This window comes from Vitis vinifera, chromosome 2 (genome assembly GCF_030704535.1).
Source record: "Vitis vinifera cultivar Pinot Noir 40024 chromosome 2, ASM3070453v1".
Lineage (NCBI taxonomy): Eukaryota > Viridiplantae > Streptophyta > Magnoliopsida > Vitales > Vitaceae > Vitis > Vitis vinifera.
In genome coordinates, this window is record NC_081806.1 from 6,186,805 (window position 1) to 6,330,983 (window position 144,179).

General features: G+C 33.7%; 13 protein-coding genes across 18 annotated transcripts in view; 9 read left to right on the plus strand and 4 right to left on the minus strand.

The window, feature by feature from the left end:
• The window catches only part of LOC100854724 (gibberellin 20 oxidase 1), a 1,300-nt gene extending 1,123 nt beyond the window's left edge, over positions 1-177 (plus strand). Inside the window, exon 3 of the mRNA XM_003631324.3 lies at positions 1-177. This exon is cut by the window's left edge and continues 78 nt beyond it. Coding sequence (XP_003631372.1) covers positions 1-177 — 177 coding nt within the window.
• Positions 178-21,806: 21,629 nt separating this feature from the next.
• On the plus strand, positions 21,807-23,669 carry LOC100247003 (phospholipase A1-Ibeta2, chloroplastic). Its single transcript, XM_010648953.3, has one exon. It carries the CDS (start codon positions 21,909-21,911, stop codon positions 23,493-23,495), a length of 1,587 nt encoding a protein of 528 aa, XP_010647255.1. The 5' UTR covers positions 21,807-21,908; the 3' UTR covers positions 23,496-23,669.
• Positions 23,670-47,206: 23,537 nt separating this feature from the next.
• LOC100265608 (RGG repeats nuclear RNA binding protein A) lies at positions 47,207-53,223 on the plus strand. Its single transcript, XM_002266015.4, has 7 exons — positions 47,207-47,669; positions 49,306-49,624; positions 49,761-49,826; positions 49,959-50,091; positions 51,767-51,922; positions 52,020-52,076; positions 52,720-53,223. Exons 1-7 carry the CDS (start codon positions 47,483-47,485, stop codon positions 52,891-52,893), a joined length of 1,092 nt encoding a protein of 363 aa, XP_002266051.2. The 5' UTR covers positions 47,207-47,482; the 3' UTR covers positions 52,894-53,223.
• Positions 53,224-56,317: 3,094 nt separating this feature from the next.
• On the plus strand, positions 56,318-58,988 carry LOC100243298 (pentatricopeptide repeat-containing protein At4g16835, mitochondrial). The gene has a single exon (XM_002265944.5). It carries the CDS (start codon positions 56,440-56,442, stop codon positions 58,432-58,434), a length of 1,995 nt encoding a protein of 664 aa, XP_002265980.5. The 5' UTR covers positions 56,318-56,439; the 3' UTR covers positions 58,435-58,988.
• Positions 58,989-60,479: 1,491 nt separating this feature from the next.
• LOC100248422 (GTP-binding protein YPTM2) lies at positions 60,480-65,156 on the minus strand. The gene is made up of 8 exons (XM_059733955.1): positions 64,926-65,156; positions 63,008-63,080; positions 62,177-62,224; positions 62,034-62,081; positions 61,520-61,591; positions 61,265-61,420; positions 61,050-61,153; positions 60,480-60,810 (listed from the first exon to the last, which is right to left on the minus strand). The coding sequence occupies exons 1-8, from the start codon at positions 64,937-64,939 to the stop codon at positions 60,714-60,716; spliced, it is 612 nt and encodes a 203-aa protein (XP_059589938.1). The 5' UTR covers positions 64,940-65,156; the 3' UTR covers positions 60,480-60,713.
• Positions 65,157-72,692: 7,536 nt separating this feature from the next.
• Positions 72,693-74,874, plus strand: LOC100253628 (uncharacterized). Of its 2 annotated transcripts, none has more exons than XM_010648873.3 (2): positions 72,693-73,224; positions 74,414-74,874. In XM_010648873.3, the coding sequence occupies exons 1-2, from the start codon at positions 73,002-73,004 to the stop codon at positions 74,590-74,592; spliced, it is 402 nt and encodes a 133-aa protein (XP_010647175.1). In that variant the 5' UTR covers positions 72,693-73,001; the 3' UTR covers positions 74,593-74,874. The 2 variants fall into 2 exon arrangements, with proteins under 2 accessions (XP_010647175.1, XP_002265824.1); XM_002265788.4 differs by having other exon boundaries at positions 72,840-73,224; positions 74,411-74,874.
• A 358-nt stretch (positions 74,875-75,232) lies between these two features.
• Positions 75,233-78,195, minus strand: LOC100253528 (monooxygenase 2). 2 transcript variants are annotated; one of them, XM_002265586.5, is made up of 6 exons: positions 77,828-78,195; positions 77,222-77,368; positions 76,695-76,760; positions 76,406-76,568; positions 76,017-76,245; positions 75,233-75,925 (listed from the first exon to the last, which is right to left on the minus strand). In XM_002265586.5, the coding sequence occupies exons 1-6, from the start codon at positions 78,073-78,075 to the stop codon at positions 75,420-75,422; spliced, it is 1,359 nt and encodes a 452-aa protein (XP_002265622.5). In that variant the 5' UTR covers positions 78,076-78,195; the 3' UTR covers positions 75,233-75,419. The 2 variants fall into 2 exon arrangements, with proteins under 2 accessions (XP_002265622.5, XP_059589946.1); XM_059733963.1 differs by having other exon boundaries at positions 77,778-77,888.
• Positions 78,196-79,849: 1,654 nt separating this feature from the next.
• On the plus strand, positions 79,850-81,153 carry LOC104878715 (uncharacterized). The gene is made up of 2 exons (XM_059741476.1): positions 79,850-80,317; positions 80,425-81,153. Exons 1-2 carry the CDS (start codon positions 79,880-79,882, stop codon positions 81,055-81,057), a joined length of 1,071 nt encoding a protein of 356 aa, XP_059597459.1. The 5' UTR covers positions 79,850-79,879; the 3' UTR covers positions 81,058-81,153.
• A 1,253-nt stretch (positions 81,154-82,406) lies between these two features.
• On the plus strand, positions 82,407-88,122 carry LOC100258674 (uncharacterized). Of its 3 annotated transcripts, none has more exons than XM_002265299.5 (7): positions 82,407-82,820; positions 84,763-84,851; positions 84,962-85,037; positions 86,090-86,139; positions 86,224-86,634; positions 87,204-87,242; positions 87,542-88,122. In XM_002265299.5, exons 1-7 carry the CDS (start codon positions 82,679-82,681, stop codon positions 87,758-87,760), a joined length of 1,026 nt encoding a protein of 341 aa, XP_002265335.1. In that variant the 5' UTR covers positions 82,407-82,678; the 3' UTR covers positions 87,761-88,122. The 3 variants fall into 3 exon arrangements, with proteins under 3 accessions (XP_002265335.1, XP_019074105.1, XP_010647180.2); XM_019218560.2 differs by having other exon boundaries at positions 82,413-82,820; positions 87,385-87,755; XM_010648878.3 differs by lacking the exon at positions 82,407-82,820 and adding an exon at positions 82,847-82,969.
• Positions 88,123-90,148: 2,026 nt separating this feature from the next.
• LOC132254917 (glycine-rich cell wall structural protein 1-like) lies at positions 90,149-90,571 on the plus strand. The gene has a single exon (XM_059741984.1). The coding sequence runs from the start codon at positions 90,149-90,151 to the stop codon at positions 90,569-90,571; it is 423 nt and encodes a 140-aa protein (XP_059597967.1).
• A 3,652-nt stretch (positions 90,572-94,223) lies between these two features.
• On the minus strand, positions 94,224-100,705 carry LOC100251916 (putative glycerol-3-phosphate transporter 4). The gene is made up of 4 exons (XM_010648946.3): positions 100,435-100,705; positions 98,895-99,999; positions 96,830-97,375; positions 94,224-94,580 (listed from the first exon to the last, which is right to left on the minus strand). Exons 2-4 carry the CDS (start codon positions 99,922-99,924, stop codon positions 94,540-94,542), a joined length of 1,617 nt encoding a protein of 538 aa, XP_010647248.1. The 5' UTR covers positions 99,925-99,999; positions 100,435-100,705; the 3' UTR covers positions 94,224-94,539.
• Positions 100,706-104,373: 3,668 nt separating this feature from the next.
• Positions 104,374-107,820, plus strand: LOC100263826 (large ribosomal subunit protein bL19c). Its single transcript, XM_002264833.5, has 5 exons — positions 104,374-104,508; positions 104,731-105,072; positions 105,218-105,304; positions 105,407-105,540; positions 107,596-107,820. Exons 1-5 carry the CDS (start codon positions 104,485-104,487, stop codon positions 107,702-107,704), a joined length of 696 nt encoding a protein of 231 aa, XP_002264869.3. The 5' UTR covers positions 104,374-104,484; the 3' UTR covers positions 107,705-107,820.
• A 1,529-nt stretch (positions 107,821-109,349) lies between these two features.
• Positions 109,350-118,690, minus strand: LOC100257048 (uncharacterized). 2 transcript variants are annotated; one of them, XM_059733976.1, is made up of 15 exons: positions 118,219-118,689; positions 118,069-118,130; positions 115,825-116,778; positions 115,597-115,663; positions 115,434-115,496; positions 114,221-114,284; positions 114,040-114,133; positions 113,857-113,940; positions 113,664-113,753; positions 113,535-113,562; positions 112,183-112,719; positions 112,037-112,098; positions 110,212-110,321; positions 110,032-110,119; positions 109,350-109,955 (listed from the first exon to the last, which is right to left on the minus strand). In XM_059733976.1, exons 1-15 carry the CDS (start codon positions 118,613-118,615, stop codon positions 109,758-109,760), a joined length of 2,898 nt encoding a protein of 965 aa, XP_059589959.1. In that variant the 5' UTR covers positions 118,616-118,689; the 3' UTR covers positions 109,350-109,757. The 2 variants fall into 2 exon arrangements, 1 of the variants encoding a protein (XP_059589959.1); XR_009464546.1 differs by having other exon boundaries at positions 109,841-109,955; positions 110,032-110,108; positions 118,219-118,690.
• Positions 118,691-144,179: the final 25,489 nt, after the last annotated feature.

Genomic DNA, 144,179 nt, shown 5'->3' on the forward strand with positions numbered 1-144,179 from the left:
TATTTCCTCAGCCCCGCAACCTCTGCCATCATAGATTGCCCTCCTCAGCTGATAGAGTCAAGCACCAACCTCAGAAAGTATGTGAGTTTCACTTGGGGAGAATTCAGAAAGGAGCTTTTGACACAAAAGAGGGTTGTGGGTAAAACTGCCCTCAACAGATATCTCATATCTCCTTGAAGCTCAGACAGCATTTGAATTGAAAATGGTCAAAACCTTCAACATATGTGACAATTATTATTGCTTACAACTTGCTTTTTATGCTTGTTAATTTGGTTTGGTGATTTTAAAACATGAATTTATGTCTTCCAAGTGCTGTGTCTAGAAAAATGAGATCATTAAGGAGATACACAGTTTCAATAGTTCCTAATTGCAGGAAAAGAAGAAAGAAAAAACAAAGATTAAATGATCATCCAGACTAGGAAAAATTCACAGCATTATTGTCTCTATTAACTCCATTGCTTTGCTTGGTTGAGTTTTGACCTTTGGTTTATGAATGAAAGAAGGCAGACGACGGATAGAAAGAATGTCCAGGCCATACATCTATACAAGGGCACTTCCAACTCAATTGTTTGTGTTTAGAATCTTTAGATACACATACAATTAAAGCTATTTGTTATGTGCTTTTGAAGGCATGGATTGGAGGGATGTTAAAGGGATGTAAACCGTGTGGAGCATGGTTGGGGAAGGCCCCGTTGGTGAGTATACTCTCATTCCCCATCTTAGACTAGGTGAGGTAGGGCTAGGCAATTTCCATTAGGTGAAGCTTTTGGCACAATACTGTCAAGAAGAGGCTTATGGGTAAAATGTCTTCAACAAATATCCATCTCTTTGAAATACATAATCATTTCTCTGATGAATGACCCATAGCTTCATCGTGTGCCAGAATGTTGCACTGCTCATTGGAAAGCAATGCCCTTTCCAAAGTTTTGTTGATACATACAGAAGTTGTGGAAAAGAACACCACACCAATTCAATACCATATCCAACATGTCGTGGGGTTGTTCAAGTATTGATGACACGTGGGACTCAAGGTAGAAAATATGAAATCAAAATATAAAGAAATGAAATTTAGGTACAAAATAACAAGAACATTATAAAATAAAAACAATGAAAAGTTGTAACGATCCACTTTCTCTCATGTAGATATTATTCACTCTAAGTTCAAAAGATCCTCACAACTTGAAAATGTACTTACAAGGTTAAGAGCGATTTATAATGTCAAAAGCTTTTTTCGATTCCCTATCCAATATGAAATATCACAATCACTCCTATTACAGATACAATATCTACACCGTGTCTCATAAGATTACAGGGCTAAATAGACAAAAGTCTCTTTCAGGACTAAATAAATTCTCACACCAAGGTTAGGGTTGGGGATCGGTTATGATATTATTTGCAATTATCTACTTTCAAATGTGTAGATATTGTACGTTGTGGGTTCAAATGACACTTAGTTTTAAAACGTATCTATAAGGTTACGATGACTTCATATCCCACGTCAGATAAAAAATAGTTTTTTATTCATATATATATATATATATACATATATGAACTTCTTTTAACCATGAGGATGCATTTTAACATTGTGAAAATCTTTTAGAGAAAATTTTTTGTTATATATATATATATATATATATATATGAACTCGTTTTAATTAAAATTGCGGTGAAGACGTGTCTGATCACATTTTGTCCGGGTATTGTAAAGAGTATTTTGTAGAATGATCCATGAATTACTTAACTTATTTATACCATTACGATACCATCCTACAAAACTAGGGCTACCAGGGAGTGTCAAGATCCAAGAATGGAGTTAATGTTCCCTGTCAAATGATAGAGAAGATGGGTTATACTCATGCCTTCAATAAAAAATATAAGCTAATTCTATTTTCGTAATGCAATCCCCCAGCTTCAAATTTCATCCTCCAAGAAATTTGCCATTCCATTGCTACTTCCCAACGCTTGGACATGTTTATTGTAACTCCACAGGTAAAAAATTCTCCTATTGGTTTTTGCACAAATCAAATATAACACATTTTTGCAAATGTTTAAGCTATATAACTAATAAAGAAAATGTTAAGGTATCATGACAATACCTATTAAATAAAAGATCCGATAAATACGGATAAATACGTATTGTGAGATTTAGACCGTCAAACAAGAATATAAAATAAATAAGATTAAGATATAAACAATAAGACTTAAAAACATATATGTGACATCATTTGATTGACGGTATTTTTTTTGTACTAAAAAAATACATCTTTGTATTATAACTAGACCCAATTAAAAAATAGCAAGATTTAAACACAAAAGTAACTCTGTAGAGTCAAATAATGCTACCAATGTGCCACTCACATTCCTCTAGGGTACATCTTTCAGATACATATAACTCAAATCCCCACTCTTCTTGAAGATGACTTTTGTGGTCATATCGTTTTCATATACCAAATAACAGCGTAAATAAACCATCGCTTAAGTGCTATAATATATACAAAGTCAAAATTCTGAACGTATATCCAATTCCAAATCTAGATGGCCACACGGATGGACTAATAAAATATAACCAAAATGCAAGGGTACATTGTATTAACACTATCTTTTCCAACATCCAATCCACATAAGCTGAAACAAATTCAAAGCACAAGTTGGAGAAATGGGCACATTTCTTGTCAACAAAGCTGAGCCCAAAAGTCTCACCCGTCGTCAACCAATGCAGTTATATTAATTAGCTTGGAGCAGTTGGAAGCACTTTGTATGTCGCTTTTCCTTAGACTAACAAATATGTTATGTTAATTTAAATGTTGTTTGCTGAATTCATCTAGATGTCTCCAAATCATGTCGCGGGTTGAAGGAATTGAATAATCATATGGTCAGTCAAGGAGGGTGATGAGCAAGATTCCTTGCTTTAAACATAAATAAAATTAACAATCAATTAAATTAAATTAATGTGCTTAGGTGTTAGTTAAGGTTTGATGATGAAAAAAGTTTCCTTGGTATGAAAGAGGAGATAATATATAATCTTGGGATTATGGTAACAAATTAGTATTAATCATAAAAGAGCGACCATTTATTGACCCGAAAGACATTGTTTGAAATCTTGCATTTTATCTTACTTAAATTGACAAATAATAAGATATAAAATTGATACACTAGAATTTCCTCAAATCTTATAGGAGAATTATTGAAGGAATAATAACTCTTTTTGTATTATAAAATAAATTAGTTAATTTAAGTATTTAATTACTAGTTTCTAAATGTAGCATAATAGATATATATACATTTGGTTTAGAATTATAATATGTGTACGACAAATATGTATCTTTTAAATTGTTTAAAAATTTAGATTTTGTTTTTAAAAAATTAAAAGACTCTAAGCTTCAAAATTATTAAAAGAAAAACTATAATTCTTCTAAGAAAGAGTTTGAATTTTGACTTCTAAATTTTAAAAGACCGAAGTGTTAAAATTATTAAAAAAAAAGTTAAGATTTTTCTAATAAATAGTTTGACGAAGGCTAAAGAGGTGATTATTTTCAATAGTCATATCTCACCATTAGAAAATGATGACCATTTTTTTAGTTGCTTCTCGTATGTCACATCATATGTGCATTTAACTCTCATTACTTTAATACTTTATACCAAATCCACTCCCATTGCTTTGTACCAAACTTGCTCCTATTACTTTGTACCAAACCCATTCCTATTAATCTCATTCTTTTTTATTTTAGTTTCATAGTTTGTACTTGATTTTATTCTTCAATACCTTGCTCCATCATTTGTACTTTCATTCAATGATCAAAATTTTATCATGTATTATTAACAATTGAGATAAAAAGTACAATGGGTACTTTTTTATTACCTTAAACTTTTCCTTAATTCTCCTTTTATTAATAAGTAAGTTCTTTATCCGACTCTTATTTTTAAATTCTTTAAATCACTTCTTTTTCATACAATATATTCATACTGATTAGAGAAACTTGTTGATATGAGATACAGTATAACCTTAATTAAGTAATATTTTTTGCCACTTCCAACTTGCAGTTAACGTGCTAAATTAATAATTTAATAAATTTATAAGATACTACATTATACAAAAATTTATGTAGTTTTATATAAAACTTACTTATTACATATATTAATAATTTTGTGATATGTAACTAAATCTGATCTGTCTAGACGACATTCATAAAATATGTGTCAAATATCCGCATATCTTGTATAAGTGATATACTTAGAAAAATTCTCTTTGCTTCATTCTCATATTCCCTCATCTTTGTTATACATTTCTAATATATATATATATATATCTATAAAGATATAATATTTTAAAAATATATAAAATTTTAATTAATTTTAATCATATTTTATTTTCTTTTATATTTGTTATAGGGAAATCAAATACAAGGAAATAATTTTTCTTAATGTTTTTTCCTTTCCTTAATATTTCCAAGAACTAAGTGTTACCTAAAGATATATCCATTTCCAAAACCTGATGTCCACATGATGGACTAATAAAATAATATCGTAATACAAGAGTATATTGTATTTACCCCATCCTTTCTAACTTCCAATCCACGCTATGTTATTTAAAACTTTATCCTTGTAATGTTCGTAGGTATCCTAGTATTTTATTAGTCATACAATGACATAGTTGTACTATAATATTTCCTTCTCAGCAACCAAGACATTTCATCTTGGAAATATATGATCACCAACTCATTCCCCTCTTGAATCTTGTACATAAGCTGAATCAAATTCAAAGCACAATTTGGAGAAATAGGCACAATTGTTGTCAACAAAGCTGAGGCCAAACGTCCCACCCCTCGTCAACTCAAATCACAATATTAAACCAATGCAACTATATTAATGAGCTAGGACCTTTTGGAATTATTTTTGTAAGTCCATTTTCCGTGCAGCTAACAAATATGTTTTGTTAATTTAAATGCTGTTAATGAATTCATCTAGATGTGTCCAACCAACTCATTCCCCTCTTGAATCTTGTACATAAGCTGAATCAAATTCAAAGCACAATTTGGAGAAATAGGCACAATTGTTGTCAACAAAGCTGAGGCCAAACGTCCCACCCCTCGTCAACTCAAATCACAATATTAAACCAATGCAACTATATTAATGAGCTAGGACCTTTTGGAATTATTTTTGTAAGTCCATTTTCCGTGCAGCTAACAAATATGTTTTGTTAATTTAAATGCTGTTAATGAATTCATCTAGATGTGTCCAAATCATGCTGTGGGTTGAGGGAATTGAATAATCATATGGTCAGTCAAGGAAGATGAGCAAGATTCCTTGCTTTAAACATAAACAAAATTTAACAATCAATTAAATTAATGTGTTTAGGTGTTAGTTAGGTCTTGATGATGAAAAAGGTTTCCTTGGTACGAAAGAGGAGGCAACATATAATCATCGGATTACGGTAATAAATCAATAAAATCATAAAAGATCGATCATTAATTGGCTCCAAAGACATGGTTGAAATCTCGCGTTTTACTTAATTGACAAATGATAAGATATGAAATTGATACACTAAAATTTCCTCAACTCTTATAAGAGAATTATTTAATGTTTAGTGTTAGTTAGGGCTTGATGATGAAAAAGGTTTCCTTGGTACGAAAGAGGAGGCAGCATATAATCATCAGATTACGGTAATAAATCAATATTAATAATAAAAGATCGATCATTAATTGGCTCAAAAGACATGGTTGAAATCTCACGTTTTACTTAATTGACAAATGATAAGATATGAAATTGATACACTAAAATTTCCTCAAATCATATAAGAGAATTATTTAGTGTTTAGTGTTAGTTAGGGTATGATGATGAAAAATGTTTTCTTAGTAAGAAAGAGGAGGCAACATATAATCATGGGATTACGGTAATAAATCAATATTAATCATAAAAGATCGATCATTAATTGGCTCAAAAGACATGATTGAAATCTCACGTTTTACTTAATTAACAAATGATAAGATATGAAATTGATACACTAAAATTTCCTTAAATCTTATAAGAGAATTATTTAGTGTTTAGTGTTAGTTAGGGTTTGATGATGAAAAAGGTTTCCTTGGTACAAAAGAGGAGGCAACATACAATCATGGGATTACGGTAACAAATCAATATTAATAATAATAAAAATCAATCCTTAATTGGCTTGAAAGACACCGGTTGAGTGAATTATTGAGTGAATAATAACTCTTTTTGTATTATGAAATAAACCATTCAATTTAAGTATTTAATTACTGGTTTCTAAATGTAGAAAAATAGATACATTTTGGCTTACCGTTATTATATGTGTATAATAAAATTGTATCTTTTAAATTTTTTAAAAATTTAGATTTAGTTTTTTAGAATTTAAAAGACTCTGAGCTTCAAAATTATTGAAAAAAGTCATAGTTCTTCTAAGTAAAACTTTGAATTTTGTTTTTTAAATTTTAGAAAACTCAAAGTTTCAAAATTATTAAAAAAAAAATAACAATCAATTAAATTAATGTGTTTAGGTGTTAGTTAGGGCTTGATGATGAAAAAGGTTTCCTTGGTATGAAAGAGGAGACAACATATAATCATCGGATTACGGTAATAAATCAATATTAATAATAGAAGATCAATATTAATTGGCTCAAAAGACATGATTGAAATCTCGAGTTTTACTTAATTAACAAATGATAAGATATAAAATTGGTACACTAAAATTTCCTCAAATCTTATAAGAGAATTATTTAGTGTTTAGTGTTAGTTAGGGCTTGATGATGAAAAAGGTTTCCTTGGTACGAAAGAGGAGGCAACATATAATCATGGGATTACAATAATAAATCAACATTAATCATAAAAGATCGATCATTACTTGGCTCAAAAGACATGGTTGAAATCTCATGTTTGATGATGAAAAAGGTTTCCTTAGTACGAAAGAGGAGGCAACATTAAATTCTTCTGATGAAAAGTTTGATGAAAACTAAGGAGGCGAATTATTCTCAATAATCATATCTCACAATTAAAAAATGATGACCAATTTTTGGTTGCTTCTCATGTGGTGTTGAAGTGCGCGATTAATCATGTCACGTCATATATACATTTAAGTCTCATTACTTTGGACCAAGTTTGTTTTTGTTACTTTGTATCAAATCCATTCCCCTTACTTTGTGTCTTAATCTCATTCTTTTCTATCTTAGTTTCATAGTTAGCACTTGATTCTGTTCTTCTATACCTTGGTCCAATCATTTGTATTGTCATCCAATGATCAAGATTTTATCATATATTTTTAACAAGCAGGATAAAAAGTTCAATGGGTACTTCTTTAGTACCTTAAACTTTTCCTTAATTCTCCTTTTATTAATAAACCAAGCTCTCAATCCAACTCTTCCTTTTTAAATTCTTTAAATCACTTCTTTTCCGTACTATATATTCATACCGATTGGAAAAACTTGTTGATATGAGATACAATATAACCTTGATTAAGTAATGTTTTTCACCACTTCCAACTTATGGCTAACGTGCTAAACTAATAATTCAATAAATTTATAAGATACTACAAGTACTACATTATACAAAAATTTGTGTAGTTTTATACAAGACTAGCTTATTACATAAATTAATATTTTCTTAATATGTAAATAAATCTATATGATCTGTCTAGGTGATCTTCATAAAATATGTGTCAAATATATCCTCATACCTTGTATAAGTGATATCTTGAGTAAGAAAAATTCTTTTTGTTTCATTCTTTAATTCCCTCATCTACTTTATGCATTTTCAATATATATATATATATATATATATATATATATATATATATATATATATAAAGATTTAATATTTAATATTTAATATTTTAAATATCTATAAATTTTTAATTATTTTTAATCATATTTTATTTTATTTTATATTTTCTATAGGGGAATCAAATACGAAGAAATAATCTTTCTTAATGTTTTTTCTTTTCCTTAATATTGTAATATTAAGAACTAAGTATTACCTAAAGATATATTCATTTCCAAATTCAGATGTCCACACGATGGACTAATAAGATATTATCTTATTACAAAAGTACATTGTGTTCACACCATCTTTTCTAACTTTCGATCCACACTATGTTATTTAAAACTTTATCCTTGTAATGTACTAGATACCCTAGTATTATATTGGTCATACAATGACATAATTGTACTATAATATTTCATTCTCTGCGCCAAGACATTTCATCTTGGAAATATATGACCACCAACTCATTCCCCTCATGAATCTTGTACATAAGCTGAATCAAATTCAAAGCACAATTTGGAGAAATGGGCACAACTTTTGTCGACAAAGCCGAGGCCTCGTCAACTCAAATTACAATATTAAAGCAATGCAATTATATTAATTAGCTAGGAGCATTTGGAAGCACTTTGTAAGTCTATTTTCCGTACAGCTAACAAACATGTTATGTTAATTTAAATGCTTTTAGTGAATTCATCTAGATGTGTCCAAATCATGCTGTGGGTTAAGGGAATTGAATAATCATATGGCCCGTCAAGGAAGATGAGCAAGATTCCCTGCTTTAAACTTAAAGAAAATTAACTATTAATTAAATTAATGTGCTTAGGTATTGGTTACGGCTTGATGACGGTAAAGGTTTCCCATGAAAGAGGAGGTAAATATATAATTGTGGGATTATGGGAACAAATCATGTAATAAAGTATTTAATTTAAATATAATTTAGTTTTTGAGTATATTGTGCTCTTATCGAATATATTCTAGTTTTCTATAATGTTTTAAAATTTTGGATCAGAATGCTTGGTCCAACCATTAACCAATTGGCTCTTTGGTTTAGTTTGATCATTTAAATAGTTTTAAGGCTCAATCAGCTTCGAATTGTCTAATCCAATGATTAAATCGATAATCCGTCTAAATTGGATGGTTCTTAATGAAATCAAAATCCCCTTTTTAAATACCCAATAAAGGTAAGTTTGAGATATTTAATTTATTCTATATTAGAAAATGAAAATACTTTTAGTGAGTAAGAGGCTATTTGGAAATTGTTTTCAAAAACAATTCTGAAAAACAATTTTTAAAAATTGTTATCTAATTTTTGTAAAACAAAAGTCTGTTTAGAAACCTAAAATGTTTTTAACCTATTTTTAATATTTTTAAATATGTTTTAAAAATAATTTATATATATAATGTTTTATTTTTAATCATTCTACATATTTGTATAATTATTTTATAAAACAATTCTTAGAAAACAAATAAAAACAACTAAAATTAAGAACATAAAATAAATACAGTTTTTAGTTATTAAATATATTTTCTATATTTTTTGTTGTGGAAAATAGAAAACTATTTAAAAAAAAAACAATTCCTAAATAGAATCTAAATATTTAAGATTTTAAAACTAACTATTTAAGAATTGCATACAAATTTGGTCATTATTACTTCTATGTGGAGATATTATATACTTATTTTCATAAATATAATGTTGATTTATATCGAGGAAGCCATAACATCATATATTGTGCTATAAATATAATATATGATCATTTTTACACAAAAAAAAAGTTGAGAAAAAACTCAACAAATAGAAGAGATGTCAAAATTTTGATGGGATTTATTATTTTTAATTTTTATAATTATTCTTAATTTTGATAATATAAATGATATATTTATGACATCGATCCATTGGATTATAAACCAATGACTTTTTCAATTAAATGACCTTTCTAATTTTAAAAGTCCACCGCATTTTTCAAAAATTTATTTCATATGTTTTAATTTTCAAAGCAATTAATTCTAAAAATATAATTTACATAGTAATATACAAGTTGCCCTGGTATGCTTTTATATTCCTTAGTCATTTTGTCTTTGGAATTCCATTTCCTCCTCCAGAGAGTGTCGTCTAGGATGTGTTAGAAGACCATAACGAGATGGTCAGACAAGAAATCTCCACAGATGTGGACATTGGAAAATAAATTATGCCGCGTTCAACGTTTGTCTTCCCATCACAACACAACCCTCCCTTGACTTTTGCTTTTCCTTCAATGTTTGAATAATTCTCTTAAAAAAGTTTAGACCATTTGACATTAACATAAAATAAATTATAAGCAAACATTCAATCATGGTCAAAGTACTAAATTCGTTAGATTATAATTAAACCGCTACACTGTCAAATCTCGACTCCCACGTAACAATAATGAAAAAAAATTATGTGTTTATTTTTAAACTTTTTGTTATAAACCAAAATGATATTAAAAATATATTTTCCTAACACGGGTTATCCTTATCCGGTCCCGCGTATAAGAAATAAAAATTACAAGCTTATTTTTAAACCTTTTGTTATAAAAAAAATATATTCCTAACACGGGTTATCTTTATCCTGTCCCGTGTATAAGAAATAAAAATAAAAATTACAAGCTTATTTTTAAACCTTTTGTTATAGACCAAAATAATATTAAAAAAATATATTCATAACACAACTTATCTCTATCAGATACCATGTATTTCAATTTTTTTTATATATAGTAACATTTTTATATTGAAATATTACATTACCATTCCAAAATCAACTAATTTTCCACCTTTGTACCTTTGAATAACATTTTTTAGTGAAAGAGGAAAAATTCAAACCAAAGTAATTGTAGGGTTGATATAAAATAAATTATAAGAAAACATTTGATCATAGTCAAACTACTACAAATCTTGACGCCCACGTATCAAAAATGAAAAAAAAATACGAGCTTATTTTTAAACCTATTGTTATAGATCAAAATGACATTAAAAAAATACATTCCTAACATGCCTTATCCTTCTACGTACTCACATAAAAAAAATCAACCATTCCCTTACCTTTGAATAATATTGTTTTAGTAGGAGAAAAAATCCAAAGTAATGTGAACGTAGAGTTTGTCATAGTTGAACTCAAATCAAGTCAAATATGATTTAAATTTTTAAGCTTAGTACAACATTGACATGTCTAGTTTTACATTTGGAAGTCAAGAGTCCCAAAATTAACAGAGGGTAGTAGTGAATTAATATAGATGTGTCATGATGTTGTTTGGGTAAAGGAAGTGAATAAACCAAATTTGGTAGGTGAGTCATGAGTGAGGGAGATTGTAGGAGTCCTAACCCATCAAAAATAAACTAAACCAGAATTCCCTTTCAAGTTAGGTGAGGCATGAAAGTAAGGGTTCCCTTTCCCATGGAGAGCAAAGAATCAAGAAGGCTATATTTTAAAGGTTTGTTTGATAGTAGTTTCTCCAACGTTGAATATTTTTCTTCTTTATGTGTTTTGACTAAATTTGTCTGTATTTACCTTAAGATTTGGTTTGGAAAATTTGAGGGATGAAATGGGGTCAGTCCATGGAAAAGAAACATGATGACAAGCAGTTTGTCTAAGTCTTTTGGGACATAATTCCAAACATGAAATTTGAAAAATACCAAATCTTTGTTTTTGTTGGGGGATATGGTAAAGGTGAAAGCTCCCCCTACCTAATACTAGTACATGGAATAGAAAAAGGAAGATGGAAAGAGTACAAGGACAAGAAAAAGATTCAGTCTATTAGTTGAATAAGTCATTTTCTTCATTAAAATCAAAGTTGTCGGTTGTTATTTAGTGAGATTTAGTCTACTTGAGAGTTTTAGAAAATTTGAAGGAAAATGTAAGAAAAAAAAATAGAGAGAAAAACTCTAAGAAAAGAAAAATAAATAATAGAATCTTTAAATTCATTTCACTTATTTTCTTTCATTATATAAAGATTAAATATTGTATTTTCCATGAAACCAAATACAAGAAAACTATTTTTCTTATGTTATGTTTGATTTCTGAAAAATATCAGGAAAGAAAAAAAAAATTAAGGAAAATGATTTTCTCATATATGATTGTCTTATCAAAAGTATTAAAGAAAATCAAATATAATTAAAACTAATTAGAAACATATACATTTTAAAATTATTTAATAATTATATCGATCAGTTAAAATAAATAAAATAAATTTAAAATAGTAAATAAAAATAATTTATTGAGTTTTAATCTTTTTTTTTCTTTCCTTCTACTTTTATATTTTCTTTCTCTTATATATTTCCTCAAAATTTCCAAAAGGAAACATAAGTAATATTTTTTTTCTTTCCCAGAAACCAAATATAACCTTATTATCTACACCCATTTTAAAAAAAATATATATAATATAAAAGAAGTAAAAACTTTAACACATTCTTATCTTAGACAAAAATAAAATAAAATTTCCAAAACATGTACTTAAATATTAACCAAATGAAAATTCTAAAATTTCCTATTTTTAAAAATCTTTCAACTAGGTAAGCAAAGGCACGGGATCCAACCGATGATTACCAAGTAAGCCAATGCCATGTCATCATGCCATGTAAGCATGCCACCCAATCTACAGACAGACTGAAATTTCAAAAAGGAAGAAAAAAATCTCAAGTGAAAAAAGAGAAAATATTTTATTAAAAGGAATGACTTAGTATCCATGATTGAAAAAACAACCTGCATAAATTGAAAATTGCCCACATGATTATTCGTTTCATATTTATGGTTGAATTCCTTTTTTCCAAAAAGTGCTTAATATAAGAAATTGATTAAAATATTATTGTTTGATATTTTTAACCAAAAGAAATTAGAGTAGAATCCTAATAAAATAATATTTTGGGCTAAAAAATAATTATATTAACAAAATTATTGATTTATTGATAATTGAATAATTTATTAATTTACCAATTAATTGATATACAAAAAACATCTTTTTGACGAAGTTTTTAAAAAACTGTTTTATGTTTTTAAAAACATAAAATGGCATTTAAAAACTCATAAAATTGTTTGATTGTTGTTCTTTGTTTTTAATTTTTAAAAACAAAGTGAAATAGGAAAACAAGTAAAAATTGGTTTCACTGGTTTTTTAAAATAATAAAAACACACACATACTCTATTACTTTTTTTTCTACATATAATCATTAATTTTTTTTTTCATTAGGCAAATTAACTCCAAATTAAATAAGATTTAACGTGTTATATTTGTTAATAAGTCTATTAATTTTTAAAAATAATTTAAAACTTAAATAATAAACTCATTAATACAAAAAAAATTATGAACCAAAATTGGTTTAAAACAATTCTATTATTTCTCTTCTACATAAAAATATTATTTTTCGTTTTTTTTTTTCACTAGGCAAATGAACTCTAAAATAAATAAGAGTTAATGTGTTGAATTTATTAACAAGTCTAATAATTTTGAAGAAAAATTTAAAATTCAAAAAATAAACTTATTAATACCATAAATTTTTGGATAAAAATTGGTGTATAATGATTATATTATTTCTTTTTTTACATATAATTAAACTTTTATAAGTTTTTCCACTAGAAAATTGAACTTCAAATCAAGTGACACTTTTTATTGAATTTATTAATGAGTTTAATAAATTTTTAAAATAACTTGGAACTCAAAAATAAATATAATCATTGAAAAAAAAAAAAAAGAGGAATACTGATATATCATGAGTCATGACTTTACTATTTATCCTATACACACAACTATTTAAAAAAAATCACTAAGTAAATAGATTATAAATTAAGTAAAACATCATTAATACTTTAATTTTTTAAATTTTCATGAATAATTTGCAATAAAAAAATTAATCCAATTAATTATAGATTAAATCAAAACATTCTAGAATATTATGTTTAAAATTGAATACTAAATATGTATATATGTAATAAAAAAACTTGACTCATTTATATGTTAAAAAAGTAAAATTTTATTTATTATTCATTTTAATATAAATATATTATTGACAATTAGTATTATTCATTTAAAAAAAAAAAAAAACTGCAAAGATGTTAATATCCTTGTGTTTCTAACATATAATAAAATAGTATATTTTCTACTAAAAATATAATTAATGATTTTATTATAATATTACTATTTATGTTTTACTAAAAAATATTTATTTTTTAATTTATTTGTAATTAAAAAATTGTTTTTATTTTCAATAAGACTTCAATTTTTAAAAACAAGCATAAGAAATCATGATTAAACAAAAATTAAAAAAAAAATAATTAAAGTACTTATTTGACTTGTATTAAAAATAATTATTAAAATTAATTTTATTTTATAGTAATTTTTGTTTCACTGGAATAAAAAAATTGTTTCATAATTTAAGAAAAATATATTTATCTTTAAATCATACATAATTGTATATTTAATTTTTATTTTTTTAATAAAACTTAACTTGAATTTGATTTCGAATTATCATAAATTAAATTTATAAAATAAAAGTAAGACATTGTTTTTAAAAACAATACAAATTCTTTCTAATAAAAACAAGTTTTTTATTTTTTGTTTTAAAAAGTCATTTTTTTAAACATCTTTCTAAACACTCTTGTTTTTTTTTAAAAAAAAGTTAAAAATTGTTTTTTGTTCTCTATTTTAAAAACACCGCCAAATGGGTAGGGATGATAATGAGATGAAGTTTTTCGGGTGCCCACCCCGCCCCGCCCCTAATGGGACAGGGTTCAATTTTAATAAATGGGTTTGGGATTTTTTTTTAAAAACTAGGAGCGGGTTCGGATATTGCCCCATCCCCCTCGATTATATATAAAATTAATTTTAAATTTAAAATTAATTTAATTTAATTTTTATTTTACTATTTTTAATAAATAGATAATAATAAAATATTTTTATTAAAATAAGTTATAAAAAATATAATTATTTAATTATTTATAAAATATATTTATTTTAATGTAATTAAAAATTTTAAAAGTAATTTTTAAAAAAAAAATAAAATTAAAAAAAAAAAGTTAAACGGGACGAGGTGGAGCAGGCGGGTATGGTACAAGAAATTCTCATACTCGCCCCGTCCCGTTTAATTTTTTAAATAGGATAGGGATGAAAATTGTTTTGAATAAACGGGGTGAGATTGGGATGGGGGCGACCCATCCCATAGTCATTCCTACAAATGGGCCCTAAGATATTCTAAAAAAGGAAGATTATTAATCGAAGAAAATAGAAAAACTACTAAAAAGAAGAAATGTAAGTCTAAACTTAATGTATTAGAAAATAAAAAGGTTTCAAATACGTGAGATACTTCATAGAAAGAGTTGAATGAAGAAAAATAAAAGTTATAAAAAGTTACTAAATATTAAAATATGAATTTCTACTTACTATTTTTTATAGACTTCATTGATTTTCAATTTAATTTCGAAAAAGAGCTGAATCGATAAAAATAAAAATTATAACAAGTTATTGAATATTGAATCATGAATTTTTATTTATTATTATTTTTATAGACTTCATCGATTTTCAATTTAAGACAATGGCCTAAGTTGTGGTAAAAAAATTCGAGATTACAATATATTTCGGGTTTTTAAAATACGAAGGTCATTCTTCTAAATTTGAAACTCTACCCCCCTTAACCTGTCAAATTTATTAAAAAATAAATCAAAATGAAACAAACCTTAACCCATTAACCCATTTCTATCCTTTCTTTCTACACAAACCCTAATGACCCAAGATCTCCATAATCAATTCGAAATCTTCCGATTAAGCTGGGCAACAATACATTATTTAGTTGACATTTGTAATGCGTATTTAAGGGATTATTTTAATCCATGATTCTCCCCTAAAAGTAAACAAAAAATCACTTTTTCATCACATGATCCACAAACTTGACCTTTGCATCCACTTTAACCTATATTTGGCAGTGGAGATCCTTCTTTTTGGCCATTACATATTTACATGCCTCGTGACTTAGACCTACACACCCTTCCTAGAAATTATCCAACAAGAAAGTTTCCATGTGGTCGGGTCCTATGATTGTGTTTTTCGTGAGGTGGTGTTTGGGAAGATGGAAAGTGGTAGTAGTGGAGGTGTGGTGGAGGTGGACGGTGTTCGACCACCCAAACGGGGGTGTAGTGATATATCGATGTGGAACTGGCAACAAAAAAAGTAAAAAGTAAACCAAAACGATCAAAAGTCAAATAATTTAAGGCATGAAAAAATTGAGGAAAAGTGTTGGTAGTATTCAAGAATGTTATGATTAGGACGTGATGTCGAGGAAGCGCAGATTACAATGTGGAAGTGGTGATAAACTTAAAACGTGAAAATATTTCAACGGGAGGATGTGAAATATGGTGGCATCTTCAATGCTGATGTTGGACCAACAAGAAGCAAGCGGGCATTCATAGTAATTGCCTAATTGCTAACGTGTGAATCAAATCACTTCTTCTGTGGATGAGATGGTGCCACCATTTTAGTTTTTTGGATCTGTCTTCTTAGAGATGAGAGTGTATATGCCAAGAAGCACTTTCAAGAAGCAAATATTAAAATTAAAAATAATAATTTAGTCAAATTCTAAAACCCCATTAAATCACAGAAGTTTATATTGAAAAAGTAATTATTTTAAAAATTGTTTAAAAAAATTGCTATATCCTTTAATTTTTTAAATTTTTTTAAAAAAATTGATTTTAAAAGGTGCGAGGTAAATTTATAATTTTTTTTATAAAATATTTTATTTTTATATAGAAATTCCTGATTTTACTTAAAATTTAAAATAAAAAATTAAATAAAATCAAAATTTAAGTAAAAAATGCATATTGTAGAATTTAATGATATGAATATAAGAATGCATTGTGAGGTGTTTTTATTTGAGACGTTGTTTTATAAAGTTAGAATATGTTTGATAATGATTTTATAAAGTGTTTTTAATCTTTTTAATACTTAAAATTTTTTATCATTTAAATATTAAAAACATTTTTTAAAATTACTTCCAAACGCATTATTATTTTTTCCAAAATTATTTTTGATTGAATCATCTATCAAGTATTTATCTACGAAACACGATAAGTGATTTTTTAATTCTTAGAAGTGTTTTTGAAATTTAGTCCACGCCTGATTTTTATTTTTTTTTAAATGTTTTATAAAAACATTGTGAAATGAAATTTTATATAAAAGTAAAATACTAAAGCACTTTAATAAAAATTAGGAATGAAGAAACCGTCAAGAAGGAGATTTTCGCAGAAGTGAAGAGTTAGAACTTGGAAGGAGATTACTGGGGGAGTCTTGGTTGTTGGGTGGGAGCCAAACCAACCAACAAGCTTAGGTTGTGATGCAAATGTGGCACATGCTGCAGGTCAAGCACCACACCACTCTCCTGTCTCCAGTATTCCGCCCACCTACGCCCATCTTTCGCCAATCACATGTCTTACTGCGTGTCTGCCCTCTCTTTTAGTTGTTAGTACTTGGTCGCATAAACAACTGTGCGTCGGTGGTCGTTCTCGCTTTGAAACCAACCCTCGCTTTCCCATTAATTCACTCGGCTCCCTTGACATTTGCTACCCTTTCAACTTCCTTAATCCAAGCCAATGCTTGTCCCATGCTTTTTAATTAATTTGGACAGACCTCAGTGTGTTAATTCTATCTAAATATATTCTATTTCTTGTTTTCTTAAGTGCTACAAGACAAATGTTTTCAATTTCTTCCTTGATAATTCATATTATATGAACAATATTTATGACCGATTGTCTCGTACCTCACTATTAAAAAAATTGATATTATGTTCGGATTTCAAAAAAAATGAAAGAAAACATGAGGAAGACCAAAAATAGAACTCGACCTCGACCATTACTCTGTCTGTTTATATGACAAAGAGGCAAAATCAAGTTTTCACAACACAATATTCATGCATCATAAGGTTTCTAATAGGTCTAATAACCAAAAACAAAAATAAGGAAGCTTTAACCTCAAGTACATCATCTAATAACATTATTAGTTGATATGGAGATACCGATATCAATATCATTTGTAATATGGAGGAAAGAAAATAAAAATGGAAAAAAAAAAAAAAAGACAAGTGAAGAATTTTTTTTTAAAAAAAAATGATATTGATAAATTATTTTTATTTATAAATTTTTAATTAATTTTAATTATATTGAATTTTATTTTTTATTTTTTTATAATAAACTAAATGAGAGAAAATAATTTTCTTAATGTTTATTTTTCCTTTATAAAAAAAATAAAAATAATAAAATGCAATCAATTTGAAAGCGAGATGGTATTTGGCTACAATTTCCTTTCTTTTTTCCCACCTAAAAACAAAAATAAACAAATAAATAAATAAAAAGCCTAATACAAGATAATGGTTTCAAAAGATTATTTAAAAAAGTAAACATTAAAAAACATAATTCTTAATAACATATATTAATAATACATGATAAATTTATATTATTTATATAAAAATGTTTATTTTTTATATAAAAGTTAAGTGTATTTAAATTTATCTTACTCATTTAATTTAAAAAAAAAATTAAATTTTATTTATTTAGTTATCAATCTTATCTTAATCTGACCTTATTTACATCTATTAGGAATAACGTAACCTTCTATTTTATCTATCCATCCTTAGTATATTAAACATTAGATAATATTTAATATTGTAAATCAATTTAATAAACTTGCAATTCCGACCCATTAAAAGTATATGATAAAATTTATATGATTGAACAATGATACAAATGTATAAAATCAAAGCATAGAAAAAATGTGACCAAAATACAAATGTAACATAAATTGTTCACTATAATTTTGTTCTTGAGGTAGTGAAAATAAATGCATAGAGGATCAATTAAACTAGTGATAGCATACTAGTGGGTACAAAATTAATGGGTCTGGTTCTTCTCCACTACCCCTTCTCTAAATTCTAACTATTCCTCTTTTCAAGTTGCAACCCACACTCCACGGTTCTCCCATTTCTAACGTGATTTTATACTCCAACTATCTAAAACAAAGCAAAAAACACACCTACATAGTGCCAAAGCAAAAAGAGATCAACTTTTTAATTCATTAAAGTACATATAAATTATATGAAGTGACAAAAAGAGAAGCATAATCTCATTAAGCAGTGATTCTCACACAAAGATCATGCCGATTAGTTTACAATTAAAGAATAAGCCATCTCGGCTTGTGATTAGGCTCGTTATAAAGGGAGATCAACAAAAAGATGAATGGAGATACACCAAATTAATAAATTAATAATAATTAATAAATAAATAAATACAAAATCTTGAGTTGGTGTACTATTGACGTGCATGACCATTAGTTTACAATTAAAGGATAAGTCATCTCAGCTTGTGATTAGGCACATTATAAAAGGAGATCAACAAAAAGATGAATGGAGATACACCAAATTAATAAAAATAATAATTAATTAATTCTTAAGTTGATGTACTTTTCACATGTTAGTAAAATTATGAGTGGCGCTTGTACATCTAACGAAGAAACTAAATAGTTTATAACCTTATTATATTACTAGTGCAATATGTATACTTTTTTTAAAATAATAAATATTTTGAATGTGTTTGTTGTGCAAATTAATGATTGAAGATAAGCATTAATACATGTGTAATTAATAAAGTAAATATAAATTAAATTCATAAATAAGGTTGATTGAGGTTAAATTTTGATTTCATGTCCTTAAGATGAGTTTACCTTTCTCGGGTGTTTGTGATTTAGTAAGAGTTATTTCCTAAAATAAAATGATCATTTTAGATTATGTTTGCTTCTCAAAATTATTTAAGAAAGGAAAAAAAATACTAAAGAATTTAATTTTTTTTCATATTTAGTTTTACTATGAAAAATATGAAAGAAAATCAAATATAATTTAAATTAATTAGAAATTTATATATTTTAAAATTATTTAATCTTTATATAATAAAGGAAAATAAGATAAATGAGTTTAAAGAAACATGTAAAAATAATTTATTGATTTTAAATCTATTTTTATTTTATTTCCTTTATATTTTTCCTCAAAATTTTTAGAAAATACTTCAAATTACAAGTAATGACAAATTGAATAATGTTTTGTATTCTTTACAAATGCTACAAAATTATATACTTGCATCTCACACTTGCCTTGAAATAAAATTTCACACTTATGAATGATTTGATGAAAAAAAAAAAACATATGATTATTGGAACAAGTGAAAAGCCGTTGAGAGATCTCATGTTCATATTTATAGGTGGTGGTTAGTGAAATGCTTGTGTCTCTAAGACGTTGAATATATTTATTAAAAGGATCATGTGTTATGATACGAGACTCTTTTTTTAGCAAAAACATGTTTTTTTAAAAGGTTAATTTCATTCATCTCCCTTGAAATTTCAACTAAATACATATATGTTTAAAATTTCATCAAATACCTCATTTTTTTTATTTTCACTCATCTCCCCCCTCAGACTCAAAATAAGAAAGGTGCATGACAAAATTTCAAATTTATAAAAGTTAGATATATTTAATCAAAACCTTAAAGGAGGTAAATGAAATTAACTTTTTTTTTTTATTAAAATCAAATGTCATGTTTCTTTGAACTCAATTTCACCTATGAATGGTTTTAAATCATTTTCTTAAAACCATTTTTCTAATTATGTTAACATAAAATTTTAGGGGGAAAAAAAACTAACATATTGAATCGATATTTATTGGACTTTTAATCTTCATTCATCGTTGAGAGTATAAAAGAAATGTAAATCATCAAAGAACAAAAAAATGAAATGAAATACAAATGAATAAAACTAAGATACAAAATAATGAATACAAGATACTACGAACTAAATCTACACGAAACGCGGTATGATTGATTGAATCTTTTGACATGCATTTCTTAATATTGTATTCATTTTCCAATGACTTCAACTCAGTTAAAGATTGGGAGCTTTCATTGTCGATATATTTGACCATCTTAAGTTATTAATATCTTTCTAAATATCGAATACTTTTTGGAAAACCATCGAAAACCTTACTCGGAATTACCTAATCATACTTACTTACTTCCATAAATTAATGCAACTAGTGGGATTATAATAGAGAAGGGCGCCCGTGTTTCAGTGAGTCGGGCCATTTGACGCGGTTAACCACCGCCCATGATTTGTTATGTTTATTTAATGAGGACATGGACATGCACGAAATAAACAAATAGTGTCACACGCCACCTGCCAAATTAAATAGCGATTATAGATAGTTGAGTTTATGTTGGTCAAACATGAATTTATTTACTTCTTCTATGTTCATGAGATTGTCAGAAATATTAACCGTCTGAATTTTGTCCAAAGACGACAACATATGTTTGGGTAAGCGTATACGTAAATAGCATGACAAAAGGGATTGTCCAGACTGTTCAGTTGGTGACTGGAGGGGAGATGTTTGAAGGCAAATTGTGAACATATGTTAGGTTTTGTGGCTACCCACATTATCGATCTTCTTTGGACCACTCAGAATCCACGTCAACTACTAATCTCTAGTCTTCTCTAACCAAAACCTACTTTTAAAACTCTTAAAAGTATATGAAATAATTTTGGGGATTATTGAATAGTCGTGAATAAATGAAATTCCATTACGGGGGTCACGATGCATGAGAGAGAAGGACCCCAGAAATGTAGGAGAGTGAGCGTCGAGCCGTCAAGTAACGCTTTCAACGCAAGGAAGGGTAGAGTTGTAATTTTTGGGGCGAAAAGGATGGAGAACAGGAGAAGTGAGAGGGCCCTCCAGTCAAATTGAAGTATGAAAGCAGGGATAGCGGTTCTGTGCCATGTAGGCTGTAGCAGACTTTTCTGAAGTACGAATCAGCGAATTCAATTTCATGTGATAGAGAGAAGGGGTCAGTTCTTAGTTCAATTCCACACGTACCCTTCCCCCGCCTTCAGGCAGTTTCCGGATTTCCACGGATTGGACCACTGTGGTATTTTTTGTAATTTAGTACAAGTTCAATGGCATTCCCCTAAAATCTCCTTTATATATCCATTTCGGGAGTCATTTGAATCCAAATTGTTTAAACTGGTAGCTGGATCTCCTCCCAATATCCCATTGACTCTCCAATTCTGGGGCGAAGGCCGCCGTTTCTGTCTTCTCCAGTAAACCCCTCTCTCCATGCAGATTGGTGCTACGCTCCCGGCTCAGAACCTCCACCTCTTTCAGGCGAGGCGTGCCAGCTTTAAATGTAGTGGATCGCCTTTGAACCCTTTAACCAAGCGTCCTCCTTCTGCAAAGCCTCTGCAAAGGGTCGCAAACATCGAAATGACTCGGCTTCACCTCTCCAACCTTGAAAAACTGCTTCAGAAGCAAGAACAGCCTCCTCTGTCCCAACCAGTTGAGAAAATTTCCAGTGATGGGTTGCCAGAGAACAAGGGAAGAGGTCTGTTAGAAGGCCTGAGCTTGGCCAGACTCTGGCCGGAGATGAAGGCGACAGAGGAAATGTCGCCGCGCCATATGAACCGCCTCCAGCGGCTTCTATCGAAATCGCAGGAGTATTCTCCAAGAAATACTCTCGGCGGGCGGTGGCGCGAGTACCATGGCAGCAAAGACTGGTCCGGCATGCTCGACCCTCTCGACGAGAATCTCCGGCGAGAGGTGGTGCGATACGGCGAGTTCGTGCAAGCCGCGTACCATTCATTCCACTCCAACCCCGCCATGTCAGCGGAGGAACCTCCCCTTCCTCGCCATGTAACGCTTCCGGATAGGGCCTATAGAGTAACGAAGAGCCTCTACGCCACTTCATCAGTAGGGTTGCCGGACTGGGTTGACGACGTGGCTCCCGATCTCGGGTGGATGACCCAGCGGTCGAGTTGGATGGGCTACGTGGCGGTCTGCGAGGACCGAAGGGAGATCGCAAGGATGGGGCGTAGAGACATAGTCATCGCCCTCCGTGGAACCGCCACGTGTCTAGAATGGGCGGAGAACATGAGGGACTTACTGGTCCAAATCCCGGGTGAAGATGACTCAGTCCAGGGCCAGGGGCAACCCAAGGTGGAGTGCGGGTTCTTGAGCCTGTACAAGACTCGTGGAGCTCACGTGCCGAGCCTAGCAGAGTCCGTGGTCCAAGAGATACAGCGGCTGATGGAGGTATACAAGGGCGAGACCCTCAGCATCACAGTGACCGGGCACAGCCTTGGTGCGGCCCTAGCCGTGTTAGTAGCCGACGAGTTGAGTACCTGTGACTTCGAGGTGCCCCCACTAGCGGTTTTCTCCTTTGGAGGGCCTCGAGTGGGCAACAGAGGCTTCGCCAATCGCATTAAACAAAACAACGTCAAAGTTCTACGTATAGTAAATTCTCAGGACGTGATAACCAGAGTCCCAGGAATGTTTGTAAGTGAAGAACTTGACCAGAAGTTGAGAAACACAAAAATGGGCGGAGTCCTCAATGTGCTGGACAAGATGCCATGGGCATATTCGCACGTAGGGACAGAGCTCAGAGTGGATACCAAACAATCGCCTTATCTGAAGCCCAATGCCGACGTAGCATGTTGTCATGACTTGGAGGCCTACCTGCACTTAGTGGATGGATTCTTGGCTTCCAACAGTCCATTTAGAGCAAATGCGAAGAGGAGTTTACTAAAGCTGGTACACGAGCAGGGCTCTAATGTGAAAAAACTGTACACAAGGAAGGCCCCGGCCTTGAATTTGAATCTTGAAAGGGATAGAATGCCCATGTCTCCCTGTTTGCCCAGCCCATCCTGAAACTTGGAAACTTACCACAAATTACCTGTACAAACCCCTGGATAAGTACTTACCCACCACCCCTTCTCCAATTATTTATTCAAATTTCATTACCAACTTACAAAATTCTAATCCAAACATGATGGGAATATTGTACTTGGCCTCATCTTTTTAATAAAACCTACTATTATTTGATATTTTTGCCTTGATTAGTGACCCCATTTTTTACGGTTTACAATCAGACACGTAAAACATTTAATCGAGCCACCATGGGATTCATGTTGCAACTTGTACCTTTCCATTACTTTATCTGTGTTGACACTGACTTTTAAATGGAGAAAAAGCACAAAATTTACTTTATTAAATGGGCCACCTAACCTAAGCAAACGTTATGGACCTGGTCTGTACTGATAAGGACACATCTAATTGACCTTTCTCCCACCTTTGCCCATTGCCTTCTTTATGGCATTTCTTCCGGGAAACACAACACAAAGACCCGGTTAATGGTGGTTGCAAGAATTTGTCAAGTGTCAACCACCCTCAGCCACATCTGAGACAGGTGTTAAGAGATATTTGTGGTGGGTTGTCGCTTGGTCTAGGTTTTAATCATATTTGCTTTTAATTTTTGGGAAAATGAGGTCAGTGCATAGCTCTCACCTTGTTTCGTATTCCAATTCTGCGTATCCTCGTTTCGCAATACACTTATCCAAATTGTTTAAAATATATTTAATATTAGTAAAGTAAATAGAAATTGAAACTTATAAATAAGATTGATTGAAATTCAAGTTTCATTCTGTCCTTAAAACAAGTTTGTCTCATTCAAGTATTTATGATTTAGATATTTATATTATGGTTTAGAATTTGCTTCATTCGAGCATTTATGATTAACAATAATTATCTTTTAAGATATAACAATCAATTTTTTGGTGAAATGATTATGGAAATTGGGAATGACTTAAAAAAGAAGGCAAGGATGATAATTGGTGGATAGCATTGTTTGTGAAATACGTTATTTTTGTTAACCATCATAAACGCACGAAATGGTTATTGGACTTGGGAATGACTTAAAAAAAAAAAGAGAATGATGATTAGTAGATGAGATGTGCCCCTGTGAAAAAGTTATGGTATTTGAATGTCAAGTGTTTGTGGAAAACATTATTTTTTGTTAACCTTCATAAACGTACGAAATGGTTATTGGACTTGAGAATGACTTAAAAATAAATAAGAGAATGGTGATTAGTGGATGAGATGTGTCCCTATGAAAAAGTTATGGTATTTGAATGTTAAGTGTTTGTGGAAAACATTATTTTTGGTTAACCTTCATAAACGTCCGAAATGGTTATTGGACTTGAGAATGACTTAAAAAGAAATAAGAGAATGATGATTAGTGGATGAGATGTGCCCCTATGAAAAAGTTATGGTCTTTGAATGTCAAGTATTTGTGGAAAACATTATTTTTTGTTAACCTTCATAAACGTACGAAATAGTTATTGGACTTGAGAATGACTTAAAAATAAATAAGAGAATGATGATTAGTGGATGAGATGTGCCCCTATGAAAAAGTTATGGTCTTTGAATGTCAAGCGTTTGTGGAAAACATTATTTTTGGTTAACCTTCATAAACATACGAAATGGTTATTGGACTTGGGAATGACTTAAAAAGAAATAAGAGAACGATGACTAGTGGATGAGATGTGCCCCTATGAAAAAGTTATGGTCTTTGAATGTCAAGGGTTTGTGGAAAACATTATTTTTGGTTAACCTTCATAAACATACGAAATGATTATTGGACTTGGGAATGACTTAAAAAGAAATAAGAGAATGATGATTAGTGGATGAGATGTGCCCCTGTGAAAAAGTTATGGTCTTTGAATGTCAAGTGTTTGTGGAAAACATTATTTTTTGTTAACCTTCATAAACGTACGGAATGGTTATTGGACTTGGGAATGACTTAAAAAGAAATAAGAGAATGATGCTTAGTAGATGCGATGTGCCCCTATGGAAAAGTTATAGAAATTGGGAATGACTTGAAAAAAAAGGCAATAATAATAATTAGTGGATAAAATGTGATCTTTGAACGTAAGTGTTTGTGGAAAATATTATTTTTTGTTAACCTTCATAAACGTACGAAATAGTTATTGGAATTATGAATGACTTAAAATAGAAAAAAAAGAAAATGATGATCGGTGGATGGGATGTGCCCCTTGCAAAAAAGGGTATATATGGAATACACTATTTTTTTATTGTTGGGTTTTATAGTTAACCTCTCTAAACATATGGATCTAAATTAAGTTCAAATTCACATTCATCTACTTAAGCTTACACTCATATGAACTACTATCTAAACCCACATTTTTTCTAAGCTTATGAAATGTTTATAAAATCCTTCAACCATTGATATTGAGATTTGAAATTACTTTCTTCAACCATATTTTTCTTAAATATACGAGTCATTTTGAGCTAAATCTCTTATTTGCCCATAAATAATTTTGAACATTTAAATATATTACAATCATCTACTCATGGAGATAAAAATATTCTATTGTGATCCAACATAAAAGAAATTTTTGTGGGGTTTACTCAAATTTCAACTAGAAGGGAATCCTTTTCATTGTGACAGCATTTGGATTCCTCAACTACTATTGCCAACCATTTTTTAATGTTAAATGCATCTAGAGTATTATTGCTCTCAATGATATGGGTTTCTTTTTTAACAAAGATTTGATATTTTCGTGTGTTTAAAAGCTCGATTATAATGCATTTGGATGAAATTTGTGAAGAAAATGATTGAAAATAGAAAAAATAATTTCGTTCAAATCTCACGGGGTTTGGTATAAAAACATGTAATTATTATTGGTTTCAAATTTTATCGGTTAACATTCCTATAATTTTATTTTTATTTATAAAATTTATGTTTAACAATTCTCTATAAATTTAAATTTATTCTCTAAAAAATAAATATTATATATAAAATATGTCTCAAAGCTACTAATCAATGAAATTTGAAATTAGTGATGGAACCTAAAAAAAATATAACATAAAAGTTAATGGTAAAAGTTTGTCTTATGTCTAGCTCTCCCTTGTTGGACAAGAAATTCCTTACCTCTTCACTTTTATTATTATTATAATTGTTTGTTTATTGTTTTAAAACAACAATTTTCTTCCTAATATGTTTAGGCTTATGGAAGAGTTTGAGGCTTGGAGGAGAAGCAAGTGCAAGTAGAAGAGAAGGGGAAGGGTAAGGCCTGTTTGGTAATTATATTTTAAAATAGGTTTTTGTTTTTATAAAAAGAAAAAAATATGTTTGACAATTAGAAAATGAAAAACAATTTTCTATTAATAAAGACAGAAGTAGGGTATTTTAAATAATATCTTTTAATTGTTTTTTGAATGATATTTTAAAAAATGATTATATAAATATAAAAAATTGTTAAAAATAAAATATTACATATAAGAGCTATTTTTAAGACATGTTTAAAAATATAGAAATGTGGACCCCGCATTTCGGCTCAATGCGTTTCCCACTCGATGGCGAGCTCGATTTTAATTTGAAAAATTGATCTTTATTGATTAAGAAAAATTGATTTGGAGTCGCCACTTATTTTTGTTTTATTTTTAAAGGGTAAACAAAATAAGAAAGAAAAACCCTAAGGGTGACTCCTTGTTTTGGAAAAGGTGGTCTGTGAAAAACCGGATCGGGTTCGGGGGTCAGGTTACTCATCGGGAAGGTACGGTAAAGACCGTAGCACCCCTCTAAGCCCCTAGAGGCGGGTCTCTACTAATAAAATGAAGCAATCATGGCAGTGGACGAGTAGATCAATGAGTACCCAGAATAAATCATGCACACGTGAGAATCAAAATATGCTTGGACAATTACCAGAGTGAAAGTAGGTGCGTACCTGGGCGACGAGCCACCATGCGCCATCAAGAGAGAGGTTAGTGCGCAATTAAGAAATAATAGCATGCATGTCGGAGAGCAGGATAAATAAATCGCACGTGACAAACAAAACAATCAATCATAAAATCACGTATGTGGGGCCCCCACCAAAGCCCGATTGGTCTTGCACGAATTAATCTCACAAATTCCATTTGTTCTGAAATTATGAAAATGACATTCATGCTTATATAAAGTTAAGAGAAAAATAAGATTATTTGAAAACCAAAGTGGAATTAAAACTATTTGAGAGAAAGTTGGATTTTTGAAATTTATTCGAAAATTGGAATATTGAGAATTAAATTTAAGAGTTGGAATTTTAGGATGTCAAACTTGAAAGAAATTAGAATTTTAGAAATCGGAAATTAAGTTCAGAAATTGGGATTAAAAAAAAAATGTTTAAAAAATGGGATTTTGAAATAAATAAATGGAATAATAATAATAAGGACGAAAATAATGATTAAATAAATGAATGAGAATGCTGGAATTTTTGAATTTGGAAATTAGATTTAGAAGTCAGAAATTTTAAAGAATTGTTTAAGATAGAATTTTAAGATAAATAAACAAACTATTAGTGATTAATTTAATGTGAATATGGGAATTTTCAGGATTAGGAATTTAATTCGTAAATCTGAAGTTTTAAAGAATTGATTTAAATGGAGATAAAATACTAATGATTAAATAAATTAATGAGAATATGAGAATTTTCGGGATTAGGAATTTAATTCGGAAATCAGAAGTTTTAGAGAATTTGATTTAAAATAGAGTTTTGAAATAAGTAAATAAAATACTAATGATTAAATAAATTAATGGGAATATGGGAATTTTCGGGTTTAGGAATTTAATTCGGAAATCAGCGGTTTTAAAGAATTTGGTTTTGAAATAAATAAACAAATGAAATACTAATGATCAAATAATTTAATGGGAATATGGGAATTTAATTCGGAAATCAGAAGTTTTAAAGAATTTTGATTTAAAATGGAGTTTTGAAACAAATAAATAAAATACTAATGATTAAATAAATTAATGGGAAGATGGGAATTTTTGGGACTAGGAATTTAATTCGAAAATCAGAAGTTTTAGAGAATTTGATTTAAAATGGAGTTTTGAAATAAATAATTAAAATAATAATAATTAAATATATTAATGTGATTTGGAATTAGAAATTAAATTTGAAAGTCGGAAATTTTAATGAATTGTTTAAAATTGAATTTTAGAATAAACAAATGAAATAATAATAATAATGAAAATAATAAGGATTAAATAAATAAATATGGAAATTGGAATTCCAGAAATTAGGAAATTGAGTTATGGGATTTTGAGGAATTGCTTGAGGATAGAATTTTAAATAAATAAATAAATAGTAATAATAATAATAATAACAAAAATAATGGTTGAATAAATACGTATGGAAATTAGAATTCCGGAAGTTAGGAAATTGAGTTTGGAAATCGGGATTTTGAGGAATTGCTTGATGATAGAATTTCAAATAAATAAATAAAATAAGGATGATTTAAATAAATTGATGCGAGAATTTAAAATTTCGGGAAGTGGAATTTAAATTTAGAAATTAGAATTTTGAAAGATTATTTTAAAGATTGAATTAGGAGGATTATTTAAAAAAATGTAAGTTTTAAATTTAAACAAATAAATAAATGGATAAGGTGATAACGATTAAATAAATTGATATGAAAATTGGAATTTCGAAAATTGGAATTAAATTTAAAATCGGAATTTTGAAGAATTGTTTAAAGATGAAATTTTTAAGAATAAATAAATGAATAAATAAAAATAAAAATAATAAAAACGAAAATGATAATTAAATAATGAATGCGAATATTGGGATTTTTTTAAATTGGAACTTCAATTATGAAAATTGTTTAAAAGATGGAATTTAAAAATAAATAAATAAATAAAATTTGAGAATGGAATTTAAAAATAAATAAATGGATAAAATAAAAACAATAACAATAACAATAGTAATAATTACAATAATAATGGTAATTAAACAAATAAATGTGGAAGTTGAATTTTGGGAATGAAATGAAAATTGAGATTTTGAAAATTAGATTTAGAATTGAGATTTTCGGTTGGATATTACAATATGGAGACATAAGTAATAATATTAAAATATAAGTTGTGGCTTTGTTATTAGGAGTGGTTAGATGGCAAAGAAAAGAAAATCACCCGGGACCACCATATATTTAAGAGACTTGGGAGCAAAACATGTGGTCCCCACATATTAAATAGGTTTGGGAGCAAAACATGGCTGCATGCATAAGAGAGAGGATGGAAGGATAGTTGAGTGGGAGAAAAGTCAAGGAAAAATGTGGGTATTACGCATGAGAGAGAATGAAGACGTTTAAGTGTTAAAAGAAAAAAAAACGCCCTGGTGACAATGTAAAGGACAACTTCTTCTCTTTCTTCAACCTTTCTACCTCAAGCCTTGCCTCTGCAACACTGTCTCACATCCCATCTGTAGCATACAAGTTTGATAATAATACATAAGGAGAAGTAGTCACAGGCTGAAGTTTTAGAAGCCATTTAGCCATGATAGCTTCACCATGAGTAACAGTCATCAGGAGGCTTCCCTGGTAGACCATTTAGTCCTCCAGATTGGACTTGTCGTTCACATAACCCCCACCCAAAGAGGTCCTCATCAACATGATGCAGAGAACCCGTCAAAGCAAGAACACCAACCTGACAGAATATTTGCCCTGCATGGGATTCAGTACTAGCAACATATAACCTATTCACCACTGAATATATATCCTCTGTAACTCTTTGCTCCCATGGACGGAAATAGGAGTAATGATGCACTCCATGACTAGATACCCGAAACAGGGGAAGATGGAAAAGAAAAACAGAGCACAACGTGTAGGAGTAAAAGAAACCCATACAAGCCTCATTTCATATAACGATCAATGAGCTCATACGAGGGTGGATGAAATCAAATGAGCACCAAATAAAAGGTAAAACAGAGGTACAAAACATCTCATGCAGAAATCAGAACAGGGCAAACTAAACTTCAGCAAAGACCCATTAGCAAAATATGAACGTACTCACTCCCAAGCAACAAATATCATCTGAGCATCAACAAAAAAAAAGATAACAGAAAAGCATGAAGAATGAAAATATACGTGAAAAACATGGTAACCAAACCTGAAAATCCCTCCCTCAGCTGGGCGTTTTTAGGCTGCAACCCTCAGAAGAACGGGCTCCTCCCGCAACTCCCTTTCCTGACCCTCCTTTTCTTTCCTCTGTTTGTGTCTTCCTCAGCAAGCCATCCTCGGCTGCTGCTACACGTCCCATCTGGTCGCCCCGAGAGTAGCCCACCATCAGTCCCCTTCAGCCGCCTGAAAGCAGCCCACTTGAGAGGTCCCCTGAAAAGCAGCAAAAAAAAAAAAAAAAAAAAAAAAATGATAATAAAAAGAAAAAAACTCCCCAGCTCCTCGGGGGGGTCTACAAATATGCCCCTCTTTGGTAGAGTTCACGAGTGCAAGGAATATGAATACTAGAATGAAAAGAAAGTGTGAATAGTGAGTGTAATGAAGTGAACTCTACCGAAGAACGAAGGAGACCCCCAAAAGGACACTAGTAAAATAAGAACTCACTCAAGCCAACAGATGAACACAAAGGCTCTAACCCTAACAAAGAAAAAGATGTCCCAAAGCGCCTCTAAAGCTACATTAAGGACCTAGGCTCCCTCTAAGACGTCCCCAAAAATGACTCGAAAAACCATATCAAAGATGAGTAACGGTCGAATCACCCCAGAGTACGAGATGAATATACGATAAGCACCGGGTAACGAAGTGAGGAAAACCGCGGACGAACGCAAAACCCTGAAGGTAAGATGTGCAATGCCAGTGAATATGAATGCTAGGAGCTGTGACTCTGAATGATGGGACTGACTCTAAACGCTAAACTAAGAAAAACAACGGCTCTGGAAGCCAAACCAAAAAGCTAACTCTAAACGCTAAACTAGAAAGCCCATAGGTGAAGACCTACGGTGGTGATACAATAAAAAAGACCCATAGATGCCAATCCATGGTGGCGAAATAACTGAAATAAAGGCTCATAGATGAAAATCTATGATGGTGAAAACCTGATCAAAGCCCATAGATGAAGATCTATGGTGGTGAAAACTAAAACAAAGGCTCATGGATGAAAATCCATGATGGTGAATCTGAAAGGCCCATAGATGAAAATCTATGGTGGTGAAAACTGATCAAAGCCCAAGGATGAAAATCCCTGGTGGTGAATCTGAAATGCCCATAGATGTCTGATCTATGGTGGTGATAATAACTGAAACAAAGGCTCATGGATGAAAATCCATGATGGTGAATCTGAAATGCCCATAGATGAAGATCTATGGTGGTGATATAACTGAAGCAAAGCCCACAGACGAAAGTCTATGGTGGTGAAAACTGAAATGCCCATAGATGAAAATCTATGGTGGTGAAAACTGATCGAAGCCCAAGGATGAAAATCCCTGGTGGTGAATCCGAAATGCCCATAGATGTCTGATCTATGGTGGTGATAATAACTGAAATAAAGGCTCATAGATGAAAATCTATGATGGTGAAATAACTGAAATGCCCATAGATGAAAATCTATGGTGGTGATAACTAAAACAAATGCTCATAGATGAAAATCTATGATGGTGAAATAACTGAAAGAAGGGGGATGTCCTAAATAAGATGACAATAGGGGGATGCCCGAAACAAGACGATGGTAGAGGGATGCCCTAGGCGATAACTCATAAAGGTCGACAAATGGGTCTGACAACCATGAAATCAACACGAGACACGGTAAACCCAAAGAGAGGGGGCATGCCCCAGTAGTAGAAGCGCTAAAGGGGGTATACCCCGATATGATGACTCGCAAAGATCAAGAAATAGATCGAGTAATGAGAGAAGTCTGCAAAACGTCAATGAACTCAAGGATGGGGGTATGCCCCAGTATGACAACTCACAAAGGTCAAGAGATAGATCGAGCAGTGAGAAAGTACACAAAAGACCTGATGAACTCAAGGATGGGGGGTATGCCCTAGTGTGACGGCCCATAAAGATCAAGAAGTAGATCGAGTAGTGAGAGAATCTGCAAAAGATCCGATGAACTCAAGGATGGGGGTATGCCCCAGTGTAGGATAGTTACTAACATAAGACACGGAATCTCACCAAACAAGACACTCTGGGATATGCTCAATGATGATGCAATGAAAAAACACATGCAGAGCCTCAATGAACAAATGCTAAAACAAGTCCAAACATCACCGAAACTATGCTGACAGAGCAAAACTGAAATAACGGATCAAACCAATGCGGACCAAAACTCTAAGTCTGAAATGTAAGCAAATCAAGACACAATATGTCAACTATCAATACGAGTACATCATCACAAATATATCAATAATCTAACAGGCCCTACCATCACGGAAGATGTTGAACCTAATGCCCAAAGGCATGTGAAAACTCAACCAGAAAGCTCGAGACTAGTCTGTGTCTTCCTCTGATAAAGAGAATGGGATAAGGTCATGTAAGACGATGAAATATGTGGGCTCAAAAGGTGTAAGGCTCTGATAAGATGGGTGCAGGTATAATAGTGTACAATGTAGGATGCATGAGTGCGTAACAAAGGTAAGTGAATACCCAAATCAAACTAAGTATGCTGAGAAGACTGAGCCCAGGGTGTCAATGATTCCATGATCTATCAAAAGCAGCAATCATAAACATGAGGTGGAGTCTCAATGTGAAAATCAGCAAGGCGGCTATGCCCCAGTATGAATGCATCATCTCAAAATGGGTAAGCCCTCAGTGCAGGATAAACTCTGGGAAGTATGTGTCTGGCATAAACTGTCATCTCACAAAATCATCACCAAGACGAGTGGGTTATGCCCCGGTGTAAACATCTCCAAATCAAACATCCATGAGAAGAATACGACCAATCATACATCATCTGATCAAAATGAACATCTGCTCATCAAAGCCATCGTGGTAATGTGAAGAGAATATCTGACCTCCCCCAAAGAAAGAGCATGTCCCAATGTGAACTAATATCTCTAAGATCAACAGCCAATGAAAGGGTTGTGCCCCAGTATAGGGCAAACCCTGAAATGACTAAACTCCGCTGCATGCTCTCATAAGTGTCCGTGTCCTGATCCAATCATCTCGAAAATATGTCAACAATGATGAGAAGGCTATGCTCCTGTGATCACATCAAATATATCACCCAATCATATCTCGTACTCCAATGTGAAATGAATCTAATCGCCTCCAAGGAACAACTATGCCTAAAAACCATCATGGACCGAAAGGGGTATGCCCCTGTGTAAAATACACCAGATGAAACGCGCCAATCATGTCTCATGCTCCAATGTGAAAAAGGACATCTGATATCCTCCGAGGAATGGACGTGGCTCAAAAATCCATCATCAACTGAGAAGAGTATGTCTCAAACATAATGGTCATCCAATAGAAAAGAACTCTCTGAGATGGTTATGCCCCAGTGTAGGGTCATACCATAACTCCTGGTCTATCACAATCAAAACGCTCTCGAATCAATCCCAAGTATCGCTCACATAACAGCTATCAAACACAATGCATGATGAGTCAAAAGAACCAGATGAGCCCAGATCACCCGTCATCGAATGCGCGATCCAAGTCATCCACGTGTACAACTGAAACAGACCCATAGATCAAAGGGGCGTCTCTCGGAAGGAAAGCATGATGACATCGAAGCGTCGCGAGGTGCAAGCCTAACTGGGTAACTCCCGAGAGGCTCCACGGAGGAAACATAGTGTCAAAGTGTATCTCGTAAGTGGGGGATGAGCGTGCAACTCCATGAAGATCCATAAATCTCAATCAAAAAGGAAATATGCCCCAGTATGGGCATCGAATGTATGGCAGGTCAGAGATCGGACGACATGAAATCATCTATCATCGATCATGTGACATAAGTGAAGATCTACAAATCACATCTGAAATGGAAAATATGCCCCAGTATGACATCAAGTGCGCGACAGGTCCGAAGGACATGTCATGAAATCATCTATCGTCGCACATGTAACACTAGTCATCCGAATCCATAACTGAATCGTGCACATATATCCAAGATGTTCTCCCAGATGGAGAGGCATGATGACATCCAAGCATCAAGAAGTGCGGAACTAGCTGGATGGATCTCGGGGGCTCTGTAAGGTAACGATCATGTCCACGTCTCCGTGAGCATCCAGTAAGTGATAATGAACGTGCAAATCTGTGAGGATCCATAAACCTCCAAATGAAATGGGATATGCCGCAATGTGACACCAAAGGTACGATAGGTAAAAAAAAAACAAGTGACACCAAGTCAATCATCATCAAACTCATGATCCCGGTAATCCGAACACAACTGAATTAGACCTACACATCAAAGAGGCGACTCCCAGAAGAAGAAGCATGACAATATCTAAATATCAACCAGATCTCAATCACCTGTCCAAGTAGAGGCTGCCGAAGACGACATCTGATTCCATGGCCTCAGAGTGGTCTTAAGACACGGGACGTAATGTAGGCTGAGGTGATAGGGTAATAGAAATGAAAGGAAACTAGGCCCAAATACCCGATGATCAGAACTCATGCCCTCATATATGAAATGCAACATGTATAGTGAACCCCATGAGCCATGGACCTGAGAATGCCTAACGTGAATATGATATCGATAAGGAGACAAATGAAGCAAAATGAACTGGTAGTGATATGTGTAATGATGATGCGAAGTATCGAACCCGAGATGGGTCGCTGTAAGGGAAGAATAAGATGTGAAGGGAATGAGATGAATCACAAGCAACGATAAAAACGACAGCGAAACAATGGATATGTGAAGAAAGGTAGTGATCGACTCAGATCAAACATGAAGTGAAGTCACATCAATAATGAATGTAATGATGGGAAGGACAATGACTCGGAGTCCTAAGGAGAAGGTCACTCATCTCTCTCACAAATAGATATGACGAAGTAATACAAATAACATGGGATCTCAGAGAGCTCACATACGAACTCCCAATAACGAACATACTCGATAAAAATGACCCACAGACATCAATATACATACCCAATGATCGAGAACACTATGCACATACACACATGTGCTAATAATAAAAATAATGATTTTTTTTTTTTTTTTTTTTTTTTTTTTTTTTTTTTTGCATATATACAAATACGCGTACCCTGAACGTGAACAAATGAATCCCAAAGACGATATCGATAACAAATGAACACACCCCCAAGTGATAAGGCAACCCAAAACTCTCTCCAACGAGATGACCTTCTCAAACTAAGGATCTCTAAACCAATGTCCGTGAGATAAATGGTGGAAATGATGTGACTATCCTCCATGTGATGAACTGAGGAGGCTCACCACTCAGGGTGGAGAGAATATGAGACAAACAAATAGTAGATAGGATAAAGAAGAAGAGATGAATAACACAACCAATAAGATGAGATGAAAATGCAGAGGTGCAGTGATAGGAAAAAATGATGAGAAAAACATGCCCCTAGGTCCAAGGCTCATGAAACTACCAAACAATGCATGCATACATTAAAGGGCCCCTATCCCGGTGTGAAAATGTGAGCAAGGCGATAAGAAAGAAAGGTTATAATGCGCATGCGAGGCTCAATGGGCTAGCAACGGACTATGTATCAAAAGGGAATAACAAGGTAATGGCTAACCGAAATGATGGCCACCCATCCTGCGACCATGGTCTCAAACATAGTACCTCTTTAGCTGATCCACATTGGTTGGCTCTGAGAATCGGTTTCCGTCTAAATCCATCAGCCATGCAGCGCCTTCTGGGGTCAGCTCCCTGATGAAATAAGGTCCGCTCCAGTTGGGTCTGAACTTCCCTCTAGGATCATGTATCAATCGTACTCATCAGGCGAAGTAAACGGTGATCTCATCAAGTAATACTGCCCATCACAAGCCAACTCTCATCATACAATATCAATCCTTATACTCACGACAAAATAAGTGACAGTCTCATCAAGCAATCGACCAATCCACATATCGTAAACCACCCAAAGATCATAAGATATCCCTCGCCATGCAAGATCAACCCTGGGCCCAAACTCCTCACACTCTACCTGGTCGAATCAGGAAGGGGATGTGAAAAGGTAGAAAAGCCGAGGATGGAAAGGTCATATAACGGTCTCAAGGGTGATGGTGTGTAAAGCTCATAATGGATGGATGTAGGTCAAAACAAAAGCAAGGTGTGGGAAGTGAACGAGGTACTGCTCTGATCATAAGAAGATATGTCACAGTCTCGAACTCCCTAGGTCAAATCTCTGATCCTAGGCTAATAGGCTCAATATCCTCCATGATAGGTCAAACCTCAAGACCACAATATGCAAGTGAAAAGACGCCTCAAGTCAAAAGTATAGCACATCATAAAACACAAGCATACGTCAATAAAGGAAAATGCATACACTGGGATAATCCGATGAGTACATCATGCAAAAGAAGGATAACAAAGACAATACTCAAGAATCGAGTTATAGTCTCTAAAAGTCAAAAGTAAAACAAGACTAAACAAACAAAAACAGTGACTGGTCCTGTCATCACATCTCTGGCCACAGCAAGGAACAAAATCTGAGTGCCACCACACCAAGGTAAGCCGATCATGAGTCAATCGCCCAAGTCAATAAGATCAGGGACTGCTGGTGAAGGAGCGTCTGCATGCATGGCCTGAGCTGAGATAGGAATAGGAAACATATCAAACTGAGGATGCCCAAATGTCCCAGAATCAACAATGTCCTGTATGGCATGTCGTAGAGCAGTGCAACGATCAGTGTGATGTCCTGCTGACTGGTGGTACGCACAATATAAATCAAGCCGAAACTGTGGAGGCATAGGATCTGGAAGTGCCCTAGGAGCCAGAGGAGCCAAAAATCCCATGGCCTGCAACGTCTCAAAAACCTTGCTCAGGGGTGCGCCCAAATCTAAGAAGTGTCTCTGACATCGTCGACGAGGGTGAAGTCGCTCATGAGGAACTGTGATAACTGGAGGGCCTTGAAACTGGGGCGGAGGTCGTGCCAACGTAGCCAATGAAATGGATGAGGAATGCTACTGGAGTAATAAATGCGGGCGAGGTCGTGGATGCGAGGCACCCAAAGTAACAGGTGTCGGTGAAGTCAAGTGTGGCAATGAAGGCATCGCTACTCCTGGAGCTCCTCTCGATGACGATGGATGCTCTGACAAAATAAGCTCAATCCTCTCAACCCTCCGTGTCAAATCCACCATCATCTCGTAAAGAGTAGTGAGAGTAATGGGTGTGATCTCGTCCGACATGGTGAACCTCAACTGAAGAAGTCTAATCTCAATGTACTCTGAAAATATCATAACCATCATGCCATCAATCTCTGCCCGGGGACCAGTCACAATACTAAAACTGTCCAAGACTCTAAAACGAACACATGCAAGAGACAAAACAAACCAACACACGATGCTATACAAGATAACAACACATAAAATGCATGATACGAAACAATGATAATAATAAAAAGAAGACAGAAACACATACCCAAGAAAACAACAATATCACTAAGTGAAATGAGAGTACATCATGCGAAAAATAGGACAATAAGGACTGCTCTCGAAACACAAGGTACGAACACGAATCACTAACTATAAAACAAGACCCAAATACAAAGCAAAAGGGAACAAAAACTCAAACAACCAACTAACAAGGTAGTCCCAAAATACACCAACAAGGTATCAAAGTGTCCTGTGAATATCAGTGCCCTGGGTGTCCAAAACGTGATGGTATAAACCCGAAGGAGGAGGAACCGCATGTGTGGAATAAACCAGAAAGGAATCAGCAGTCATATCTGGACCAAGATCAGTGTCTGTGGTCGATATGGGAAGGCTAACTGCACCACTGTCAATGAGATCCTGTATGGTATGACGCAGAGAAGCACAATAATCAGTACGGTGGCCTGCCATCTGGTGATATGCGCAGAACTCATGAGCGCGAAAACGCGGAGGTAAAGTACTCGGGGGTGGCCTAGGGGCCAATGGTACTAAAAACCCAGTAGCTCTGAGTCGCTCAAAAGCTCTATCCAAAGGCATCCCCAAATCAGAATAAGTCCTCTGACGTCGCCGATGGGGGCGAGACTGCTCATACCGTGGGATACTAGTCTGCGGACGCTGAAACTGGAATGAAGGTCGTACTGTGACAGTATGAGGATGCACAGAAGGGTACTGCTGAACTAAATGAGGATGACGATGCTGTAAAGGTGGGAAATCACTCCTAGGTATCTGCAATGATCTCGCATAGGGATGATAACCAGGTCGTCGATGCTGAAAGTCTGCAGAACATACGCCTCCATAGCTCTCAGATGATCCACCAACTCCCTTCCCCTCAGTATCCGGAGAAGGAATAATATCTGACCATAATCCTCTAGAGATGCCATCATCTACATCGAACAAAGCCTGAACCAATGATCTGAAATCCTGGAATGGGACTCCTGTCAGATGCCGAGCAAACCTAGGGTGCAAACTCCTCAAAAACATGCTCATCTGATCTCCCTCGGTAGGTCGCTCAATCATCTCCGCAGCCTTCTCCCTCCAGCGGGAGATAAACGAAGAAACAGGCTCATCTGACCCCTGTCTAAGCAACTCAAGCTCTCTACGTGTAGCGCTCGTATCACCACTGAAGGAATACTGTCTCAGAAACTCCTGTGCTAAGCCCTCCCAAGTTCTCCGACGAGATGTCTCTAATGAAGCGTACCATCTCTGCGTCATGCCGTTCAATGACAATGGGAACAAAGTGAGCAACTGTGCCTCATCTAGACCAAGAGCTCTCATAACTGTGCTATAAAGTCTGAGATGAATACGAGGACATCCAAAACCCGTGTATCTCTCCATATCAGGCATCCTGAAACCGACTGGCAAAGTGGCCACTGGCACATCGTCAGGGTCATCCCATGAAATCATCTCATCAAGATCTCTCATCTGTCTAACCCTCCGCTCGAGTATGTCCATACGGGAATGAGGATCCTCATTAATGGTAACTGGTGTGACAATGGGTGGAATGACAGTAGCCTGATCACGTGAAGTCTGTGTAGCTGGCATCTGAACAGGTAGAACAGGTGGTGTCACTATATCAGATGGCGTGTCCTTGAGCACTACATGCCTACTTTGCAGAGTATCCATCCTCTAACTCAAACTGGTCAATGCCCCCTGAATCGAAACCACATAAGCGATAAGCTAACCAAACGAAACTGACTATGAATCTGCCTATAGCAGCTCAGAGATACGAATCAACCTCCATCCCACTCTACCTAGGGCACTGAACCAAGACTGGGACTACAAATAGACCCCTACAAAAGAACCCAAACAAAACGACTCAAACACGACTCATGCAACGGCACGGGACGCAACGTACAATGACCAACGCATGATACAACACAACCCAATACATGACAGGGTGTGATACACAATCATATGGTGACAATCAAATTTTGGATATACGATAGAATCTCTAGAGTCATAGGAGTGTCCAACATGAGATGACTACAAATATGACTAAAAAATTTCTATCGATGGTCCAGAAAATAATCGAGGTGTGAAGAAAATGAATGGGATGTGAATAACAACACTATCACGAGATCAATACTCAGTCTAGACCAAAAATATCCTTGATTCAACCTTCAACTCGAGCTCCATAAGAGACAAAATGATAAGGTGATCAAGGCGAATCTCTCGAAAAATGTGTGAATATGAAAATATGCCTTTCACCTTTCTGTAATGAAAATGTGAGCATTGAGTCGAAAATCGAACCAAAGATCAAACAAAGAATATGGTACTGAGCTCATGATAGGTATACAGTGTAAAAAGATGATCAATAAACATATCCCAAAGTATCGAGTGAGTGACAACAAAGTGAAGGAGTGTGTCGAGCCAAGAAATGAGAACGAAAACCCTAGGGAGAAAACATGCTAAACTCATCAAGTAAAAAACATAATCTAGAGCGACGAGACGAAAAGGTGATCCAATCGATACTCAAACTCATACTGATCTCCGAGCACTCTCAACTGGAGACTAAAAAGAGGGAATGTCAAATCCGAAGTGTAACCACAGAGGCTCTGAAAGCCCTCAGATGCACCCACGTGTAGGGAGGGAGTCCTAATCGAAGGATCTACGGCTCAAACTACAAGGTGAAGGTGGCTCTAAATGGATATGGGTGGACTTTAGAGGATCCCTAGCAGAAGCGATCATACCCTCCGGCGGTACGCAACCCTCTGCACGCCTCCGAAGAGACGGGGTGCTTCCATGCAAGGTGGTCATCACCTCCACACATGCACTACCTCGCATCCCAGGGGGCTCCTACAGTGAAAGCTCTCACACTCTCAACACTCAATAGTCAACTAAAGTGCACAGTGAGCGGTGTGGGTGCATCCGAAAACCCTAAGAATCTAGAGCAGAAGAGGAAACACACTGGTCGCACGACTATCCATGAAACCTAGCTCGAGGCTATACAGGTCTTCAATGATCGGACTCCAATCGTCATCAAAGTGTCGCTCTCCTCTAGAATGCTCCCGTGCATCGATATAGCCTGTCGCTAGACCCTACTCCTAATCTCTGGCTCGGTCAAAAAGCAAGCACACAGAAGGTCTCACACTTGCAATAGTGAGAACTGAGATGAAATGAATGACCGAAACCAAGAGAGTTGGAGGTAGGGGGATAGAAGTGAGACTCACATAGACAAACGACATGCAATCATGCAGAGGGAGGCAATCATGCAACATGCAGTCAGACAGAGTACAGGATATATCACTCATGCACACAAACTATGACGATCAAGACGAATAGTGATACGAACATCATGCTCAAAAGGCGATCAAGACAATATACAAGCCAGAGAATCAACACATCAAGTCAAATGATATATACCAGTGAATCCATGCATGTGAGATGAACAGAACAATCATGGCAAAATCAGAATGACTATGCTAAGCAGGGCAAGATGATCGATCAATATAATCAGCATGTCAATGTACTCAACAAACATGGCAATGAAGCACAGAAAAATCAAAATCCTCAATCAAGATAATCGATCACATAATCAGCATGTCAAATATCTCATACAAATATATCAATGAGGCATGAAGAAACTGGCTATATCATAATCCCCAATCAAAATAATTGACCAACATGATCAACATGTCAATGTCCCAAGTGAAAGCTCGGGAACTCTCAATGTGCAATCAAAAGATGAGTACCCACTGATCGACTCACCAAACGCCACGTTTGCTTCACTTTAAGTTCAAGCTTGACCCTCTAAAAGATTCCCAGTGGAGTCGCCATTTTGTGGACCCCGCATTTCGGCTCAATGCGTTTCCCACTCGATGGCGAGCTCGATTTTAATTTGAAAAATTGATCTTTATTGATTAAGAAAAATTGATTTGGAGTCGCCACTTATTTTTGTTTTATTTTTAAAGGGTAAACAAAATAAGAAAGAAAAACCCTAAGGGTGACTCCTTGTTTTGGAAAAGGTGGTCTGTGAAAAACCGGATCGGGTTCGGGGGTCAGGTTACTCATCGGGAAGGTACGGTAAAGACCGTAGCACCCCTCTAAGCCCCTAGAGGCGGGTCTCTACTAATAAAATGAAGCAATCATGGCAGTGGACGAGTAGATCAATGAGTACCCAGAATAAATCATGCACACGTGAGAATCAAAATATGCTTGGACAATTACCAGAGTGAAAGTAGGTGCGTACCTGGGCGACGAGCCACCATGCGCCATCAAGAGAGAGGTTAGTGCGCAATTAAGAAATAATAGCATGCATGTCGGAGAGCAGGATAAATAAATCGCACGTGACAAACAAAACAATCAATCATAAAATCACGTATGTGGGGCCCCCACCAAAGCCCGATTGGTCTTGCACGAATTAATCTCACAAATTCCATTTGTTCTGAAATTATGAAAATGACATTCATGCTTATATAAAGTTAAGAGAAAAATAAGATTATTTGAAAACCAAAGTGGAATTAAAACTATTTGAGAGAAAGTTGGATTTTTGAAATTTATTCGAAAATTGGAATATTGAGAATTAAATTTAAGAGTTGGAATTTTAGGATGTCAAACTTGAAAGAAATTAGAATTTTAGAAATCGGAAATTAAGTTCAGAAATTGGGATTAAAAAAAAAATGTTTAAAAAATGGGATTTTGAAATAAATAAATGGAATAATAATAATAAGGACGAAAATAATGATTAAATAAATGAATGAGAATGCTGGAATTTTTGAATTTGGAAATTAGATTTAGAAGTCAGAAATTTTAAAGAATTGTTTAAGATAGAATTTTAAGATAAATAAACAAACTATTAGTGATTAATTTAATGTGAATATGGGAATTTTCAGGATTAGGAATTTAATTCGTAAATCTGAAGTTTTAAAGAATTGATTTAAATGGAGATAAAATACTAATGATTAAATAAATTAATGAGAATATGAGAATTTTCGGGATTAGGAATTTAATTCGGAAATCAGAAGTTTTAGAGAATTTGATTTAAAATAGAGTTTTGAAATAAGTAAATAAAATACTAATGATTAAATAAATTAATGGGAATATGGGAATTTTCGGGTTTAGGAATTTAATTCGGAAATCAGCGGTTTTAAAGAATTTGGTTTTGAAATAAATAAACAAATGAAATACTAATGATCAAATAATTTAATGGGAATATGGGAATTTAATTCGGAAATCAGAAGTTTTAAAGAATTTTGATTTAAAATGGAGTTTTGAAACAAATAAATAAAATACTAATGATTAAATAAATTAATGGGAAGATGGGAATTTTTGGGACTAGGAATTTAATTCGAAAATCAGAAGTTTTAGAGAATTTGATTTAAAATGGAGTTTTGAAATAAATAATTAAAATAATAATAATTAAATATATTAATGTGATTTGGAATTAGAAATTAAATTTGAAAGTCGGAAATTTTAATGAATTGTTTAAAATTGAATTTTAGAATAAACAAATGAAATAATAATAATAATGAAAATAATAAGGATTAAATAAATAAATATGGAAATTGGAATTCCAGAAATTAGGAAATTGAGTTATGGGATTTTGAGGAATTGCTTGAGGATAGAATTTTAAATAAATAAATAAATAGTAATAATAATAATAATAACAAAAATAATGGTTGAATAAATACGTATGGAAATTAGAATTCCGGAAGTTAGGAAATTGAGTTTGGAAATCGGGATTTTGAGGAATTGCTTGATGATAGAATTTCAAATAAATAAATAAAATAAGGATGATTTAAATAAATTGATGCGAGAATTTAAAATTTCGGGAAGTGGAATTTAAATTTAGAAATTAGAATTTTGAAAGATTATTTTAAAGATTGAATTAGGAGGATTATTTAAAAAAATGTAAGTTTTAAATTTAAACAAATAAATAAATGGATAAGGTGATAACGATTAAATAAATTGATATGAAAATTGGAATTTCGAAAATTGGAATTAAATTTAAAATCGGAATTTTGAAGAATTGTTTAAAGATGAAAGTTTTAAGAATAAATAAATGAATAAATAAAAATAAAAATAATAAAAACGAAAATGATAATTAAATAATGAATGCGAATATTGGGATTTTTTTAAATTGGAACTTCAATTATGAAAATTGTTTAAAAGATGGAATTTAAAAATAAATAAATAAATAAAATTTGAGAATGGAATTTAAAAATAAATAAATGGATAAAATAAAAACAATAACAATAACAATAGTAATAATTACAATAATAATGGTAATTAAACAAATAAATGTGGAAGTTGAATTTTGGGAATGAAATGAAAATTGAGATTTTGAAAATTAGATTTAGAATTGAGATTTTCGGTTGGATATTACAATATGGAGACATAAGTAATAATATTAAAATATAAGTTGTGGCTTTGTTATTAGGAGTGGTTAGATGGCAAAGAAAAGAAAATCACCCGGGACCACCATATATTTAAGAGACTTGGGAGCAAAACATGTGGTCCCCACATATTAAATAGGTTTGGGAGCAAAACATGGCTGCATGCATAAGAGAGAGGATGGAAGGATAGTTGAGTGGGAGAAAAGTCAAGGAAAAATGTGGGTATTACGCATGAGAGAGAATGAAGACGTTTAAGTGTTAAAAGAAAAAAAAACGCCCTGGTGACAATGCAAAGGACAACTTCTTCTCTTTCTTCAACCTTTCTACCTCAAGCCTTGCCTCTGCAACACTGTCTCACATCCCATCTGTAGCATACAAGTTTGATAATAATACATAAGGAGAAGTAGTCACAGGCTGAAGTTTTAGAAGCCATTTAGCCATGATAGCTTCACCATGAGTAACAGTCATCAGGAGGCTTCCCTGGTAGACCATTTAGTCCTCCAGATTGGACTTGTCGTTCACATAACCCCCACCCAAAGAGGTCCTCATCAACATGATGCAGAGAACCCGTCAAAGCAAGAACACCAACCTGACAGAATATTTGCCCTGCATGGGATTCAGTACTAGCAACATATAACCTATTCACCACTGAATATATATCCTCTGTAACTCTTTGCTCCCATGGACGGAAATAGGAGTAATGATGCACTCCATGACTAGATACCCGAAACAGGGGAAGATGGAAAAGAAAAACAGAGCACAACGTGTAGGAGTAAAAGAAACCCATACAAGCCTCATTTCATATAACGATCAATGAGCTCATACGAGGGTGGATGAAATCAAATGAGCACCAAATAAAAGGTAAAACAGAGGTACAAAACATCTCATGCAGAAATCAGAACAGGGCAAACTAAACTTCAGCAAAGACCCATTAGCAAAATATGAACGTACTCACTCCCAAGCAACAAATATCATCTGAGCATCAACAAAAAAAAAGATAACAGAAAAGCATGAAGAATGAAAATATACGTGAAAAACATGGTAACCAAACCTGAAAATCCCTCCCTCAGCTGGGCGTTTTTAGGCTGCAACCCTCAGAAGAACGGGCTCCTCCCGCAACTCCCTTTCCTGACCCTCCTTTTCTTTCCTCTGTTTGTGTCTTCCTCAGCAAGCCATCCTCGGCTGCTGCTACACGTCCCATCTGGTCGCCCCGAGAGTAGCCCACCATCAGTCCCCTTCAGCCGCCTGAAAGCAGCCCACTTGAGAGGTCCCCTGAAAAGCAGCAAAAAAAAAAAAAAAAAAAAAAAAAAATGATAATAAAAAGAAAAAAACTCCCCAGCTCCTCGGGGGGGTCTACAAGAAATCAGCTTAAAAATGTTTCCATTCTCAACTAACTTTTATTTTATAAAACAATGTAAAACAATTTTTAAATACTATTCTCATAAATTATTTTTTAAAACTATTTTGAACAACACTTTCAAAACAAAAGCCTAAAATTTTCTTTTCATGCTTTTGTCTTACGACATTTATGTAAAAAACAAATTAATTTTCAAGTTCAAACATGTCATATATTAGATTTACAAATTTCAAATCGTTTCATTTATTTTTATTAATTAATTCACAAATTAAATTATCAATGGTAAATGTCATACTAGACATGCAATAAAAAATTCTAACCATGGTTTAAGTATTTGGATGATTAAATATTGTTATGGGCAATAAAATTTTAATTTATGATGTAGAATTTATGTAAGAAAAATTGTATAATACTTTTCAAAACCATATTTGAACTTTTAATTAAGTTCTTCATGCGTATGATTAAATTTTGATTGTCAAATACTAAAAAAAAAATATTAAAGTATAAATAAATCATATTAAAGTACACAAAAATAATATAAAGATATAATGATTCGAGACTTAAATGCAAAGAATAAAACCATATTCTAATAACAAAGAAAATGATGGATGTAGAAAGACGATATACAATTTGAAAGATTTCGCATAATTATTGAAAATTACAAAAGTGAATTTAATTGTTTATTGAAACAACAGAATTAAAATATAATTAGAAAAATGAAAATGTTAATTGCATCACCACTTTTACAACACTATTGAGTGATAATGCAATAATTAGATGTCAATAATTTTTTTAATTAATTATTTGATTGATTTTATGACTATAAGTTATTCCAAAAGATAAGGGTGACTATTTGTGTTGGTGAATCGTGTTCATATTGTGTCTAAGTTCAGATATTCCACTATATAGATAAATTCAAACCCCAAATGAATTATAATAATGTAAAAAACATAAACCCAAATACAAATACTACATAATTATTAAATATGTTACACGTCGTGTAACCCATTTAATCAATTTAATAATAAAATCATTGTATTTAATAATAAAATTGAATTAGACATTATATATATTTATAATTAATATCTCAACTAAATATGTTTATAACTCAATTAATCCATTTATTTAAAAACAAATTTAAATGAGTTATATATATATATGAATTAAATGGGCAAATTTAGGTAAAATTCGTGTTGTGTGGGTTGACCTAAAAATTACTTATGTATTAAATGGGTTATGCAATCAATATGAATTTGACCAAAACTCATTTATATTCAACTCAAACCAGCAAAAAACTTTGGTAGTAAAGTGTCGGCAAATCGTGTTTTGCCCCCCCAACCAAATGAGCCCTTAGTAAACTCAATCTGCGAAGCGGGTGAAGTACCTATCAAGTTCAAATTTGAACGTTAATCAAAATATGTGTACTTTTAGGCGTAAAAACTTTGGGCTGGTTGTTGGGCCATATCAGGCCCAAATTCTCAAACAACTGCACTTTGCTACCGGCCCACGCAAATCCGACCCCAGCAATCACAGCCCGAACAAATGAGAAAGCAGGACAGACAATGTACCTGTCCGCAGCGTAACATTACCCATTAGGGTTTTTAAGACTAGGTTGTGCTCACTATCGACGCTCTGCCGCATCGGCTAGGGTTTTCACTATCATTTTTCTTCCCGTAGTCATCATCGTTGCAGTGTTCTGTGAGATCTATCCATCCATCCATGGAGTTTAGCAATTTGTAGGGTTTCGTGGTTGCTGTTACGGTCGTAAACGTAGGGTTTTGTCTGAGAGTTGTTGTAGCTACAACAACAAGTAATGGCAACCACAAACCCTTTCGATCTCTTGGGCGATGACGACAACGACGACCCCTCTCAGCTTGCTTCTCATCTGCTCAAGCTCGCGCCTGCTAAGAAATCCTCAGCGCCTCCTCCTCAGGCCGCTCCTGCGCAGCAGGCTAAGCCGGCTAAGTTGCCCTCTAAGCCTCTTCCCCCGGCTCAGGCTGGTGAGCTTTTCTTAATTCGTTTAGTTTTCCTGGTTTTTGTTTTCTTTTTGTGAATAGATCTATTTGATTGTTGCGGAATTGGGGGAAATGAAGGAAAGGGGATGATTTTGAATATTGTGGTTGTTGTAGGTTTGGTTTCCAAAGAAGGGTTGATAAGTGCTGACGATGTGTGGATTCTTTGTATTTTATGGTTCTGGGATTTGTATTGTGGCTGGACTATCGGTTGCTTTTGTTTGCATGTGTTTTTGTTCAGACTTGGTGTCGGTTAAGCACTATATGTTTGCCACTAAGAATTGTAGCATTGGAGCTTATATTCCGATCATTTAACGGCGTGCTCTATTGTGTTTGGGTTTGGAATTTGTTGTGCTTGAAACTTGAATATTTGGGCTGAACTTAGAACTGTTCCGGCTGTGTATTGATTTGTTGATGCTTGGTATTTGATGTGGACGTTTTGTTTTGCATACTATTTGATGGAACAAGCCTATAGTATAAAATGGGCTCATTTATGGAAAAGTTAATTCTATACGAACAAACAGGAAAAAGGGTGTACTAAAATATTTTTTGAACTCGTGTTGTTATGGTTTCATTTCACAGCAAAGAAACCATCACCCCATTAATATCTCAAATATGCTAGCCTTGATCATCTGTATTCGATGTATAAACTCCTTATCCTAATCCCATTTACTTTCGAGTAATGGCATCGTCGCAATTGGTTGTGTATAGACAATTTTGGATGCTGATTTAGGCCGTTTTATACAGTTACTTGAATATGGCTTTTCTTTTGTTAATGGAGTCCTTGAACAAAATGAAATTTGTGAACCCAAATGCTTACATTGGAACCTTTCATTTCTGTTAGACATCTTCAATTAGCTGCCTTTTGTTAGTTTTTAATTCCCTTCCTGTTTGTTTAGCTTGTCTTTTATCTATTGCATGCTGAAAAGAGCCCTCCACTACACCCAGTTTTGGAATTTGACTGTTTAGAAACTCTTGAGGAAAAGATAAGGGTCCTTATGTTTTCCTCTGTTTTACTTTTCAAGGAAAAGGAAGGTCAGCTTGATTGTGTTTTGTTTTCAACTTAAATGAGGGATGGAGTTCTACTTTCTTTTGGTTTCCTGTTTTCCTTGTAACCAAAAGCAAAGCCATTTGACATCCTAAATTATGGAGCTTCAGCATATCATTCTAGCATTGAAGTAATGGTTATTCTCATCACTTCCTTCTCTCTGTTGTTAATTTAGTTTCTGCTTTGTGTTTTGTTGGTGATTGCACTACTGTTGCTCTGAGGATATTTCATATTCATATGGGGTTTTTCATCTATGTCTTTACTTTTTTTCCTTTTTTTGTGTGTGAACAACATATATCAGAAAGTTAAACTTCATTTTTGGCATTTTAGGTTTTACTTGAAATATTCATTTGTGTGTTACAATATGAATTGGTTTGTGGTGGAGGCATAACATCATTGGGTTTTGGTAGTTTTCTTTGAATATATGCTGTTATATTAATTATTGGTGCTTTTTCTTAAATGCTTTCTTAAATAATGAGGCACCCCCTTTTTTAATCTATGGTGTTAGAGGAATCTAAAACTAGCATATGCATTTGACTCAAGTTTCAAAATGTATGTTTGTTTTCTTTTGAACAGTGAGGGAAACAAAGAATGAAGTTGGGCGCGGAGGCGGCCGTGGCAGTGGACGTGGTTATGGACGTGGACGTGGTGGAGCTGGATTGAACAGAGACTCATTCAATAACGAAAGTACGCTTAACAACAATGATGGATTCTCTGGAGGGTACAGACCATCTGAAGAGGGCGATACAGGCAAATCCTTTGAAAGGCGTGGTTCTGGTGGACCTCGTTCTCCTTACCGTGGTGGTGGTCGTCGTGGTGGTTTTAGCAATGGAGAGGTTGGGGAGGGGGAACGTCCCCGTAGGGCATATGAACGCCGAAGTGGAACTGGGCGTGGGTTAGTTTTTCTAATTATGATGCTCATTTTTATATCTATTATATTATGATGACTTATGCTACTCATTGTCATGATTTGAATAGTTGATTTTTTATTTCTAATATACTTGGTGCTATTTTGTGCCCTTCTTGTATAGAAATGAGATTAAGCGTGATGGAGCTGGTCGAGGGAACTGGGGAACTCCTGCTGATGAGATTGCTCCGTGAGTACCTATTTTGCCAACTGCAACTTAAAGTAGTTTTAGCAATTAAGAACTTTATCATGTTCCTTCATGTGAGGTTAGCTCTATATTTATGTATTAACTTGAATTTATTTGCTCCTTTCCTAAATTAAGGGAGAATGAAGAACCTATCAATGAAACTGAGAAGAATACAAGTGCTGAGAAGCAGTTGGGAGAGGAAATTGCTGCAGATGCCAACAAGGAGAACCCTGTCAATGAATCAGAGGAGAAGGAGCCTGAGGATAAGGTAAATGTCTTCCTTGAGTATTTTGCATGTTCCACTTCAAAAAATCTTTGTTACAAAAAGTTGAGTTACAATCACCTTAGACCTACTTAGGCCTATGATTGGTAGAAGCTATCTGAAATTTCCTTCCAGCCTTTATTTGCTTAGCAAACCTACCAGGGATGATCGGTTTATTTAATCAGTAAAGGTGGAGTTCGTAAATGAAAGGAAAACTAAAGTAGGATACAGAGTAGTCTTAACTTACTATAACCATTTATGCCATTTGATCTGATTTTCTAATTTGGAAAAGACGTGTGTGATGCCAAGAGTTCAGTGTCATCTAGGTTATCAATTATATAGCCAAAGTATATGATGATAATCAGGGCTTGAATGCTTTGAAAAATGCCCAACAACAATAAAATGCTTATTTTTTTTTTCTACAAGTGTCTAATATGGTGGTTCAATCCTCAGTCCTTGGTGCCGGCATAAAACTATGCAGCAAGAAATTATGTATGTTAAAGGATGTCAAAAGAAAAATGTTTGAATAGTTGAAAATATTGGGTACTGAAATAAAATGTTTGATCATCAGCGTGTGAATAAATGAGAATTTTTCTAGATTTAAAAACTCTGGCAGCAAGAGGCTTGGGAATTCTTCTAGATTTAAAAACTCTGACAGCAAGAGGCTGGGTCCAACTTGTTATAATTGCAAAGACAGAGACTTCAGTAATTTCAATGACTTTTGTCTGGGCATGGAACAGTTTGGTGTGAACTATCTTTGCCATCATATTGTTACTATAGAATATAGTAGTGGAAGGAAAGATGCTTCTTCTAGCTAGAACTTCAGACAAAAATATTCATCTGTTGCGGATTTTGTGTTGTATTTAACATAACCTTATTTTCGATAAGAAGTTGTTAAGACTGGGAACCAACATTCATGCCTCTAGTCAAAGAGATGATCTACAACTTATGTTTTTTGAATATCTGGATAAAGATGTGACAGAATCTAGAGCAGCCTAAGATGATCTTTGAAGGCATCTTTATACAAAACTTACCCAATTTGGTAGCCTGGGCTTTGCCTCTTTAGTATTGTAGATCAAAGGGCCTATTATTATTTTCTTGAGACTGGAGTTTGACTCTTTAGTCTTTAGAAGGGCCTTATTTATGTTGATGGCTCAATGCAAGTTACCTTCAATGAGGTGCCCACCTTAGCCTGTGTGATGCAAGTAGAGTACATCTATAACATGTAACTTTTTACTGAAAGTGGTATTAGTGTACTAATTGATTTAATGAAGATGATATTATATTGGTCCTTGTACTAAAAACAAATTACAATGAACTTAACATGGGGCTTCTCCTTAGCAGGGAAAAAGGACTGGGTTATTCATCTAGAAGAACATAGTAAAATAAATATTTGAATGGCTATGTGTGCAACATGCAGGATCATATACTGCCCATGATTCAGGTATATAATATATTGCCTTTGTCTTGGGCAATATGGGTTCCAAGCTATGCTTGGAAGAAAGATGGCCTACTACCACTAACTGTTAAAATTGGCCTGTTAGTGGTGTGACTTTAGATATCTGGGTGCATGCCTTGTATAGTATTAATCTGCATTTTTAAGAATCAGAAAACCTTCTGGCATATTCATCATCCATATGATCCTAATTGGACGCACTATCCTTGATCCTTCTAATGATAGGAGATGACTCTTGAAGAGTATCAGAAAGTACTTGAGGAGAAGAGGAAGGCTCTACTTGCACTGAAGACTGAGGAGAGGAAGGTTGACGTCAAAGACTTTGAAGCCATGCAACAGCTTTCAAGCAAGAAGGATAATGATGATGTCTTCATTAAGCTGGTGAAACTCTATATCTCTTGTTGAATGTATCCTAATTTCAGTTGATGATGCTCAATGCAAGCATATTGACTGTGTTAAGTACTTGGCTCCGTCTCAGGGTTCTGAAAAGGATAAACGTAAAGAGCTTGCTGACAAAGAAGAGAGAGCCAAAAAGGTTTGTGGTTTATTAAAAAGGATAATAAATGTGATTGGTTGATGGAATCATTTCCTCTCATTTACTTTCTCTCTTTCATATTGTTCTTTTTTATTTGCTGGCATGTTTGTCCAATAGTAAAGGCACTTGTACTGGACTTTGATGAGCTTACATGTGTTGATTTTATATGCTGGGCCTGCATGATTACTGCTCTGATACAATGGAACTGGGAAACATTTTCTGCCATGGGGATTTTATGTTTGCCTGCATGGTGGATTTTCTTGTTCTCATTTCATTTTAAATACGCATTTGTGTGCCATGTGGCGACGCAAATCCATTTAAATTTGTGATCTGCACTTGAATTGAATCTTGCATTGAAGTTTGGCTTTAAAGCATTGATTTCTATATCTACCCTTCAAATGAATGAATTTTATTATTATCATTTTGGTGTTTTATGGGAATTTGATAATAGGTCATTTTGTGTCACTAAAATTTTACTTTATGCTCTTTCATTGAACTGAAACCTTGATTTGTGGGGCAATGACCTGGTGTAGATGCTCACCAATAAAAAAAAAACAAAAAAAATGACCTGGTGTAGATGCTGAAGCAATATATTTCATTCCAATTTTGTTGATGATATGTTTGATTGCTTGTTTGGTTGTAGTCTGTCAGCATAAATGAGTTCCTGAAGCCAGCTGAAGGGGAGAGGTACTATGGTGGTCGTGGTAGGGGTCGTGGCCGTGGTACAAGAGGAGGATTTGCAGGCAACACCTACAGCAATGTGGCTGCTCCATCCATTGAAGATCCTGGGCAGTTCCCTACATTGGGTGGCAAGTGAGATGTCAGCTCTTGCAGCCTGCTGCTCCTGCTCGATGTCTCTTTGGTTTCTGCTTGTTTGGGAATTCGTTCTTGTGATAGGGAGTGGCAGGATATCAACAGGAATAAAGGCATTTCCTGTATTAAAATTTAAAACCATTTTAACCGTTGTCTTTTTTGAGTGTAAATTTTAGATGTTTCTCCATAGGCTTACTGCCTATGGTTTCCTTGACTTTTGACATGCATGCTTACATCTTTTCCTTTTTTCCTTTTCTTTTTCCCTTTAAAATTAGGGCATATGGGCTGTTTTCATATCTTGGAATTAATGGCTTCAGTTTTGATTTTGGAGTTAGATTTGGAACAAATTTTTGTTTCCTTAATCTGATTTTTGCCTGTGGGATGTTTGAACTTGGTTTTGCCTATCTTGATTTTGTTGGCAAATCAAGATTGTTCGTTTGGGCAAAAAAATTTGTCATGTTTTGAAATAAAAATGATTGGGATTTTGATCAAAACCAGAGACTCATTCCCCCTTGAGTCTTGACATAATTACAGGAGGTACGTGGTGTCAATCTGTGGAGTTATTGCAGCACTGAACCTGTATTTCTTATTGCATTTGGAAGTTGGGGATGGATGTTAGCTTTAGGTTGGGAACAGGTCCTTCTTGTTTACCCGTTGAAGCTTTTTTATTCTTGCCAGATTATCGTTATTTTCTCATCAATTAATTAGGTGATGATTTTAAGTTCTACAAACGGTCTAGGCCTACTAGTGTTAATTTAGGTACTCTCTTGATAAACTGGTTACCTAATAACTATTTCGATGCCCAGTAACAAGGAGAAATTGTAGCTATGAGAAGTTGGAAATGGAAGAGCTGAAGATGTGATATTTGATAAATTACAAATATGGAAATATAAATTTGTTGGATGAATCTGATCGGTTAAATTTATTCAACGAACTGCATTTAGTTGATCTTAATAAATGATTTAGGCCAAATTGATATGGACAATTCATTGACATGATCCCGACCTGTTGAACCTATTCAAGCACTTTTAACCCATAAAATCTACTAACATGGATTTGAGATTTGTGGGGGATGATAAGAGTCGGGCAAAGCCAAAAAGTGGCAGGGGCATGAAAGAGCCTAAACAAGCGTGTGAAAGATAAGTCAGCAAAATTCATGTGGGGAAAGGAAGATGATTAAAATTAGAAGAAATCAATATCAACTCTGAATTGAATTATGAGAAGTAACCTGTGAATTTTATGGGACAAGCCACATGGATTTGAAGCTTGAAAAGCCAAAAATTTAACATTTCACACAACTCTCAAATGATCAATTGAAAATTATGAAAACAAGAACAAACAAAAATTCTAAGGGAAAAATAATCTATAGAAGCCAAAGATTAAAATCAGAAGAACTAGAGCCACAAGCGAGAAAACTACAAGAATTTGAAACTGAGTTGACTACTTGACCAGTGTTTACAAACAAGTTGGATTCAATACAATTGAAAGAACTTCCGGGGGATGAGACAATGGCTACTTTGAAGCATCAAACACATACAAACCATGCTTAAGTCTCCTTTTTCTCCTTGAACATCCTTGGAAACCTGATCTTTGACAAAACAAAAATCAGCGTAGAATTCAAAGAATACGTTGTTTTCCTGAGTAAATTTAGAGGCACTTAAAGAGATTTTTAGTTATTGAAGGAACATGCAACAAATTTTTCAAAGAAGAAATCTAGAATTGAATTGTTATGGAAAAGAAAAGTGCCCAACGTGTTGAATATGGAAATCTACTCCAGTTCCCCAAAGAAGAGTCTATCTTGTCATGTGAATTTAGACTTTGTCCCCAAGTTACTCATATCTGGAGTCACATGATTCGTTGCCCCGGAGTCGAGATATTAATTTGAATCATAAACAGATTCTAGATTGGCAAGCATAGCCACCACTGGGGCAATTGGACGAAAGCCAGTGTTAGCTCCATGAAAAGAAAGTGAACCTTGAAACAATGGTTCTGTAACTGTATTTGTAAAGAAAAGGTTCTCACAAGAGTTGGTGATATAATCATTGAATAAATTATTTTGTAGCTCAAAACTTAAGCAGGCTAATCCCAAGAAGATACTTTCTAAACACTTTTAATTATAATAACAAATGCTTCAGTTAAAAGTATTTAATAGTACTTTTTTGGGTACTTACCAAAAAATCACCATCAATCAAGTGCAACAAACCTTGACTTTTGGAAGGGATGCATTTATTAGATGAAAGGTTGATGCACCCGTTGCTCTGATGATTCATGATAACTTGACAGATTGTATAGCGGTCGTGTCGATGACGCATCATTCAAATTTTTGCCCTATCAACTTTCGATGGTAGGATAGGAGCCTACTATGATATTGACAATTGATAGAAAATTAGGGTTCGATTTTGAAGAGGGAGCTTGAGAAACGGCTACCACATCGAAAGAAAGTAGCAAGTGCGCAACCCACTTATTTATTTTCCAGTTTCATTATTTTTACCCGAGTTCTATTATTTATACTTTTATACCTTGATCTTGTTCGTTTGTACCCTTAACTTAAATTTAAATTAACCTTGACTTTTCGAAGGGATGCATTTATTAGATAAAAGGTCGATGCAGGATTTGCCCATTGCTCTGATGATTCATGATAACTTGACAGATTGTATAGTCGTCGTGCCGATGACGCATCATTCAAAATTTTGCCCTATCAACTTTTGATGGTAGGATAGAGGCCTACTATGATATTGAGTTATTAACAGTTGATAGAGAATTAGGGTTCGATTTTGCAGAGGGAGCTTGAGAAACGGCTACCACATCGAAAGAAAGTAGCAGGTGCGCAAACCACTTATTTATTTTCCAGTTTTATTATTTTTACCCGAGTCCTATTTTTATACTTTTATACCTTGATTTTGTTCGTTTGTACCATTAACTTAAATTTAAATTAACCTTGACTTTTGGAATGGATGCATTTATTAGATAAAAGGTCGATGCAGGATTTGCTCGTTGCTCTGATGATTTATGATAACTTGACAGATTATACCGTCATCATGTTGATGACGCATCATTCAAAATTTTGTCCTATCAACTTTCGATGGTAGAATAGGAGTCTACTATGATGTTGATAGTTGATAGAGAATTAGGGTTCAATTTCAGAGAGGAAGCCTGAGAAACGGCTACCACATCAAAAGAAGGTAGCAGGTGCACAAACCACTTATTTATTTTCTAGTTTCATTATTTTTACCTGAGTCCTATTTATTTATACTTTTATACCTTGGTATCGTTTATTTGTACCCCTAACTTAAATTTAAATTTTTATTTTTAAGTCTTATTATTTGTACTTTAATTCTGTTAATTTATATCTTATACCTTATTCTTATTTGTTTATACTGTTAATGACTTTGGTAGGTACAAATACACTACCTTAGCATTTCTAATAACAAAACTATAACATCACTCAATCATTTTTTAGTGAATGCATAGGATTTTTGGGTATTCATGATTAGCGGCCAAACAATTATAAAAACCCAAGGTCTCTTCCTTTTCCACCATACCATGACTGATGCTTTGTCTTCGGAACCCTGGAAACCAACCTTTCTTGCTCTTCCTTGCAATTTTCTCGCAGTCCAAACACCAAAACCGTTCTCTCTCTTTCTTCGCTATCCAAAACCCACATGTCAACCCAAACAGAGAACCATTTCTTCCCCATCCTCTGCCAAAACCGGATTCAATTCCCTCTACACCGTTTGGTCAACAGAAATCCAGTAACGTGATTTCATCAAATAGAGTGATCACCAACCACATTCGATCCGGGGATTTGAATTCTGCTCTGAGAGTTTTCGAGAGCATGACCGTTAAGACAACCGTTACATGGAATTCAATGTTGGCTGGGTATTCAAACAGGCGAGGGAAAATTAAAGTAGCTCGCCAACTGTTTGATAGAATTCCAGAACCAGACATTTTCTCATACAATATCATGTTAGCTTGTTATTTACACAACGCGGATGTAGAATCCGCAAGGCTTTTCTTTGATCAAATGCCAGTTAAGGACACGGCATCCTGGAACACCATGATATCGGGTTTTTCACAGAATGGTATGATGGACCAAGCACGCGAGTTATTTTTGGTAATGCCAGTGAGAAATAGTGTTTCTTGGAATGCCATGATATCGGGTTATGTTGAGTCAGGGGATCTGGATTTGGCAAAACAACTGTTTGAGGTAGCTCCGGTGAGGAGTGTGGTCGCATGGACTGCAATGATTACTGGATTTATGAAGTTTGGAAAGATTGAATTGGCAGAAAAATATTTCGAGGAGATGCCCATGAAAAATTTGGTGACATGGAATGCTATGATTGCAGGCTACATTGAGAATTGTCAAGCGGAAAATGGCTTGAAGCTTTTCAAACGGATGGTGGAATCTGGGTTTAGGCCAAATCCATCGAGCTTGAGCAGTGTTCTACTGGGTTGTAGTAATTTATCTGCATTGAAGTTGGGCAAACAGGTTCACCAGCTCATATGTAAATCTCCAGTCTCGTGGAACATAACTGCAGGGACTTCATTGCTTAGCATGTATTGTAAGTGCGGAGATTTAGAGGATGCATGGAAATTGTTTCTTGTGATGCCGCAAAAAGATGTTGTAACCTGGAATGCAATGATTTCTGGTTATGCTCAACATGGGGCAGGTGAAAAGGCTCTTTATTTGTTTGATAAGATGAGAGATGAGGGGATGAAACCAGATTGGATCACTTTTGTTGCAGTTTTATCAGCCTGCAACCATGCAGGATTTGTAGATCTTGGTATTGAGTATTTCAATTCAATGGTGAGGGATTATGGAGTTGAAGCTAAGCCAGACCACTATACCTGTGTGGTTGACCTCCTTGGTCGAGGTGGGAAGCTAGTTGAAGCTGTAGATTTGATAAAGAAAATGCCTTTTAAACCACATTCTGCCATATTTGGAACCCTTTTGGGTGCCTGTAGGATCCACAAGAACTTGGAGCTTGCTGAGTTTGCTGCCAAGAATTTGCTGAATCTTGATCCGGAGAGTGCAGCTGGTTACGTTCAACTTGCTAATGTTTATGCAGCAATGAACAGATGGGACCATGTTGCTATGGTTCGGCGATCAATGAAGGACAACAAGGTGATTAAAACACCTGGGTATAGTTGGATTGAGGTAAAGAGCGTGGTTCATGAGTTCAGATCAGGTGATAGGATTCACCCAGAATTGGATTTTATACATGAGAAACTAAATGAATTGGAGAGGAAGATGAGATTGGCAGGGTATGTTCCAGATCTTGAATATGCATTGCATGATGTGGGTGAAGAGCAGAAAAAACAGATACTGTTGAGGCACAGTGAGAAACTGGCAATCGCTTATGGGCTAATCCGAATGCCTTTAGGGACTCCAATTCGGGTGTTCAAGAACTTGAGAGTATGTGGAGATTGCCACTCTGCAACAAAGTACATATCAGCGATTGAAGGGAGGGTAATCATAGTGAGAGATACTACAAGGTTTCATCATTTCAGGCAGGGGGAGTGCTCTTGTGGTGATTACTGGTAGGCTTGCATAATGTAAGTACCTTGAGAAGTTTTCTCCTGCAAGTTTCAAATGGTCATAAAACTATAGAAGTATACCTTGCCTGTGAAGAATCTCTCTTGGGGACTCTTTCCTTGACAAGAAGGTGATCACTTTTCAGTCCCAAGTTGAACAAACTGCCAATTGAGAAACTGTAAAGGTGCATTTGGATGTCACACAAAGAATCACATTTATTCCATTGTGTTCCCATAGCATTTGAAGGCTCTAATCCAAGCTCCAGAATGGAGTATTTTCTGAGTATGAAGCTATCAAGCAATAATCTCATGAAATCCTAAGAATGAACTTACAAATGCTATGCAAAAAGAAATAATCTCCTTCCAATATCAATGGAATGGTTTCTTTTTCACTGGATGTCCAGAAGCTCTGTTATTGGTACATAAAGGATGATTCAGTCCAAATGACATTATATAGAATATTACATTGAAATTTTTCCTTAGCCATCTTCTGCAATGGAGTATTACTTAAATTTGGGTTTAAATTTTCCTTTTTCAATATCATTGAACGACTATTTAACCTCTTCGACTTCTTCCATACCACTGCTGCAAATGTTCACCTGCTATAGTTTTAGTCCAGTTCTTATGCTTATCCTTATAGACATTCAAAATTTCTTGAGAATTCCACCAGTCCACTGGTTGGTCCAATGTTTATTCATATGAAAGTTGTGACAAACATATGGCATGGCAGTAGCTAATCTTATTTACCATCTTTTGCCTTCAATTTTTTTTTTTTTTTTTGTTAATTAACAACCTACACTGGGTTTGGTCTTGAGAAGCATTCTTATTCTATATAGTTTGAGATGCAACCTAGCAAATTGGGGTCTCTGTTAGTTTGTTGAATATATCAATCATACAGATACATGTTTGTGAAAGCCAATAATAAGCAGAAGCATGAGTATGCCACCAGGGGGCATGCTAAATCAAGGATTTCATATAAACTCATAGATATTTTTGCTTGGTTGAATCTGAGGCAGAATTGTGTTTCTCGAAGGATTGGGATAATGTTTTGTTGTACCTTCTGTGGGCAAACTTGGAATGCTTGATTTATATGCATTATAATTGGTTTATGTGTGCTACTTTCTAAACTATTATATATATATATAAGGGAGTTGGGAGTTCGAGGACTTCTCAGTGGACCTAAGTTGTAGGGACCCTTGTTGAGACAAATAAGAAGACAAGAATTTGGCGAGGTTTTCTGAGTCTTGGATTTTTTGCAGGGATGGCCCAGCTTGAAAAGGACGAAAATGAATATAGAAAACAAGGAGGTTGTCCAAGTCTGAACCGGTCACGAAGGCGCCCACCTTCTTAAACTTTCCCATTTCAACAAATGCCGCGTAATCCCATTCAAAGTACCATCTCATCTTCTGTAGATTTGACTGCTGGTAGAAATGAGGTAGGCCAGTCGGGAAATCAACACCCCTATTACCAGGGATTTCCGGGGGATTGTCTCATTGTGAGAGATACCACAAGGGTTTCATCGTTCCAGGGAGGGTTGATCACTGGTAGGATTTGCCAAATGCAGTTAGCTCCAACAAGTTTCATCTGATTATAAGGAGGATAGCGACCATACACGGAAGTAGTGGCATATTTCAACTCCTACTGCCTCAACCGTGATCGTGTGCATCGGAGCAATTCCCCATTCAAATAAATGGTAGAAGAATCTACGTATTTTATGCCAGAGCACATTTATTGATTTATTTAAGAAATGCGTACAGCCCTTGGCCACACCAAAATGCCTAACTTAATTAGGCATATACGCATGAGAATGAGATTCAACATTCCCACTGACGCATAAAGAGCATCCAATCAAATAATCCCAGGCCGTGGCAACCTACAATTTCCATTTTGACCCACATCAAAAAGGATATCACCCTCAAACCAGAAAACTTGAGAAATTATAAACCTTTCTAGTTAGATAATAATCCACTGATGGATAGACTCTCACCTAATAAATCGAATAATAGGATCATAGGTGCCTGGTTATTTAGACTGTGATCACTGTTGCAGAAAGCGTTAACAGAATAAAGGCAATGACTGCTATTCACCGACATTCCTAATTTGTACAGACAGTTCTTTAAAATCAAATTACATTGAAAAGAATGGAAGTTTTAACAAAGTGCTGAAACTGATGAGAAACAGAAATCATGAGGAAGAGTCTTCTTCATATCAGAGCATTAAAAACAACTAATTTTACATGCCACGGAGATCAAACACAGGCATCACATCCCAACCAATACTTTTTTCCATTCAAGAAGAGCAGCAACCAGACTTCTGGTTGACGGGCTGTCCTCGGATCTGCACCGTTGGAGGCCTGGCAGTGTTCATGGCTGGTTGGCTAGCCATCCTGCAGATTCACAGCAAAAGTTATGCAAATTCAGTTAATAATCATTGAGAAAGCATAAACCAAACTTAACCAGAACTTACAGCAGATTTTATATTGTGAAAATCAAATTAAATGGACAAAAAAAATGAGTAATTTCATAAATAAGTGTAATTCTAAGCAAAAGCATGTTTTGTGTTTGACTAATTTATTCCCTAGTATGACATAGTTGTAATAATAGTGAAGTTGTGCCAATACAGTACCTGTTCTTGATCTCAGCAGCCATGGCCATGAAAGCCTGTTCTACATTGGTGGCATTTTTGGCACTTGTTTCCATGAAAGGGATTCCAATTTCATCAGCAAATGCCTGAAAATGGGAAAACAAAGGCTTTTGTGATCAGACTAGCACTCTAATTAGTAGAGAATTTTCATCCATGGAAAAACAGAAAAAGAAGAATCTTTTGAGTGTCATTATTACCTTGGCTGTCTCATAAGACACAACCTTGTTTGCTGTGAGGTCACACTTGTTTCCAACTAGAAGCTTGTTTACATTCTCACTCGCATAGCGGTCAATTTCATTCAACCATTGCTTGACATTGTTGAAGCTTTCTTGATCCGTCACATCATAAACCACCTACCAGAAAAGCAACCATATGAAACTACTTGCTTGCACAAAGGAAACTCAGAAATGGAACAATAAATGCAAAGAAAGAACTCAAAATGATTAACTCACAATAATTCCATGTGCTCCACGATAGTAGCTGCTAGTGATTGTCCTAAAACGTTCTTGCCCAGCAGTGTCCCACTGTATATCCAGAGAAAAGCAGAAGGCTTATCAAATTTGTTAACAGAACAATGGTTTAAAGCTGTTGACACTGATTCCAGAACTGCCTAACATTTTGAACGTCCACAATGTGTAAATTACAATATTCTAGGGAAAAAAAAATTAAACAGAAAAAGAGACATGACATTGCTAAAAGATGCAACTGACCAAAAAAATTACATAAATAAGTAAATAGCTATGTATGTGTGCATGTAGTATATATAAAAAAAGAAGAAGAATAAAGACTCCTACCAATTTCGACCTTTTTTCATAGAGAACTTTCAAAATGCCCAAGAAATAGCAACAGAATTACATACATATCTTGATATTTCAGTTTGCTTATGATTGAAAGCAACATTAACACTGGAAATGCAATCTATAACCTCAATAGACAAAGCAAATTATAGGCAATTCAAAAACTTACAATTTGCAGTTTGATGGTCTTTCCATCCTGTTCCACAGTGCGAATTTTCTATATCACAGAAAATAAGCATAAGATCAGTTCTATACAATTACCAAAAAATAAAAATTGAAATCAAAACCAAAGGGGGGGAAATGATTTCTTACAAAGTCAACCCCAATGGTGCTTATGTAACTCTCGAGATATGAATCATCCTGGATTAGAAAAAAAAAAAAAAAAACAAAGCATGGTTAGGAAAGAGAAGAATTCACCTGAGGAAACCCCCAACCAATGAAGCAATTACATGAATACAACACAAACAATTGAAGCACGCTTAATCACAAATGGCCTAAAAGAATTGATTTCATTTGGCAAACTTCTACATGTAGACTGAGTTGTTCATATTGAATAAAGAATTAATTGGTTAAAAGAGATGAAATAATCCTCATAACTGTGAAATTAACCTTTTCCATATTTTTGTTTGAAGAGTAACTCATTTTTGACATAAATGCCCTTAACTATTTCAAGTATTTACAATATGTTTTAAAAGAAGAGGTTATTTTTACAAGAAAACAACAAGGACATTTTTGTTAAAATGAGGCCAAAAAAAGGATGAAGGGTTAGATTTCCATAATTAAGTTTCTGATGACCCTTTTAATCAAATAACCCTTGAATAAAATATGTTAGAAAGCTAATTTTAACGAAGATGCTAATATGAGCTAAAACTACATCATATCCACCTCAAATGGACACCATTACAACTTTTCAGAAGACATGATCTTTTTCTTTTTTTCTTTTTTGATAAGCTTTTTAGAAGACATAATCTTATTTCCTTAATAGTAAAACAAAAACTGACAATTAAAGGAATTAAATAAAACCACACCAGAGGAAAGCTCATACCCAATTTGCAAAAGCCATTACAAACCATATTATTAAAAAAATGGATAGAAAAAAGAAAAAGAAAAGGAAAGGAACTAAAAGATATTCCAAAAACTTACAGCAAACCTCAGGAGGAGACATGATTTGCCAACACCAGAATCTCCAATGAGCAAAAGCTTGAAAAGGTAATCACTGCAAAAAGGTGCAAAGATGATGTTTATTTATGATCTCAAGTAAAATGGAAAAAGGATCCAAAAGAAAAAAATCTTCCTTGTATAAATAGGTCAAATTTCAACCAGAAATGAAATCAAATCAAAAAACAATAAGAAAAAAACAAGTAAAACCTATCATATTATCTGTTTTCTATCTTATTCTTCATCTTCTTCCTCCTTTTTCATGTTGTTCTCACTTTATATATGCATGTGTGTACATGCACATACCCTCATATGAATCTATAAGAGGTGAAGCCTCAATACATTTTATTTCAAAAACTAAAAAAATTAAAAAACCTTTTTTAAAAATTGTACTCCAAAACTTTAGTAACAACTGATATGCACATTTTAAGTCGTCCTACTTATTCGCTTGAATTTATTGCATTCCATGGAAAAATTGTTCCTGATACCAAATGGTTATTTGCTTCCCAACAATTTAAATGTGGATCATACTAAGTATAGTGAGCTTTCTGAACAACTTATATGCCAATTCCGTATAACAGGTAAAAGGAATGGAACTCATCAACAGATGTCAAATTAGTGTATTATTATTGTAAAAGAAATATATATATATATATATATATATATATATATATATATATACTCGATGAATTTTAAGACCAACCAGGGATCAAATTGAAATTGAATTCTGAAATCATCAATTATTCAAATCATCATATCATTTTCTACCCATAAAACTAAATGAGATACAACAAATTAAGGTTGCCATGTGCCCCACCTGCCTATGCCTTCTAGAAATGATTTGATGGATCACCTATAACATGTTCAAAAGACACTCAGCTAAACATGTGTAACCAAGCAAGGCCAACCAGGTCTCTTCAGCAATTCTAAACAAACTCCAACAATAAAATCCCTGCAATTGCATTGCAGAAAGAACTCCCAACTATGACAAACCAGAAAACTTGCTACAGAAGCCTACATCCTATTCATTCATAAAGACATAAATAACTAGTACAAGTACAACCAAATAGCTAGAATGTATGATATTATACTTTTTGTGGTGAATAAACAACAGAAAAAACAAAACCAAGATCTCGTAAATATCCCCCATATGGCTACATGACAAAGGTATCCATAGTTAACCTAGAACAAATCCGAATTCCACCATATATTTAAATCTTAATTTTCTTAACAAAGTGCATCTCCTCAATGCAATTACATGCATGCACCAATAACTCTGGCTTAGCCTGCACCTTCAAATTTATATGCATAAACACCCTGTGTTACATTCAATGTTTTTATTTTCAAAACTGATGAACACCACCGGTCCCCCCAACAAAAAAAAAAACCAGCTTTCCCCAAATTGTCAATCCACCATCAATATTCAACCCCTGAATTTTATTTTATTTTTTATTGGCTTCGATACCTTTGAATTAATCGATCAAAATTCTTAACCAAGTCAAAAAAGTTTCATGCATTTAGATGAAAAATCTTCCCACCCCACTTCGCCGGCAATCAGATAAGAGATTCACAATAAGTCCCAAAAAGAACACGATTTTAGACACGAATCAATTCATAAAAAAGCACTTTCCCGATTTCCCCAAACACAATTGACCTAAACAGGTCAATGGATCTGCAACCAAGGCCCCTAGATCTGGTCGACCAAGCCAAACCAAATTACATAACACCAACAATCATCAAAGCCAAAAACAAAAACCAAAAAACAAGCACGAAGCGAACAAATTCACAATCTCAACGCAACAAACCATCGCAGATCCATACAAGTTCCATGACAAATAAACATAATTCAAAGAAAAACAACCGATTTCAAAGGGCTCCCTATTTGGGGATAAACCGGACTTACTACTCGGGATTCATGGCTAAGTGGCGGTGAAACCGATTACACGGATATAGGTAAGGTTAGGGATGCCGGAGATTTGTGGTTTTCCGGCGAGGACGTGGCCGGAATCTGGATCGTGACGTGTGAGAGAGGGATGAGAGACGAGAGCAGGAGAGGGCTGAGAGAAAGAGAGATTTGAAGCGAAAGTCCGAATTCTAAAATGACCCGAAAATGTCGGACTCATTAATAGAAAAAGAGGTGGGGAGAGAGGTGACGTAGCCACAAGGAATTCATGCTTGCCACGTGTTGCCCACTCTTCTGCAATTACCATATTGGCCTTCCTCCTTCCGAATTTACAATTTACCCTGCCTTTTCATCCTTGAAGAAAAAATCAAAATTCTCTTAATATTATGGGAGATTTTATTTTATTTTTATTTATTAAAAGGAAAAATGTTGATTCGCATTTATGGACGTGATTTCAATGAAGAAGAAAAATTAGACCTACTATTTATTGTGCTTACGTGGAAAAGCAATTTAAGTGACATATTTTTTATTTTAATATTTTTAATTACAATTTTACACATAATCAATTATCCCCATGTTTTCATAATTATTTTATTTTTCATTATAATTAATTTTTAAATATTATTTTCATTCTTAAATTCAAATTAAAAGTTTCATATGTTGTAGATAATTTCAAGATATAAAATAAATTATCTCACTTATGTTTTAACACTTTTTTGTTTTTAAAAATATGACTTTGTTTAGTAATATGATTTTAAAATAGTTTTCTATTTTTAAAATTTTTTATTATTGTTTGATCGTTATTCTTTGAAAAATATTTTTAAAAATAAAGTAAAATAAAGAATAATTTTTAAATAATAAATAGAAATTGTTTTCATCAATTTTTAAAAATAAAAGGATAATATTAATATGTTTGAATATGTTTTTTAAAACTGTGTTTTTATTTTTTAACTTAAAATTATGTAAAAAAATAAAAAAATAAAAAAACGTGTTCAAACTAGTCCTTGCTTTTAAAAATAAAGGATTTCTAATATCTCAAAAATTTTGACCAAGTTTTTAAAATATTAGATTTCATATTTTTTGAAACTTGTTTTTTATTTTATAACTTCAAAACAGATTTTAAAAACAAATTTTAAAAAAATACGATTAAATGGACTCATATTTTCCTTTTATTTTTAAAAATTAGTAAAAACAACTTTTTTCTCTAAATTTTTTTCTCTATTTCACATTATTTTAAAATTTTGTTTAGAGAGAATAACAATTAAATAGTATTAGAAAATTTTAAAAATAGTTTTTTGTTTTTTTGTTTTTTTGTTTTAAATCGTTTTTAAATCATAAGGCCAAACAATTCTTATATTTTTAATATGAGTCTTTAAAAAAAATTATATTTTATATAAAATTATTATTATTATTATTATTATTATTATTATTATTAAAACAAATGAAGACTTTTTCATCTAAGGGGCTTTTGTGTCAAAATGCAAAATTTTGCATTATTGCTTTAATATCACATTGCTTGATAGAGTTTAAGCTTACGTGTAAATTACTAAATTAGCATTCCAAGTTGGGATGCACTTTCCCATTACCAAACACCTTTCAAATTTAAATTTTGGTGTTAATGAACTTTAGGTCAAGTGTAAATTTAGGTACGATATATGTACTTACTCCATTACTTGAACAACTTACGTTCTATAATCGAATCATCCAAGAATTCTTAGATGCAAAATAGAAAATTCTAATGCGTCACCACTCACTAGCACCCCCATTTCCACCACCACTAAATTATATCGATTGATTATGAGGGTTGGTTAATGGGTGGTGTGGATTCAAAATTTTCTCCAAGGACCTCAAAATAATTATATTTTGATTTAAATTATTTAATTAGTACAATTTGAAAAAACGTAAATTATTTAAATCGGTATTTTTATTTTAGTATTAGTTTCATATTGAAGTTAAACCAGATCAATTATATATTCAATATAATTTGTATGTATAATTTTACTTCGTTTTCAAATTAGACTAACATATATTATTTTTACAATATGAATTAGTGCATATGATATTATTGTTGACCGTCACGAATTATATCTTATATTGATTTATCCAACAAATCAACTATAATATGTATATTATTGTTCTTTTTAGTTACTTTTTAAATATATTTATGAGTTTTAACCAATTTTTATCACATCGACATTTTTTATTCAAATTTTCATCATTATTTTTTGATACTTTTATAAAATCAAATTACTGACATGCGTATTGTAAGGTGGTATTTGATTTTAAGAAACTACTAAAAAAATAAAAAATAATTTTCTTGTATTTGACTTCATTATGAAAATATGACTATATATAAGTAAAATTATTTCAAAATTTATATATTTTTAAATTATTTAATCTTAAATTAAAATAAGTGACATAATTTTAAAATAACATATAAAAATATTTCATTAATTTTATTTTCTTAATTTTTAATTTTCTTTCTATTTTTTTCTCACTTTTTTCTTAATTATTTCAAGAATCATAATAATTTTAAAAAATTAAAAAATTAATTAAGATTTTCATAGGAATTTGTAAAATAACTTTTTTATTTGTAATTTGATAAGCAACTTTGTTCTTCTTATTATCCTTATCATAATTTTTGACACAATTAAATACTAAACTTTCAACTTTAAGTCTTTAACACGCATTACTCAATCACCACGGATTAAACCTTATTAATTTCAAATAAGAAATTAAAATTAAACAGGACGCAAAAACCCAATGGGCATGACATTTTGTACGGCTGGTGAAAGGGTATTTGAGTAATTTAACATAGAAGAATTGTCCTCCACGCCCATTCGGTCTACCAAGCAGAAAAGCCAGTTGTTTCCTGGCTGCTTCTCGGCACAGACGTGTGTGCTTGAATGAGATGCGCATGGAGGACGCTTGCCTCAAACGATTGGGAGCGCGTATGCACCACAAATTTATTCAAATATTTTATTATTTTAATAAAAAATCATAATTCTGTTTTAAAGAAGATTAAATAGTCTTTATTGATAAATTGTACTTAATCATATCATTAAAGTTTGAAATAAATTTTAATAATTATAATATTTAAAAATAAAAAACTTCATAATTAAATTTAGAATCAATTTAATAGCTTTTAAAAAAAATAATTTTGAATCTAAAAGTTTTTTTTTTTAAATTAGATATTTAATAAAATTTTGAAAAATATTTTTAAGATTTTGAAAAATCTTCATTTTCAAGCTTCCACATCAAGTTGAGAATTGTAACGACCAATATCCAAATGTGTAGGTATTATTCGTTTTGAATGCAAAAAGGAATTTATCACATTTAGTAAAATATTTTTATTAAAAATACTTTGAATAAAATTTTATATTAATATTTTATATTATTAAAATATTTAAAAATAAAAGAAAATTTTCAAAAATGAGATGGCGCGTGGGGGCTAGATTACTAAGGAGAAAAGGGTGAAAAATGGGTGGGCGGAAGTTCTAGAATAATGGCGTACGGTTTGTGAGGTACGCATCCGAAGCCGTGGGGTGGGGATTCGGGAATTGGAAAGGGACTTACGGCTTTGTGTTTCTCTCGTGCCTTCACATGAAAGAAACCTTGGACCCATGGATACAATCTGATTAATGATTTGTCTCTCATGATATGATCCGTTTAAACTGATTATTTTATATCGTATTACTCGTTAGAATTAAATTTATTAACATGATTATAATCAATTTACCTTATTTAAAGTTTTAATTTCACACTTATTTGTTATTTAATTTTTTTTTAATTATAAAATATTTTAATCTTTTTATAATCGAATGTGTAAAACTTTTTTTTGTTTAGTTGTTTAATTTTTTAATTATCTTATGTGTATAATTTAAAATATATTTTTAGTTCTTATGATTTTAAATGTATAAATTTAATAAACTCGTATGGGTTAAACGGATTATAATTGTAAAAGATAATTATTTATAATAATTTTTACCAATTTATATACATGAAAACTAGGTATATAAAGAATATTATTCAAAATAATGTTACGTGTTAATTTGACATTATCATTGAGTAATAAGGGCACCGACTCTGTTTGGTAATTTGACCATTTTTGAATGAGTGGATAGTATGTAACAAATAAAAAAATGGAAGGAATCAAATCAACGATCACTCCAAATAAGTCATTTAAGAGGTTGAATGTGAAGAAAAATTAGTATTAAGTGTAATACCTACGAAATTGCTCTATGAAAGGTGATTACATATAAGTTTTGATCTTGGTTGAGAGTTGATCAAAGTCAGAATTTGTCTAACACTATTCCAGCGTAAAGAAAAAGTTTGATGAGATTGATGAAAAAATAAAAATTTGACAAGTAAATACTTAAGAATAATATGATAGATTTAGTCCTTTGTATAATTTGTGGTATGAAGGCTATCCTTGTGATTTGTAGTAAGTATTTTTCGTTCTTACACAAAAATTATAATCGAGTTTCGAGTTAAAAGGATTTGACTTTGAAAATTTGTTTGTAAGACGATTCTCTTTTGGAGCCAGTGTAACAAAAATCCTTTAGGGGGTGTTTGGTACATCGGAATAGGGAATGAAAATAATATTTTGTTTCCTTTCCTATTTCTTAGTGGAATGGAATGAATTTGATGATTCCATTTCTAGCATTTGGATGAACTTAGGAATGCAAGATTGGAATGATTATTTGTTTCCATTCCAATATTTGATAATAATAGGAATGGAAATGAAAAAGAAATAAATTTACAATAATATCCTTACATATAATTTAAAATATTTTTTTATTTTTACTTTTATTTTAAAAAAATAAAATTTGAGAGGTTTTTTTATATTAAATAATAAGACTAAAAAATATATATATACTCAATAAATAAAAAATTAACCATAAAAAATCGTATAACCCTAATGCACAAATATTGAATTATTATTTTTATTAAAAATTTGAATAATTTATCATGCTTAAGTAGTTATAAAATTATATTTTTCAAAAAAAAAATTATTTATTATAATATTTAAATTCTCAAAGCTAGCAAATGTTTATCCTATTTTTAAAAGAGGAAATAAAATAATTCAAATTTATTCTAATTTTCAACAAGTATCATATCCGATAAAATCCATAACCTTAAAAAATTTTAAATATTTGTTTTTTTTATCAAAATTTTAAATAATTTGTCATGCAAAAAAAGCTATAGAATTATATTTTACTAAGAAAAAAAAGAGAAAAAAATATATAAGAACATATAAAAGTTTTGTTTTTGTTTGTTTTTTTCTTTTTATATTTTTCCTAACCATTAAAAATTTTCAATATTGTAAACACATGAAATCGAAAAATCTTTTTTCAACCATTTCAATTTTTCTCTCCAATTTCCATTAATACAAGATAAAGAAACATCAAAGATTCCAAACATAAATTAATAAAAAAAAATTAATCGATTTATAGAAAAGAAGAAACACATATAAAGAAGTAGAAGAAGAAAGAGAAAATAAGGTAAACCTGATCGAAGATGTAGAAGGGAGTTTTCAGAACCTAGTTGCAGCAAACAATGACGAATCCTAGATCCAATAATCAAAATGAACATCCAAAACCCTATAAATTAGAAATTGATTTTTTTTTTTTAAATATCGTGGAAGGTTTAATTGATTCAATTTAGAAGAATCACTTGTTGAAGAGAATTGGATGATGGGTGGGTCTCTAGCTTTGCAAAGAAGATAAGAAGTGGATGATGAATGAATCTCTACCTTTACAAAGAAGATAAACATCAGGTTTGAAGAACAAGATAAGAGGGTAAAATAGTAATTTAGGTTATTTTATATTATCAAATAAGTTTAATGAATCAGAATACCACCTACTTTTAATGAATGCAAATCCGACTCATAAGTTGGATTTGATTTCTACTGGAATAATTTTTTATTTCATTTCCGTCTTCTTAACATTTATCCAAACATAGGAATAAAGGAGAAAAGGAATGAGATGTCTATTCCCACTCCCTATTCCCGTGTACCAAACACCCCCTTAGAGATTGCGGACTTGCAATCCCACATTGTCTTTCTTCTTACAATAGTAGAGAAAAGATCTTACTTACAATTAGAATTCGATTCATCAACCATAGATGACCATGCACAACTCTATAAGTCTCATTCAAACACAATAAAATTTACATAATATAGTCTCTCTCGGTATATGCCTCCACATTTTATTTGATTCACATACACAAATTGAAAGAAGAGAGTAAAAGTTTAATTCATCCTATAAAAGTCTTTGATTTCAAATAATATGTTATAACATAATTTTGATATTGTGATACTGAACTAGGTAACTAACTCTTCATTAGATTTCAAAAATACAAGGTCTATTGAGTTGAAGAAACTTTCTTCTAAATCAATTCGTAGGTCTCTTGTCATGTTTACACAAATAGCATCTCTTATAAGTTCCTTGCTAGCGTTTATGATCCATGAGGTGACAATGTTGAGAGACTTGGTTTCGATAAATCCAAACTTGTTCTTTACATGATAGCTTTGATTATGAAATAGAAAATGTACCATGATTATCTAAAGGGTGCAAAAAGGAAACATTTTTGGTATCATTAATCAAGAGACAACTCATATCTTTAATAAGTTAAATAAATTGATTAATTATGACACCATCACAATTACACCTAATAATTCATGTTGTGTGAAAATAGTCACCCCTAAGATTAGGAGGACGAGTATAGAGCTAAAGTCTAGATGAATAGTGAAGTAAATAGAAAATCTATCATACTCACATGATTAGATCCAAACAATTAATCAAAGAAATGTTAAAGCTCACTCACATGAATTATTATCATGCTTTAAAAAAAATAAAAATAAAAATGGCAAAGTGTGAAATTAATATCTTTCATGGTCTCTAAAATTGACCCATTTTAAGTAAATAATTGAAAAAAAAATTAAAATATGCCATCAGATATGCCTTTTCCTTTGAAAACAAAATTTAAAAATCTTATGATCAATTCATTTTACTCGAGTTAAGGATAGTAATAGGTGAGTTCCGGAAAATGTTCAAAATAATTATCATCCCCATTGCATTTAACTTTTTTTTTAATTATTTATTTAATTACATTAAAATAAATATATTTTATAAATAATTAAACTATTATAATTTTTTATAACTTATTTTATTAAAAAGTATTTTATTGTTATGTATACATAATGAAAATAGAAAAATAAAAATTAAATTAAATTAATTTTATATATAATCGGGTAAGATAAGGTGAGACAAGATAATACTTGAAACAACTTCAAGTTTAAAAGAAGAAAATCCTAAACCCATCCATAACTCATTTATTTAAATTTCAAACCCATCGTATTGGAGACAGAATAGAACGAGTATCCGAAAAAACTCTCAATTGTCATATTTGCAAATGCAAAAAGTACATTTATTATCCAAGTTAGAAAACTGTTATATTTCATAATTATATATAAAATTCACAAAAATAAAAAAAAATTGATAAGGTTATATTTTGAAATTATTTGAAAATTTTTATTATAAAATTATTAATTCAAAGTTGATTTTATCCGAGTTTAAATCATAGTGAAAAAAAAAACATTTTTTTATAATTTTATGAGAGGATTTATAGATAATGTTAATTTTAAAAAAAAAAACAAATTAGAGAATAAAGTGGTAGAATTTTGAATAGGACCAGGCAAAGTATAATGGATGTAAAAGATTGACAGACAAGGGTATATATAATCCAAAGTTTAAAGTCCTCCTTGGAAAGCGGTGGAACGATTGAACGACGCGGTTTTGATCATGTTGACTGGCACCCGCAGAGGGTGAAGAAACGACATCGTTTTGTGAGGGCAGTTGTTGTGAAACGCTGTCGTATTAGTTTCAGTGGCCGGCAGCTTCTCGTTCAGTTAAAATCCCACGAAGTCTCTCTCCAAAGCTTACTGGTGGGTGGTGACTTGTTAGTTAATGCTCCTCTTATCTTCCTCTCTAAATTCCCATTCCAGGCCTCCACCTTTCCCATACTTTCTCCCCACTTTCTCGGGAAAATCTCTACATCCGCTCTCTTTCAACCATGCACCGAATATCGAGCGCAACCCGCGTCTCCGATGAGTTTTTCAACTCAACAACTTCACCATCAGCAACCCCAGATGCAGACCAGTTACCCACTTACGATCCTCTCTCACATGTGGCCAAGAAAGAGAGAACCCGTATTAGATCTGCCGAAAACGCCATCCACGCAATACCCGTTGTGCTCCTTCTCTGCGTCATGACTCTCTGGTTCTTCTCTAATCCAGGTCAATATTCTCAATCACCCATGTGTTTAACTCTTCATTGGTATGCTTGTAGAAAAACCCTTCTGCATACGTGTTCGTTTCTCATCCTATAACACTATTTATTCGAGTGATCGCTCCAAGAGATCAATACTTTGTTTAGAGCTTCTGCTTCTATGCGTTAATCTGGGTAAAAGTAGCAATTTATCAATGACCCAACTAGCAATTGCCCATTTCTCACACTGTTTGATGGATTGGACTATGAAGAGTTAGATTGCCAGAAAATCTACATACTGAATTATTACAGTTTTCTCTTATTTGGGTGTTGTTTGCTTGAGGGAAATTTTGAATTTTTTGGTTGGTTTTATGCATGCTTGTTCCTTGCATCTTCGCCTGTTCAGGTTCAAAAACACAACCCTTTTATTGATATTGTTATTGGAGGATCCATAGCTTTCTCCCTGAGGTATATGTTAGATTATAAGTCGAAGTCTGGAAATTTTGTTCACTTACCTATGTCAGGGCTTGGAGAAAATGAAAGGAAAAGAAAATAGAGAAGAAAAAGAGAGAGAAAAAAAAAGACTACAATGAAAAATAGATCTAAAAGTTAATAAATTATGTTTTAATGTCTTCAAACATATTTCAAATATTTCTATCTTTTCCATATAGAGATTAAATAGCTTGAAAATGCATAAAATCTAATTTTAGATATATTTGATTTTCTTTGTGTTTTTTTAGGGTAAACCAAATATGAAAAGAAAAAAAAATCCTTTTTTCTTAATACATTTTTTCCCCTTTTCTTGATACTTTCCAGAATCAAACAGAGCGCTATTTGTATTTATTAGAGGTTAAACATTGAAGCTTTTCAAAGATCCTATTTCTTATTTCTTCCTTTGGAATCATATACTTTATCTGTTTAAGAGATGTAATGAACAATTCAGATATTTTCAGTTCTTTGGTATCATATACTTAATCTGTTTAAGAGATGTAATGAACATGTGGTCTGTTACTTCTGTTTTCTGTGTTCACTTTTTCTGGGAATACTTTTAACTTATTATCATCCTATGAGGGTAATTTCTATTTTGTTCCGTTTTGCTCATCGTATACCATAATCCTCAAATTTTCCCTATTTCTGAACTATGGTCAAGGAAAAGTGGAAGTAAAAAACATCATATAGCGTTTATACTTTGTTGCTGTTGCCTTTTTGATACAGCAGTTGATATTGTCAATAAGGGTGCTTCAATTGTTCCCAGACAGAAGGGTTTGACGGTGATTGGCAACATCAAGAGTGACCCTACACAGAACGGATTGCTAAAAGATTTGGAGCAGGACTCAGATCCTACAAAAGAGTTTCTGCATCAGAAAGGCCCAAAATCCACTGAGAATGAATCGTAGTAAGATTTTTCTTTAATGTCAAGAGCTCTGGTGTATGGTCACCATGTTGTTTTAGAAAAAGGATTTACTCCATCTTTCATTCCATTACTTCCGTCATGATAGGTAAGCCACAAGCTCTGTAACATGAACATGCCGAGAGAAAATCTTGGGTTTTTCTTAATTTATGTTTCCTTAATTTATGTTGTAGCACTTCAAGTTGTATAGTTTCTTTCATAATCAGTTTTTTGTCGACTGTTAAAGAACGGCCAAGTTGAGTGTATGGCATGACAGACTCTCCTTGTATGTGTTCCCTTTCCCTGAAATCTGGTTTACTCTGTTTGCTATATAAGCTGTAGTGGAGGCTCATCAACTACCAGGTTAAATGTTAACAACATTATTGTATGACTCAATTCTGTCAATGAAAGCAGGCTTTGAGCTTGTCTGTCCTCTTCCAAAACAAGGAACTGAAGCAGTGTCCTTCCCCAATTCAAACAGACATGGCAGATTATTTATGCATGTTGAGTGTATAGAATAGGTTTTCCTTCCTTGCTGCAATTTCATGAAACCATCTCCATGGCTTCATGCTGATAATTTTGTAGTTTGACTTTGAGGAACTCATAACCTTTGCTATCCTAATCTAGTATAGGGAAGCCATATAAAGTTGGTATAACAATTAACTTCATGTCTACTGAACTCTCGTCCAAGTGTACAACATAATACAACTTTTGTCTGCAGGATTCGAAACAATGTTATATCTGTCCTGAATATAAAAGACGCTGAGGTGCCTTTACATTGAGTTACAGATCTTTTATATAAGTGTATTTCTTTGGCCTGAAATTCTCTGCCAATTATAGAGGCTCAAACTCAAAATTGGTATGTTCCAATAGTGGTCCAAGCCTAACCAGCTTAGGTACGATGACATTGTTCCTGACAGAACACACAACTGGGTTGTCCCACTGCAGGAGTGATCCCACAAGATTTGCACGTATCGTTAATGGAAAGATACGAGGCCACCTTTCGCTTCCATACAATCTGAGTGCACCTTCCACAGATTCGGGCCCTAACCTGAGTGCATCTGAGAGCTTTTTTGCGAGAACTACTGCATCTTCCAATGCACAACAAGCGCCTTGCCCAAGATTGGGAGTCATTGGGTGCCAAGCATCCCCGACCAGCACAACTCCACCTGATGAGGCGGGAGGGCTTATGGCAGGCCACAGCCACCGGTCTACCAGGGGAGTTCTAATGATTGTGTCATCTGGTGTCAGATCTATGATGTTCAACAGCTCTGAAGGCCAGTTTCTAACCAGTTCTCTTGCCTGCTTCTTCAGCACTGATGGATCAGTTATCTTTGGACCTAAAAAGCAGACGAACACATACCCCAGACTGTCAGAACAATTTTGATTGTGGGTCAAGGGAGTAATGCATGAATATGTTGTTAGAAATACCTGGGGATGGGCTGTTGAAGCAGATGAACCAATAAACTTTTGTTGGAGAAACAGGAACATATCCAGCACGTAATCCCCTTCCATAGATGTAGTTGACCTTTGGTTCATATGGCATTCTCTCAGGAAAAAATCCAAGCCCACGGAAAGCACAGTGCCCCACATACCTAGGCTCAGAAAACCCCATCCACTTCGCTACCGGAGAGCGTATCCCATCACAGCCAATCACAATCTGTTAAGCAAGGTCTAGATGATCAGATCATCAAACAAACCCACAATTTCATTGTTCAGTTGACAGTCACAACAAAATGATAAAAAATAAAATGAGAAGGGTGAATGCAAGCTGTGTTGCAGAGCAACCTTAACCAGCCCTTCTATTTGCAGCGGGTTACCTTCCCACTCAGTCGGGTTCCATCCTCAAGTTCCAACAACGTTTCACCCGTCTCAATTCTTTCAATCTTTGCCAGCTTTGAAGAAAAGTGAATTGAATCTGTTGGCAATTGATTAGCAAGAGTCTCCAAAAGTATTCTCCTCTCCACCGCGCGGACCTCTTGGCTGTGTAGCATCACATAGTTAATGGAGAAAGAAGAAAAGTTTGTACATGGCGAAGTCAAAGTGGAAGAAAAAAAACAAATTGTTTTGCAGAATCAAGGACAAGCAGATATGACTGGAATTCATTACCTTTCATCTTCATCTTTGAACCTGAAGGAGCGCAGCTCCCTACCATCTTCTGATTTTACCACCATCCTGCACAGCTGATACCATGAAACAGTTCAGGAGTAAAAAACCGAAAGGATAAGCCTTTGCTTCAAACTTCAGTTAACTTCCATAAAATTTCTGTACTGCAAAGGAGAAGCATTTCCACCTTAGTGACTATATACTTATGCTTTGATTTGTCCAATAGAGTTTGATTCAGGTAAGCATTCAGTTCCCATAACTATGATGAATATGTGAAGTACTGGTTTTATTCTATCAGCTGGATACCACCCCAATTCTTCACTTTTAAAGCTCCCAAGACTAATCACATTGGAAGAAAAAAATATGCTAGCTAGTGGGGCTCATAAATTATATACTTGTTATCATATTCCTCAGCAATTTCAGACTAATTGGATGCCCTAAATTTCAAACTAGCCACATTGCAGTTAGAACTTCTCACAGATACTTGAAGCTTCCATGAAATTCTCTACTACCAGAAGAAGAAAATTTACCCTTGGATTTCAAGGAATTGGCTCCTGAGATCATTTCCCACTCCCATTGCATCTAATACTCCCCACCCATTCTTGAAGAGGGTGAGTGAGGTTCCACCAGTGCGAAGTGACTCTGCCTGCTCAAGCACCAACGACCCGACTCCGAGCCTAATCCCATAATAACAAATTTCATCATCATTTGGCATGGACATAAATTTTGACTTCTGGGAAAAAAATATCAACAATGCTTAAGAGAAAAGTCCAAGAATTGATTTCAAAGCAAGAAAAGTAATACAGATTATTTAGAATTGTAGGCAACTATCAAATACATATATGGCTAACTTGGGCTTAGATTGATTTGATGGAAAATTAGGAAATCCAGGACTAAAAAGTTTGATTAAAAGTGCGTTTGGGAGTAATTTTCTCGTTTGTTTTAAAAACCATTCTTATTATATCAAATTTATGCATCATTTAATAATGATTTTTAGTATGCTCAGCATGTAAGAAAAGCAACTTTTATACAAAAAGTAATCAGAATTACAGAAACTATGTGGGCAAAAAGAAATCAAATTCACACCAGGAACTCGGGTCAAATTTTGGTGAATCAAGGGGCTTTGCTGACCGAACCTGTGGAGGGACACTGCAGTGGCAAGGCCAGCGATTCCGGCACCGACGATGATGATATCCTCCTTTCGGACAGGGGGTTGAGCTTCCACCATCGATGCAGAAATGGGTTTAGTTCTGGTTCCAACTCCAAAGTAAGATTGGCTCTGTGGGAATGTTTTGGCTTGAAGATGGTGAAGTGATTGAGAGAAAGAAGAAGGCGGTGAGAGAGGAGAATTAAGAAGAAGGAGAGAAGTAAAGCTTTTAGCCATGGATGCTGAGTGGCAGTTCAATGGTGGTGCACCTGTAGTGGATATTTTTCGTATGGGAAGAGAGGAGGAGGTAGGTGGGGCATGAGAAATTAGTGGTGCACATGAAGCGGTTTGGATCCATCAGATTTTACCCGGCAAATTTGAAAGGTTGGTTTTTCATTATGAAGTAAATTACTTAAAACCCCTTTCTTCTCCACGTGAAGGTGAAGGGCACCACAAAATCGCCGGGACCATGTAATCTTAGCAATCATGAAAAACTATTTATATAAACATGGTGATGGTCCAAAAATAGACTATTTTGGAGGTGGTTATCTCATATGAAAAATGTTTTTGGCACGTGTTAGAGCGTGGGGCCAAACAATATGTAGCTAATAAAGAGTATGTGAAATTTGACCTCCCATGGAAGAAACTATAAATTTCCTTGTTCCAAAAAGATAAAAATGGGCTAGGTCCTTATTTAACCTTCAAGAAGTTGTTGATGCAGAGCCAATTGGAGTCGGATTCACCCAAATGCAATGGAGATTGGACAATCTTCCTCCTTTCGTGTGCCTCTTAGAGTATCCGCCTCAGCGAGAATAAGGCTGGACAAACTCTTTCCCTGCACAAAGGATGTCCGGACATGTTCCTTTGAAGCTTAAATCAAACAAAAAATAACTCAAGCAATCTTAGAGAGAGAGAGAGAGAGAGTCAATAGGCGTATCTATCCATGTCCTCTTTGTGCTTGTGGGGAGAGTTTTTATAGTGCTGAAGAGAATGTCACCGTAGTGCTACTGACTAAACACTTTGACCTTCTCAGTAATGATTAGTGTTTTGCAGGTGGTAGGGCAATCATCATAGTTTTGGACGGCTGGAAGGTGCTGTCAGCTGACGTGCCATGATGTTATACTATGTAGCTACCCGTCCCTTCAACGGTCTGGGGTTATGTGTAACAATTAATTGATATGGACTTGAGGGTTGGAAGAGGTCCCATCAGTCATTCCCTTGTCAGGACGTGAATGATTACCCATGCCAATGAGTCTAGGAGTCTTGATCGGACAGTCTTGACTGTTTGGAGAGTTTGATCTCTTTATGCTGCTTAGCCCTGTAGGAAAAGGGTTTCATTATGTTGGATGCTAGATGGAGCTGGTAGCAGTCCAGATGGAATGATACGGATGGATTGTGTGCCGGCGACAGCCGATTGAGGTGTCCGGATTGAAAAAGGGATACGTGGAGGGCGTCCCCCACAACAGGACACGTGGAGAGGGGTTCCCACAGAAGTCATTAGAAAATTGGTTCTAAATGAGTGAAATTTATATATAGATCGATTTTTTCTTGGTTGTTGCATTGCTTGAAATTTAGGTCCATTTCTTAAAACGTATATACCAGTGAACTTGTACAAGACACTAGGACTTGCTTATGGAGAAAGCTAAGAGCCTCTTCTATATATGCATGGGCCATGTGGGCAGGGACAAATAATGTCTTTTTGGGTACAACGTTGGCAAGATTTGGCCTTTAAATGAGATAAAAGGAAAAAAAAGTCATATGTAAAATAGGAGACAGGGAGATTAGATTTGAACCGATCACCAAATATGCCTAACTAAGGTATCTTTAGGTCCGCCCTTAAGCTCCTCCAGGCTCATTGGGTACACCCATTTCACACAAAACACAGGCTCAACCATTCAGAAAGCAACACGTACTTTTGGACTCCTTTTATGGTAACATCTCTATAAATATATGGTCTTCTCAGCAATCAAACTAGCTTCCTGGGGTGCTCAAGATGGCAGGAGAAGGTGGTTCTAGTTCTACTGCTGCTACTTCTGTGACCATGTCACGTATTGAGGCTGTCCAGACTGTGATGCCAGCTAAGGTCACTGACCCACGACTAAGCCGAAAAATCTCAGTCAGGGATCCCCTAGGTTGTGGGATTTTTGGTAGGCGGCTTCACACTGTTCTATACTTCAAGAGTGTGACCAAAGAGGATTCAGGGTGGCTGGTTGCTGGGTGGATTAGGGAATCACTTGGGAGGGCATTGGTGGAGCAACCACTGCTTGGTGGACGCCTCAGGAGAGTTGGAGACAGTGAGGGAGAGTTTGAGATTGTGTCCAATGACAGTGGTGTAAGGCTCATGGAGGCAAGGACTTCAATGGCTTTATCTGAGTTTCTGGGGTTGAAAGATTGGGAAGCTGTGGAAGCTGATCAGCTAGTCTTCTGGAAGGATATTGATGAACAAAATCCTCAGTTTTATCCACTATATTATGTTCAGGTGAGCTCTTATATACGTATATCATACATATGAAACATTTCATGTCAATATTATTCAAATTCTCAATTAATTAGAGGCTAGACATACATTCCGATATGTTTTTTCAGGTAACAAACTTTGAGCGTGGTGGATACTCAATTGGGATTAGCTGCAGTCTTCTTCTTGCAGACCCTCTAGGCATGGCAAGCTTCCTCAAGAGATGGGCTAGTATCCACAACACTCTAGTCTCTGAAAATGATAAGTCAAAGTTACCAATATTCTACCTCCTTAGTCTCAGAAGGCTCAATGACGCTCCCTCTATTCACATGATCAGCTCAAACATAAGCAGAAACCGAGCCCGGGCTAAGATCTTTAACATGGCTGAAAATATGAATTCAGATGAGAAAATTTGCAGGACAGTGGCATCGGTCTGCATTGAGGAGGCTGAGTGCCATCTTGGTACAAAAATGGCTAGTAAGTATTGGTTGTTCCTGAAAAAACTGTCTGAGGATATTAAGACAGAAGCTTGCTCAAAGGAGGAAATTGTGCCATTATCCATTAGTGGACTCAGTGAATTAAGGTGGGATGATTCAGGGGTGCATGAGGTAGCTTTCTTCCAAGGGAATAGGGCAATTCATGTATCGTTTTGGATTGGGTCACTCATTAATGATGGATTAGTGATTATTGCTCCATCTTCTTCTGATGAAGGTTGCTCCGGAATGAATGTTGTTGTCACAACTCCTGAGGAGGAGAAGATATGAGAGAGCCTCCCATGCCTTTGCTTCAAATACAAGATGGTTTGGTATTTGGTGTCTAAGTCAATGTTTTTCCAAATGTTATGTAAGCGTAAATCGGACATATGGGTAAAATACAAAAATGTATTTTTCCGATACCTATGAAAAAAGTTGCTATCAATTAGGTGATATTACGTATATATTTTTGGATCTCGTTATTTATATCGTAATCTCATTTATTTGCACTCTTATACATTGATTTCATTTGTTTATATTATCGTTCGATGACTTAAATTTCATCATACATAATCAATAGTTTGAATCTTTTAGTCGATAAGTATCACTATAATTCCTTAATATTTTCCTTATATATAATGCACAATCCTTTGTATTAATTCCATTTATGATCCGATCATTGTGATATATTGTATTTATTATTTTTTTAGTACTTTTTGCTCGTGAATTTCTCTTTATAAAAAAAATTTACTTAATTCCAACTTATTATGTAAGAGAAAAAAAAATTACAAATCTTATAGGTTTCTAAGTAATGATTTCGTGAAAATTTTGGATGGTGACTTACCACCTTTAGGTAAATGCATGGCCAATTAAGATGTATAGCTTTTATTTGAAATTAGGATCTACTTCTCAGCAATGCTAATTGAATTATGGGCCTATCTACTTAAAGTGCAAGTATCATTTATTCGTCAACTTACTTCTCACCTATTCTAATAGGATTATCCTACGTACCATACCTAAACCGTAAGCATCCTCAAGAAGCTACTTCTCTTAATACTTGTACCTGAGATGAGTCGATGAAAAACTCAACTTGGTGATCATTAGCAACAGGGAGTGCCCTTTATTGGGACTTTGGGCCCGCTCCAACCCGAATCTGAGATTTGGGCCCCACGACAGCCCAATAAGATCCCTGATCTGGACCCGGGGCCTTTGTCTTGGCCCATTTTCCTCAATGACCAAATATATATATATATATATATATATATATATTTATATTAGTGATGAAATGGTATGATGGAATCCATTAATAAAGACAAATATTAGGAATTATTTATGAAATAAAAAATCAATGTTAAATTCTATACATTTGATATATTTTTTAATTTTTTTAAATAAAATGCTAATAAATTCTATATAAAAAGTAAAAAATTCTTATTAAAAATATTAATTTATCTTATATGGTTGAAAATTATTTTTAAAAATTAAAATTTGAAATTAAAATTTTTAAATTTTTTTTATTTTTAAAAATCATTACTTAAAATTAAAGGTCATTGTATTTTATATAAAATTTATTATTATTATAATCTATTTTAAAAATACTTGAGAAAATAAAAGGCTATAATATTAAAAAGCAGGATTTTGAGGCAGCTACCGGTTTCGATTTGACAATTGGTTAGCACCTTAATTCTTAGGTACAAACTCCTCAGAGAGAGTCACAGAGGGAGAGGTCAAGTTCCACCGTTTTCACAGTGAGAGAGAGAGAGAGATTTGTAGCAGAGTGAGATTGGAGTTTGGGATTTTGGTGAAGAATCGGAGCTTGCACTTTAGCTTCTTGGGCAGGAAAAGGGGGACTTTGGTTGGGTTTGAGAGAGAGAGGGATAAGGGGGCTTGTAGTTGAAGAAGAAGACGAAAAATGGAGGGTGTAAACAATGAGATTGGGAATCAGCCGAGAATGAGAATAGAGAATCCGTTTACTCTCAAAGTGGGTCAAGTATTTACTGGCTTTGGCATCGGCTGTGGTGTTGGTATCGGCGTTGGTCGCCCTATAAATATGGGTACACCCCTTCTTTCTCTCCCTCCAAAATTCTATTTTCCTCTTTCTAAATTCATTTGTTGGAGATGAATTCCGGGTGGTTCCCCTTCCCCAAGCCGCCCGGAAAAGATGAAGCTCAAACCCCTCATAACCCACTTGTTAATTTTCCATGTATGTTATTTTCTCTTTCTTTTTAAATTTTGAGTTCTGTTTCTTGCTGAGAAAGTCTAGCTAGGAAAATGAAAGAAATTAGTGTCTTGGAACCCGTGAAAATGGGGCCAGGACAATTGTTTGGCTTGGTTGAGGTGGATTCTATTCTAAAGAACTTTTGGAAACTAGAAGAATGGTTAAATGTGAGGTTCTGAATTACCTTTTCTTTTATGTTCCTTGTGTTTCAGCATCCAAACAGGAGAGTAAGTTGGAAAATGAGTGGGAATTTAAATTTGAATTCTGTGGGTGGTTGATAGGTTGTTTGTCACTTGTTTCTTTAGGAATGAATGGAGAAATAGATTAGGTGTGCTTAATTTTCAGTGATTGCTTTACTTTGTAATGGGTTTGTGATCAAATTAATCTATGCGCAATTTTGAGTTATGGTTATGTCTATCTACTTTTGTACAAATTGATTGTGAAAATACCATATTCTAAGACATGTCATCATTTACAGAGATAAATTACATGTTATGGAATGGCTGTATGCAGATGATGGTTTCAGTAGAACACACTGGAGCAATGTGCTATTAGAAATATGGCAATTCATATTAAAAAATGGGCCTTCTGCCTTCATCCTCTGGATTCTTTCCCGTTCTTAGACTATCAGGGTGCATTTGGTATGCGAGCATACAAATGGAAATAGGAATCAAAATCCCAGTGAGAGTGGGATTTGGTTTCCATACTAATGAATTTTTTATTCCTATTCTCATTCTAAAAAACAATTCAAACACATTAATGACTGGGAATGGAATAAATTTCTCATCCCCATTCTCTATTCCAATGTCCCAAACATGACCTCAGTGAATAGTAGAGGTAAATCTTTGGTCTTATAAGTTTAAATTGCATAATCCATAATGTTTCTTTACTCACTAACTGATCTCAGCCAAGGTTTGTAGCGTGCCTTTCCTAGACTCTTGGCTCTCAAGAATTTGGCTTCAATATATGGATGGTTAACATCGGGTTGCTAGCAGGTCCTAACACATTGTCAAAGTGTGATGATAGATCATATGCCAATCCTTGCACTGTTCGGTATAAGACTTTAGGTTCTATTATTCATCTAACATGGTTAGTAATTTTAACTTTCAAGTGTTGCCTATGCATTATTAACTATCTGATGGAAAATTTCCTTGGCCCTTGAAAGCAAAGTCAACAAATTTTTTTTGTATCAACTTCTGTCTTGCAGTGAAATTTTGTTTGCAGGTGAGTTATGGGTGAATGCCAACACCAAGCAGATATAAAGTGTTGGCTGAATTAAGTTAAATTAGGCCAGCTTAGGGTTTTGAACACTTAGGATTTCTAACAGCCCAACTGGATTGAGTATTTCAGGGCAGGTTGAGGAACAGAATATATCATAGCAAAATTGTATTTCTCATTGTCATCTAAATTGAATTTTGTTTCATTGCCAGTATGCCACTTCATGATTATTCTATTACATACTATTGAATCTGTTAATCCCATTTGGCTTCCATTCTTCTGCATTTTGAGGTCAAAAACCTTTCAATGTTTATTTAATTTTAGACTTCTCCTAACAATCCAAAAGTATTGATAGATCTCTTCTTGTTATGATCAAATAACAAAGAAAATAGGGAGTAAAAGTTTCTTCATTTGATGAATATTAGCATGATTCATGACAATCTCCCCATGATGGGGATTAAATGGGCATCTGGTGACTCTGCTTCTTTTATGTTTTTTATGAATAAAAAATTTACTACTATTTTTTTTAACCATCAGTCTTAATTTAATCTGTATTTCAGGTGCGATACCAGTAGTGAACCAAGTTATGGGTGCCACCAGAGGTGCAACTGATGCTTTTTCTGGTGTTGGTAGACATGTTAATGACGCTGTAAGTCAAATCATTGTGTTTTCAGTCATTTGGTATGTACTCATATTTTATTCTGATTACCTGATGATGTATCCTCTCCTTCTCTTATCTCCCATTTCTCATTTTTTTAGTTGAGGAAGTTAGGAGCTAAGAACATTGAAGCTGGCATCGGATGTGGGGTTGGTTTTGGCCATGGTTTTGGAGTTGGTACGTTCTTTGCTATATCTCATGAGTGAAGAAGCCATTACCAAATATCTCTTTAGATTTGTTAAGTTCATTAATATACTAATGGGATGGTTATTACATAAGTAATTTGTCTAAACTTAATAGTATCTAGCATTTTCAGACTAGTGCATTTGCTATATTTGGGGGCTGGTAGTCAAAGTTTTGGATTTTCCATGGGAAATTTTTAATACATTTCACCTAATTGATTAGTGTAATTCCTTTATCTATTGCATTCATGTGGAAGAAATTATAAACTAGAATGCATGTTTCACGAGATAGAGGAAAAATTGAAATCAACCAATCTTTCATGTGGTTGAAGTTCATGAACGATTAAGGAAAGGAAAGATATAATGGAAAAGACAGGAAATGTGGGTTTGTAACTCCATCTCCAGTGGTGTAGAGACACAATTTTTAAAAACTATACCTTCAACAAACTGTAAAGAGGATTTGCATGAGGGCCTGTAGTCTGACCATCCAGTTCAACCAGTCAAACCATGATATCAGCATGATACAATACATGACAAATTGATTTTTATGCTTTTTGGTTGTTGTGATCCTCATGGATGATATTAATTTTGGGATCAAGACATGATTTAAAGGCTATGCATATCTCTGGTTGCTGTAGATTACAGTAAGGCAAAATATTTGTGGCCATGCTCTGTTTCTTCTGCTGTTTGTCTTAAAGTACATTGTCAAGCTGGTAGAAAATGTTACTAACTTGATGCCCAACAAACCCCATAGAAATGCATCTCATAATCCAGTTAGTCTATACTTGACTAAAATCAACTTCTTCTGTATCTTTATATTAAAGTCCATCATAAACTGTCACATGCTTTTTTCATATATTTCCTAAATATATGCCTGCTATGTTCAGACTTTGAAGTAGCAGAATTTATTTATTTATTAAGAATATGCCTCAATCAATTGGCTATTACTTTTATTTGAAATATAGCAAAAATTTATCGATTTGTAATGTTGGGTTATTCTTTCATTTTTCCATCTTAGACTGCTGAAGTATTGATATTACATTGCAGGGCTTGCTGTGAAGCCTGGTGTAGTTCAAAAAATTCAATATTGTATTGTTGTATGTATAATTTTTGTCAGTCATATTTGTGCTGTCTACTATTGTTTCACACCATGTATCTAAATTTCAACTTTAAATATCCAGCAAACAACAACAAAGATGATGATGAAGTTCGGAATACTTCCCAATATACCCATTGGTAAAGACATCATTCCACCATCTCTGTCATCCACTGTTCAAGGTATCATTCCGCCATCTTTGTCATCCACTGGACAAGGTATCCTTTCACCATCTCTGCAAAGTGGCATGAGCATGACCAATGAGCCCTCCAGCCAAAACACGACGGGAAGTGTCCTGCAGTTGGCAACAAAACTAGTAGAACAAACCTCTTATGGCCTGGCTGGGGATGCAACTTCGAACACAGGTTCTACTTCTGGAGCTTCTACATCAAAAAGTTCACAGGGAACATCCTTGGTTAGTCAAACCGGGAAGGTTGTCACTAATATTCTGCACGATCTGACTTCAACAGAGGGGGGCAATGAAGTAAATGAACTGGTATGTAACAGAGTAGGATATTGGATCATCTTTCAGTTTGAATCTTGTTTATTTGGAATTTTTTGCCGTTATACTTTTTTAAGTGAGATTTTTAGTGTTTTACTTCATATCTTGCTATAGATATGGAATTATTCTATGGGTTGGTTTAAATTTGTGATAGCCAGATTAATAGATATCTATATTTTTTAAACAAAAATAAATTTATTAAAGAATATATGATTCATTTTTGCCATTTAATGTTTTTCATGGATCTGATTTTACTCTATTCAGATTGAATGTATTGTTCCTGTATTCAGAATTTCTCATTTACATATTAGCCAGTGCTTTGGATGTACTCAAAGTGAGCTGCATATTTCATGAACAACCTAAAATAACACTGGACCCACATCACCTTGCAAAATTTCTCTTCTTTTTATTTTTTATTTTTTTATTGCTTCGTGTTTTGGTCCTTAATATCAGTGACATCATAAAGCAATGCCATAAACATAATGCTTGATGTTTTTGTTTTTAAGATATTATCTTGTGCTGATGTAGGATCAAGTTCTAATCCTTGGATTTTATGTTTTTAGGCTGAGCGCTTGAGATCAGAAAACAACATGCTTCACGTGGTAATGTCTTTTATACCAATATTCATGTGTGTTTTCATGAGATGAAATATTGAAAAGAAAACTATATTTATAAACCTCAATAATTTTAGAGCAGTGTTCATGAGTCAAAGGAGAGCCCTGACTGATGGAATTTTCTTTGTAGACTATCAAATCCCACTGCAGTGTTATCTTATCACCCAAGGAAGGTGTTAAGAGTCTCACCAGGAAATTGTTAGATGTGTTTTTTAGTTCGTCCACCATATGTTGAATTTAATGTGTTGAAATGGTCCAACTAATTGCAATTTTCTGTGCATTTTCAGATTTTGAATCACGAGCAAATCATTCAGGAGCTTAAGGAGGAAAACGAGAAGCTTCGCCAGGTGCTGGTGGAAGATCTGAACATACCACCCTGCAAGCTCCAAACCAGTAACTCAAGTAGATATACATCACCATCTGAAGATTGTTCCAGTTACTCAAATAGACAGAGATCACCATGTGAAGATTGTTTTGATTGCCGCAGAAAAGAAAGAAAAAGATAGAAGAAAATTTGTGTGCTACTTCAGAAGAGACTCAGAATTCAAGCAATTGACTACAAAGAACTTAACTGATCCTTGTCTGGTCCGGGGTTTGAAGATTTGGTTTGGTATTACCAACCCAGTAGTGCAGAATCATCCCCAGGAGTGTGCAAGGAAAATAGGGTAGTAGGAATTCAATACCTGAAAGACAAGACCAAACACTTGGGTATGAACCAATTGAAGGGTGATTGATGTAGGTGCATAAGGTAATAATACAACTTGCCCTTTTTTTTAGATTTCTTTGTTTCCTTGTTTTATGTAAACTAAATATTTTTTGCTTCACCCCATCATTAAAACAAAGTGCATGTACTTTCAGCTTCCTGCAACTGTTATTTGTTCCAATTGTTGCTGATGCCCATCAGCTCCTGCCTTCTGCAGGCCATATTTTGGATCTGTTTAGTGTTTCCCACATTCCACAGTTACTGGAATGGGCTTCTGGAGATTCTTGACTGGTTTGTTTGTTCAAAGCAGGAAATCTCTGCCATCCAAGTCAATTCCTTTTACAATGTTATGGTACTTTCACCCCCTACTACAACATTAAATCAAGATGCCCACAAAGAGAGACAGCCCCTAATAATTGAGCATACTTATCCATTTCTACATGTTAGGGGTAGGCCCAATTCTTTTGGTATTCTTGGCCCATGTAATTTGTCATTATGCAACTCATCTTCCTCAGTAATGGTTAAATCAGTCTAGTCAGGTGATTAATGGAGACACCAAGAGGCCCGCATATTTCTTATCAGAGTAAATTGTAAGTGTGCCCTCAAGAGACATCCGGGCAGTTTTTGTTATCAAGAGAGACTAGGAGATGTGCTTTCTCTACTGGTGGTTGAGAGGAACTCAAACTAGAAATAGCATGATTGATTTGAAACTTGAAACAAAGGGTGGAGAAGAAGAAAGTGGTGAGGGAGTGGGCAAAGTAGGGAGTTGCAGAGAGGCTTTTTCAAAGACTGCTTTGGTATCATGTTTCTCGTTAAAAAGGGTTTGATTTTTTCTGATTGCCACTTTTGAATTGGGGGAATCCAATGCTTTTCCCACAAAGGACAGCCTTTAGTTTTTTCGGGGGAGTGGGAATCCAATGTCTTTTCCACCCAAATCAACACCTTCTCCAAAATTCATGCACTTAATTCTCCATCTCAAACTCATTATTCAGTCAAATGTTACTTTGTGAACCTCAAACATCAAAGCACAACAATTATTAGCATTTAGAGTGAATTTCTACCTTTTTGTTAATATTCTCCCAAAATTGTAAGAACCCGTCTGTGGTTTTTGAAAAAATATCCACCTTTGTATTAATTCTGATGGAGGAGAATTAGAAGAACAAATAAAAAACAAAAAAAAAATACTTAGTGGTTCTTTAATCATGGTATGCTAGTCCTAGTTTATTGAATATCTTGAGAGAAAGGAAAAGGAGAATGTGATGTTTGCTAGTGTGCATATATTTTATTGCAAGGCAAAAGGCAGAATCTCAAAGTTAAAAGAAAGGCAAAGGTGAAAAGAAGGAATGGGAAATTGGAGAATAATGAAAAGAATTGTGTGGGGAGACAAACACACCATGTGCACATCCCTATCATCCTCATGTAGCTTTGTCTCAACTCAGCCCCACCACCACAACCCACCAACCATCCTCTCCTTTTAAGCCTCTTCCTCCCTTCCACGCACCTCCAAAAGGACACCTATTCCCCCATTTCCAAAAGCTATCTCACCACTCACCAGTGATCCCCACCCCCCCTTTCCTCCTCATAATTCTACCTCCTCCAGCTGTCACCTAACCTTTTCTTCTCTCTTCCATTCTCCCCTCCCATCTACCCCCCTCCCCCCTCCCCTCCAATCACCCAACTACCCTTTGTAATCATTTTTCTTTTTCTTCTGAGTTTGGAAAGAATTTACATTTATCAGCATTTTAAATCTGATTGGCATGAGCTGAGACTTTTTGAATCTGATACAATGCTGTTACAGCTCTCCTTATCATTATTGTTATTACAATTTTGAGTTGATTATGAGTGGGAGTTGAGTCAAGTCAAAGCCCCACTACTTCTGAAATATATGGTAATGTGAACAAAATAAACGAGTTGGGACACAAACAAGAATCACGAGGTCGTTCTTATTCATCTAAAGTCAAAATGCTACACAATGTAACATCCGAATAAAATCTACCAACCATCCTCACAAATCACAAATGGGGTTCCAAAAATCACAAGAAAACAAAAGATAAAAAGAAAAAAAAGAAAAGAATACGCAAATAATTATCTTAATCTACATGGAAGTTGGAACTAAGTAAAGTTTGAAAATCAATGACCATGTGTCTAAACAAGCAGCGCTGCAACTCCCCCCAACAATGCCACCAACCCCATGCTGCTCCCATGCATAAACCCACCACTGGGCGGCGGCGTGGGTGAAGGAGGAGGTGATGAACCAGGCCCGCCGGCTGGAGGAGGAGATGTTGCAGGCGGCGAAGCTGTAGACGGGCCGGGTGATCCCTCCGACGGAGGAGGCGCAGGTGGTGAGATAACAGTTGGTGAGCTAGCCGGGCTTGGGCTCATTGAAGGAGTGGCCGCTGGTGGAGGTGACGATACCGGCGAGGTAGTCGGGGATGGCGAAATTGAGGTAGTCGGGGATGGCGAAATTGAGGTAGTCGGGGATGGCGAAATTGAGGTCGGTGGGGTTGCTGGCGTGGCCACGCTTGGTGGTGGGGTTGCCATAGTTGTTGGGGGAGTGGCGGTGGGGGGCGTTGCGGTGGAGGGGGGAGACGCTGGAGAGGTGGAGGGGGACTGAGCGAGGGAGGATGCGGCGAAGGTCAGGGAGAGGGCGAGGACGAGCATGGCACGTACCACAGCCATGACTCGAGAGCTGACCGATGAGGTTGGAGCCTTGGAGCCTGGAAGGGTTTTTGAGAGTGTGCGCCTCTTACGGTTGATGACTTGATATATAGAGGCATGGACCCCCTAGAACTTGAGATTTTTCTCACTATTCTCACACCCAGTTGCATCAACCCTTCATCCAACTTCATCACATCAACCAACATACCAATCTTTTAAAGATATTTTCATTTTACCCTTGTGAATTACCATTTTAATTCCAAGAAGTTACCCTCATGGGTCATGGGTCATGGCATTCCCTCTCTAGAATTCTTGTGTTGTTTCAACCTTCAACTATCTTTTTATTTATTATTTAATAAATAAATTATTTTTATGTAATTATAATTTATAACAATCCCCACTCCCATTGGAATAATTAAGCCATGATACTACATTTGTTTGCGTTGCTAATACCCATATTGCCCCCAAGTGCATGAAAACTCCATACAGGCCCAGGTGACTAAAATATTCCCCGGATGACCGAGGAGTGGTGCTGATTAGAAGATTGACTGGGGTTTATAAAAGCAATGCATAGTATCTTGGGTGCGCATGATGCGCTAAAATGGCTTAACATGCGCACGCACACCCCCCACAAACACGGTAGTGCTTCGAGTCTTAGGAAAATTGAAGCCGGTCTTTACTCCACTCCCACCAAACCGCCCTTTGCTGACTTAATCACGAGCCTCACAATTCCATTAGCCTGGGCCCCTTTCCCCTTCCCCTTCACACTTCATTTAATATCTTTTAATTTTCTTGATTTAAAAAAAAAATTCACATATTCGAGCTTTATTACATTGGATTATAAAAACATAACATAAAAAGAAAAATTTACCTACAAAATGATAATGTATTCATCTAGAATCTTCTAGAAGGCTCCTCTTTGATTATACCCAAAAACATTATTATATAAATATAATTTCAGGCTAAAATAACTAATAAGCATCAAAGGAATAAAATTATTACTATGGAATTTTTTATTTTTTTAAATACTTCAAAAAGAAATTATAATATTCGCCTTTAAAATTATTGATCATGGAATAAGTTCTATTGATGTATTCAAAAAACCAATCACTCTTAAAAAGGACGAGGAATTCTTCTTCTTAGGCGAGGAAAAACTCACCACTGGCGCAGGTTAGCGAAACCGCGTAGCGGGAAGAATCTGGAAGGAGGACAACTAGCGCACGTGTCGATGGGTGGGTGGTGATAGTTTTTTCTCCCGAAATCACCGGGCTGGGCTTGGAAAATAGAGAGCGTATACGAGGTGATTTCAGTCATTTCATGACCAGCTGGGTGCTAGGCACAGCCAGTTGTGCAGCACCAGGACCGCAGGGATAAGAAAAGAAGGAAGGACATGGTCAAAACGCCTTTAATCCTGACACTTCCATATTTACTGACCTGTCCCTTTCATTCTTCTTATTCACAATTTTACCCTTCCTCGTTCTAGAATCTTCAGTTCTTTCGGTGACCCATTTCTCCTCTTTCATTCTTACAATTAACAAAATAACCTTCATCATGCATTCTATGTCTTCAAAATTTGAATGAAACAATAAAAAACCAATGAAATTATTATTATTTGGAGAGCAGATGAAACATATAAATCAAAAGTGGTCCATCAAAAATTATTTTTATTTATTTATTTTTATTTTCCCTCTATGGTCCATATCATAACACCTCAAAAGAGTTGAATATAAGCCAAAGATCATAAAGGGGTGATTGATGATGTTAAAAATATCCCTTTCAAGCTCTCCTGTCTTTGAAAGTTCAAACAAAGCATGAATGGGAATAATTTTTTTTTTTAAGGTAAATATAATTTTTCCTTTATTCAAGTATTTAATATCAAATTTGCTAAAACATCAAAATATAAAAACTATCAAAACATACTGGGCGTGTTTTGAAACATAGGAATATGGAGTGAGAATGAATATTTTGTTTTTATTTTAATTTCTTTTTTTAATAAGAATATATTTAATGATTTCAATTCTTATTATTTAGGAATTTAAGTTTGAATAATTATTTATTTTTATTTTTATTTAAAACTCTCACACTATGCATAGTTATAAAAAAAATAGAAAGAAAAAAATTATTTTGGTATGTGATTTTAAAAACATATTTGTTTTAAAAATTTATTCCACTATTGAGAAACATTTCTTAAAAATAAAGTAAAAATTTAAAACTCAAAAACATATATAATAACTATAAATATTAATAGACATAATTAATGTTGTAAATTATTTAATAAATCTTCTAACTTCTAAGAATAATTTAATTATACATTAAATAAAAAAATTTCAGATTATCGTATTCTTAATTGAGTACTAAAGCACGCTAATGAAATTTTTTAACTCATTTATACTTTAAAAAATTAAATTTTGTTTGTTTTTAAATTCATTAAAATAAAATAATATTAACAATTATTAACTTTACATTATTATTATTATTTATTTTTAACAAAATAAATCAGTTATGCTTTAATAAAATATTAATATCCACATTTTTATAATATTTATAAAAATATGATTTATGATTTTATTATAAAATTAATATTCACATTTTATTAAAAACCATTTATTTTTTAATATATTTATAATTACAAAACTATTTTTATTTTTAATAAGACTCGAATTAAAGTTAGTTTATATAAAAATGGAATTTACAATTTTTTTTTTTACAAAATCTAAATAAAAAATATTTTTAAAAATAATTTATCCAAAAATGTTTTTGATTTTTTAATTTTTAAAAATAAGTTATACTATAGAATCAAAATACCTCATACTAAGTGATGAATTAAAGTGAAATTTCATTTCATTTGAAATCATTCTTGATTCCATTCTATCTAAATATGAAAATGGATAAGATGTATGAGAAGAGGAATGAGATGCCCATTCCCACTCATCACTTTCGCATACCAAAAATGGTAAGTTAAATCAATAATTTTTAGTAACTATTTAAAAAAAAAAAATTGAATTACCAATTTATATAATGTTTTAAATAATAATTAAAATATAAACTTGCTAAGAACCTGGCATAAGACCTATATCATTTTTGTCAAATTAGATGGTCTAATAATAGCACAAGAAAATGAAAGAAAAAAAAAAAAAACACCCCACTCTTGTACACATTTAATGGCATTGATGGAGAGGAGAGGAGAGGAAAGGAGCCCAAATAATTAGACCCCCTAAAGGCAAAAATGGAATTTTGTAAAGAGTGAAAACTATATTCAATTTCTACTTGATTACCTTTAGAACAGGCAAGATAACAGGAGCTAAAAAAATAGGGAGGTGAAATCAGAAGGGACAAATATGATGATTGGTCGCTTTACATTTGAGGACATTCCATGTCTTTCACATGTCCTTTTATTAAATTATTTTTTTATATCATTCCTATTCTGACAGCCTGGATGAACAGACCACCCCAATTTATTATTGGGTCCGCAAAAAGGCTAGCAACATACTGAATCTTTCTAGTTTTCCATCCAGTGTTTGCCTCATTTTCTCCTTTCCAGCCTCCCAGCCTTCCTGGCAGTGCCTTATGATTGTATATGGTTAATGAACTCACACCAAAATATGAGGTTGCTGAAGCAAAATTGAATTTCATATACAGTTCCAACAAAGTTGCTCAGAGTACAATCAAGGGGGGAGACACAACTCCATATTGCCTATCAGTAAATGTATGTATGTATGTTACAGAGAGTAAATATCCAACTGCTTTATCAGTAAGGCATATGTTACAGGCAGCAAAAACAAAGTGGCCACTAAAGCTTACAGAAGAAAGCCAACAAAATTTCGGATATAGATACAAAATATTCATTTTTCTTATTTCAAACTTTGGTTTTGGTTATTGATTTGTTGTTAAGCCTATGAAACTTGTGAGGCCATACCTGTTTTATTATCGTCTTTGGTCCCTCAGAAGGGGTTGAGATGCTGGAGCTGCAGAAGAGAAGACTCTTTCCGGTGAGTCGGGAAACTTTTGTAATGATACAAAAAAGGGAAAAATATTTGCAAGATCAGTGAAAAACTAAGTTCCCAACACATAATAATGGCAGGGATGGATAACAATGAAGAATCCAGGGGATGGTCCACAAGGAAAAAATGTTCTAAAGAGTACCGGGCATTCTCAGTTCCCAAGAGTTAAATGCTCTTTTAGACAGGAACAATCATTGGATTTTCTTCTATTTTCTTAGGTCTTAAACCAATCAATTAATTGATGCAGAGAGTTGGAGTATTTGTCAAACTATAATAGCCTAGCGAGAAAATAAACCTGCCACAACAGACTCACTAATTGGAGTCTCTGCCCGCTATATTAACCTCCTATAACTTACCCTGACAAAAGATTATTTCCGAGTATGAAAGGTGTAAACAGAAAATAAGTACCTTCTATATCCATAATCTATGTATATTATGAAAGCTGAAATTTGGAAGTTTTGTACCTTCAAACCACATGGTGCTTCAACCCCCTTTTTTTTAGTTAAATGACATGGGTTATGCAGATATGTGGATATCTGAAGGGTTCTTGGTACGTAATTTACTATCATGGTTCTTCCTTTTTGGGAGGTGGGGTGAGGATTAAAATGAAGTATGATCTATATTAGAATCGGTTACACGATGGAGTGTGGAGACCTATGCTAAACTACGACCGGCAAAACCAAAAACAAGGGCATGCCTTGAAAACCATGAGATATGCTATTTCCTCTACCTCTTTTTCTCGAAGGCTTCAGTCTACTCTAAAGATAGGCTTTGTAGCCTCCTGATTTTCTATGTAAATGACGTTTTGATTTGATAGTTGTTTAAAATTCATTGCTTGATTACCAAATTTCTGTTAAAAATGAAATTTTCCTTCAAATTCTCAAAAAGAATATCTTACTAACATAATTTTCCCCTCTTTTCATGTAAGCGAACTTTCTTATCCCAAATATCATTTTCCTTCTTTTATCATTTTGTCTTTTGGACAAAACTCTCTCAAACCCCACTGCCTAATTCATGAAATTCTACTTCACTTTCTTTGTCATCTATTAAAATGTTTTGTTTAATTCTAAGTTTTGTAGTTAAGGGACAACTTTATGATCCTTGCAAGCTGCCTTTCTTTTATCGAGCAACAATTTGTTTGGCTCCAGTTTTTTCCAACATGCCACAGGTACGTCTTGAGTTAATTCATAGATAATTTCTCAATATTTCAGCTTAATGAATTCATCTAATCCTGATTAGGGCGTATACATGCTAATTGTAACAAATATAATTTTACTAGTAATAAGTTCTATTTATTATGTTCTATCCCTTGTTCTAGTAACATCCACCACTTTCTTTTGTTCTTTCTCTACCATTATCCCTCAAACTTTGACACCTTGTCATCCATACAATATTCCTCTTTTGAGAAAGAACCTACTGCAAACATTTCAAAGACTCAACAGAAGATGTGTCTACATGTCATTGATCCTGGATTTCATGTCGGACATACAACTGTAGATCCACATGCCAGCATGAAATTAGGCATCAACACTGTATATCAATTTATGTCCCACAATCCCCTGTTTTGAATCTCCTTTATTTTTTCCCTGTCCACCTACTCTCTCTTAGACAAGCTATATGGAATTTTGTTATCTAATTGTTGCATCTACCACCTTCATTCCTTCAAAATCATCAAACCAAGCCTATTCTCTTTGACCAACTTCTTTGCCCACATTCATCTGTGAGGGAATTCTTCCCTATTCCTCGCCAGATCTGGCATGGTTGCACATCTCTTCCACGAATGTCTTAACGAACACTTGTACCTTCTTCTACATCAGGTATCACTAGATATGCCACTTACATGGAACGACACCAGAACTTCTTCAATTTATGCCAGAAGATTTTCATTAGAGCCTTTTTGTATAATGTGTGGAATAATTAATTACTGGGGCAATTATAAGTCCAGTTGGGTTTTTTACCGCAATTAAATGAGTGGTACACACACACACACACATATATATGACCATTTTAAGGTTTAAAAAGTGACTTTCAACTGATCTATTTACTATCACTTATTCTCTATTTTCTGTGGTTCCACAATTATGGAGGATTAGTTTTCGTCTTTTAATGCAACAAAGAACAGAATGAGCCCATTCACTTTGATGGAATATCTGATCATTAAACTCAACACATGCTAAATGAAAATGAAAGAAGGCAGCAAGATGGGGGAATACCTGCAAAACTTTGCTCCTCACTAGATAGAGGCCTTGGCTTGCACATTTTCTCAGTAATTTCATCAAAGACAAGACGTGATAAAAGTAATCCCGCAATAAGAGCACAAGCAATTAGCATTGTGAATACCGCATTCCATCCCTTTGTTGAAAGAAAACCAGTAAGAAGAGGACCAAGAGCTGCACCAACTGATCCAGTTCCATCAATAATGGCAGTAACCGTTGCCAGTGCTCGAGAATCCCCTCTAAGAGATTTGTGCGTACCAAGATCCGCAGAAACTGCAGTTGTGATAAGTGCATAGGGCCCATTTACAAACAAGCCAGCAGTCATCATCAGTACAATGTTCAAGGTCTGAGAAATGCTCCCATATAAGCGGTATAGGAGCATTGAAGGGATTGCAGCATACATAAAGCTGGCTGCTATAATAGCCCGAGCATTAAGTTTATCAGATATATAGCCGGCAAAGATTCCACCAACAATGCCCCCGACATCAAACAAAGTAGAAAGATTTCCAGCAGATTTCACAGACATGTATTCCCCACCAATTGCTGCAAAATCATGATTGGAAGCAATGAAAAAAATATATATGCGCTATCAAATTGAAAACATAAAAGAATCTCAAAACTGAATATTCTATCACCATCTTTAATGTTAAGATCTAAGATGGTTGCAGGAATCAACCTTGAGGAATCCATATATAATTGAAAATTTAGCCAAAAAGCTCGATGACCATCAGAAGTATCCTCTTAAGGATAAGATTTATAATTTATATTGTAGTTGAAAGTTTCCATCCATGGAAACAATGACAAGAATGCAGGGTGAGAACAAAGTTAACATGCATGCCTAACTCTAAAACAAATGGTTTTTCTAGCTCCTTCATTTGTATGTAATTTTCTTTTAGAGAAATTTTATGAAAAGCAGATTTCTTACAAAACATTTTCTTCAATATTTTCATATACACAATGGATTACTTAAGGTAAAATAGTTAACAACTACATTTAATGCAACATACACTAGTAATACATGTTTGTATTAAAAAATAAACCTCCATTGTTGGGTAACTGATTTTAAACTAATACCTCCTGAGTATGTTTACGTACGTTATCTTCTTAGCAACGTTGTGTCCATGAAATTATCAGGGGGGGAAAAAGAAAAAAGGAAAGCAGAACACAATAATTTTAAGAAACAGAAAACAGATTTTGCTGCCACATCCAGTAGAGACAATACTTGTAGGATGATAGTAAAATCGATAATGTGGAGGTGTTAATAGTGATGGTTGGTGACTCATTACCCTAGAATGCAATTCATGGTTGTTAGAGCATGATGTGCATTGTGGGCCATAATCCCAACAGTTTAAGTTATTAGGAAATTGGTAATTTAACATGGTATCAAAGTCTTGTTTAGCAGAAGGTTATGAATTCGAACCTCACTGCAACGTTTATTCCCTCAATTTATTGAGCCTTCGAATCTCATTACAATGTTTATTCCCCTCAATTTAATGGCCCTACATGCAAGCCCAAAGAAGGCAGCCCTTGAGGCATAGCCCACTACCTAACAACTTCCTTTTAGAATAATTGGTAACTTAACATGGTAATAATGGTCAATGACACACACACACATAAAAAATAAAAATAAAGAATAAAAACCTATGATTAACCACTAATGGTTGAAAGTGCATGCAGTAGACCAATAATATTTTTTCAATAAAGAGTTTAACATATTGCTCAAACCATCAATTAGACACCTTTGACTAGAACATCTATTGCCTTCTCATCCTCAAATGAGGCCAAGCTCTTCAATCTTGCATCCAGCAGTTTGTTATGTGTTTTCAAAAATATTTAACCAGCCCCATATTGCAAAACTAGCATATAAGTCTAATTTTCAGTTCCTTGTATGTCAGAAAATTTAATCATTCATAGACTGAAATGAAAAGAACTTGATAATTAATCAGATCAGAAGATATAAAATATTAGTCTGCAGGATCAACAACAAAGTTGCAGATTCTATTGATTTGATTTTCTTTTATCAACTTAACAAATTAGCAGATTTCAAGAGACAAGAATATACCTGTTTGACTTATATAAAACGGTAACCAATACAGAAATGTGTATGCCACAAGCTTTGCAAAGAAAAGGCACAATGCAAAAGGTATCACTCCTGGTATTAAACAAGCTTGAACAAGCCCAACACTTCTCCTACTTACTGACCCATTTCGAGGGACATTTGTCACTCTCTGCTCCGAATTTCCTCTTTCTACCTGAGCTTCTTCATCAGTAGAATCTGTATATACACTTGAAGTTGAACTATGGGGACAGGGAAACCCGATATCTTCAGGATAAGCAGGCAAAAACAAGAAAACCATTATCCCTCCCAAAATGATTAGGAAACCAGGAAGTATGAAAGACCAGCCCCATCCATACTCCAGAACACTAGCAGCAAGAAGAGACCCTGAAATATTCCCTACTGACGTATGAGCATTCCATACACCCATTATCAAACCCCTCTTTCTCTTGCCAAACCAATTACCGATAACAGCAACGACAGAGGGCCAGCCAGTTGCTTGAAACAAACCCGCGATCATTTGCATAAGAAGATAAAACCAGAACACATGAATGTCCCAAAAATAACCCATTCCGAAAAGCACAACAAAGGAGCCACTTCCAATCATTCCAGATGTCAAAAACAGCCGAAGGTCCAGTGTATCACCCAGATGCCCTGCAACATACATTCCCAACGAGTAACATGCAAGAAATGCAACATCAATCTCACCCAATTTCGAGGTCCCATCTGTTCCATTAAAGGGAGCCCATCCCTCTTTTCTTGTTCTGTTAATGCCACTATCCAACCATTTCTCCTTTACAAATATCTCACCCACTGGCCAGGGATCCTTCCCAATGATCATTTTAGGATCTGGATCCATTACACTCTTGACTATACTACTGGGTTTTCGAGAAGCATGGTAACAAGCATATGCTATAAATGTGATTAAGAGAACCACATATCTGTACGTTCCTTGTCGCCACTCTTTGCCTCTTATGCTTTTTATGAGCAAAATTCCAGGTGGAGTACCCCTCACGGTCTCGGAACGCCGTGCCATCCTTATGATTGCATAAAACCAACAAAAAATTTAGTTCTCCTCCCACCAGTTCCACACAAACTTTTCGATACTTTCCTTCAAAGAACAAAATGGGAAACCAAAATTCAGCTGAATATCCTTGTTGGGATGTACAATTTTCCCATCTTAAAAGCAATAACCAAATAACCAGACATTAATCTTTAGAAAAAAACACACACAAAAATATAATTATTTTTCAAAAAATAAAAAACAATAAAAAATTGTTGTATATATGCAAATTCATAGTAGTCAATAAGACCCATCATCTTATAAATAATTTTTTTAAAAAAAAAATTCCACTCTGAAAATCGGATCAAAAGGCGAAGAAGACATAGCTTGGAAAAGAGATTTCTTGGTTACACACGCTGAAATTTGTGTTTTCAAAAAAAGCAAGAAATCACTTAACGCTCAGAAGATGAGCTTCAAACGTAACCTTTCTTTCTCCACAACAACAACAACAACAACCCAAAAAAATCAAAATATTTCACTTACAAATCATGAAACTATGCATTGCAGAGACATCAAACAAAAATGTAACTGTCGTTTGGATAGAAAACAAATGACGTTTCGGAGAATAATCGGTGCCGAAGTTGTGTGTAGTTTAGGCGAATGAGGTTGAGGTTGAGGTTGAGGTTGTGGCGATGATCGTATTAGGGTTGCAAGTGAGAGAGAGAGCCTTTTTAGAGCGAGAGAGTCGGGGAGAGAGATATTTTAGAGGGGGAGCGAAGGTGGCGGGAGGGCGTCCGAAGAGTGAGAGAGAGTCAAGAAAATATGAGACGTGGCGATTTATTGAGCTGATATCGTCGCGGGTCTGCGCCACGAGGACTCTGGAAAGGTGGTAGAATCAGCGGGCGGTGATCAAAAGCGGATTTAGAAAGCTATGGTGCTGCCGCCATGTGGTAAATAATTTATAACTTGCGGTTTGTGTAGTTAATAGTTATCATGTTATTTGAGTAATGTAACCAAGTAAGTAATAATGTAAATAAAAACTTTTAAATACTTTTAAATAAATTATAAATATTTGTGGATTATACAATTGAGAGATGACTATTTGTGGCTTACAAGCGGTTATACATTTGAGAGATTTGTGGTTTACGAGTCATGAAGTTTGATTAGAGTGCGTTTGAAGGTGATTTTATAAAACGTTTTTAGTTTAAAAAGTTTTTTTTTTTAAAAAAAAAAAAAAAGAGTAGATACTCTACAAATTTTAAAAAATACCTTTAAAACTATGAAAATTTATTTATAATATTGAAAAATCACTTATAAAATACTTTAAATAAAAATATTGTCATATATATGTTTGGTGATGAATTTTGAGCTATCATATATCATTTTTATTTTCAAATGTTAATTTATTTTTATATTTGTGATGAATTTTAAGAAAATAAATACTTTCTACAATTTCTTTTTATAGATTTTTGTTTTATTAGTAATGGCATTAATTTTTATTTATATTAATGATCATAGTTGTCGTTGTTTTATTGAATTTTAATATAAAACATAAGCAAATAATATGTTTTAATAATATGTATAGAATTATTCGAGTAAAAATATTTATGGTTGTTTGGTCATATTTTTAAAAATTATTTTTAAGTTCAAGAATAAAAAATAGTTTTTTTGGTATATATATATATATAGATTAATAAGAGTCTTGACAAGTTGTTTTTAGGATACTTCTCAAAAAGTAAACAAAAAAATGGATTGGATAAATAAATTTTACTTATTTTTAAAAATGTTTTCTCTTTTGATTTTGTAAATTGTAAATTCACTTTATATAATATTAACTGAATTTAATTAAAGTCTTATTAAAATTAAAAATAGTATTGTAATTGCAAATAAATTTAAAAAATATTTTTTATTAAAATATATAAATAAGTCATGTTTTTCATGAATACTTTCAATATTCAATTATAGAGAATATTTTGGACTAATTTAATTAGTAATTAATTTGATTTGTCTTTTAAATTCTTCTTAAAATCAAATAGATTCATTAAAGACTTAAAACCTAGTTGTTAGAAAAAATAGGCTAATCCAATCGATGGTAATCACCCTAGAGGGGGGGTGAAAAGGGTGATTGTCTCTTTTTGCAAATTTAAACTATGTGAATATAAAAGACAAATATATGCAAGTATATAATAAAACAATATAAATATAATTGTATATAAAGTAAAAGAATAGGGAAGAGAGAATGCAAACACAAGATTTTATAATGGTTCGACATAACCTGATCTACATCCACTTTCCTCTAACTTCAATCTCAAGTTTGAGGTTCCACTAATTCAAGGATTTAAAACCAAACCTTCAAGTAATACAATTGGATTATAGTTCTAATTCACCCTCTTAGACTTTTAGTTATAAGCACCCTTTACACTTCTCAAGAAATACCCCGTTCTTGAACAACCCCTCAAGTGATACCCCACACTTGAGAAACTTCCTCTTAAAGATTTATAAATAAATGATCTCACAAAATCCTAATACAAAAACTTTAAACTCAAATGATACAAGAAAATTAGGATTGAATGATGCACTAATGATATGCAAGTTTTAGAACAATAGTGCACTCAAAAAACACTTTTTCAGCTCAAATATATTCAAGAAATATTTGAGAAGATTGAGCTCATGAAACAATAAATATTGTAGCATTTTTATAGAAGAAAAAAACCAAACTAACCGTTGGGGGTTCAACCGGTCGAGATGGGAGTCGACCGGTTGAATAGTCATTAGCATTTAATGTTTGGCAGGTGACCGTTGGACCTCGATCGAACCCCGACCATTTGAGGTGTGGGTCGACCGGTTCCTTATCTGGTTGAACAACCATTCTAGAAGAGAGATAAGGTTTTTTGCACCCCTCAACCTATTGAGCTGGCGGTCGACTGGTTATTGTTCACACCATTGACTGGTTGAACTAGAGGTCGACCTACTCCTAGACCAGTTGAGATGGGGGTTGATCGGTTCCTCATCTGATTCAACCGGTTGAACGGTTTTTGGCTGAACAACTAACTTTTTCAACTTAAAACTTTTTTAAACAAATTTGAAAAACATTTGACATAAGGTTTTAGTTGAAAATATGAAATCATTCAATTTTAAAATATTTAAAACAAAATAACTCTTGAATGATTTTGGTGTATAAGTAAATAATGTAATGTATGAAAATCCTAGTGCACCAACAACCTTACAAAGAGATCTTATGAAACTTGGGTATTTGAAAAACACTTATTTTTGAAGTAGTCTTCTTCTTCATGATTTTTTTTTGTTTGATTTGTCTTTATAATTATCACTTTGGAAATCGTCTTGCCTAATCACACTTGAAATATAATCATTAGTTCTAAACCTTATTTTGTTATCATCAAAATCAAAATTAATCAAACTTTGGTTTCATACTAGTAAATTCATTCAAGAATCTAGAACATTAAATTTCGCTCGTTCTAGTTTTACTTGATTTATAATCTGCTTACTTAATATTAAAATCAGAAAAAATATAAATACTTGTAGAGGAGAAATAAGAAAAGCATTTTTTTGGTATTGATGGATCTCATTTATAGTTTTAAATTATTATTAATAAGTATGAGATTCATGAATAAATTTGAAAAATTAATCATCGTTCCGTTCAAAGTCTATTTGTCTAGTAGAAAAAGATTCATAAACATATAGTTATGTGTAGGGGATAAATAATAAAATTATTTTGCACCAATTGTGAATATGTAGTGGTGATTGAATTATTTTTTGAGTTCTAAATTATTATTTTTTAAATTATTGGACCCGTAACAAAGCTAACATACTAAGTCTTCATTGATTTAACTTCTATTTCTCGAGTAAAAGAATTTAAAATATCATAATTCTATGCAGAAGAAAAATAATAAAGTTATTTTAAATAAATTTTTATTCATAAATTTATAGTATAAATTGGTTTTGCATTTAAGTAGTTTTAAATTATTTTTAAAAATTATTAAACTCATTAATAAATTTAATATTGCTTCATTTGAAGTCCATTTTCCTAATAAATTTTTTTAAAAAACTACAATCATATATAAAGAAAAAAATAACAAAGTAAAAAAACAAATGAAAATAATATAAGGAAAAAAACTATAGAAAAAAACAAGAGTAAAAAGACAAGGAAATAAAAAATATAGATTTAAAATTAATAAATTACTTTTATATGATACTTTAAATTTATTTTATTTATTTTAATTTCTAAATTATTTTAATTATATTTGAATTATATTTTGATATGAAAATTATTTTTGTGAACTAAATACAGCGAGCATTTATTTACTTTTTTTGTTTGCTTAGTAATTTCGGAAAACAAAACATCGTATATGTAAAATTGCAAACCACACCTTAATAACATGGTAACGGGAGTGGGAGCCCATGGGCCCAACAGTCAGACCAGCCCAAAGTTTTGGGCTGGCCTTCATGGGATGCTTTCACTGAACTTTCGACGGATAAGGCTGTAAGGCTGTAGTGCTCTCTCTCACTCATTTCCACTCCACTCTCATGAATTCAATCTCTCTACCCTGGCACTGACTCCTCCCTTCTCAAATCATGGCCTCCAAGGTTCTTCCTCAGGTATTTTCCCATCTCCATTTTCCCTACCTTCCGCTTTCTGTTCGGTTGCTTTGAAAACTGCGAATTAGAATAGAAAATTTGGTTTACAAACTCAGTTTACTCAGCGACCAAATGGAGAATTGAATTACCACTGTTATTGTTGTTGTTGTTGTGTTGTGTTTTTTTTTTTTTGTTTTTTTTTAAAATTTTTTATTGTGAAGAATTGGTGGTTGGGTTATGCAGGCATTGTTCATCACCCCAAGAAGCTCTAATCAATGCCCCCCAAAGAAGCTAGGGCTTTCCACTTTCCCCTCGCCTCGTAGCACTTCATTGAACCTTAATCGATTATCGACTTCTAGATTTTCGTCGAACTCGTTTGGGTTCCATTTCCGTCCCATTGTTGTGTCTCCGAAGCGGTTCTTTATTGTGAGTGCAGAAGCGGACAATGAGGGTGAATTGGGACCAGATGAGAACACTGAGGAGGAGGAAACTGTTTCTGAGACTGAGTCCGAAGTGAAATTGGATGCTGAAGATGAAGCGAAGCCGCCGAGAAAACCTCGGGTCAAGCTTGGAGATATAATGGGGGTATTTTCTCTTTGCTCTTGTGTTATTCTCCTTGAATGCTCTCTTTGTTTGCTGACAAGTAGGAGGAAAGAAAATAAAAGATAAGGATAAATTAAGGGCTTATTTGGCAGAGGAAGTGAAAGTGCTTTATTGCTTGTTTGAGTAGATTTTGAATAAAAGGGCAATTGAGGCCTCGGAGAAGGAAAGACCAGTTCCGGACCTTAGAACTGGAGACATTGTGGAAATTAAACTGGTAAATTGTGTTTCTGATTCATTTTTCCCCCTTTAGATTGTTTTTTTTTCTTTGAAATTATATTTTTGTGATTTTGTTTATGTTTATGTGATTGACTTATAGGAAGTCCCAGAAAATAGGCGCAGGTTGTCTATCTATAAAGGTATTGTTATTTCTAAACAAAATGCTGGCATCCACACAACAATCCGAGTTCGGAGGATTATTGCGGGTGTAGGGGTTGAGATCGTATTCCCTGTGTAAGTATTTCATTTCTCATGAAGTAATATACAAATTTGCAGTGAGGAGTTTTTTCTGGGATGAATTGGAATCAATAACTATGATATTTTTTTCATCAAATAGCGTCGCATACTAAACTACCTTGTGTAATTTTTTTTTCCTTTTGATTTATTATGACTTGAATAGTATCATCCAACATTGAGAAAATCAAACTTGCATATGTGTTGCCATGAATGGTTGATTGTATTTGTAAGACAAACCCAGGGTTGACTATTCATGGATAGATGTCAAAATAAATTATTCATGGATATATTATATACAGGTTATTGATGAAAATAATGTAGAGGTTTAAAGCCTGTAAAAAATGTGATATCCTATATTGGATAGGGGAAAAAGTTCTTGGTGCTATATGTGTACGAGTTTTTTCTTAACCTTATAAACGTGTTTTAAAGTCGTGAGGGTTCTTTGAGTCCAAAGTGAATAATATCTACACCATTGGGATAAGGTCATTACATATGGTATTAGAATCGAATCCACATCCCAATGTAGGAGTTTGTTTGCCCCACAAGAGATGTTTGTCTATTTGGTCTCAGAATCATGTGGAACACAACGAGGACGTTGTGTTTACATATGGTGATTGCGATATCCCATGTCGGATAAGAGAAAAAGTTTCCAATGCTATATATATATATATATATGAGCTCATCTTAAGGTTATAAACACATTTTAAAATAGTGCTAGGGCCCCTATTGAGCAAGGCTCTTCTTTTGTGAGACTCCATCAAAATCCACCACTCATTGGTTGTTTTTCAATTTTTTTTATTGAGACTGCCTTGAATTCTATTCTTCCTCTTCCTAGTTGCAATACTCTTGCTCAACCCAACATGCATTTTAGAGTGCCATGTTGGGGCAACAGGTGTGTCGCCAATAATAATGTATCAGGTCCTTTCCTACTTTGTGAGTCCCATTTAGCTATTATTCTATCCTTTAATTGACTTCTTTCCCTCCATGTATAATTTACCTTATTGTCACAAATAATTAATTTTTCTATATGATTATCTTATAGTGGTGTAAATAATTACATTGCAGATCTAGTTTTGAATCTTTTCATACTATTTGTGCTGTATGGTCTGTGAACTGAGCCTGCTTCTCTGTTCATTGAATGAGTTGAATTGAAAGCAGTATTTCCAAAACTCATTAGCATTGTTCGTTTGAGGGGTTAAACTGGCTTGCATAAAGTCTGGCACTGCAGGCGACCCAAACCTCTCTCAACCAACCAGTTCGTTATTCACTGAATGCGTTTTCAGTGTTGGTAGAGCCCAAGGGTTGCTTCCGCTTTAGGCCCAGCAAACAAAAGAAGTAGGTTTTTAGTATTACTTTGTGATCAAATATTCCTTTCAGGTCAAGGCTTGCGAAAAATCTGTTATAACCTCATGGGGAGTGGAGGGGTTTTGATCAGACTTAAGTATGCATTTCATTAGGTACTTTGTGTTCCCAACTACTATTTCTCAAATTTCTTTTACTCACTCCTCTCTAAAGAATTAGGGTAAGCTGCTAGTTTGCTACTATTTAGTATCAGTTCCTTTTCATCCATCTCATCAGCAGCCAAGTGAAGCCCATATAACTAAGTCCTGTTTCTTGCCTCTTTTTTAGTGATGAATAAAACAGTGGGCTTTATGAATGAAACCATCGATCATCCTTATCTTAGAACATGAACATTGAAAAACTAAAAGGATGTACTTCTGACACACTTGCATGGTTACAACTGTTGGAATTTGATGTTGGTGTAGAATGTTAGTTTTAGACATTCGAAACAAGATATGAATCAATATTCAATGGTAATGAATGATATCCAATACCCTTTAAGAACAGTATAGAATGTGGTAACCTTCAAATATGTATTGCAGAAGGTTGTGGTGTTCATTTTGAAATGTTATATAGCTAGAAACAAAGTGATGCAGAGGCTGTATAGAAATTTCACTTCCTCCAAGAATGTCTTATGCATTGTCCTGTTTCATGTTGTGCTAGGATTATTTTTTATGTTAACTAATATGTGATCTGGTATCATTGTTACAGGTATTCACCAAACATCAAAGAGATAAAGGTAGTTAACCACAGGAAGGTCAGAAGGGCAAGGTTGTACTATCTGAGAGACAAGCTTCCCAGGCTCTCAACTTTCAAATGAAAACCCTCAACACCTGTCTTTTGATTTTCTTGAATCCGGATGTTGTGTTGTACTTCTCCGTGAATTTTTTTTTTTTCCTTTGAGATGGATATATCTTTAACCTCTTCTTTCCTTCATCATCTGGATTTGCAGTGTTGAGATATGTGGAATAAAATAACCTTTAGTCAACTGAAAACACATTTGATAAAAAAAATGTAGTGGAAAACAGGTTTTTGGAGAATTTGCTAGAAAAAAAATATTTTTAAGAAATATTTGAAAATACAAAAAGAAGGTTGAGATTATTTCAACTTCTCCATATTTTATTTTAGAAAATATTAAAAATTATTTTTTGAGAACGGTTTTAAAAATGTTATTATAAAGCCCTTACCCTCTATGAAGAATTAAAAATATAAAAATGTCATATCATTTGGAATGTATGGAAAGCAAATTCGCAAACCCACCATTTTTCATGTGTTGTTTGTGTCCAAGCGTCGTACTTCATATCCTTGAAAGTTGAACGAGCTTGCAAACAAACTACTTGAAAAAACCTTTCGTGTTATGGGTAATTTCTTTTGCTTTCTATTTTGAAATGCAAAATGCTGCCTGGCCCTGAACTACGGATGTGTCCTTGTTAAACGATAAGGAACATCTCAATATCCTCAATCCAAAACATACTTTTCAATACCCTTGGTAATTTATTATGTTTAAATAATTTGCATGCATTTAACACTAATAACGAAATTATTATTCATTTTTCATTTAATATTTAAACTTTATTGTTTGGTAATGATTTTAAAAAACATTTTTAGTCTAAATAATGTTTTTAATAAAAAAAAATTAAAAGTTTTTCTAACCTTTATAACATTTGAAAATTTTTATCATTAAAAATACTAAAAACACTTCTTATAATTACCGTCAAACACATGTCTCACAAAATTGAAGAAATAATTTTTAAAATATGAGAAATCAAGGTAGGAAGGGACATGATGTAATGGGGGAGTTGATGGAAATATATAGGGGAAGATGGAAAGCAAATATTGAAGATGGCACAGAGCAACATGCAATGGCATAGTGCAAGCTACCAGCCTACCCCCATATTTCTTCATCCATATAAGTTGTCATTCATTCATCCACCAGATTCCCACACCAGCTCATCAAACCAAATTTAACTCAATCATTCATGCACCCTGTCACTTTGACTCAGTTCTTTCACTTAATCATTAAAACCATTCACCATTCTAAATTGAATAAAAACTATGCTACAAACAACCCAAAGGAACCAGTAATGTCTGTGACTGACCTGCTCTTGAATTCTAAGACCTCTTCAAATTCACCCCACCCCACATTTTCATAAGGGTAGCACAATAGTATAGTTGCTACAGATTCTTGATAGACTTGGGAATTCATACATTAGCTTGCATACCACTGCTACAATCACAATTTCAAAATTTCTTCATGCCCTAATATTCACCAGCAGCAAATGAGTTCATTGATTCTGGACAATGAACTACATCAATTGTGTTAATAAACAATCATTTGAAAATACAAAACTTTGATCTCTCCCCAACCATGAAATGTTTTGGAAAAAAAAATGGAATAATTTTTTAACTAAAACTATGTCAAGTTTATTTCCTGCCAAAGTGAAGTTCACACCCAACACTCGATGGAATAAAAAATTTAGCATTGAATTTTCAGTGCCACAGCATATATGATTTATTTTACAATGTGGCCTATCCATTTCCTGATTAAATACTACATACATAGGAAGCTTAGCCTACATTCATCCTATTGGCATAATCACAACATGGTAGGAAGGAGTAAAAAGAGAGTTTCCTATTTTCTTTTTCACTTTCAAACCTACAGCTCATAAATTTACAGCAAACCTGCAACTAAGAGAAGGGGGTTACCTGCAAATGGGCTTCTGAACTAAAAGATGAATAAACCTCCGCAGAGCTTAATAAGCAAGCTCATTGAGAAACCTTCTCACAGTCACAGGTTTGATCACGGTTTCTCCATGTAAATGGCAGCTAGTTTCAATGTCTAAGCTGTGACTAAGTTGAGCAGCATCGGGGCATCATGGCATTGAAGTGAAGAACTCATGCCTAAGAGCTTCATCTGCATTGATCCTTGATCTTGGGTTCACTGTCAAGCACTTATCAACTAGATCAAAAAGAGAACCTGGGATTGCCCTAAGGAAGTCTGGTCTCTTTGTGTTCACTTTGCACCAACCTCGAAGATCAATAGTTGGCACGAATCGTGCATCAAGGAGGTCCTATGACAAAATGATACAGTTCAGTACATGGCCTCTAATTTATAATTGAATAGATCATTATTAGAAGTGAAAATACCACTGGGAATGAGGATTCCCGATTGTGTAGCTTGGCAACTTCCCATAGAGCTTCATTGCCTCGCAACTTCACAATGTCTTTCATGTTCCTGACGATGACAGCAATTAGTTGACAAAACGAAGTTGAGGATGAAAATAATGGTGTAGTATATACTTTTGGATTAAAGGTAAGAATTCTTACTGTTGGTGGTCACCAAAAAAGGGTGTTCTTCCAATCATTAGGTAGAGTAAGGTGACCCCAGCAGACCAGATATCAACCTTGGACCCTTGATGAGAAGATCTGAGCAAAACCTGCATAAGCCGCTGAGCATTAAGCTCCATTTGTTTCACATGTAGAGGGGCCCAAATGAAAGCCTAAGGAAACAAAAAGTTCTGAATTCTTCATGCTGATTGTTCTTTTCATTCCTAGTCATTTTGGTTGTTTTTGAACACACCACATTAACGCATGACAAAACCATAAAAAACCATTAATTACGAAAAATAAAACTTCTCTATCTGTTTGTTTGGACAAATAAAGAGTTAAACCATGCACTTTCCAATTATATCAATTTAGAAACCACATCAAGAGGTCCTTGAGCCTAAACTCTCATTCCTCATGTTCCTTTGCAAGTGTTACCTTAAAGTGTGTCAGGAGATGTAGCTCTACAAATTTGGTAAGTAATTGAAAAATATAATGCTGCAAGCATATCCTGCCTATTTCATGGTGAGGAATTACCTCTACTCCCGGCACAAACACTTGATTTCCTCATTTTGCCAAAACATAAATTTATTTTCAATAAGTATACAATCTTTTGTTAGTTGGATATTTCTGATACCATTTCATGAATCTGTTATTCTGTGGCAACAAACACAACCTAAATAGCAAAATGAATGCCAATGAATAATGTAAAATCATAGTACAGCATAGTAGCCTGATACATGAAGATCCAGGGATGACATCTAAAAAATTAGGCCAGTAAATGGCCAAGTTTCACTGATACATCAGATATTAAAATAAGTGGTATCAGGGACAGCAATGAAGGTGAATAATATAACAAAAAGAACACAAAACTGAGAAATGGCACCTTAGTCAATGGGCCAAGGATGATAATGATAGCCCCGGAAAAATGATTTAGCAAAGATGAATGACATGATTCCACATCACAATGAATGAGAGAGTTCAGAGTGTTTGGTCATATGGGAAACCAAATATTTCATTTGTTTTTTATATAGCACTTGTTACAAGACAATGCTATTGTTTCTCATAACATGCGCTTATCATTTAGATTTCAAGAATGCGACGATTAAGAAAGCCCATATTTTGGAAAGTTAGAACCAATAGCTACCATAGGCAGTCTTGGATATTTCTTCACATGATGCAAGGCTGAAACATGGTGAGCAACAGTTTCTCAAGGCACTGAGAGTCAAAGCACCTTTCAATGATGTGGTACAAAATGTTACTTTTAAAAATGAGTAATTTTTCACTTCCCAATACATAAATAAAACCAACCCTTTCCTTGTTTGGGGGTGAAAAGCAGCAGCCTTCAATCATCAATTATCACTCTTCATAAAATGAAAAATTCACAATCTACATTGAAAACGTTAAACTAAAACTTGGCCTAAAAGCATAAGCTATTAGGGAATTGACCATCAAAAGATATTGACCTGCACTTAACAGAAAATACGCAAACAATATTTTGCAGGCAGTAGGGCTGCCTTATGTATCCACTCTCTCAAGCTTCACATGATCTTCCTAAATAGTCAATATTTCACTGTCATTTTAGTATCCCAATGAGTAATATAACAGATTCTTTTTGCTTGAAAATGGTAATTAATTATTATAATATTTTCTATTATATAAGAATTTGAAATTTTTTATACTAAGCATCTGATAACTTTCCAGGTTGACAACTGATTACAATGCTGCAACAATTTCATTTAGTGTGGATTAGGATTAGAATGAACAGGGCATAGAAAATAATAATAATAATGCAGTCACTGAAGTGGAAATGATTACAAGTTCTTACCTCCGGTGCCCGGAAGCCCTTGGTTCCAACACAAGGGCCCTCTCTCTTTTGCTTTCCATCTCCTGGGAACAAATTAGATGTGATTGATCCTAGAAGAAAAGATAGATTTATCAACCCAAATCATCCAAGTTATTTAGGCAGTATACCTTTGTTCTTTAATAATCCAGCACCAGCAACAGCAATTCCCGCTGCATGGAGAGGCATTGGAGAAATATAAACAAATTTCTTGTCCACTTTTTCCTCTTCTCCAGGAGGGGCAGCAACCCTTTTTCTCTTAGAAGCTGGACCTCTTGATGATTCATGATTTGGATTCTGCATTGCTTCCTGTGCCAGGCTGATCAGCTCCTTCCTTCCCTGGCATGGCAGGGGTTCCCTTAGCTTTTCTGACAAAGAAGTCCTAGCACTTGTATTATCCTTTGCTGAGGTTATCCCTGAGCCATCTGCACCTTGGCTTTTGATTATATTCTGGCTGCCCATGTCAATATAGGCCTTCATTTGGCCTACCGGCTTCTTTTTCATGTTCTTAGGTTCTAGAGTTAACTTGGAGCCTTTCATTGGGTACCAATTGTGTGTCTCCAAAGATTTAGTACTCTGAATCTTCCTACTTTTGGTAGGAGGTACAGAATTAGGGTGAGTTACTGTCACCTGATTGAAGCTTAAGCTGTGTCCCTCCTTTGGTTTGCCTATAAAATATACAAAGTAGTTTATTAATTCACTCTTTTTAGTCAAATGAAAGTAAAACCACAAAAAAGAAAAAAAGAAAAATGATAAATGATAAAGCAAATCACAATGATTAGCACATACAACTCGCAGTAAGGAAACAAGAAAAACTATGATACTCAACCTTGAAACCAACAAGGGGCTAAAAGATAAGGCACAAGATGTTCATAATAGCAAAGGAAAGGGGTTTAAGAAGATGCTTAAGCAGGCAAACTTGTTCTTATTCATTAAATTTAATTTCATGAACCATTTATGTTAGACATTGGAATTTGGATCAAATAATGTTTTAATGAATTAATAAGATGATGACATGGAAGTCAATTTCTGCACTCGTGGAGAAGTTATTAGGAGTCAGTTTGTTGATGTGTGTGTTAAAAAAGAAACTGATAGAAGTGCAGTAGAGTTTTTTGATTCAGAGTTTACAATTACAGTTAGAGAGATGGGTGTTTTTTAAATCTCTAGGAAACACTGGAGGACAAAACTTTATACAATTCTAGTTTAATAATGGAATAAGTGATGTAGTCCTGCCAGTGGATGTAGGGGATTTCCTGAACCATGTAAATTATTGGCGTCTCATATGTGCTTGTTTTGTTGTTTCAAGCAATTCTCATTCTTTCTCAATATACTTGCTAATATTTTCTGTGTTATTACTACTTTGTTCATTACAAAGTATTAGGCAGAACAGCAAATTCTTAAAGTGAATGCAATATTGCTCTCTATATTGGATTGTGCCAAAAACACAATTTAAGTACAGACTTGGATTGGAATGGAAGCTTACTTATGGTCCCATACTTTTGGCAAAGATCCTGCAAAAAGGGCAAAGAATGCATCAAATCATAGTACATAAAAAAATATTATGAAGGAAAACTCAAAAGAAATGCAATTTACTGATAGAAGTGTCACTAACCATGGCGAGATTGAAATCAATTAGATAACCCTTATTGACCTTGCGAGAAAACAGAAAGTTGCCAGGTTTAACATCTCTATGAACAATTCCCTGCAAATCCAAGATAATAATAAATATGATGACTATAAGGCCCATAATTTTGAAAGGAGAATACTAATCCACATAGAACATATAAACCCCTTTGTGTGGTTACCTTCCTATGTAGACTTGCCAGTGCTCTGAACATGCAATAGGCATACCACTGGAGCTGAAAAATATCTATTTCCCTCTTCAACACCTAAGAGTAGAAGCAAAAATGATATCTAAAATAAGAAACAAAAAGAAAAAGGGGGAAAAGGAGATTTAAACAAAAAACAATAAAATGCCCAATTATTACCTCAGGCCGGTCATGATCAATATGCTCCAGAACACAGTAATCCTGATTTCCAATCTTGAAGGATCCTTCATATTTTATTATGAAGTTCTTACCCCTGAATTAGAATTTTGTCACAAATTAAACATTACAACTAAAACATAAGAAGACTTTCAAAAGCAATGAACTTCCATGCTATCCTCACCCAAATCGCTCCAGCATTCTCAGCTCATTGTTTACATGGTGTCTATGAGCATTTTCATGTGGGCCTGCAGAGTCATACATGTATATGTACATCAAGCAAACATTAGACACATGATAATGTGTTAACATGCGTCCAGAATGAAAACATGGTAACAATTTGTGAAGCCATGTAAATGGTAATTGCTGCCATAAAAGATGAAATATGAGTGAAAACACCAGAAGCTCCAAGAGATGTTAAAATGATACAATAACAATGTGTTTTCCACATCCCATTTAAGTCTATACATATCCAAACTACTAAATCTAACCTCCACAACAATGGAACCAGTCACTAGTTGGGTTGGTTCAATTTAATCTTCCCATCAATTCAGTGTAAACAATGTTTTACTCAATGAAGGTTTTACGAATCATGCACTCAAATGCATAATTACTAAAATTTTGTGAGCAAAATTTGAATCTAATGAATCAAATATCAATTGAAATTCACCTGAGTCACAAGTCCAAATTCTTTTTGAGAAAATCTATCCCTTTAATGTGAATCTTACAACATTTGGAATTTTAAATTGAACCACATCTACAATTTGGGTAGAAAGTAAGTAACAAGTAAAGAAACTCCTGAAATAACTACTTTTGATTTACAGGCTCAAACTAAATTATATAAATCCCCTCTTGGAACATCAATTAATGCATCTTGCTCAAAAGCAAACAAACCAACTGTCATTCTTGTGATTCCTGCTCTAATACTCCATATGGAAATCCCACAACAGCCAAACCTTTCATAGGATTTCAAGTCTTCATTTCTTTTTGAATGAAAACTAAGCAGAAGGATGCATATATAACATCTTTTTGTAACACTGAATAAAAGCACATTCAGCAAGGCATGAATAATTGCATTTCCTAGGTAGTGACAACTCAGTTTACACTGTTAAAGAGTGCAGCTCTCATTAGATTGCTGATAAAACCAGTCTTCCTAGGATTCATAATTTCCAGTCTTCCTATTTTGGAACTGTTAAAGGGTGCAGCTCTCAGTAGATTGCTGATAACACCAGTCTTCCTAGGATTCACAATTTCCAGTCTTCCTATTTTGGTACTGAATTATGTTCATAGATCCAGGAGCCAGATTATTCCTACAACACATTACTAACTTGCTTAAACTCAGATTCAGCAATTAGGGCAGGCAGCAGCACAACACATAAAACTATTATTTCCCATACATTTTATGGCAAATGTCATTCCATCGGTCTTTCTCCTTGCCTTGTAAACTGTGCCATAACCACCTGCATATTTTGGTATAAAGGAACATGATCAATAACCTGGGCCATGATGGATGACTTCATGATGAAGTTGCTGGAAACTATGTAATAAAAAGTTCAGTACCTGAACCTTCTTCCTCCTCTACAATGAAAGCATCAAATTTTGGCAGAATTTTTGGCTCAAATTGATTCTGCAAAGCACGTATTAACAACCCTCAGTAAATAAACCAGAAGTTTATCAGCAATAAACAACTAAATATGCAAATGAAGCAAAAACCCGACAAGAAAGAAACAAATTATTAACCAACAGGTACGACATATGATGCATGGGCATAGCAGTGGAGAATGTTACCTTGGAAGAAATAGAAAAGGAATTCTCCCCCTTTTCTTTGATACACATGGGATTGTTTTGCTTTAACTTCCGTTTCTTATGATTGGTTTTAGATTGCTGCTTCTCTTCTGAAATCTCAACAGCCCTACTATGCTTTGATGACTTGCTGGGAGCTGGCAATCTGGGAGTCAATGCATCCCTGTGAACCATCTTCATGTTGGCAGAGGATTTAGTTTGCTGTTCCTGAGAAATGGAAGGCTCAGTTGCTGGAAGCAGAGCCTGGCTCTTCTCATGTATGGTTATTGGCTCTCTGTCCAACACTGGTGTCACATCATTATGGTTCATCATGTTCATGCTTCTGAAGACATTTCTAAGCATTGTATCCATTGGAGCAGTACTAAAAGACAGGAAAAGATGATTCATTTCTTCCTCAGTGTGTCCAGGATCCTTTGAAGATTTTCCCCCCTTTCCTTCATCGATTTTTACATTTTCAACCATTTCGAGATTTGTAACTGCACTGGCTTGATTCACATTTTTGGCTGGTGAAGTACTTGTACTTTTTTCTGAACAATGTGCGTCATTGAAGTTTATCTCACCCGTTGGAGCTTCATTCCACACAACTGGATTTTCCATTATACAAGTTAGAGGGGCTGGTTTTGGATCATGCTCACATACAGCAATTCCTTTTACTACTATTGGATGTGGTGTATCTGAAGAAGTGTTAATGTTGAGAAATCTAGGAAGACATTCTGGTGTATATACATATCTTTGCATCTTATCATTCACAAATTTATTTGTCATTTTTTTAGCTCTTCCTTGTTCAATGTTCTTGAGTCCATAACCGGATGATTCAGCTTCAGAATTTGCAAGGGCCATGAGTTTACATGAAATCCTAAATTTAGATGTCATGTCTGACATGTCCCCTAGTGGCATACTCATGCTTGTGCTTCTGTCATTGGCTTCACAGACAAGTACCTGCATGACTGACTGATATATTCAACAAACTAACAGAAACCCCAATTGGCTACGTTGCATGTTAAATTATACAGAATAAGAATGCTGATCAGGACCAGAATCAGTGAAGTAGTTAGTTAAAAGGAAATTTTAAAGAAAAAAGATGGAAAAGATGATTAGACAATACCACGCCGTATATTTGTCACAGCTTGCCTATGAATAACCATTGCACTGGTGGAATTCTCAAGAAATTTTAAATACCTATACAAGAGAAGCATAAGAACTGGGCTAAAAGTATATGTATAATACTCGGATCCTTCAATTTCACCTAACGTACCTATATCAACATGACATGACATGCGTGTGGGTGTGAGATCCTTGTGGGACACTCCTATTTTACTTTGGGCATGACTATTTGATTTTTTCACTGATATCATTTTATTCTTTCAACTTTGTTAGGAATAATTACATTAGAGAAAAAGAAGAGCTACCTCAAAAGTGAATTTTGGAAGAATATTTAGATTATGTTTGGGTCCTAAAAAGTACTAAGGAAATAAAAAAAATGTTAAAGAAAATGATTTTCTAGTGTTTGATTGTATTATAGAAAATATCAAAGAAAATCAAATATAATTAAAATTAATTCAAAATTTACTCATTTTTAAATTATTTAACTTTCATATAAATGGATTAAAATAAGTGAAATGAATTTAAAATAGAATATGTAAATTATTTGACTTTAAATTTATTTTTTATTTTCCTTCACTTATTTTTTTTACTTCTAGTTTTCCTCTCTGTTTTCTTTCCCTCATGTTTTTCCTCACATTTTATGGGAATCAAACATAACCTCAGGGATTAGAGGAAAAAAATAGGAGCTTCTAAAAGGGATATCTTAACTTCCAATTTATTGTAATTGATTTTTTTTTCTCAGACAATCGATTTTTCTAAAAGCTTAAACTTGTAGATTTAGACCTACAATGTATATCATGGAGTTTAACACCTTCTTTGACATGCTACCCCCATGTAGAGAGATGCACAGGCCCGTAGGCAAAATTAGGGAAATAAATATTATGTGGTGAGGCTCCAATAGATGACTTCCCACCAAACAAGGATCCAATGCCAAGTTAGACAACCAATTTCATAAATTTTAACTCATTAATCTGATACATATAACCAACTATAATTTTCCTATCAATTCAAGAATCTCAGTCCTGGATGACACGGAATTATTGCAATGCAAACAAGAGCAATTTAATAAGGCATCAAGTTGCAACATTAGTGGAAGAAATTAAATAACTACAAGCCAAATTATACCTCGGTACAAGCATCATGGACTCTGCTCTGTGACGGCAAAGCCATTACGTCTTCCTCGCATTCTGCAGAATTTCACCATAATTATTACTGAACCAAAATCAATATTCCAACTAAATTAAAAATAAAAATAAAAATAATCACTCATTTTACCCTTTATAGATGACAAGAATAATCTTCTCTTTGAAAACGGAACTAGATCAAAATGCACTGTAAATTCCTTTCGTTTCCAAAAATACTTTCTCACATCACCATTCGAAAATCGTTTGGGCATAAAAGTATGAACAGAATTCGAAGTGAGTGCAAATTGTAGAGCCACCAGGGATGGCGTAACGAAGAGATCAGTGGTTAAAAAGAGAGGGGAGTGAGGGATGGAACAGAGTAACTGGACGAGTTGAGGCGAGGCCGGGAACGACGTGCACCGAGCGGCGAGCTCTGGAGGGCGAGCCGGGCGGCCGATTGTGAGGAGAAGAGATAAGAGGTGCCAGGCCTTCTGCGACTGAGTTGAGGTTCGGATGCTGAGTTGTGAGTCTGTCAGGTTAGTGATCATGGCGAGAATGAGGAGAAGTTGGGTTCAGAACTTCAGATCTGGGGTAGGAAGAGAGATTAGGGTTAGAGAGTAGATGTTAGAAATGGAGGCGGGAATTTTTTTTCATGGGGATTTCGAACTGGCACGTGTGGATTTCCCGCCATTTTAAATTTTCTTTTTGGATATTATACATCTATGTATTAAAAATAAAAAATAAAATTTAAAATAAATATTTTTTAATAAAAATATAAATATTAATAATATAATAAAATAATAAATTATATTTTTACTAAAAATACATCATATATTATAGTGCTATTATCATCACAATAGTCTATATTTTTTTATTTTTAATTATCTGGCGATGAAATTAGAACCTCTTTTAGCAATGTTTGATTCACAGAAATAAATAATATATTTCATTCATTTTTCATATTTGGATAATTCAAATGACGAGGAACATATATAAAAAAAATTATTCAAATGGAAATGAAAAGTCATATATAAGTGAAATTCCGATTATTTTAAATAAGATGTATTTTTTATTGGTTTCATGAAAATTATTTTAAAAAAAAACTTTTTCAAAAAATAAAAACAAAAAACTTGTTAATATAAGTTGTTTTTAAAAATAATATTTTATTTTGATTTTGTAGAAAAATTATAAATTGAATTTATATAATATACTTTCAAGTCTTATTAAAAATAAAAATAATTTTGTAATCACAAATAAATAATTTTAATAAAACATGAATAATACTATTCTAATAAAATCATGAATTATATTTTTATTAATATTATAAAAATATGGATAATAAGTTCTTCATAAAAGTATAATTTATTTATTTTATTAAAAAATAACCAATAATTTAAAATTAATAATTTCAAATACTATTTTATTTTAAATGAATTTAAAATCAAATAAAGTTTTATTTTTTAAGGTACAAATGAGCCAAGTTTTTCATCACACACGCACACATATATATTTAGTACTCAATTATAGATATTGCATTCTAAATTTTAAATTATTTTAAAAAATTATAACATTCATTAAAAAAATTAAAATATTAATTATATCTCATTTATTTTAGAATCTATTCCATTAACAATAAAATTTATAAAATATAATTGTGTAAGGGAGAAATAATAAAAGATCAACTTATAATGTATTTTTTTTGTCCATCTTTTTTGTCATATATATATATATATATATATATATATATATAAATTATTAGACTCATTAATAAATTCAATATAAAGTTTTGTTTAATTTAAAATTCATTTCTTTAATGAAAAATAGAAAAAAAAATGTATCTATACAAAATCAAAATAATAATAATTCTAAACTAATTTTGTCTATAAATAAGTTTTAAATTATTTTTAAAAATTAAATGATTTTACTATAATTATAATTTTAAATTAGGCAAACACAAACATGATTTGGCTTGGATTACACTTATTTGGAAATTACTCATCTTTTTTAGTCAATTTAATTTGAATTTTACAATAACGGTATAATAGTTAATAATAATAATTATTATTATTATTATTATAAACTACAATAGTAGTAGAGAAAATATTTCAAATTTTATTGTAATTTTTGCCAACTAAGAAATGATTATTTGATTTGAAGTAAATCTAGTCTCTTGTAGAGATATTTCTAAAAAATTATTAAAAAAATAAATCCAAACAAAAATAGTTCAAGATGATTTCTTTTTTAGTATGTGCGTGTTTTTTTTTTAATTATAAGCAAAAAAACGTATTTTAAAAAGACGATTTCTAAAATTTCTTCAATTTTTTTTTTTAAAAATTACTAAGCTAAAGTAGTTTGAAAGTATGATTTTTATTATTATTATTATTATTTTAAAAAAAATTATAGGCAATAGGCAAAAATTGTTTCTCGAGGATAATTTTTTTTTTAATCCAAGCAAAATTGTATTATTAGTTTAAAATATAATTAAAATTGGATCACAATTATTTTCAAGGAAATTATTTTTTTCAAAGAAATGATTTTATGGACCTAGCATTGTACTATTAGTTTAAAATATAATTAAATTTGGATCACAATTTAGAGGTATGACAAGACATTGTCCTTAAAGTAGGTTTGGCCTCCTCAAAGATGAACTCGATATTGATGGGTAATCGGCGTCCCACCTCTAGGATACAACATTCAAGACCTTACCTTAGGTGCACTCCTATGGTGAGGTGTATGATACAACTTGTTTGAAATTTGCTTTAGAGAAATGAATGTAGATTAATTGGAATAGTAAATATATGATTGCAGTGGAATGACTTTCGTGAATGGTAGTAGCAATATGGAATGGATGCAGCAACATGTTGGAAAAAGGGGATGAATGAAATTAAGTAAATCCATTCATTTTCCAGAATTCTAAGAGTCTCAAGAAGCCAAATTCATTTTGGCTTTCTGAACCTGTCTGTGTTCTTCCCTCCTTGAAGTCTATAAATAGTGGTAGACTTTCTTTCAGAAAAACTTTGGAGTATTGTCAGAGTGTTGAAGAGTTCCTTTTTTCCGTGTCCGTGATAGAGTTGAACAATTTCCAGTTCGTCGGAGTGGCTGCAGAGTGTTGTTGCTGCCATTCGAAGATCGTTTTATCCTGGGAGACAGACGCCTTGCGATTCTCAAAGCACCTGTGGAAAAGGCGAATCTGTTTTAAGGAGATTGTGTTTTCCACAAGACTCGGTCTAATCTTCTTCCTTAATTCTCTATGTTTTTTTTTTTCCAGTTTTTCTTTTATTTCCTTATGAACTAACCAGTGTGTGCAGTGTGGTTGTCTAACATTCTTAAAACAGATTTTTTCAAAGGAAAACCAGTGGTTGGTGAAAAGGAAACAAGTTATCAGGAAGAAGAAGGAAAAAAAAAAAAAAAAAACCCTGCAAGTTTTTCGAAAAAAAAAAAACCATTTGTTACAAAAAGAAGTTTCGAACTCTTAACCTGAGCCCTTTTTCTCATGCTCAACTCAGTAAGACACCATTGGACTGTGACTCATGTTTTTTTTATTATGGGAAAAATACCTTCTTATAAAGTTTGTACCAAGTCTTTTGAAAATTTGGAAATTATGATACAAAGAAGTTCTGTCTAAGGTAATTGGAATTTAAGCGGGACCATTTGTGACCCCTCCAATTTCCTGGGAACTGAATATTCTGTCTAAGGAAGCTAGTCCTGGTCTGGGTCATTATACCCCACTAGTCTTTCCTGGGAATACTCTGTAAAGTGATTTTCAGAAAAAAGAAAAAAAAAAAAGAAAAAAGAAATTGACACATTTTCTTGGATGTTTCAGAAAAATGACAACTGAATCCGATAACGTTGTTGTAACTGAATTAGCCCCAGTGGCAACCCTTACTGTGGCCCAAGTGCCAGCGATGCCTACTGTTGTACCAATCTCTGTCTCACCAGGAGAAAAACCAGAGAAGTTCAGTGGACTAAATTTTAAAAGGTGGCAACAAAAGATGTTATTCTATTTGACCACGTTGAATCTTGCAAGATTCTTGACTGAGGATGCTCCTAAGCTCAAAGAAGACGAGCACGATATCCAAGTCATCAGTGTTATAGATGCTTGGAAACATTCTGACTTCTTGTGTAGAAATTATGTCATGAATGGTTTAGCTGATTCGTTGTACAATGTTTATTCTGACAAGAAAACAGCTAAGGAGCTATGGGAATCTCTAGACCGAAAATATAAAACTGAGGATGTCGGGGCTAAGAAATTTGTTGTGGGTCGCTTCCTCGACTATAAGATGGTAGATTCCAAGACTGTGGTAAGTCAAGTCCAAGAACTTCAAGTAATCTTGCATGAGATACATGCTGAGGGAATGATGTTGAGTGAAACTTTCCAAGTAGCAGCTATTATTGAGAAACTACCCCCTGCTTGGAAAGATTTTAAGAATTACCTCAAGCACAAAAGAAAGGAAATGAGCATCGAGGATCTAATTATTAGACTTCGCATTGAAGAAGATAATAGAAGATCTGAAAAGAAAGGGGCGCACACTCTAAATGAGGCCAAGGCTAACTTTGTGGAACATGGTCAAAGTTCCAAGGCAAAGACGAACAACAACAAAGGGAAAGGATCTAAGTTGGGACCTAAAGGAGGGATCTCAAAGAAGCCGAAATTTCAAGGGAAATGCTTTAATTGTGGTAAGCAAGGTCACAAGTCTGTTGATTGTAGACTGCCCAAAAAGAATAAACCTAAGGAAGTTAATGTGATTGACGACATCACTAAAAATGTTTCTGACATTGACCTCACAGCAGTAGTATCTGAGGTGAACTTGGTGGGTTCTAACCCAAAGGAATGGTGGATTGATACTGGTGCTACTCGCCATGTATGCTCTGATAAGAAAATGTTCTCCACTTTTGAACCAATTGAGAATCGGGAAAAAGTGTTCATGGGGAACTCTGCCACCTCTTGAGTCTTCTAATCTATGGCATGGTAGATTAGGACATGTTAATTATGATACATTACGTAGATTAATTAACTTAAATCATATACCAACATTCCAAATTAATTCCAACCATAAATGTGAAACTTGTGTTGAGGCAAAACTAACAAGGTCATCTTTTCAAAGTGTTGAAAGAAACACTGAACCCCTTGATTTGATCCATAGTGATATCTGTGATTTGAAATTTGTACAAACAAGAGGTGGTAATAAATATTTTATTACTTTTGTTGACGATAGCCGATTCATGCCCAATTGGTGTCTCAGCTGATTTGTGTTCAGCTGGTGCTCCTTGATTGAGGAAGTGATCAACAAAATTTATACCTATAACACCATACACTAGGGTAGCAAATACAAAGCTACTATAGTATAGTGGCTCTAGGATCGTTCACTAGGAATGATTAACAAGCAATCAAGGATACCAATTCCAAGTGAATTGGTCTTGTTTCATTTCACGGTTAGCTTAAGAAATAAAACACAAACTTTGATTGGTAAAGGTTGAGACTTAAACTAACTAACTTAACAGAAGTTTGGAATAATTTAGGAAGAAAAGCATTCCTTGGAGATTTAGGTTCACTGGGGTGGTTCCTCATGCAAAAGACACGGTTCTGGTCAGTTGGTTCATTTCCTCGCATTAGAGATTCAACTTATAGTCAATTCTCTAACCGGTGATGTACAGAGACTCCTTCAATTAGATTTCACTTTAATTCTCTCACTGATGCAACTTGCAATGGTTTCAGCCTCTCACCAAGCCTCAACCATTCAAGGTGATCTTTAACCTTGGACTTCCTTTCACAAACTCGCAAGAGATAACTAATGGATGTCTCCTAAGAGTCCAAAAGCTTACCAAGTGTTGGTAATTCCAGAAAATCCCACCTTGAAGTCACCTCCCAGAGGCTCGCAAGGGGTAAACTAGTGCATTTCCATGGTTGGAAATCACTTGCCTTACCAAGTGTTGGCCCAGGTGACTCCAAGGTGTTTTAAGTTAACTAAAAACATTGAAATCACTAAAGGATTTCACTTCCTCTTCATTACTAGCTAAAACCACAGAGCTTTGCATTCTTGCACTTGGAACCTTCCCCGGCAACCTTAGCTCCAAGGAATTGGAGGTTTAGTTACTCATTCTCTGGGGAAAACTCCTCAGAGAATTCATAACTTAGAAATAAAATGAAAATACAAAGTGAGAAGGTAAGGCAGTAGAAAGAAAAAACATTTACTTGCTTACCCAAACGTTTACAGAAAGAACTCTCCTTGAGAACATGCTCCCGAGAGGTATTTATATCAAACCATAAAACTAATTCTTACAAAGATATTTAGTCTTTTTACTAACTTAAAAACTAAGGAATCATGTAATTGGTGGTTTACAAGGAGTATTTTGGGATTTAGACAACAAAAATCTAATGGAAAATATCTCCCAATGTCGGTAGCAAGCTTCGGGAGGCTTCAGGAGCCATTTCGCAGGAGAAAAGTGGTGTCTGCGAAATTTCGCAAACACCCAAGAGGGCTGCGAAATATTTTCGCAACACCAAGCTATCTTCACCAGGCTGCAAAGTTGGCTTCCATCTTGAGGTTCCCAGCTCCCTTCTCGTGGCATGGTTCGTGAATCGTCAGAAGGAGAAACACCTTACTGTACAAAAGTGCTGCGAAATCACTTCGCAACAAAAGGGTGATTTCGCAACACTCTGCAAAATGCTTCCTTCAGCTCGGAGTGATTGGCTTGTAATGGCTGCAACTTCCTCGTTTCAACTCCGAATTGCACACCGTTTGAAGCATTGGATTGTTGACTTCCTGAGCTTTGAAATGGTATATAGCATGCATCATTTGAACTTCAGAAAGTTCCCCAAAAGTGGCTGCTACGACTGTCATCAAGAATAAGCTTTATGGCAGATTCTCTTTGCTTTTTCTCCTTGCAATCCGAATTCACTCTTGGCAAATGAATTCTAAGCTTTGCCCAAGATTCCTCATAGCTCTCCTCATTTTTGACTTGCTTTGGTGATCAAAATACTAACAAAAACACCAAAACTTACACAAAGTGATCAAAATTGCTTTAAAGGGTCCTTAACATGCCAATTGAGTTAAAAGGCCTAAACTACTACTCAAAAGTGTTTAAAAGGATTAATTATAGGCTATCAAATAGCACTTTTTGAGTAGTAATCAATAGCACCAAATACTGTTATGTGTATTTACTAAAAAGCAAGGATGAAGCTATAGAGAAATTTGTTCTCTATAAAAACGAAGTTGAGAATCTACTCAACAAGAAAATTAAGGTACTAAGAAGTGATCGAGGTGGTGAGTATGAATCGCCATTTGTTGACATTTGTGCTCAACATGGGATTATACACGAAACAACAGCACCTTATTCGCCTCAATCCAATGGAGTGGCTGAGCGAAAGAATCGTACCTTAAAGGAAATGATGAATGCAATGTTAATAAGTTCTAGTTTGCCACAAAACATGTGGGGAGAAACCATTTTAACTGCTAATTACCTTTTGAATAAGGTACCCAAAAAGAAAGCAGAAAAGACTCCATATGAGTTATGGAAAGGAAGAAAGCCATCCTACACATACTTACGAATGTGGGGATGTCTTGCTAAAGTGGCAGTTCCTCCACCTAAAAAGGTGAAAATAGGACCTAAGACTATTGATTGCATTTTCATTGGCTATGCACATAATAGTAATGCTTATCGGTTTCTTGTTTATGAATCAAATATCCCAGATATTCATAAGAACACGATAATGGAATCAAAGAATGCATCATTCTTTGAAGATGTATTTCCATGTAAATCCAAAGAAGAGCCAAGTTCATCAAAAAGAATGCTTGAGAGTCAGGATCAAAATGAAGAAGTTGAGGTAGAACCTAGACGTAGCAAAAGGGTAAGGACAGAAAAGTCTTTTGGTCCAGATTTTCTAACTTTTATGCTTGAAGGCGAACCTCAAACTTTTAAAGAGGCAGTGAACTCTACAGAAGGTCTTATGTGGAAAGAGGCCATTAAGAGTGAAATTGATTCCATATTGCAAAACCATACTTGGGAACTAGTGGATTTTCCACCAAGCTGTAAACCTTTAAGTTCTAAATGGATTTTCAAGAGAAAGATGAAAGTAGATGGATCAATTGACAAGTATAAAGCAAGACTTGTAATCAAAGGCTACAGACAAACTGAAGGCCTAGATTATTTTGACACATATTCTCCTGTGACGAGAATAAATTCCATAAGGATGGTACTTGCAATTGCTGCATTGAGAAATCTTGAAATACATCAAATGGATGTAAAAACAGCCTTTCTAAATGGAGATTTAGATGAAGAAATCTATATGGAGCAACCTGAGGGTTTTTCAGCTCCAGGACAAGAAAAGAAAGTTTGTAAACTGGTGAAATCTTTGTATGGCTTAAAACAAGCACCGAAACAATGGCATGAAAAATTTGACAATGTTATGCTGTCACATGGCTTCAAAATCAATGAATGTGACAAGTGTGTTTATGTCAAGGATACAGAACATGGATATGTCATTGTATGTTTGTATGTAGATGACATGCTTATTGTTGGTAGTGATGATAAGATGATCACATCTACAAAGAACATGTTGAATTCAAGGTTTGACATGAAAGACATGGGACTTGTTGATGTTATATTGGGAATAAAAATGATAAGAACATCAGATGAACTCATATTAAGTCAGTCACATTATGTAGACAAAATTCTTGGAAAGTTTGATAAAGATAATTCTGGAATTGCTAGAACACCGGTGGATGTAACTTTACATTTGTCCAAGAATAAAGGTGAGAGTGTTTCTCAAGTAGAATACTCTAGAGTAATAGACAGTCTAATGTACTTAATGAGTTGTACAAGACCAGACATAGCCTATGCGGTTAGTAAACTGAGTAGATATACGAGTAATCCCGGAGCCAAGCATTGGCAAGGAATTATAAGAGTACTAAAGTACTTACGGTTTACTTGTGATTATGGGCTGCACTATACGAGATATCCTGCTGTACTTGAAGGATATAGTGATGCGAATTGGATATCTAATGTTAAAGACTCAAAATCCCATAGTGGTTATGTGTTTACACTAGGAGGTGCAGCAGTGTCGTGGAAATCCTCAAAACAAACGGTTATTGCCAGATCCACAATGGAATCTGAATTTATAGCACTAGATAAATGTGGGGAAGAGGCTGAATGGTTACGCCACTTCCTAGAGGATATTCCAAGGTGGTCAAAGCCTGTGCCTCCAATTTGCATACATTGTGATAGTCAATCTGCAATTGGTAGAGCACAGAGTAATATGTATAATGGTAAGTCTAGACACATTCGTCGTAGACACACTACCATTAGACAACTACTCGCAACTGGGGTTATCCCTGTGGACTATGTGAAATCCAAAGATAACATTGCGGATCCACTAACCAAAGGGTTAAATAGAGAGTTAGTTGAAAAGTCATCAAGGGGAATGAGACTAAAGCCCATAAAAGAATAAGTCAATACAGTGGATACCCAACCTAGTTGACTGGAGATCTCGAGATCTAGGTTCAAAAGGGACAACTAAACTGTAAAGACTTTGTTAAATCACTGTGGGGATCTTCCCTAGTCCATTCCTATGATAAAATAGTGATGCCCGTAAGAGGAAAAGGTAAGCTATGCTTTTAATGATCCTTATGCTTCGGAAATCCGAACAGAGTAATGCGGGTTACTCGTGATTAAGAGATCACCTATGTAAGAGTGAAGTGGGGCCGCTTCTAAGGGAATTGAATAGGGCACAATTCTTATTAAACTCTTACAGAACCAGGCGTATGTTCATGGCCAAAATGAACATAAAAGTGAGAACTGAAATATGTTAGGAAGATTCCTGTGTGAGATATGTCATCATCTACATAAATGGCAGAACAGTTCAAGGACATCGTGTCTACTGTTTAGCTAGTAGAGTAAACATATTTCTACAAGGGAAGGTTCAAAGGGTAACACCTACCTCTCCTATGCAGGTTTCAACCGTTGTACTCTATCACAAAGTTCATCGTGTCTTAATTTCTTTCATGTGGGGAATTTTTGGAAAAAGGGGATGAATGAAATTAAGTAAATCCATTGAATTAAGTAAATTCATTCATTTTCCAGAATTCTAAGAGTCTCAAGAAGCCAAATTCATTTTGGCTTTCTGAACTTGTCTGTGTTCTTCCCTCCTTGAAGTCTATAAATAGTGGTAGACTTTCTTTCAGAAAAACAACAGAAAAACTTTGGAGTATTGTCAGAGTGTTGAAGAGTTCCTTTCTTCCGTGTCCGTGATAGAGTTGAACAATTTCCAGTTCGCCGGAGTGGCTGCAGAGTGTTGTTGCTGCCATTCGAAGATCGTTTTATCCTAGGAGACAGACGCCTTGCGATTCTCAAAGCACCTGTGGAGAAGGCGAATCCGTTTTAAGGAGATTGTGTTTTCCACAAGACTCGGTCTAATCTTCTTCCTTAATTCTCTGTGTTTTTTTTTTTTTTTCAGTTTTTCTTTTATTTCCTTATGAACTAACCAGTGTGTGCAGTGTGGTTGTCTAACACAACAATAGAAAATGATGCAACAAAAATAATGGATGCAACACCAATGTTGCAGCAGTGATGCACGAAGTCCTTTGGCTTATGGTTGTTGTAAGTAACTATAGGTGTTGTAGTATAGGAGTAGCAACAAGATGCAAGAAGAAGCGAAGCAGATTGCAAGAACATTTATAGTAGAAAGTTCGGCTACAACAGTAGAAGAGAGCACCAGGATACAGGGAAAACTAGGTGTAGGGGAAAACCAGAGAGAACACTTCGTTAGGAGAGAGAGTACAAAAAAGAGGAATGGAATCAAAACTCTTATGGGGTTGCCTTTTATAGGCAGAGGAGTCTAATAGAATCTAACGGGAGTCTCTAAGAATTGTTGCACAACCATAACTATTTTTAAAAAATAAAAATAAAATAATAAATCACATTGGCTCATGAGCCGTTCTTTTCGAGTTTTGGGGCAAAATAGCCCTTTCATGTAAAGAAATATTAGTTTTAACTCTTTTACAAAACTTATGTATAAATTAGCCCTTTTATTGTCACATAAGAGTCATGTCATAATTTTATTTTTTTTTGAAAATTTAAATTGAAGGTTGTCAATTGAGTCTTCATTTTTTAACTAAAATCTCAATTGACAATTGAAACTTCAATTATTATTATTTTCTTACTTTAAAATTTAATTAAAAATGTTAAATTATAAATTATTATTGAAATTAAAAATATATATTTTAATAATAAAAATTTATATATTTAAACTTAAAGATATAATATTACTTCAATAAAGATAAATTAATAAATATAATAATAAATGAATATTTTATTTATTAATAAATTAATAATCTTAAAATAATAAAGTTAAATGAAATCTAAATAAGATATAAAATTTTATAATTTATTAATTTAAGATATTTAATTTGTTGTATTTTTAATATATTAATTTATTTTTATTTTGACAAATTTATCTTTATTGAAATAATAGTATATTATTAAGTTTCCATATATAGATTTTTTTTTTTTTAATTTTAAAGCATATATTTATAATTGAACGTAAAAAAAAATCTATTATTTGTACACATAATATATGCCTTGAAGATATATCTTGAAATTAGTTAATGAAATTAATTAGAAAAAATCTACTATAAAATGTAATTTTTAGTAGTTTCATCAAAGTCACAAAAAAATACCCATTAAACATTTATATAATGGAAAAAAAATGCCCCTCCCTAATATTGCATGTGATATAACTTAAATTAATAAATTATATAATTTTATATTTTATTTATATTTCATATAATTTTATTATTTTAAGATTATTAATTAGTTGATAAATAAAATATTTATTTATTATATTGATCAAATTATCTTTATTGAAGTAATATTAGATCTTTAAGTTTAAATATATAAATTTTTATTATTAAAGTATATTTTTTTAATTTCAATAATAATTTAAAATTTAATATATTTAATTAAATTTTCAAGTAAAAAGATAAAATAACTGAAGCCTCAGTTACCAACTGAGGCTTCAACTTAAATTTTGAAAAAAAATAATTATGACATGACTCCTATATGGCAATAAAAGGGCTAATTTAAATATAAGTTTTATAAAAGAGCTAAAACTGATATTTCTTTTACATGAAAAAGTTATTTTGCCCCAAAAATAGTTCTTTTTCTCTAACAAGGAAGACTTGGTCACTCATGGAAAGGCAAAGTCAAAACAAGAAAATGACACTACCTATAACTCATGTACTTTTCCTACAACCCCCATGCTAGGACACCTTGATAATATTGTGAAGGAAATCATCAAACACAAATCTAACTTTGTGGAATATGTGAAAAAACTAAACCAATTTGGATATAACCCTATGTACTTTGCTACTGCAAATGGCCAAGTTAAGATTGTGAAGATGCTTTTATAAATTAGCCATGAGTTTTTCTATGTCAAAGGAAAAATTGGGGTGACCCCTTTTCATTATGCTTCGATTAAAGGTAGAATTGAAATTATTAATATTAGGATTAAGCCCTTAAAAACAAGATATGATATAATAAAGGTAGACTTGATTGTCTCTTTATTATCTCTTTGATGTATTAACATTGTGTAGACCCTCCATTTTTTCCTCCTAGCACATGCCCTATTAGGTGATCTTTCGATATGCTATAGTAGTTCCTTGGTAGCCCACGTTACTCGTACAACTAACTTTTTTTAGGCACCTTGGAGATTTTGGTTAAGGGATTTATTTGACCCTTTATTGTGACCCTTGGCGCGCAGTCCTAAGTTAGGCCTAAGATTTTCCTTTCTTTTTTGGACAACTCATTTAGATACACCTATAGGATAGCATATCGAGGCACACTAGGCCCATTTAGATGCACTTAGCCCACTTAGGCCCACCTAGGCTTACTTGGGCCCATTTTGGCACACCTTGGCCCACTTATGTTTACCTAATCTTGCTTAAGTCACCTTTTTGGCACATCTTGCATGTCTCACATGACTTGCATGACTCATTTTTGTAAAGTTGCATGACTTGACCTTTTATTATTATAATTTTCATCTTGTCTATTTCCTCATTCATTTTATTTTCCTATTATTTTGTCATTTTTTCATAATACTTGTCCTTATTATCCTTTATTATTATTATTATTATTATTATTATTATTATTATTATTATTATTATTATTATTATTATTATTACTATTACCATCATTATTATTATTACCATTATTATTATTATTATTATTGAGTTGGTGAAAGAAGGACAAAGAAGCATATAAAATGTGGGATTTCCAGCTGAGATCGAGAGGAATGGTGATGTTTAGAGGAAGAGGAAATTTTAACCGTTCGGGGGAGTGATTTTGGAGAGATATCAAGCATTCTGGAAGATTATTTTTCAAAGAGGATTCAGGTTGCAATTTTGGAGTGAATGAATCCATGTTTCATAAAGGATTTGGGACAGGCTGCAATTTCTGGAAAAAACTAGATAGGACGCCACTTGGAAAAGGGAAGTGGAGACACTATCGACATTGTGGATGCGCACATGAAAAGTCTTTCTACACAGCACAAGTTAGTTTTCAATAGAACATTTTTTTTTTTATGTTTCTATATCTTAGATATTAAATGTTCGTTAATTCTCTGAATATTTCTAAGGTTAAATTATGAATCAAACAAGTGTGGCCTTTCTTACATCCACACCAAGACACTATTTCTATAATCCAATAAGATAAATGTGAAAAAATAATTTAAATTTGAATAAAATAATACTAACCTGTGTGACTAATGATTCTTTGAATCATGAACGACGAAGCAGTGAAGAAACCTCTGAATATGCTCCTATGGTTCTCTTAAAGCTCTCGGAATTCTCAAGATTAATCGATTTGCTGATATTCTCCAAAATGACGCACTGTTGACGAATCCTTTGGCAGAACGGATCTATTCTGGTGAAGCTGGTCCCCTGCTTTAACGCTGAATGTGGTGATCAAACGGCGATCTAGTGTTGCCGGAGATGAAGTCCACTTCTCCAAGAACGCTAAGAAAGCTTTTCTGTCAACCTTCTTGGTCACTCTCAAGAACTCTTTTCGCTCTTTCTATATTCCCGCAACTGAAAGATTCACTTATGGAGATTTCCTTTCAAAAACACGTTTCATCGAATGCATGGAAATTCAAGATCCTCACATGCAAGAGTTCCGGTTTTAAACCGTTCAGTTTTGAATCCAAGGCGCTGCTGTTCTCGCATTTGATTCTCACCGTCATCGGAAAGGCGAGCGGATTGTGGAGGTTTGGGTGGTGGTGCGTGTGTGGTATGGCGGTGGTGCATGTGGGTGTGGGTGAGATGAGGAAGAGGAAAAAATAGAGGCTCTACAAGGTTATTACCTTAAATGGATTTAGATAATAATAAATATGAACAGAATCCTTTGCCAGGTTTAACATCTCTATGAACAATTCCCTGCAAATCCAAGATAATAATAAATATGATGACTATAAGGCCTATAATTTTGAAAGGAGAATACTAATCCACAAAGAACATATAAACCCCTTTGTGTTGTTACCTCCTTATGTACACTTGCTACTGCTCTGAACATACAATAGGCCTGGTGAGGATTAAATGCGAGAGCAACAACGCCTTGGATTCGAAACTGACTGGTTTAAAATCGAAACTTTTGCACGTGAGGATCTCGAACTGCCATGCATTCGATGAAACGTGTTTTTGAAAGCAAGTCTCCATAAGTGAATCTTTCAGTTGCAGGAATATAGGAAGAGCGGAGAGAGTTCTTGAGAGAGACCAAGAAGGTTGACAGAAAAGCTTTTTTGGCTTTCTTGGAGAAGTGGACTTCATCTCCGACAACATTAGATCGCCGTTTGATCACCACATTCAGCATTAGAACAGGGGACCAGCTTTACCAGAATAGATCCGTTCTGCTAGAGGATTCGTCAACAGTGCGTCATTTTAGAGAATGTCAACAGATCGATTAATCTTGAGAATTCCGAGAGCTTTAAGAGAACCATAGGAGCATCATTCAGAGGTTTCCTTCACTGCTTCGTCGTTCATGATTCAGAGAATCATTAGTCACACAGGTTAGTATTATTTTATTCAAATTTAAAATATCTTTTTACGTTTATCTTATTGGATTATAGAAATGGTGTCTTGGTGTGGACGTAAGAAAGGACACACTTGTTTGATTCATAATTTAACCTTAGAAATATTCAGAGAATTAACGAACATGAAATAATAAACATTTAATATCTAAGATATAGAAACATAAAAAAAAATGCTCTATTGAAAACTAACATGTGCTGTGTAGAAAGAGTTTTTCTGTGCGCGTCCGCAAGTCAATAGTGTCTCCACCCCCTTTTCCAAGTGGCGTCTTATCTAGTTTTTTTCCAGAAAGTGCAGAATGTCCCAAATCCTTTTTGAAACATGGATTCATTCACTCCAAAATTGCAGTCCGAATCCTCTTTGAAAAATAACCGTCCAGAATGCTTGATATCTCTCCAAAATCACTCTCCCGAACAGTCAAAATTTCCTCTTCCTCTAAAGATCACCCTTCCTCTCGATCTCAGCTGGAAATCCCACCTTTTATATGCTTCTTTGTCCTTCTTTCACCAACTCAATAATAATAATAATAATAATAATAATAATAATAATAGTAATAATAGTAATAGTAGTAGTAATAGTAATAATAATAATAATAGTAATAATAGTAATAGTAATAATAATAATAATAATAATAATAAAGGATAATAAGGATAAGTATTATGAAAAAATGACAAAATAATAGGAAAATAAAATGAATGAGGAAATAGACAAGATGAAAAATATAATAATAAAAGGTCAAGTCATGCAACTTTACACAAATGAGTCATGCAAGTTATGTGAAACATGCAAGATGTGCCAAAAAGGTGACTTAAGCAAGATTAGATAAACTTAAGTGGGCCAAGGTGTGCCAAAATGGGCCCAAGTAAGCCTAGGTGGGCCTAAGTGGGCTAAGTGCATCCAAATGGGCCTAATGTGCCTCGATATGCTATCCTATAGGTGTATCTAAATGAGCTGTCCAAAAAAGAAAGGAAGATTCACTTATGGAGACTTCCTTTCAAAAACATGTTTCATCGAATGCATGACAGTTAGAGATCCTTATGTGCAAGAGTTCCGGTTTTAAATCGGTCAGTTTCGAATCCAAGGCACTGCTGCTCTTGCATTTGATCCTCACCGGCATCGGAAAGGCAAGCGGATTGTGGAGGTTTGGGTGGTGGTGCGTGAGTGGTATGGCGGTGGTGCATGTGGGTGTGGGTGAGATGAGGAAGAGGACAAAATAGAGGCTCTACAAGATTATTACCTTAATGGATTTAGACCATTGTATTTATAAATATGATTGTATATAATGATAGCAATATGAATCAGAAATTCATTCTCCATTCATCTTTGTGTTCATAAACAATGAGCTGAGAATGCTGGAGTGATTTGGGTAAGGATGGTATGGAAGTTCATTGCTTTTGAAAGTCTTCTTATGTTTTTGTTGTAATGTTTAATCTGTGACAAAATTCTAATACAGGGGTAAGAACTTCATAATAAAATATGAAGGATCTTTCAAGATTGGAAAACATCCTATTACTGTGTTCTGGAGCTTATTGATCATAACTGGCCTGAGGTAATAATTAGTCATTTTATTGTTTTTTATTTATTTATTTTAATTTCCTTTGCCCCATTTTTCTTTTTGTTTCTTATTTTAGATATCATTTTTGCTTCTACTCAAAGGTGTTGAAGAGGGAAATAGATATTTTTCAGCTCCAGTGGTATGCTTTGCATGTTCAGAGCACTGGCAAGTGTACATAGGGAGGTAGCGACACAAAGGGGTTTATATGTTCTTTGTGGATTAGTATTCTCCTTTCAAAATTATAGGCCTTATAGTCATCATATTTATTATTATCTCGGATTTGCAGGGAATTGTTCATAGAGATGTTAAACCTGGCAACCTCCTTTTTTCTCTCAAGGTCAATAAGGGTTATCTAATTGATTTCAACCTGGCCATGGTAAATTGTATTTCTTTTGAGTTTTCCTTCATAATATTTTTTGATGCATTCTTTGCTGTTTTTGCAGGATCTTTACCCAAAGTATGGGACCATAAGTCAGCTTCCATTCGATAAACAAACTGACTTCAATTAACCTCTACACCAGCACTGACTCCTAATAACTTCTCCACAAGTTCAGAAATTGACTTCCATGTCATCATCTTATTAATTCACTAAAACGTTATTTGATCCAAATTCCAATGTCTAACATAAATGGTTCATAAAATTAAATTTAGGCTACGTTTCGGTTACCCGGATCCAAATTATTTTTTAAAATTATCGTACACTTATCGAAAACCCAAAAGATTGTTGCTATTCTTGAATGAAATAGCAACAACTAAAATCAAATTTAAGTAATCTTAATAAAAATCACCCTTTTTATCGCAATCTCTCTTCACTAATGTCACTTATACCTGAAAAGTGGAATAATAGAGAATGGTGAGTTCGATAGCTCGAGAGCAAATAGTTCAATAAGTAGGATTAAATATGATACAAAATTCAAATATTGAGAGATATCTATTTTATTTTATTTTTTTAATAAAAATCAATTAGCAAGTAAGCACATTTATTCAATAATTAAATTTACTTTATTTGAAAAATCAATCACTTTTAATTTAAATAAAAAAAACCAAATAATACACTTTGGATCCTCAATTCATATTAAAAAAAATATATTTCGTAAATAAATATTTTACTCTAATTCACTCACAATAACATTATACCCAAATAGTAAGACTTACACTATATGGTTAGCCTTAAATTATTCCTCTTATCGGTAGATGAAACAGTTTCCAATAAATAATATACCAAAAGCCAATAACACTCTTAGAGTGTGTTTGATAGTGATTTCAAGAAACACTTTAATCTACTTTTTTTTAACACTTGAATGATAAAAATTTTCAAGTATTAAAAATATTACAAACGTGTCTTAGAATCGCTGTCAAATAGACTTTTAGTAGTTATGACTACATCATTACCCCACCAAGTAGTAATGAAGGTCAACAACTTATTCCATGTTGATCAAGCCGTTAATAACCAAAGTTTTAAAATCATTATAATAAGCTAAATGATAAAATTCACTTATAAAATAATAAATAAATCATATAATATATATTTTCAATTTATTTATTAAATCAAAACAAATTTTAGCAAAAAGATTACTTGTTCCACTCTAAAGAATTCAAACATTTTGATACTTACAAAAAAAACAAAAGAAAAAAAATAAGTAATTTAAATCCCTAAAGTTACATCACACCAGCTTTCCATCCTGTAGATTCATAGAAAAAGTCATTTAATCACCCGTGGAAACCGCAAAATTTTGCCCCCAAAAAGAATATTTTAATAAATACATAAAAAAATGATATACATTAACATATTTTTCATATACTAATTTAACAATATAGTGCCGTAATTTAATAAATTTTATTCATGAACAAAGAAAAATACCAAATGCCAAAATGTAATATAATATTTAATTTTTATTTAAAAAATGATTAAATATTGCAATTCAATATCATCCCCACTCCAATTTTATTCATGATATAAATCAAATTATGATCTCTCTTAGGATTTGAAATCCTATTACTAATAAAATACTCACACCAAGAGAAATATAAAAGGAAACCCTGCAACTATCTATATATAGCTTATCCCATAATCTTTCGGTTAGTGTTGATTGCTCTGATCGCTTCCTCTCTCTCAGTCCCAGCGACCAGGACGACAAATTCAAACAAAAACCCTACCGTGGAGGAGATATGTCAAAAGGAAGGGGCGTGCTGTACTTCGCGACCACCTTCCGTCTGGTAGGCATAGACCCAGAGAAGATGAGAATCCGTGTCAAGGAGAGGACAATGCCACCCCCACTACCCGCAAGGAAATTCCTCGATTATTTAGATGCGGGGTTGCCCCATTGCGCTGGTTATGCCGTGCATGGATCGAAATTGTACATGATAGGAGGCAACTGGATTAGGAAAGACGGCCTAGATGATCCCCTGAGAGTCCCTAGTAACAGGGTTGTTGATTTTCCGGATGGAGAGGCAGGCATTACCTCCAATGTGTACGTTGCCGATATCACATCCAACAGCATGGAATTTGAGTTTTCCCCTATCTGCAAGATGCATGGCCCAAAGATCAAACCCATGGTGTTGGAAGTTGAGGGTAAACTCTATGTGCTCTCCAATCTTTTTGGCTATTTGCCTGAATCCTATGACTCCCCAACTTTCGAGGTATATGATCCCAAAACCAACACAGTGGAGGCCCTTCCTGATCCTCCCTTCTACAAAGCCAAAGCCAAAGGCAAAGCTATGATTAATAAGTGGTTTGTTGTTGGAGGCAAGATTTATGTCATTGCTGATGATCTGTTCTACTCTTACAAAATGAATACCAGGCAATGGGGAATATCCGTAACTTATGTTGGGGCCATAGAAAGTATTACGTGGGGGTTCTTCGTCCCGGGATATGATGATGTGGTCATCAAGTTTCGTGAAGATGGGAGTTTATTGGCCTCCCTTATTTCTCCTTCCTCAACTAGAATCCGCATACAGCAGGTGTTGGAGTTGGAAGACGCGTTAGATGGTATTAGAGAAGATGAGATGTACTTGGAATGGGGTAACGCGGCGTTTGTTGAAATGGGAGAGTTTAAGGTGGGTGCCATCGTGCCTGGTTCGGACATGGCCGACAACCTTATTGTTTTCATATTCACTTTCGTCCTCTCCAAGGTGCGCCTACCCCGCAAAATACCCCCATATAGTAAAAACTGGCCCAAGTTCTTGTCCTTGAATTGTCTCAACAAGGGTATCTATAACTTAGGTCCAATGCGAAGCTTCCACGAGGATGTCATCGTCGATGCCTTCTTTGTGGAAGGGTCTTCCTAGGTATATTGTTCATGTAATTAACAATTTATATGCTACCCAGCACAAATATATGTTGAAAAAGTGCTGAAACTGATAAGAAACAGAAATCATGAGGAACAAGTCTCCTTCATATCAGAGCAATGAAAAAACAACTAATTTTACATGCCATGGAGATCAAACACTGGCATGACACCCCAACTAATTTTGTAATAACAAATAAATTAAAAATAAATAGTTTTAATAAAATATGAATAATACTATTATAATAAAATCATGAATTATATTTTTATTAATATTATAAAAATATGGATATTAAGATCCTCATAAAAGTAGATTTTAAATGCATATGGTCAATAGACATTCAATGAAAAGGAAAATGGAATGAACCATATATGACCACAATCCAATCCGGGCCAGTCGACTCAAAAAACAACTAGTGAAAATTCTTCTAAACAAACATGGAGGCCAAGTTTAGGTATTGGTATTCCTTAATGGAGTAAGTTATAGTTGATAAAAATGAGTACTTATGCTCCTTGATGTTTTCACTTTGGTGAATATGTAATCTTAAATAGAGTATTGCATAATTTTTGGATTCAAAGAAAAGGAACTTATGATTGAAAATGGTAATTGATTGATTTATATCAATGTAGAAGTATAGTATCAGTGTTTTAATGTAATTAATTTGGTATTGGTGTTAATTCGGAAATTGAAATGTAATTCAATATCCCTTTACTTTAAATTAATTTCATTGCAATGACAAATTGATTGATTTATATCAATGTAGGAGTATAGTTTTGGAGTTTTAATGTAATTAATTTGGTATTGGTGTTAATTTGGAAATTTAAATGTAATTCAATATTCCCTTACTTCAAATTAATTTCATTGAAATAACAAATTAATTGATTTATACCAATGTGGAAGCATAGTATCACTTTTTAATGTAATCAATTACTTATAATGATGATTCAAAAATTAGGTTATAATGTTTTAATGTTAGGAATTACCTATAGGAAAGTAATTGATTCGATTTAATTCATATTAATTTGGTAAATGTAGCGATATATGTCAATTTGGGTAGGTCATAATCATGTAATTTGGAATTATAGTTTCCATCATTTCCCATCCTCTATCGGCTATAGTTATTTCTCAACTGGTAGCCATGGGAAGAAATTGTGTGAATGACTTGAACTACTCAACTGGTTGAGAATTGGCCTCTGTTGGTAGTGTGAAATCCTTAGCCAATAGCCACTGCATCCAATAGTTCGATGTGAATTAACTGATACTGATCGACCGGTACATATAGGCTGAATTTATCATGGAACCGATACACACTGTCTTAACAATTCCTCAATATAATTTAAACTGGTTGACTGCGAAATATAAATCAGCTAACTTATATCCCCATCGATACTCACTATATACCATTTCAATGCAAAGCTCTTATTACTCATTGTATTATATATATTTGAAAAAAAACAACCCAAAGTATATAGGAAGACAAAAACATTTAATCCCTAACATACGTAGAAAATCATACATGTAGAAAATGAATGATCCTATATATTACAATTTCATTTTGCCTAGCATATTCAAAGAAGAGTATAACATATTCAAATAAAACGAACTTATGATGAACCCTGTATGCTCATCCAATGTCACGACTTCCCATGAACATGACCATATGTGGATATGGAAATGATAAATATTGGGAAAACAACAAATGTCATAATAATAATATTCTCATTGCTCTTGTGGATGTATTTGTACAAATAATAGCCAAAATGGTTTGTTTTTCTCTATTTCCATCGTGTAAAACTAAATCATTTGTTATTTCCTGACATATTTTAACAGAATTACATAAGGTAGAGGCCTTGATGCAATCACCATTTTGGAATGTCTGCATAAGGTTAATGACATGCACTCCACAAACCCACCTAATTAAGAAAAATATAAGAAAAGCAAAACAACTTATTAATTGGATGTATAATTATAACTCATATAAACAATATTCATGTGAATTATATATTCATACTAACCTATTATCTTGGGTTGGAATCGAAGGTGCCCAATCATTAGAAAATTGGAAGGCATTTTTCCCTATATCATAGAGTTTGAAGAACATTTGACAAAATTCAACCTAATTTATTTTGAAAGTGTTAATAATTGTGCAAGAGATAAAAAAAAAAAAAAAACATAGTTTGAAAGCATATTACTGTTTTGACACTCTTAAACCGAAACTCGTCCCGACTCCTTAATCGCAATAAATTCAAATTTTGGATATGAGAGTTTTTAAAGTTAATGACACAAAGATACCAATGACCGAGACAATTGTCATGCATTAGAATAAATAGATGTAAAGTTAGAAAAACAATATCTATGAATTGGCGCACAAAATATCTACTCTATTGTAGGTGAAAACAATATCTACTATAACTTTTATATATGCAATTAAACATTACAAATAATTACTAACTTTCTCATAATCATCCAATTCGCTAGTGTACTTACTCATGATGGATGTTTTTCTATCAAAAAAAAGTTGAGGACTCCCGCACAAAATCATTTGCTAATAATAAAACAAAACATGAACATTAGAATATTATACTTAATATGTAACTAAACAACAAGAAAAATGTGAGCTAACTGAAGATGTCATGGGAATATATCATTTTATACTTCGTATGCCTATGAATTGCCTCTCAAAATAATTTAGCTTTGATGCTTTAAGATTTATTACCTGTTGTTAACGAGTAACTTTAATAAATTTATTTCATTAATAAAACACTCATTCAATATAAATAAAATTGATGCTTACAACATCCAACAAATTTTTTCTAGGACGTAAGCACTCAAAATCTCCACGTACTGCATGTTCATGATCAAAGTCAACAAGAAGCTCACTACAGCAATAATATGATAAAACATTCTTTACACACATGGAAAAATATGAAGACTAAAACTATAACAACACATCTATGAATGTTCTAGACACTACAAACCTTATTGACAATGATTTATTGAAAACATAATCAACAACAAGAGATTGAAGTACATTGAATGATTGAGCATCCACCACATCTTCACGAATGGACATGGGGATTGACTAAATCGAAAAACAAGACATAATTTTTAGCTATATATTTTGTGTATAAAAAATAAGAACATGGTATTAAACTATTTGTATTATACCTTTGATATTTAACGTTTTCCCATTTTCCTTAAATTGTGTACAAACGGGGAGATCTTGAATTTACTTGGTTTCCTCTTCTTCTATGTACGTGTTTTCATGACATGCTCGGGAATACCACATAGTGCTCGTAATGGTTCCTAATATGGAAAATGTCATTAATATACATATATTTACTATGTAATGGTTAAACAGTTGTAACAAAAATAATTTTTATTTTTTATATTATATATACCTTTCCATAATCTTTTCTAGTTCTTTTGATTCGAAGTGGTAAAATATCTACATTTTCGTCCGGAATTATATGCACTTCAATTGATGTAGCACATGCATCTTCATTCTTTCCATTCACGTTCTTAGTGCATAACTTGTCGATTGACAAAGTGTCAACATAATGTTCATTTTTTTTTATTGTCCTTTTCTTCCAAACTTTTCTCGCATGAAAGAATATCACTTTTCGTTCCCTCCTCGTGCTCTCTCAAAGGTTTTTCTCTTGACCCAAGGAAGAGTCATTTCAATGTTGTATATTTCTCATCAAATTCAGTAAAAACTTTTTCACAACTACCACTACTTGCAACATGACACAAATCAATTACATGTGTCTTTAATTGTTGAAATGTTTTATCCATCTCCATTAAGCTCCCAGCATCAACCTAGTGATATATAGGAACTTGATTAATAACATCATAATACAAGGGTTCACCATTAATATTTACACTCACGATGAATATTGTAAAACTTACTCGTTTAATAACATATTTGTTTGGATGGATTTCAAATTTCTCATCCTTCTCATTCTCCCCCTTCATTGTCATCTCATTTTGGTCAACGCAATCCCTTCTCTCATTTTGTATTACCCATATTTTTACCTACAATATGTTCATCAATATATCACACATATCCTATTTAAAATCACTAAAAACAAAAACAAATATTAAATGACTTTCGAAACTATAACTTACATTGTCATTTGGATATCCATAGAGTTTTTTCAATCTTCATTTCATATCTAGTACTTCATCATCTCCTCAAGCACTAATCCCAGGAGAAGGTGGAGTACATAGTGGTGAAAATTTCTTTGGAACGACATATGCTCGTGGTAGAATAACTGCGATTATACTTTACATAGATATATAGTTAGTTCACAAAATCTTTTATGACAAATTCGAAATTCACTATGATGTAAATTATGTACAAGGACATTATCATAAAAAACAATAAGCAACCGGCCACTTTGTTGTTTCCTCTTAAACTCTTTGATCTCATACACAAGATAAGACAACACAAATTCAACCTAATTCATTTTCTTTATTGAATCGATGTAAGAAAGAACGTTTCACAAAAAGCTTCATTGTTAGGCATAATAATGCACCCAACACAAATAATACAAAACAAACTTTGAAATCGTTTCTACCTTCTTTATCCTCCCTAATTTGATTTTCTAACATCACTAATGACAATTGCCCCTTTTTATCACAATATTTTTTACATAAATCATTCTTATTGCTAACATCTTTGTTCATGTCAATCTTCAACCATCTTGTCCTCAATCTTATAATAAATTCAACATCAATTGAGGATAATTGGATACAAGTATTATACAACTCTAACATATAAGTGTTCGGATTGAAACTATTTATCAACCAAAGACATAACCCATGATCAATTTTCCTACATTGAAGTTGTAAGAGGCTACCAAATCCTATTTCTTCTATGACTACTTTTTGCTTTGGTTCTAATTCTTCAATTACTCTAATCACTCACTCGGGTGAGCATCCAGTTTGAAGATATAACTGAAAATATACACAAACATCAAACATGTTTACATTAATATAATTTGCAACAAATACATAAGTAATGAAAATTTTTATTTATTACAAAAAAAAAAAACCTTTGGACCCACACCCTTTTGAAGCGAATATTGTTTTGAACTTTTTTTTTACTTTGCCATGAAATCTTCTTTTTCTACTTTTGAAAGTGCATTCCACTTCTTGCTCAATTTTTTCCTCAACTACATTAATTTGTCACTTACTTCAAATTCAAATTTTAAAATTTAATTATATTAGCCACAACAGTATTACTCCTTACATCATCATTTATCTTCACTCCTTTATCATTCTCTATGATCATGGCCAATTGATTGTTACTACAAAACAATTTCAAACAAATATAACTATAACAACCACAAAAAAAAAAAAAAACATATTCTTTTACATATTTCTATTTTCCCTTACTAGTAATGTATCCAAGGTCTGATAGGTCTCTTTGGATTTCTAACAACTTCAACACCATCATGCCCACTCCTAAAAATTAAATCAAATCATTTAAGTCAATTTTTATAATATGATTTCAGATATAATAAATCAAAAATATTTCCACCACCACATTATCTCAACATAAGTTTTTTTTTCACTTTTCAATAAATTTTATATTCATATCTTACTACAATCAATCAAATGCCAAATAAAATACAAATATCAGTACCACTCCAAAATCCTCCCTAAATCTCTCTACATTTTCAATGGTGACAAAATTAGCATAAAAATTATTTTCAATGTTCAATTATGGATCTAACCACATTATTTTTCATTAATGTGATCAATCCATAAATCTAACAAAAAACATGAAATATAATCGATACAATTTTGTAAAACACATTATCAATACTCACATTTTTTTTTCTTAATATAGAACTCCTCAAACAATTACAACACAACCATCTTTTGATTAATAAAAAAATTATGTCTTTTTTAGCTTTCTTTTTCTTCGTACTTCACGTAGTTTTCTTCTTCTTCCAACTACGTCTTCAATTTGGGTCTTCAAACTAGAAAGTTTAGAACCCGAAAACACCTTCTTACAACTCTTAAACTAAATATGAAATATGAGGAAAATAAGGGATATGGAGAGGAGAAGGGGAAGGAGTAGGGAGAGGGGGAATATCACACTCCTGAATATCACACTCTTTACTTGAAAACCCAAAAACACCCAAAATATGAAAATGAAATATGGACAAGAAAGGGGGATAT

Coding starts and splice junctions, on each gene's coding strand:
- LOC100247003 (XM_010648953.3), top strand. CDS start 21,909: ATGCAGATTGGTGCTACGCTCCCGGCTCAGAACCTCCACCTCTTTCAG.
- LOC100265608 (XM_002266015.4), top strand. CDS start 47,483: ATGGCAACCACAAACCCTTTCGATCTCTTGGGCGATGACGACAACGAC. Junction 47,670..49,305: donor TCTTCCCCCGGCTCAGGCTG/GTGAGCTTTTCT, acceptor TCTTTTGAACAG/TGAGGGAAACAAAGAATGAA. Junction 50,092..51,766: donor AGAAGGAGCCTGAGGATAAG/GTAAATGTCTTC, acceptor TTCTAATGATAG/GAGATGACTCTTGAAGAGTA.
- LOC100243298 (XM_002265944.5), top strand. CDS start 56,440: ATGCTTTGTCTTCGGAACCCTGGAAACCAACCTTTCTTGCTCTTCCTT.
- LOC100248422 (XM_059733955.1), bottom strand. Junction 61,421..61,519: donor GTGGAGCACATGGAATTATT/GTGAGTTAATCA, acceptor CTTTTCTGGTAG/GTGGTTTATGATGTGACGGA. Junction 61,154..61,264: donor TGTCTTATGAGACAGCCAAG/GTAATAATGACA, acceptor TCCCATTTTCAG/GCATTTGCTGATGAAATTGG.
- LOC100253628 (XM_002265788.4), top strand. CDS start 73,002: ATGCACCGAATATCGAGCGCAACCCGCGTCTCCGATGAGTTTTTCAAC. Junction 73,225..74,410: donor CTGGTTCTTCTCTAATCCAG/GTCAATATTCTC, acceptor TTTTTGATACAG/CAGTTGATATTGTCAATAAG.
- LOC100253528 (XM_002265586.5), bottom strand. CDS start 78,075: ATGGCTAAAAGCTTTACTTCTCTCCTTCTTCTTAATTCTCCTCTCTCA. Junction 77,369..77,827: donor ACTGCAGTGTCCCTCCACAG/GTTCGGTCAGCA, acceptor TTATGGGATTAG/GCTCGGAGTCGGGTCGTTGG. Junction 76,569..76,694: donor TTCAAAGATGAAGATGAAAG/GTAATGAATTCC, acceptor GATGCTACACAG/CCAAGAGGTCCGCGCGGTGG.
- LOC104878715 (XM_059741476.1), top strand. CDS start 79,880: ATGTCACGTATTGAGGCTGTCCAGACTGTGATGCCAGCTAAGGTCACT. Junction 80,318..80,424: donor ATCCACTATATTATGTTCAG/GTGAGCTCTTAT, acceptor ATGTTTTTTCAG/GTAACAAACTTTGAGCGTGG.
- LOC100258674 (XM_002265299.5), top strand. CDS start 82,679: ATGGAGGGTGTAAACAATGAGATTGGGAATCAGCCGAGAATGAGAATA. Junction 86,140..86,223: donor AAATTCAATATTGTATTGTT/GTATGTATAATT, acceptor TTAAATATCCAG/CAAACAACAACAAAGATGAT. Junction 87,243..87,541: donor AAAACAACATGCTTCACGTG/GTAATGTCTTTT, acceptor GTGCATTTTCAG/ATTTTGAATCACGAGCAAAT.
- LOC132254917 (XM_059741984.1), top strand. CDS start 90,149: ATGCTGCTCCCATGCATAAACCCACCACTGGGCGGCGGCGTGGGTGAA.
- LOC100251916 (XM_010648946.3), bottom strand. CDS start 99,924: ATGGCACGGCGTTCCGAGACCGTGAGGGGTACTCCACCTGGAATTTTG. Junction 97,376..98,894: donor GTTTTATATAAGTCAAACAG/GTATATTCTTGT, acceptor ATGATTTTGCAG/CAATTGGTGGGGAATACATG. Junction 94,581..96,829: donor TGAGGAGCAAAGTTTTGCAG/GTATTCCCCCAT, acceptor TCTCTTCTGCAG/CTCCAGCATCTCAACCCCTT.
- LOC100263826 (XM_002264833.5), top strand. CDS start 104,485: ATGGCCTCCAAGGTTCTTCCTCAG. Junction 104,509..104,730: donor CCTCCAAGGTTCTTCCTCAG/GTATTTTCCCAT, acceptor TGGGTTATGCAG/GCATTGTTCATCACCCCAAG. Junction 105,073..105,217: donor AGCTTGGAGATATAATGGGG/GTATTTTCTCTT, acceptor TTGTTTGAGTAG/ATTTTGAATAAAAGGGCAAT.
- LOC100257048 (XM_059733976.1), bottom strand. CDS start 118,615: ATGATCACTAACCTGACAGACTCACAACTCAGCATCCGAACCTCAACT. Junction 110,322..112,036: donor AGGGCTTCCGGGCACCGGAG/GTAAGAACTTGT, acceptor CGGCTTATGCAG/GTTTTGCTCAGATCTTCTCA. Junction 110,120..110,211: donor TTTTTTGGTGACCACCAACA/GTAAGAATTCTT, acceptor TGTCATCGTCAG/GAACATGAAAGACATTGTGA.